The 144179-nt window shown below is 41.6% G+C and overlaps 3 protein-coding genes and 1 long non-coding RNA gene across 7 annotated transcripts in view; 1 reads left to right on the top strand and 3 right to left on the bottom strand.

Moving 5' to 3' along the window:
• Nucleotides 1–39893: 39893 nt before the first annotated feature.
• On the bottom strand, nucleotides 39894–100008 carry MTX2 (metaxin 2). Of its 4 annotated transcripts, none has more exons than XM_048869600.2 (11): nucleotides 99838–100003; nucleotides 69307–69354; nucleotides 68277–68323; nucleotides 56739–56778; nucleotides 49477–49549; nucleotides 46369–46445; nucleotides 45400–45492; nucleotides 44813–44851; nucleotides 44251–44376; nucleotides 43466–43542; nucleotides 39894–40414 (listed from the first exon to the last, which is right to left on the bottom strand). In XM_048869600.2, the coding sequence occupies exons 3-11, from the start codon at nucleotides 68297–68299 to the stop codon at nucleotides 40204–40206; spliced, it is 759 nt and encodes a 252-aa protein (XP_048725557.1). In that variant the 5' UTR covers nucleotides 68300–68323; nucleotides 69307–69354; nucleotides 99838–100003; the 3' UTR covers nucleotides 39894–40203. The 4 variants fall into 4 exon arrangements, with proteins under 4 accessions (XP_048725557.1, XP_048725558.1, XP_048725556.1 ...); XM_048869601.2 differs by lacking the exon at nucleotides 56739–56778 and adding an exon at nucleotides 67905–67932 and having other exon boundaries at nucleotides 99838–100002; XM_048869599.2 differs by lacking the exon at nucleotides 56739–56778 and having other exon boundaries at nucleotides 99838–100008.
• A 34854-nt stretch (nucleotides 100009–134862) lies between these two features.
• Nucleotides 134863–136702, bottom strand: HOXD1 (homeobox D1). The gene is made up of 2 exons (XM_048869564.2): nucleotides 136056–136702; nucleotides 134863–135758 (listed from the first exon to the last, which is right to left on the bottom strand). The coding sequence occupies exons 1-2, from the start codon at nucleotides 136645–136647 to the stop codon at nucleotides 135439–135441; spliced, it is 912 nt and encodes a 303-aa protein (XP_048725521.1). The 5' UTR covers nucleotides 136648–136702; the 3' UTR covers nucleotides 134863–135438.
• A 223-nt stretch (nucleotides 136703–136925) lies between these two features.
• Nucleotides 136926–144179, top strand: part of LOC142068551 (uncharacterized) — an 11297-nt gene continuing 4043 nt past the window's right edge. Inside the window, exon 1 of the long non-coding RNA XR_012664386.1 lies at nucleotides 136926–137059. This is a non-coding gene — a long non-coding RNA (uncharacterized LOC142068551). The remainder of the gene's footprint in view (nucleotides 137060–144179) is intronic.
• Nucleotides 141987–144179, bottom strand: part of HOXD3 (homeobox D3) — a 42422-nt gene continuing 40229 nt past the window's right edge. Inside the window, exon 6 of the transcript XR_007359166.2 lies at nucleotides 141987–143215. The gene's annotated coding sequence lies outside the window, so the exon portion shown is untranslated. The remainder of the gene's footprint in view (nucleotides 143216–144179) is intronic.

Below are 144179 nucleotides of genomic sequence, written 5' to 3'. Positions count from 1 at the left end.
GGACCTTTCTCTCTGAAAGGCTCTGTTTTCCTGGAGTCACAGACCCTTTCCATTTCTGCTCCTCCATGCTGATGCAGCACAGTTTGTACTGAGTTGTGATGAATTTCCGTTCTCCACATATTTCAGTACTCAGTCCTTATCCAGGAAATTAAATCCCTTACAATAAATAAAAGGACACCACAATGATCTACCTATATGCAGAGCTGCCTTTAGTCCTCAGTTTCAACAAGTTTTCATTAAAGGTGGCTAAACAAACATCTCAGCATCTATCTACTCCACTAGCCATCTCCCATTCTTCAGCTAGCTTTCTTCTTTGTTTCTTCTGATAAACCCTCCAATCTTACATCATTCCCTTAGGGCAAACTTTGAAGGTCAACTAATTTAACAGAGTGAAGTTTAATTTGCTGAAGGAGAGGATTATTAATTTGTTCTCCTTTCTTTTGTTGATCTTCCAAATCTCCTACACACTTACACATCTGCAGCTTACATCCAGTGAGCTAGTGCATATGTTTTTCAAATCCCTAAAATATATTGGAAAATAATGTTCATTGCCTCTTCTGGGTATTTCATATTATTTAGAAACAGTGTTTTGAATTCTATCATTTTGTATTTGTAGTCAGATTTCCCCATCGCAACATCTATTGCTGGCAACAAGTCAGCACCAAGGAATTGATTTTTTCATGACAATTCAGAGAGAGAACAGGAGAGAGAGGCAGTTCTACACAATCAAAAAGTGATACTTTTGGAGAGTCAAGTGGGTCAAAATTCAACCTGGTGAGCCTTTATTGACAGAATAAATTTAGAGCATTTTAGCTTGTTAATTATTAGTAATGCAACACCCAGAAATATAGTAGGTAATTTTCAGATCAAATAGTTTCTGCTCCAAAGTCCCTACAATCTTAGGCCCTACACATGCACAATGGTCCACCCTAGCAAATCTGGTGACTAAATCGGACACTTAGAAGCAATGCAGTGAGTATATGTAAGAAACAATAGGTGGCATGGGGTGAGGAGAAAACATTTTCAAACATGTACATGCTTATTTTATTATATCTCTCTCTCCAACCTTTGGAGGTAGTTTTTCTTAAATTGTCAGATCTTTGGGCAGGAATCATGTCTTTGTATGTGTTTAAACAGGCCCCAGTACAATGGGGACCCTATTCTTTATAATAGGAAGAATATTACAGTAACAAGGTCAGTTACAATACAGTGAGTGCACTTCTTAATGGTTCCAGTAAAATTAATTCTTTATACTAAATTAACTTACTTCATGTAGATAATTTAAGAAGGGGCCAAAGAAAAAAAAAGGATCATGACCTCAGATCCCAGGGATCCTAAATAATAGCATTATCCACAACACAGTTAAAGCAAATAATTAATGTTTTGGCTTTGGAAAGTTATCCAGGAAATTGGATGTTCAATGAAGGTTTCCTGGTGTTTGGTCTTTCTGGAAGAACCCATCTATTGGTGACTACATACTACAGCTTTCTAGCACTACATACCTTGTCTAGGCATGGGCAGGGGTATATCTCCTTACATCATTCACGAGCCACCAAAGCCATTTTTCACTGCAGTTTTCCAATCTATGTACCATGTCAGCAGGGCTATCCCCTAGTCCTGAGCGATTGGTATGGTCCAAAACTATATTTCAATCTCAACCAAAGCAAAAATCGCAAAAGACAGATGTGATGCTACAGCCACTGGTCTTATTACTGTTGTCTCTGAAGGTCCTAGAACATTAACCACAGGAGAGCTGGAGTTATAATACTGCTGATACTACTGCTTCTTTTGCAGTACTGCTACTGTGTATTCAGCAAAGCCGGAACTACTGAAGAAGAGTGTGGTATTGATGATGAATGACAACTTAAAACAAATTGATACTATAAAAGGCTCGCCGTCAGGTAATCTAGGCCCACATATTAATGAAAACTAAGGTTTTAAAACATATTGCAAATGCTTTCATGAATAGAAAAAAAGATCAGCGAACACAGTTTGTTTGAATTTAAATATTCCCCAGCACTGTTTGCAACACAAACACTGCAGCACTAATCTAGTGCACCAACATGAGTAAGAAAAACTTTTTTCATAGTGATAAATAAATGTGAACTAGTCTGTTTTCATGTTGAAGTTAGATTTCCAAATATTCAGGTTCGTACAGTAACTAGTATGAATCTGATACTGAAGAGATAGTTCAGTGTCTCCGATCCTTCTTCTTCAAGGCCTTGTCTACACTCGCAATGTAAGTCGATCTAAGTTACTCTAGTTAAGTTACATAAGTTATGTAACTTACTTCGACATAACTTATATCAACTTAACCCGGTGTCTACATTGCACTATGTCAATGGGAGATGCTTTCCCGTTGACTTATCGTGTCTTCACCAGAGCCCGCTAAATCGATGTCCGCTGCATCAATTGCAGTGGCACTGATATAGCCCCGAGTGAAGACAAGCCCCAAGACTGGATGACCACAATGGTGAATCATGCTGGGAAATTCTGTAGAAGGAAGAGGAATATTCTCTTAATGGTTTCTTCAAAACCCAGAACAATATTTTCCATCTGTCACAAAAACCAAATGTCATCGACATTTTCTACTTTGTGTTGACAGGAATGGCCATTGCAGTGAGCTGTGTTTGCAAACCCTAAACTCATCCTGACATACAAATACACAGATGTTGCACAAAAATCTTTTTTCATTTTAATGAACATTTTAAACCATCTTTTTAGAGTAACAGCAGTGAGATAAAATTGGCATGTGTAGTGAAGAGAATATGCATAAGGATTCTTCCATTTGTTATTCCACCCTGTTACTTGAATCATATTTAGTTCTCATGTAGCCATGTAGATCAAAGCTGAGAGTTAGCAAACAAAGTTTGCTAATAATTATTTGTTATTCATGCTGTATGATTGGTACATAGTACTGTCTGAGCACCTTCTAGTAGGGCACTTAGTGGCATGATTAACATCTGTTGAATGTGGCTTGTTCTTTTTCTGATCCTCTTCTGGGGGGGAGAATTGTGTGCAGTGTATTGTTTTGTTTTGTTAGGGTTTTGTTTAACGTACATGCTGCTCTGGATTTGTGTTAGAGAATGCATGGCAAAGAAGTGTACCTTGCACTCAAGAGTGGAAGGTAATGAGATTTGAGGTGGTAGTTACTTCCTGTGAGAGTTTATTCCACAGTGTTGACTAGCCCTCAGGAAAGCCCTGTCTCCAGCATAGATGAGCTTTTTTCTTATGGTACAAAGTTCCTTTGTTCCTGAGAAGCAGAACTGTCAGCCACATTGCTCATCCCTGAGCTGTAGGTCATCTTTCTGATATCCTGGACCAAGGCCACTGAGTGCCTTGAAGATAAGAGCCAAGACCTTGAACTTGCTTCAATATTCTATGGGAAGCCAGTGCAGATAGCAGAGGATAGGTCTGATGTGCTCCTGGTAGCCCATTTTTTCTGAGGAAATGAGTTGCCATTACAACACTCTCCTTTCTGACCTTACAGAAAAATCTCTTTTGGAGCCTGTTTCTTTGGTTCTGATGGTTGCATCTGCTTCATACGTCAGTCTACTGCTCCATATTCCACAACCACATGGTGAGCTTCTTTCAAGAAATATATTGATTTTAAAATTGCTCTCGACTTTTGTTTAATTGACTTTATTTCTACATATGCATCTGGCTGCTTTACGAGGTAGAAAGATACTGGATTTCTTACTATTCTGGTCAAAGATCCCATGGCATTTTCTTGAGACTAGGACTGATAGTTCTAGTGTTTTGACCAAATACAACTTTGGTTAACTACATTTTGTCCACTGTACCTAGTATTCATCACTCTCCACTTTTAAATTGTTGTATAGTGTTGCTGTGTACTGTTTAAGCATTTTGATGCTGTACACTCAGAGCCTGATTCCCAGTGGGCACTATACTTGTGTGTAGCACTTCTCTCTCTCACACACACACACACACGGTAGATAGTAAAAGCACTTTGGTGCTCCATACATTGAAGATATTATTAATTCAGTAAATGTCCATCCAGACAGGAGTGCTTTGATTTTTTTTTTCTTTTAACATCATCTATTATTCCTCTCTGTTTCCAAATAACAATGTTATATATCTGAAGAAAATAGTAATTTTTAGTCACAAAGCTTGAGTCATATGGTGATGCCAGTATTGGCTCTTCTAGTTAGTAGTAATTATAGGTGGAGAATTATCACTTAGACTTTCCCATGAATCTGAAAGCATTCATGTGCTCTCTGTGGTCAAAGTGTAGCAATTCAGCATATTTCAGTCACTTATATTTGTTCTCCTTCAGAAAAGTCGTCTTTCTACCTCTTAGATTTGCTAAAAAGCTTTTAAAGTTCAACACAAGAAAAAGGGATCAGATTTCTGTATGACAGGAACTACAGCAACATGGAAATCATGCAAACCCACAGAACTGTAACTGTTTAGCATGAGAAACACTGTCGTGAGCCTGCCCTTGGGTTTCTAGTGTGTTATAGTAATAGAACATACCATCATTCTAGGTATACTCTTTATAACTACTTCATTTACAAACACAAGCACAAGCAGGTGGCAATTAGAGTATATAGGTATGGAAAGAGATGCCACCAGGTAATGTAATGAAGCAGCATAATTCATCCTTTGCTCTCTGCATTATGTAGGGGGAAGCAAATGTGCATTAATCATGCAGAAAGCGGGAAAAGGAGATGTATGGAATGGGAGAATGATATGATGTGTACCCCTCCCTAGGCCTCACATAGCTGGCAATGGGTTCACCTGTTGAATAATGTATATTTTGACATACACATCATTTGACAGGTAAGGCCACTAAGAGGGGGGATGTTAGGAAGCAGCCACTTTTTACCAACAGAAAGGCGTGAACAAAGGGTTATTATATTTAAGGTAAAGTAATGCTGACTCAGTTGGCATCCACGGAAGCAGATAGGGCACCACAACATGTTTTCAGCTATTGGGAGATATTCTTATTACTCCGGAATTTTGTCTGTGGAGCTAGGACAGAACACTGTCATCTCTAGTAAGTGTAACAATTCCAAGGAGAGAGAGAGAGGAGGAATGGACCTGCTGTATTGCATTATCCATGCATACAGTTCTTCTTTCCACTCTAGCACTCAACAGTCAGGGCCCCCTCTCACAATACAGAATCCACAATTGCTGGACAGAGGCATTACTACCTTTGTTATGTACTAAGTGAGGCTGTTCTTTCACTTGTTTGTTCACTGTACTCTACTTCCATTTCTGAAGTGGCTGCATTTCAGTGGTGAGTGAAATGATCTTTGTACGTACTGTATGGTACAGGGCCTTCTGAATCCTGGAAGGCGCTGCATACATCAAATAAATCACTGTAAAAGGAAATTGCTAATATTTGGTTAAGCTTCACAGACCTCACCCTTACAAAACCCCCACTGAAATCCAGATTAAACACTGAAATCAGTGGGAGTCTTAGCAGGTAAGGTCAACAAGATGTGGTTCAATCTATCTGAGACAGTAGACTGAAGCCATGTGAAACCAGACTTATGTTTTTTGTTCTTTCTGGACAGCATTTAGTTTTTTGCCCAATCTTCTCCATGATATCTGTGTATTTTCAATAACTAGGATAAATCCACCCCCTGGGATGTCCGCAGTGCAGATCCCAACTGAAGTTATGTGGCTCAGTCGGGCCACTAATTAGAGAATCCGAATCAGATCCTGACTATTGCCCAAGCCACCAACTCCCATTCCCTGAAAAGCTTTACCGCCCTAGGCATTACAATGCTTAGGGCCCTGTGTATTTATACTTAAAATACCAGTTATGCCTGCCTCATTCAATACAGCAAGAAAGGATGCGGAATGAATTTCTCCCTAGAAGCCTGTTGTCCAAGAAGGAATACAAGTCCACCTGGCCCAGAAAAACTGAATGGATCTAAATGGTGCAAAAGAGGACTGAAATAATAGCTCCAAACTGGAACCTAGAAGAAAGTCTGTGTACTGTGTGACAGGAGCAGGACTCTTTCCCAGTGCTATGTGAGATGGGCACAGCTGCTGCCCAGAACCCCCTTTGAAAGCCTTTCAACACCCCTCGAAGTCCAGATCTTTATGATACCTAAAGCCTCAATCTGCATATTGAGGGGCTAATGCAGCCCTCTATGGTCCCACCACAAGAAGGGGCACTAGAATTTGTAGCGTCCATCTCAAGAGATCTCCCTGCCTCCTAACACCTGAGTGCAGAAGGGTTGTCACAGAGCTGATTGCTGCCATCCTGCACCCAGATCAGCTGTACTGTGTAAGAGAAGGTTGACTGTAGCCTAAAGCAATTTGTTTGTACAAGGGCTTGATGCTGGAATGAAAGTAAAGTCTAAGACACACGACTGTGCTTATGTTTAGCTGTGAGCTAATCGTTCAGGTATAGAATTCTCAGCCCCCTCGTAGTGCAGCAGACACTTCCATAGCTAGCCTTGCTGTGGGAATGGAAGAGAGTAGCAGGGATGGCCTGCTGCTTGGCTACTGGACTTGAGCATAAGATATGTAGGTTTGCGCTGTTCACCTATGTACAGGCCACGGCCCTGTGCAAAAGCCCACAGAGGAGAACAAATTAATTCAAAATTCAGTGACTCCAGCAGAGCACCTGCAGATTTCCCCTCAAATCCCAGCTGCTAGTTTCCACGACCTGTAGCAGTGAAACAAAACAAAACAAAAAATTAAGCAGTGAATGGGCACCTGGGGAGCTCTGTGCTCCATAGATCCCAATCATGACTCTTCCTCTTCACTCTCCTCCAGCGTCCTTCCCCAATGCCATGGCAGGGTGTCGAGGCCAAGGGCTGCGTTATCAATGGCTGCCACTCCACTGCCGCACTCTGATCGCCGCCCCGATGGAATGGCAGAACAAAGATGGAGTTAATGCTACTCAAAGGAACATGAACTTTCTACTAGACTTACCCTACTTATTTCACGGTCCTGCTGGGGATGCTACTGCTTAACGTCACTCATTTTTTTCCATGCAGACCTTTGGCCATGTGTTCCCTATGTAGAGGGAGTAGGGTGGCTCCATGGAATAGGGCATCCCGTGTAGCCACCTTTTCTCTTCACACCCTTCTAATGGAGCTTTGTTTTGCTCCTTTTTATGCTGCCAAAAGTGAAGGGGGGCAAAGTAATTGCCATAACTGATCACATCATTGATCCACTCAGTCTATTATTCTGCTTATGGCAGTGGCAGTTACTTGATGCTACAGAAGAAGCCCTCGATAGACTCCTATCTGGCTAATTTTCAATTCACAAAAATCTTACAAATGACATTTATCATCCTACATACTTTCAGTTTATATTGAATAAGGCCATAAAAATGATTAAGTGTAAATATAAAAGAAAGTCACAGGAAAATCAGTTCTGACAGATGTTCACTAGCCTGATACACTACATATTACTTGCTTAGCTGTTTTCTCTTCTTACCACTAGCTGGCAGTTAAGGTAAGTTAAAGATTTTTTTCCTTATTATCATTATACTAAATATCACCTTTGTTTATTTCAGTTACTTTTCTTTTTTGTTCTCAGCTCTGTTTTTTTAGCTTAATTTTATTTTGCTTGCTTTTGTTTTTTTTACAACAGCTTCTTTTAAAGTGCTGTATATTTAAAGCAGATCATGGATATGGAAAATATCTAACTAAACAATATCTATCTCCCTGAAAATATCGTACTGTTTAGGAAGGTAACGTGGAATTTAAAAAAATTATTCACACACAGAAAAGTGCTGTGTAAGAAAAATAATCAACAAAATACACATTTGGAACTTTCTAAACCTTTGTGCTGATTGTGTGTTAAATTTTTAACATTTACTTTTAATTATTTATTTTGAATTTTGGGCTACCTATTTTCAAAGCTTGAATTAAGAATTCAGTTGATCAATTTTAATGATATGTTGCACCAGAATCTTTGAGGTTCGACGCTCCTTAGGATCAGACCCATTTTGAAAACTAGGGAGGTCTGACTTGCTGAGGTTTTTGTTTTTCTTTGATTTTACAAAAATCTCTGGGTATATATTTCTAGTTAATAACATAAACTAATATTTCTAGATAGTATTTCTAGTAATACTTTTGCCGCTTCATTTGGTCTCCAGCCAACAGGAGAAATTTGAAATGTATCATACTCACTATTCAAACTGATAACATGTGAAAGGTCCAGAAGAAACTGTTTGTAAAATTTCTTACACAATATGTCTTGTAGTGCTGCTTTGTGTCATGTTATGTGGTTTTATGTCCTAATCTGACATTATGAGATTACATGATATATTTGATCTTTAAACAAGTATTTCTTTAAAATGTTTGGCAGGCTTATAGCACTTCAGGTATTATTTTTTATTATGGACAGATAGGTCAAATCTGCAAACAATTTAATGGTCATATATCTCTACCCTTGTCAAGTCGATCCTCCCAGCAAGTGTACTACAGGCAGGAGGAACAAATTAGTAGGCTAATCTTTCAAGGTGCTAAACACACTCAACTCGCATTGGTTTCAACTGGGAGTTGAAGTCTCTCAGCACTTTGCAGGCCTGAGCCTCCAATTAGCTTAATTTACAGTCTCAGTAACACAGTTAGTTGGTACATCCTGCAGGTATTTCAGGACTACAGCTATCCTTTAACTTTGCCTCCTGAAATCTGAGTAGGAGCTATGCAGTTTTAGAGCAAAATGACTCCACATGGGTCTCAGCTCCAGTTTTGGCTGACATTTTTCTTTCAGCTGAGAATTCGGACCTCAGCTCTGCTGAGCATAAGAAAATATGGTGTTCTCATTAACACCTCGTCCCTGTTTCCAAATAAACTGCCTCACATCACCATTTACCTTACCAGTGTCTGGCAAATCAAAAAGTTTTGAGATGTCAAAAGGGGAACAAACTTGACACAGGAATTCTAAAAAATAAGTAGTTCCTTGCTCGAAGAGATGGAAAGGAATAGTGCCTGGAGTACACACAGCCTAGTGTTACAAAGATCTAACTTAGTAATTCTTCAACTAGATTGTTTCAAGGGGGCTTGCATGAGCTGTGTGCTGTCTTGGTTAGAACACAGATGTTTCATCTCTGCAGCCATAATGGAGGTACCAGAGAATGTTTCCTCATGTGCTGGCTGTAAATAAAGATTTGGAAGCCAGGATGCAGCTGGGTCCTACTTTGAGCTGATTCACAATGTAGCCTAAAGGGGATCACATCACCTCTTTCTCACTCGATCAGCACAGATGAAAAACCTGATAAAAAACAGAGTCACACCAAACACCTGATCCTTGGCCTCTGAAGTTTTCCTACACATAGCAATGTTTGTTTAAAAGGTATAAGAAGGGATAGTTGCCATCTCAGAAAGATGCAGATTCCACGCACTGTAATGATTAAAATATTCCTTTTGCTCCCCAAAGCCTTCACTTTTTATTCACTCCTCCCTGACTTTTCATCACTGCCAAGTACTGTATTTCTGCTTGAGGAACAGGCAAATGACTCCACTCTGAACCAATAGCCAAGATGCGCAATAAATCAGTGGGGCCGGATGTGCTATAAAAATCATATGGTGCTTCCATTCCATCTCTTCACAATGCGCATTAGTAGCAAAGCACATGAAGAGCACAGAAAACAACAGGAACAAAATTCACCAAACCCAGGATGCTCCATATCCTTGCCCCTCCCTCCAGCATAAGCAGCATCTTTTGTGTGGTCTTACCCACTGGACACATGAGGTGTGCTGAGGTGGAGCAGGGGCAGAGGGAGTCAGGGAATGTCCATCCAAGAAAGTGGGAGGGAATGTGCATGACTACAAAGCTATGGGATGCACAATGTTCCCCCAAGGCCTCTGCTGGTGCATAAAGGAAAACAGTCCCAGGCTACTTTCACGTAGGCACCAAAGGTATTGTAGAGAGAGGAACATGCACAAAGGGGCTCTGGGAGCGACTGGAGGGTCAGCACCAGACCCGTAGGTTCATTACTAAAGGAGCTACAAAACAGAGACCAACCATTCAAAGTCAGAGTGTGCATGTGGGGGTCTTCTGTCTCAAGAGGCCTCAGAGCACCCCTTGTCAGCAGGAAAAGTGGGGTGTTCTGTGAACACTGTAGCTGTAAGTGAAGTCTCACTTCTTGGTAGCCATTGATAGCCCCAGAGGGATGACATATAAAGATGTCCTACTTTAGGTGTAAGGAAACCACGGGCCATTTAAACATAGGCCATTTAAACATGTACATTTCTTCAAGAGCACAGAAAGAATATTTTAAATGTTTCTCCACTGAAAAGTAGGTTTTCGCTAGGCAGGGTGTGTTTCATGGAACCACCGCACTCCATGTTTATACTCTAATAGCAGCTTACTAGTGAAGCAGCACTTCGCTGTAATAGCACCTCGGTGGTGAATACTGATGTTAAAAGCTGGTTTTAACATTTAATGAGTATGAAGTAGAGCTGAGTGAGTAATGGGAAAATGCCTTTGTGACCACATTCACGAAATCAGATTTCAGGATTTGATTCAACCCTGCTTCTCGTCCCATTCATCTATTTTTTCTGGAAAGTTCAGGTTTATGTCATATAATGCTTGGGGAGGGAGCGTCTATTAATGTGAATACTTGTTAGCCTAAGGAGTCTGATACTCACACCGGAAGAGCTGGCCCCATACATCACTACACATATCAGCTTTGTCTGTTTGAGAGTGAGGGTGTTAGCAAGCAGGAAGTGAGAAAGCTCATGATTACATCACAAACAGAATGGAGATGGGACAGGCAGCAGTATAGAAATGGTCAGAGGGAAGTCAGATATCCCTATAGCAGACTGGGCTCTTGCTTGGAGACATTTTCAGCATGCCTCAGTTCCAGAACATGTCATAAGGTTCCAGTGGTGGGGCCACAGATACATTTGTTCATCACGTACCTGTGCCATTCATACCATGCTGGCCCAATTTATCACAATGATAACTCCTCATCTATGGTGTGAGTGTATGAACATATGTGCATATTCACCTCTAATTTCCTCAAGACAATTTTAGTAGCTTTGGTTCTTGAGATGTAATATCTCTTTTCAGGGGCCCTGAACTCTCAGTAGCACTAGACTAGAAAAACAAAGGAAGTCTCTCATTAAGTATTTCCTTATTTGTTAAATGACAAATTTGTTAAATGACATCTTACAGGAAGTTGACCAGAAGGGAGACTTTTAAAAAATGGGTGGTGGGAACCCTCTAATTAGTTAATGATGATGCTTCAGTGCTGTTTCTAATACAGAAATAGTTTATTTCTGTATTGATTTTAGAGCTGATAGCAATGCCTTTAGTTAAAATTGCCTGACATTTCCTACTATGAGACCTTGTTTTGATTGCTTATAACTTTGCCGAATTTTAATCATTTGAGGGGAAATTTTCCATGCTGAATGTCTGCCTCAGGCTGATTTTATTAATTATTATAAAGTTTCAGCTAAAATGTTTCCACTATTTCTGAAAGTCAGGTTACTGACAAATGCTTTATTTTGTCCCTGTTAAAAAATTTCTTCCAACCTTTTTGTTGAGAAGCTCTTGGAGCTCCATTCATTGGAGCGGGGCCTTGAAATTTGGCAGAGAGGTCAGACTGGTGTCAGAGATGTGCTTTTTCTGTCCCTGTGAAAATCTACCCAAAGTTGGCTAAGTTATAAGCCTTCAAAAAAATAACTCAGTTTGCACATGCTTAGGAGAGAGTTGTAAGAATTTGGCAGCTAAATTCTCCAAAGATTTCATCTGCAATGAGCATGATGCAGCCCCTTACAACTGCTGCATGCTGACCAGACTGTGCATCCATCATTCCACAAAGCAACTGAGCATACTTCATATTAGGGCTTCAGGGACTGATCAGGACTTTCCCTGCAATTGCTGTTTCCAGGGGCTGTTGTGGTGCTGGACACAAGAAGTGAGAGCAGGGAGACTGTCTCTCCTCCTATATTCTTAATACCTCTCTTGCTGTGGCTCAGGCAGTAAGAAGGGGAAGGAGGAAACACCTGATTCAAACACAGTGGGATGAGAAATGGGGGAAGACTGGGAAAGGAGGTTGCAGGAGTCAGAGGGCAAGGAGGTGCCAGGGGCAAGAGCTGGAGGGCAAGGAGAAGCAGGGAGGAGGGGTAGTTAGAAGCACAGGAGAAGGGCCATAGAAAGAACAAGATGGAGAATTGGATAGGAGCACAGGGAGACATTACCATGATTCAACCCCAGAGCACAGATTATCCTGTGCACTAAAAGAGGCAGGGGTCCTGTGAAAAAAAAATAGGAGGTGACCATGCAATTAAAAGGTGTAACATAATACGTATACACTAGGGGGTGAATTAAGGTTGCTCAGGCATCCTTCAGTGTGGCATTTCCTAACTTTTGAGTGCCCGGCCTTGCAACCTTCATGTTCTTTTAACACACTTTTTTGGCTATAATGTAGCACATGGTAAAGGCACCTACAGCACGGTCTACCGAAATCTAAATAAGTAAATACGTAAATATCTTTGAGGTGATGTCCAAAACATGTAGCCATTTTAAAGCCAGGTTTTCCAGCCTTGTTCCTTTCTACTTTCTGGTAGACAAGACAAAAATAAAATCATCTTATTGTAAGAAAACAAAGGCAAAGAAATCTATGTATAGTGTCTAGTTCCAGAAAACAGGGCACCATAGAGAATACCTGTGGCATTTAGAGATGTGTGCTTAGGTAGGCTCTCATACAGTAGAAGGATAGAATAGAGCTTTGACATCTCAACTGACCCAGTGGCTATTTTAAATGAAACTGAATATGAAACAGGTTGACATAAAAGTTACACTCTGGTCTTAAAAGATCTTGTTAAGTGCAGGTAGTCACTGATTTCAAGGCATAAATTGATACCGATCCGCAAGGATCACAAAGGAATTGTTTCCCTCTTTGTACAGCACTGAACGGTTGACTCAGTTAATTATGGGAGGCTTTTGTCTCTTGTTCTGAAGCAGCAGGAACTGCCAGAGGCAGGATGCAAAACTTCCTATTACACTTGGTGTATGGAGTTTGTTATATCTTAAATGCAAATACCTTTGTAATATCTTAAATACCTTTCTCTGCTCTGATTATTTCAGAGTTTGGCAATGATCATTTGTACTCCTAAATCACCATTGATCTGAAAACATTAGTCCAACATTACTAGATTTAGCCCCTGATATACAGGTATTACCATCTCCATTTTATAGATGGAATAATTGAGACACAGATAAGTTAAATAACTCGGTAAAGAACATTTTTAATAATCATTCAGGCTTTTTTAATCTTTCCTTTCAAAATTTAAAGGCATTAAACCATATTGTGGCCTAATTTCCAGCAAATTTTTATTTGCTTCATATATATAGTGAAAGACCACATCTACTTGTAAATCCCAAACCAGCAAAGCACTGAAGCATATGTTTAACTTTAACTAGGTGCCTAAGTCCTATAGAAGTGGCTGGGAATTAGGCACATGCAAGAGCTTTGTTGAATAAGGCTAGACCATTGAAGAGGCGCTAATCATTAACTTCATTTTGTTTTTGCAATGCAATAACTTAAAAATAATCAAAAGAATTTTCAACAGAAATAATTTCTGAGACAGACATTCCACGTCAAGTATATTGTATAGCTCAAACAAAATGTATGGACTTGAAGCAGTTTGCTGAGTGTGTTATAAAGGAGTTAATAATATCAAACATATCACACAGAAGGTCAAAATAGATCATCATAATGGTCCCTTAAAAGTAAACTCCTAAATATTTGGCTTCTTAATTAACACAAAGGAGGACTCAAGTATACCAGTGTTAGTGAGTGTAGTTTGAATGGTTGAATGATTATCAGTTTTTTTAAATAACATTTTTTTCTGCTTACAAATAACAAGAAAAGCCAAATCTGACATACAGTCAGTGAAACTTACATTTGTGTTTTTAACATTATCTTTTTTCTGTGTAATTCACTGGTTTAAAATGTTTAAATGACTGCTAACAGTGTAATATAGGTTATCTTGTTCATATAGACATTTGATATGATTAAGTACCTCAATGTACTTTTTCTGTACCAGCTTTAATACTGCCACCTGCAAAGGTTATTATTTGAAATCTAAAAGAGTAGGCTTGTTTTCCTGAAAACAGGTTATCAATTATAACTTTCTTTTATTGAATGAGTAGTGATGTCTCCTCTTTGGAGTGTGTTGGATTGCACATATATGTATTCAGGGACTTTCTTCTCATGTGTGACAAGTAAGTTTTGTTTCTAACTTTCCAGATGTTTTAAACAGCAGAGGGACAACATGAAATATTATTAGGAAGCAAGAAGCCTAGGACACATCCACAAAGCAACAGCTCAACGAGATTGTGAACTTTTCTTTTTTGACATTTGTAATGGAGCGGTCTTTGAGAAAGAACATAAGGCCTAGAGCGCTGGATTGTGAAAGTGTGAAATAGGTGTTCATTATCAATATTACATTCTCTATTAAGTCCTAAAGAAAAGAAACAAAGTACAAACCAACTGCAAGGTTGCTTTTTCCCTTTCCCCTTGCCTTTATTTTGAAATGATTGAAACAATTAATAGATATATTTACCTCAGAGAAACACGCTGATGAACTTCTCATAGAGCTGAGAAAAATTGCTACCGCAAAGCTGTGAGACTCCATTTTGAAACAAGTGGAGGGGGTTGGTAGGCCAGGACCTATTATTGGTGGGGCTAAAGAACTATAAAGAATGATTCAGCAGACAGGCTCACTCTATTTTAGCAGCATAGTCTCTCTTATCAGAAGTGTTTTCCTGCCCTAATTCTAATTTGGGAGCCTAGATTAGTTGGAAAAGTTCATTCTGTTTTAGGAATTGAATATAGACTGGGAGCATTGTGAAGCTCAGAAGCTCATTCCTGCTTGACAGTGTAGTTTAGCTTTGAAGCTTGTTCCAGCTTGTGTGTTTCGTTTAGCTGTGGAGCTTCTTCTAGCTTCGGGAGCTTACACCAGTCCTGAGAACTGCTAGATTTCTCACATCCTCCAAGCGCAGTGTGACAACGTTTTTAACAGTTGATGGATAACATGTGATATCACTTTAAAACCACAGTGTAATTTTTGGTGACAAGAAGAAAGTGAATATTGTCAGTCATTGTCAAAGGAGACAGAAAAGTGTAAATTTGTTATTGTTCCCTTGACAACTTCTGATCATGCAGTTTGTACATCGCTTCACTCTTAAGTGAAATGGACCCCATGTATTTCCATGTACTTTTAAGGGCCAGATTGTGCTTTAAGCCACTGGCCTTGTTGTAAAGAGCTGAGGAGCACAGAAGTGTTCAGAACTCACCACAGAGGCACTAGAAAATTGCATGCTGGATCAGGAGCTCTGCCACCCTTCTTCCCTCTATAATAGTCGACTTACAGGGAAAAGAGACAGTGGCCCACCACACTCACACCCTTTGAGAGTCTAGCATTTTGTCTGTGCTTCCTAACCACATTGTGATTGGCCACCAGATTGGCTCAATGTGATCAAACTCAGACAACATTTTGAAGCTATACAAAGAACAGCACTCATGGTTAGTGGCAGATTTATTGCTCTTACTGACCAGGAATATAGAAGACCCAGGTTCAAGTCCCTGCTCTGAATCAGGCGAGAAAGGACTTGAACATGAGATTCCCCCACCCTAGGTGAATACCTGAACCCCCAGGCCATGGGCAGGGCAGGGAGTGTTTGTCTTATGGGCTTTTTTGTGAAAATTTTTACAAGGTCTCATTTTCTTTCTGGGGCAGAATGAAAACAAATTTCAATGCCTCCAAATTCTTCACATAATAGAGCGGTTGTATTCCGGGCAGCCTTTGTCTATACTCAAAAGTGCTTGGAAAGAGGTTACCATAAATTGACTATAAAGCTTTTCCCTACCACAGAAAGGAGGAAACACAAGGAAGACTGAAAAGCCAAATTTTAGCGTGCTCTGTTTCATGTCATTTATTGCTCTGCTTTGTCTCTGCCACCCGCATAGTCAATAAAACAATAAGGCTATTTGAAAAGTTAGAGCAGCTTTTGTTTGACTAACAGCCTGCTCCTTGCAAGGCATTTGTATTTCAATGTATTGAACATTTTCTTATGTATTAGACATTCAACCCTGTAAAAATAGATCCAGGAAAAACATGTCTTATCAACTTGGCTACTGCCCTTGCATAGCTTAGATTGTAGCTCCTCAGGCCAGAGATCATTGGCCAGTTGCTCCACTGTGGTCTGGCTGCTTTGTGCCTCTCCTGCAATGTGAAGCAGAAGGAAAGTTGGCTTAACCAGCTGCTGAAATCTAGAGGCAAAGGAGAGCTCAAATTGATGCTCTGACACTGGGAGCTTGGGTGAGGAAAAGGATCTGAGGCCAGATTACCTTTGCCCCTGAGGCTGCTCTGAGTTGAATTGGGGGCCTCACCTGCCCCCATCTAGTCCTACGATCAAGAGGGTATAAAGTCACCTTTGCCCACCCCACGGCAGCTGTGTTGGGCGTTGCTCCAGTGCAGCTCAGCATCTGGCCCCGGGTAGTCTCAGAGCCCAGGCACTTTAGATATGTGATATGACATTTCTATCTTTAACAATAGTTGTTAATGTTTATTTGTGAAATGATGAAACCTTTCACCAAATTTTGAAACACAGAAACTAAAAAAACAAAAATGGGGATACCAGCAGGTTACATATGTACATAGCTCATTTGGATTATAGGTGATCACAGTTTTATACCCAATAGATGGAAATCTCTCATGCATTAGAGTTTAATTTATATTATATTATTGTATATAACAGTATATCAGTCCCTTGTGTTTCTAAACAAGTTGAAGTGAGAAGCAGACCACACACCAAAAGCATTATGAAGCAGCCTACCAGTAAGGATACAATAATGGCTCATTTCCTGACCATTAATTCAGACATCATGCAATCAGTCAAATGAATCCATTCTCCTTTGCAGCGATTTCAGTGACTGCTGCCCTATTGTCACCAGTGGAAGGGACCCTGACTCAGTAGCCCATGTCTTTCTTTAATTAGAGCCAGTGATAACCCCTGGACAGATCAGTTTGCCAATGGCAATCTATCATACAGCCTTCGCTTCCTGGCATCAATAGATTACTGTCTATGAACAGAATATCTTTGATATAAAGACAGCTGGAATGAGAACACCATATGAGGCAGCAGAAACTTACCTACTCTGGACAAATTAAAGTTCCTACATGCAGCTTCTCCACACAGCCCAGCAGGGGTTTTAGTGCAACCCCATGCTTTCTGTTTTAATATTGACCCTGTATCGAAACATAAAATGATATTGGTGCCCTGAGACCAAGAACCCTTTGAAAATTGCCTGCTTCACCTCTCTTGTTTTGGGGAGAATCATAGCAATGCTTAGGGTTCATTGCTCACAAGAACACTCCACATTAATCAACGTTTTAATGAAAAAAACTTAACAGCTGATCAGCTTTCCAGTATTAGTTGCTGACTCAGTCCCTGGTGTATTATGAAAAAAATAGAGATATTTTCTATGCAAGCTATAGATTTCATTGGTGTTTTATTCCCACATTAATGGCTCACTTTCTTCTTCACTGGATTAACAGCATTCTTATCAAAGGCAAACAAGTCTGAATTTCACCTGATTTAATGTTTAATTACTATTATTATTTATGATTGTTTCTTATGGTGTGCACAAACACTATAAAATGTAATTTTACAAGCCAGAACACAATGCCCTGCAGCTGCTGGGGTACAATGATTATTCTAAAGCCTCATCAACAAACTATTGCACAGCAACAATAATTACTTTTCAGCATGAAGTTTAACTTTCACTGCTGCTCTGCTAATCAATTGGGCAGATACTGCACTGTGAATGAGAGGCACCTCCAAAAATATTTTGCAGAACTAAGTCCCCTTCTGTACCTTCTTCCTACTTCTCACCCCATGAGAGAAGGAATGGGTGCAGGATTAGGAACCCAAAGCAGCACCATTTCTCTAAGAAGGAGAAAGATAAGGTGGGTCAGGGTGCAGAGCAGAACTGGAGCCTTGTTATATCTGCATATCCTCAGGTTCAGGGTTTGAAAGCTGCAGTCCCTGTCTCTTTTACTCAGAAGGGAGCATGCTGATTTTTCTGACTACTTTCATATCTCTTCCCCATTGTTTTTAACACAACAAGGGATGATCTGATCCACAGTGGTAGGACTGCAGCACTATTAACTATTGAGTGTAGACAATTTAATTTGTGCAGAGATGGCAGAGATCTCCTGGAGGGCCATGGGCATATAGTACTACTCGGACTGGAAAGTTATAGAAACAGCTCTGCTCACTTTTAGCCTATTCAAGGTATTACTTGTATTGCAAAATCTTGGATATGTTTGCAATCAGGAAGTCACTGAAGTAGCTGTGCCAACACATGACTGACATTCTGTTATTTAAAAAGCCTTCATGGTGACTGTCTAATAGTAGGAAGATTCACTGTTGTTGTAGCTGTGTTGGTCCCAGGATATTAGAGAGACAAAGTGGGCGAGGTAATATCTTTCATTCAACCAGCTTCTATTGGTGGGTGAGAGAGAGAGAGAGAGAGACTTTTTGAGCTACACAGAGCTCTTCGTCAAGTACGTTGCTGCTTGGGACTGGAAGTGTGAAGACCTGATCCTCCAGCCACTTCAGTCAACTCTCGTTGACTTCCCTGTGGACGGGGTGGGTTCTTAAGGCTTTTTTCCAATGGAATATTGTCCTATTCTTAAGAATTCCCAGATACAATAAAAATATAACAGCAGCAGTAAAGGAGAGACGAATTTGGAGAGACTAGTTAGTAAATTGCTTATACAGAGTGTAACAGCACTACCTCTGCCTGTTAAAATTCTGTTAGCACACCGTGAATTACCTAACCAGTGGGTCTTCTAAGAAGGCTCTGAATGTGGTAGGCAAATTTTCTGGTGCTTCACTTGACAAAAAGATGGATTTAAAAAAAACTCTAGGGTATCATTATTATCACTGATGAGAATGACTGCTTTGCTTATTTGTATTAATTACAGATTAGTGCTTTAAATAGTTTCAGCTCTTGCACATATTTTGAATTGATGTACTGGTGTGTGTAGTTCCTTGCTGAGGGCGGCTCTACTCGACAAACATTGACTCAACCGCGGCGCACAGTGAAGTTGTTTATGTGTTCAGGATCTGCAATACAGGAAAAAAATATACCTTGAAGGCGTTTCCATTAGGGGAAAAAACTAGTTTACAGCTAATGCTGTACAAAGCTCTGTGCTAAGATTTTCAATGGAAACTGTTACTGATGTACTGTCAGGGTCTTGCAGGGCTCACATGAGCCCCTTGTTAACAGAGACAACGCCAGGTCTCAATTATTTTTACTCTATTATTATTTATAGGAATACCTAGTGACTTCAACTGAGACTGGGGCCCTCCTTGTCCTAGACGCTGTCCAAACTGCACTGTCCCCTGCTCTCAGGAGCATGCAATCTGAACAGACAAGACAGAGGGAGAGAGAGGAAGTCTTTTTTTATCATAGAAGAATCATAGAAGACCCTATTTATCCCCATTTTACAGATGGGAAACTGAGGTACAGAGCAATGAGTGCATAGAAGTATGTTTCCAGACTTTTCCCCAAAACTTTAAGTGAAGCTGAGCAAAAATTTTAATATTCAACTCCCAGTTGTCTGTATCTTTTATGTAGAATGTGCTGAGCTTTTAAAGCATTGCATAGATTTCAGATAAGTTGCAAACATATTAAATATTATTTGTTCAAAATCTGACAAGCACCACATCATAAAAATGGTACTGTCCTGTAAAAAGTACTTGAAAACACTGAAATAATGGCATTTCTATCTAATTATAGGCTTTTCTTTATTGATCAAAGGAGTATTATCAAGAAATTGGATAAATTTAGTAAGAACATGAAGGTTCCAGTCTTCATACAGAAATTAAAAAATTTCCTGGGGAAACAATGGATTATTTAAAAAGGAAGAAGAAAATGGAAGGTGTTGTAGGAATGTTGGCACCTCTTAGCCATCCAATGTTTATTCATTGAGTAAATGGGTTAAATATTGTAGAGCAGACCATGGAAGAAAAAGATTTTATTCAAATGAGATCTCTGGGATTTGTGATTGTTCCAGAGAGATCCAGTGCTCTTGAGGGACATTCCTGCACCAGCCAGCTAACAGACCTAGCTGAACTGTTGATTATTAAAGGGTGAAGTTAGGAGTTTGTCTGATAAAGGAGATTGACTCTAATTTTGTATCTGTTCCTGCCCAAATCCATGTTAATATGCCATGCTGCAATTGTCTAAAGAAATTTAACTGTGTTAAGGACTAGAGGAAACTTGGAAAGGGCAATTAATGAAGGGAGAAGGTTTATCTGAATGGTGTTTATCCAAGAAAATAATTATTTTAATGTATATTGTGGTAGTGCTTAAAGGCTGTAACCTCATTATGCTCAGCTCTGCACAAACCCATAACCAAGAGATGGTCCCTTCCCCAAAAACCTTAAAATCTATGTATAACTAAGAAGATCTCCAGTGTCATTTATGCCTGGAAAATACTCCCCCTCCCCTCAGATATTTAACTGATGTGGAAGACCAGGAGAAAAGAACATTTTTTTCTTTAACAGCTTCCAAATGCTTCAGGCTAAGAGCCAAAAGAAGAACCTCTATTTTATTTTCAGTACAGAAAATTCTGCAAAAGTATTATACTGAACCCATGAAAAGGAATATTATTGGGTTACTGGCAAAAAGTAGCATCAGCCACATCTAATCCAATCCAGTGAGTAACATCCCTGGCTTTGGACTAGTAAAACAGATGCTGGAGCAAATTATTTGGGCTGAAGGTGCCACTGGAAGATAAAATAAGGAAAATCCAAGGCAGCCTGCCCTAGTGTCATTTCAGGCTACTGCCCTTCGATTCAAAACCATTGAGAGGGATCTGGGATGATGGGGCCTGATACATGTAACTTGTCTACATAAGACATGTGAGTACAAACGCCTCTGCTCCAGGTCAGTGAGGAACCACCATTCAGCATGAGCAAAGCCCTTTGAACCATCTAGGGATAGGATAACAATCGAAGTGTTACTTATGTTAGCAGAGTGAATTGTATTGAATAACTTCTGCTATTAGATCCCTGGCAAATCTGTATAAATTCTACTGATCATAGCCCACAGGCCAGTAAAGGGAGAAATTCTGCTATCCAGGTTGCTAACATTTGGAATAAGACTTCTACATCCTTGCTGATGAAAGAAATAGCCTTTTCTGAGGCACACTCTGCAGGGTCCTTATCGTTTTTGCATACAATAGTGATCATGCCCCCAAACCTGCTTGGAGGCCAAGAAGAGAGGGAGTTGTCTAAGGTTTCAGTGAACGTGGAGACCAATATTTTTTCCACACTAGTTTATAAAATTCAACCTTATGCCTCTCATGGCCCAGGGAGCCTGCTCTACGTCATCAGTCGAAATGTTGTTTTCCATAATTCATGAGCACTGGAGCAAGGCTAGGCACTGGGATCTTGGTTAAGTACTCATTAATTTCCTCTGTGTTTTTAGAAATGTCAGAGGTGTAAAGCTGAGAATAATAAAAGTCAAATTTCTTAGATATATCTACTGTGTGAATAAGAATATTATACTGAGCATTTCTGATGGTATACAGCCTCTACCATGTGCGTGTGTCTTTAATTGATATGCAAGGAGTTTATCTACTTTAGCGCCTGCACTTATCAGAATAGATATAAAATGGTATAGCGATCATGGCTGCTTTCAAAGAAAAAGATATGTTCTTTTCAAGGGTGTAAGTGTAATAAATCCTTCAGGTTTAAGGACTCTGTGGAAGAGAAGAGATTCTGTTCTGCTGACAACTGAATGTGGTAACTTTCCTCAAGGAAAATAAATCAGGCTTCTATATCAAAATATAGTAAAAAGTCATTGAAATGTGCTATTCCAGAACATGTAATACAGAATTTCTAACTAGCTCATCTCACCAATTAAGACTCATTTACATCTCAATTTGTTTTTCAAATAGTTAATGTAGGTGACCTGTCATTGATTTAGAATATTTTCAGTCTGGAAATCTCTTGCTAAGCTACAGTTCTACTGAAAAACACTGTTTTAAAATAACCAATTAGCTTAAAAAAAAAATCTAAAATGTATTACGGGAATTAATTTACACTGGAAATAGGGACAAAAAGATTTAATCATCTCAGAAACTTTCGGCACTGCTGTAAAAAGATTAGCTAATATCTTACTGTAAAATAACTACAGGAGGCTTGAAGGATACTTTTATAAGGTTATTTTCTCACAGTATATTTGTGAAAGTAATAGATATTTTTGTGCTTGGATATTACAGTGATGAAGGCCACATAAGTACCTAGATAGATGTGTTTAAATTGATCTGTCAGTATGGTACCTCCCAATGTGCACTTTTTCATATAAGCCTAGTAACGAAGGTTAACATGAATTTAAATAATTTATTTTATACTGAAGAATGAACAAAAAAGTTGAATAATGGTATGGTCGCCTCTGACAAATCTCCCAGCGATTAAAGAGCAGACTGCTCCTGAGTACCATTTGCTTGCGTTTTTTTTTGTTTTTGTTTTTTTTTTAAATCATAGCAACGCACACCATACAGCATCTGACTAAACATAATACAATTTGATTTGTGTTGCAGTGGTCCTCCAAAGAACAAATCTGTAAAATTACAACATGTGAAAGTTTAACACAATGATATAAAATGGCAATGGCACGGTTCATATCTTAAACTGACAGACTGATGGTGATTATTGCAAGGACAATGCCCTGCATATGTCAAACGATTTGCAAATAATGTATGTCACCTTATCCTCCATTATTGTTTTTGCAGAGGACATAAAGTGTGTCACTAATATTAAACTGTCTGCAAAAAAAAGCCTAGCTCAGCTTTTTCCTGGCTGAGAACGCAGAGCCATCTGCACAGAGACAAACATGCATATGGCCATCATTTGTCCAACATCTTACACAATGTGAAGGTTTTTACTTGAAATGCCAACCTGTGTGGCAGATGATGTATGTGTTTCTTCAGTCCTGTGATTACCAGCACAGGGCTGCTGTGCAGTGCTCTTCACCTCATCAGTTCCACAAGCTGCACTCCAAGGTGTGTGAAGCATTTGCAGCAAGATGGCTTCTGACATGCAGCAAGGCAAAAGCATTCTGGTGTGAATATTTGACTCCAGATTTTGTTCAAATCAGGGTCATATTCTGACCTGTAGAAATTAGTGTGGGTAGAGATTTAGCACTACAAAACAGCAATTTGAAAACTAGAATGAATATATTTTAAAGATGGAAAGCAAAGGACAGTGCTGCTGTCTCCTGGGTGACTCCAGGCAAGGTGGGGGGTGGGGAGAGACTTTATAAATGACCTGCTTTTTTTGGAAATAAGCAGAGGCCAACACAATATTTGTCATTACTATTTGTAAAAGTTGTACCATCCTCGCAGCCAGGAACAAGATGGGTTCTTTGTCTAGCTCCTGAAATACTGAATTTATTTCTACTATAAAATACATTCAGAGAATAGCTTTAAAGGGTTATTTGCAGTGGGCTTCTGTTGTTAAAATATTATTAAAAGATGCAGTGTAGTGATCCGAGCAAGGAACTGGGAAACAAGACTCCCAAACATCTATTCTAGATTCTGCCACTGGCTCACTCTGACCTGTGACAACTTATTTAATGCCTCAGTTTGCACCTCTGTTAAACATATATAATGTCACCACTTACTGACAGCACATGCCTACGTTTTGTGTGTGTTAAGTACTTCAAGATTGTTAGATGAAAATCACTAATTTCAGTGTAAGTTATTTATATTTTAAAATTACTATAGTGTCATAGCCAAATGATTACAATTAACTTTAGTTCAACACAAAGCTCGACTTCACTAGAGTGATTTGGAGGGTGCACTGAAAATATAGGGCTAATGAAGCTTCAAATCTATCCTTACCACTATGCATTGTCCTTTCTCTAAGTATTTTGAACATTTTACATGTCATCAACTGTATGAAAAAAATCTACTTCTTGCCCTATGCAGCTTTTCTGAGTCTGCCCATAAGTAAACAATTTATGCTCATTGTATTTATTATACTATATAAGGTAACTAAATGAGAAAATGCAAATGAAGAGGAAAAACCTGCATTTTCCAAATGATTTTGCATCATTCATAATTCTGTGCAATTCTGCTTTCCTATGTAATTTTCTCAAACAAACAAAACCCCAGCATAGTGGCCTGCCTAAATGAATTTGGCCCTTTCTGCCTAGTTACTGCAGTAACTGGAGATTAGAGTTAAATCTCTTACTTTAAGAGAGGTAGACATCAGACTGCAAAGTAGTCCTTTGCACACACAGCGTGGTAACCTGCTTCCTTTAGCCATAGAGGTTTGAAACATTGCAGTCATGTGGCACTGTGAAGGTGGCAGGACTGCAGAAGCAGGCCCTGATACATGTATCTTCCATGAAGATGGCACAGGTCTCACCTCCCCTGCTTTTTCCAGTTATAGGATGAATGGCTGGCCCTGGGCAGAACATGCCACCAGGGCAAAAGTGGACTGGAATTACAAAAGGCAGTCTGGAGGGAGGAGGGCCTCAGGTAGGGTCCGGGAGACCCACAGGAAGCCAAACAAAATAGCATCCTTAGGAACCAGTGTTGCAGGAGCTATTCAATCCTGCCACAAAGTCATTTCTGTGCGAACAGCAGCAGCTTCTGCAACAAAAAGCAATTTTGGAGGAAGTTGTTTGACAGAAGCATGTTTGAGCATAACAATGTATGCCTTTGCACGCTGGCTCAGAGACCCTGCTCAGGATGGAGGCCTAATGCTGCAAGGCATTATACAACCAGTCCCCTTCCCTGCAAAATATTACAACCTAAGAAAGCAAGTGACATACGAAAGTGGGGGAAGAGGTAAAGTCAAAACTACATGAAATGTAAATAAACAGATCAAGTACCAACTCTCTCCAGCTGGCCACCAACCTGTGGTCACTGACTGGTTTTTTAAAAGTGCTGTAACAGAGGTGGATCTTCGGAGAGTTGAAAGAGGAAAAAGCCTTACAGATCAGTTCAGCTAAGACACTTCTTGACTAAGGGGTGGCATAGAAGAAAATGAAGACATGTTTGTGTGAGAAGCTGACCAATTGATGGAGTCCAGAGGCATTCTGGATATTAGGAAAGAGGTTACAACAATCAAGGCAGAAGACTAGGAGCTGGGTGAGACTTTAGACTGTATGGACAAAAAAGAAAGGACAGATCTTATAAACATTGTGGAGGAAAGAGTGGCAAGGTTTGGACAGTCTGGAAGTGCAGGGTGAGAGACTGAGGAAACAGAGAAATCATTTTGTTAAGGGCTTGAGTGTCAGGAATAATGGTGTTGCTGTCAACAGTGATGGGGAGCAAGGGGGAATGACCAGAGATGGTTTAAAAGGAAAGATTGGTGCTCTTTCTTGGCAGGAGAGGTTGAAGTTGGCAGCGAGACATCCATGAGGAGATGTCAGACAGCTTGAGAAGCAGGATTAGATAGAGGGGGACTGGTCAGAATGCTGATCATGTGTCATTGGTGTAAGAAGGGGTAGTTGAATTGTACAATTAGATGAAGTCGCATAGAGAGAGGATGTGAAGTCAGCAGAGGAAGGGCCATAGAAACAGGCAGCTCTGGAGACCAGGCCATGTCAGAATTTGGTTGGATTACCTGGATTCGGGACAGTTATTTTCCAGTACCTGTTGGAAGCTGAGTAATGAGGAGATTATACCACTGCCTCCCCCCATATTGTCTGCAGCAAGGCAAGCTCATCCACTTTGCCCACCTTCCTCACAACCAGTTCTGATGACAGCCCATTTAGGTAGATGGATGCTCCTTTCACTTGCAATGGCATTGGCTGTTTCTTCTCCTTGACCAGTTCATTGTAAATCCTCTCGTTTCTGCTTCTCCACTCCCATCTCCCCAAAATAGCATGTAACTGCACTCATGATTTCAAGTCAACCTCCATACATAGTAGATTGGAAGATACACTAATCTTAATGCTGGCTAGAAGTAGTTAGCAGTTATTGTGCATGAACAGTAGGCACTTTTCCAGCATTAATAGCTTGTCTATTACAATGTGCTAAATTTGCAGCAATAGATAAGAGTACTTGACATTCTATATACAAAGAGCCTGCAACATGACATGTTATAAGCCAATGAATTTGAGTTATTGGAAGCCAGGGAGAGCCTCTAAAAACACTAAGTTCTATTTTTCCTCTTCCCAACCTATAACGGACAAAGAATTCAACCTGAATTTAGCCCTCATACACCCCTCTCCTTGGGTCAGACCCTGTTGAATCAAAATTTCAGCTTGGTGTCAGTTTTTACATCTGATTGATAAATCCCTTGACAATAGAGTTTACAGGGAAAGTGCTGACTGACCAACCCCTCAAATTGGCCTCGTTCAGGCAGGTCCAGTTACTGAGACCGGTTGTGTTATGCCACCATGGCATGTGGGTTTAGAATTACTGGAGTAGATACAGACACTATTCTAACATCAGAACCAAATGGCTGGTCTACACTTCAGATTTAGTGGTATAATTGTCTGTCAGTGGTGCCTTTTTTTTTTTTTTTTTTTTTTAAAGATAAACCAACTTAGTTATATTGGTAAAAGCCCTAATGTGGTTGCAGTTATACCATTATAAAGGTGCCTTATACCAGTATAACTTATTCTGTTCCCGAACCTTGTAAGCATTTTTATATTAGTATAACTGTATCCATGACCATGACAGGCAAGCCTGGCATTCTGCTATGAAGGAAGCAGAACATCCTTGTGCCACCTTGGACGACAGAGGAAACGTAGACACCAACTTGCCCTGGCACGTCTCCTGAACCCTACATGTGGAAATTGATTTCCAGACAAAGTCATACTGAAATACGAGTTGACAGTCTGTCAAAAACAAAAACTGTATCCTCATTAGGGGGGGTTGCTGCTTTAACCATACATGTATATTTCAAGTGTCAAACTTTCTGCTACAGGCAAACCCAAATAGTTAAGTAAACATTTCTTTCAAGGTATGCCAATTATTGCATGATCCCCCCAAAACTTTTACTTTTAAAAAACATAAGGTGCTGTTGGGGTGCAAGTCCAATATTATGCACTTATTATGAGACTCAAAGATTACATGTTAACAAAATGGGAAGAGACAGAAGAGTGAGTAGCAAAGCATGATCTACATAGCGAAGTAAGACTAAGCACGCTAGTATTCTTCACTTCCAACTCCTGCATTTATTGTAAGACCAGATAATGAGCAGCACTTTTTTTTTTTTTTTTTTTTTGGTAACAATTCATTAATCAGAGAAATGATCCTTGCTAGTGTTTAGATGTTTTACTTAATTTGGTACTTCTGGCCCACTGCCCCACAAGTGCCAAAATTATTATTTCTCACCCAGCAGGTGATAAATAACAACTTCAGTCATGATTAATACCATGAATTTCTCAACCTGACTAATGCAAAAAACTTGAAACCTGCAGAACAAGTGGGTGATAATTGTTGCGAGAGCCATTGGAGCTCTGCTCTGCTCCTAAAGAAAGCAAGCCACAGGAAATGAAGTGTTTGCTAGCAGCCCAGCTGATCCTAAGAGGCTTCATTAAGCACAGCTCAGCAGCATTCTCCATGTTTAGATTTGTGATACTTTTTTCCCCCACAACACCAAGCTTTAATTATCTTTGAGAAACAGAAGACTGCCACGGTAATTTTTTTCTGAAAAAGCCAGAGAACATAGCAGATAAATATCTCATTAACACAGTTCAATATTGTAGTATGTACCGGTTGCTAGATGTACAATATCTTTGCAACATGATAACTGAGAACTCCACTCTCAGGAGGAGGTTTTTAAATAATGCAGTGTTTCTGACAAAGCTGGCCACAACATCGCTTATAGAACACAGCCCCACAGAAAGCCAAACAAAGTGGAACTATTTTCAGAGGGTGAAAAACAAACCACTGGCCTGGTATTGGTGACCAGCTGAAACAAAGCTGCATTGCTAAAAGAGCTGTGGGTGAAATCCTGCCTCCATTGAACTCAAAGGGAGTTCTGTGATGGACTCCAACGGAGCCAGGACGTCATCCTGTATCCTCTTGGCTATTTAGTTTGGCACAGAATGGAATAATCTTTGCTGCCAGGGACAGTGTTGCATTCAGTCTGCTTAGTCTACCTCCTTAAAATTCACCTCCTTGTTACTTTTTTTTTCTTGCTTGTTAAGACAGTATTGGAATCCAGTTTCATTTAATGGTCCATAAAACAACTCTACAGCTGAAGTAACAATATGCTTGGGGTAACATAAGAAATTGAGGCTTAGTCAAAAAAAGGCTTCTCTTCCCCTTGCACAAACAACTCCCAAACCATTTTGATTTATTACTAAGATTGTAGACTTGGGTTCTTATAGCTTTCAGGGTGATAATCCCATTTTTATTGATTCTATGCAATAATGTAATTATTAGCTGCAGAGTGAAACAGTCCTTCATTGTAGAGAATTCTTTAATAAAACCTTTACCTACAGAATACTCTGGATGTCTGATTACAGTAGTGCCCAGTAGCATTACCATTTTATACATGGAGTCACAACAAAAATTGTATTGTGTGGGTTGCATTTCTTTTCTCTCTGGCTTCCAGATCAAATGTTAGTTTGTAGGAAAAATGAAGCTTTGCCCAAATACCAGTGTTTGTCTTTGACCCACCATAAATTCAGGCACACTAAAGGGCACTCCAAATCAGTGTAACTTTGTTTTATGCTTGTAGGTACTTCCCCTTGTTTTGGGGCCTCAATTCTGGCCTGTTCCCTTTTGTGATTAAAGTGCATGATGTAGTGCTGGCCGCTCTGAAAGAGGCCTTAATAGTGTCTGGAACCAGTCAGGTTGGTAAGCCACCAGGACCAACCAGGGGGTGTTGGTAAGCCACCAGGACCAATGAGGGGGTGCACCAAAGATAGCTCAACTTGCTCTAAGGGTATGTCTACACAGCAAAAAGCTGTGCAAAGACTAGTTTACATGAGCTAGCTTGAATCCAGCTAGCACAGGTAACCACAGCACAGCCTCAGAGCCAAGTATGTACGCTGGGTCCGTGCTGGGATTGTATTACCCAGGCTAAAGTCTGCGCTGCATTGTCTCTCATTACTATTGCTACCCACACTGGCTGGATTCCGGCTAGCTCGGGTAGCCTGTGCACAGCTTTTGCAGTGTAGACATACCCTTCATATCATCATGGCTCCATGACTTGGACAGTTAGTGAGACCAGTCCGACCATAATCCTATCAGCACTTATCGGGAAGCAGGACCTCTATTTTCACTAAAGCTTTTTGATTCATTTGAGTCACATCAAGGTGGGGAAAGAATTCACTATTTTTAAAACGTTTAATACAGACTTACCATCGAAGAATCAAACTGTTAATTCTCAGGAGAAAAAGGCATTAAGAGTAAAACAATGTAAGCAAATATTCTATACACAATTTAAAATCAAGAATGTACACTCAGTTGTATGACACACATCTTTTTACATATTTGAGTCTCATTTTCATCTTACCACTCAGTTTCCAGTGGAATTAATCTTTGGAATGTTCAAAGATACCAAGTCATGGCATGAAAGCTACTGGCATTACTGTGTTAGAAGTCTTATTCAATTTCACATTTCTCTAAATTAAGTATATTTGTGATCGTTCCAAGCCTTTGTGTTTTGTGTACACAAGGTAACCTTTGGGAGTTTATTTCATAAATATTAAGGCCAGAAGGGACCATTGAGATCATCTAATCTGATTTCCTACATAAAACTTCCCTGAATTAATCCCCACTTCAAATCCAATAGCTGAACTATAGCATTTCTTTTCTTTCTTTTCTTTTCTTTTTTTTTAAGAAAGACAGCCAATCTTTATTTAAAAAGAGTCCAGAGATGGAGAATCTGCCATAAGCCCTGGTAAACTGTTCCAATGGTTCAATTACCCTATTAAAAATTTGCACTTTATTTCTAGTCTGAATGTGTTTAATTTCAACTTTCAGGCATTGGATCTTGTTATGCCTTTATCTGATAGAGTGAAGTACCTTCTATTTTCAAATTTCTGAAATTTACAGACTAATCAAATCACTCCTACGTCTCTTTGTTAAACTAAACAGATTGAGCTCTTTTGGGCCTGATCTACACTACAAAGTTAAGTCGACATATATTCATGGAGGATAGGTCCATCAATGGCTATTAGCCAGGATGGGCAGGGATGGTGTCCCTAGCCTCTGTTTGCCAGAAGCTGGGAATGAGCAACAGGGGATGAATCACTTGACGATTACCTGTTCTGTTCATTCCCTCTGGAGTACCTGGCATTGGCCACTGCCGAAAGACAGGATACTGAGCTAGCTGGACCTTTGGTTTGACTTAGTAGGGCCATTCTTATGTTCTTATGACATATGCTGCCTTAGGTCGAGTTAATAATTTGTGTGTCTACACTACCGAGTCCCTTCCGCTGACCTAAAGAGCTTGTAAAGTCAACTTCTGTACTCCGCCTCCGCAAGAGGTGGAGCGCTTCAGTCGACATCCATGCATTGACATGGGGATAGTGTAGACACTGCACTACGTAATTCGAATGAATTGGCCTCCAGGTGGTGTCCCACAGTGCTCTGGAGACCACTTTCAAATCCATTGCACTTCAGCCAGGTACACAGAACACAGCCACCCACCTGTTAAAGTCCTGGGAACTTTGGAATTTTCATTTCCTGTTTGATCGGCATGGAGAGCTCATCAGCACAGCTGACCATGGATGCTCAAGGCCGCAAACGCACTCCAGCATGGAGCGCACAGGAGGTGGTGGATCTTACTGCTGTGTGGGGAGAAGAGTCTGTGCAGGCAGAGCTCCGAACCAGCAGGAAAAACGCTAACATCTATGCCAAAATCGCACAGGGGAGAAGGGCTACATTAGGGCTACCCACAGTGCTGAGTGAAAATAAAGGAGCTTTGGCAAGCATACCACAAGACAAGGGAGGTAAACAGTTGCTCTGGTTCTGAGCCACAGACATGCTGCTTCTATGAGGAGCTGCATGCGATTCTAGGTAGCATGCAGGACATGCAAGATGAGATGGTGCAGATTATGACAGAGCAATCAGACATGTTGAGGCATCTGGTTGAGGCTCAAGAAAGGCAGCTGGATGCTAGAGTTCTGCTTCAGCCTATGCTTAACCTGCTGCCATCGTCCCCAAGTTCCACATCCTCCTCTCCCAGACATCCTAGGATGCGAGGGGGTGCGGGAAGTCCAGTATCTCTTGCACTCAACTCCAGTGGAGGGTACAAAGACCAGAAGGCGCCCATGCCCACACTTTGATTGTTATAGCAGTGCAATCGTAAGCAAGCTGTCCTTGTTTGTCCCCTCCCCCCCGCCAGTGTTATCAGCCCCTTAGCCCTAGGTTATCTCACTTTTCTTTGCTGTCTCTCAGTGTTTGTGAGATTAATACAAATAAATGGATTGAGGAGAAAAGGCTCTTTATTCATTCAGTACACTGTGATTGGGGGGGTGTAGTTTACAGGGGAATACATACAATGAAGGGGACAGCTTGGTAAGGAAAAACACACAAGTGTCACATTACTGTGGCAGGTTTCAGAGTAGCAGCCGTGTTACTCTGTATCCGCAAAAAGAAAAGAAGGATTTGTGGCACCTTAGATACTAACAAATTTATTTGAGCATAAGCTTTCGTGAGCTACAGCTCACTTCATCAGATGCATGTATTTTTCCATTGAATGCATCTGATGAAGTGAGCTGTAGCTCACGAAAGCTTATGCTCAAATAAATTTGTTAATCTCTAAGGTGCCACAAATCCTCCTTTTCTTTTTACATTACTGTGGGTCATTGATAAAACTAGTTTTCAAAGCCTCATGGAGATGCAGTGCACCTCGATGTGCTCTTCTTATTGCCCTGGTGTCTGGCTGCTCAAAATTGGCTGCCAGGTGATCTGCCTCAACCCCCCCACCCCGTCGGAAACTTTTCTCCCTTGTTTCACAGATATTATGGAGCACACAGCCACAACAATGGGGATATTGCTTTCACTGAGGTCTAACCTAGTAAGCAAACTATGTCAGCAGTCTTTTAAACGTACAAAGGCACTGTCAAGGTTCCTCCCTCACTCTGAACTCTAGGGTACAGATGTGGGGACCTGCATGAAAACCTCCTAAGCTTACTTTCACCAGCTTAGGTTAAAACTTCCTAAGGTACAAATTAATTTTATCCTTTGACCCTGGATTTCCACTGCCACCACCAAACTTTAACTGGGTTTACTGGGAAACATAGTTTCGACACGTCTCTCCCCCCAAAATCCTCCCAACCCTTGCACCCCACTTCCTGGGGAAGGTTTGGTAAAAATCCTCACCAATTTGCATAAGTGACCACAGACCCAAAAACCCTTGGATCTGAGAACAAAGAAAAAGCATTCAGTTTTCTTACAAGAAGACTTTTAATAGAAGTAAAGGAATCACCTCTGTAAAATCAGGATGGTAGATACCTTACAGGGTAATTAGATTCAAAACATAGAGAATCCCTCTAGGCAAAACCTTAAGTTACAAAAAAGGTACACAGGCAGGAATAGTCATTCTATTCAGCACAGTTCTTTTCCCAGCCATTTAAAGAAATCATAATCTAACACATACCTAGCTAGATTACTTACTAAAAGTTCTAAGACTCCATTCCTGTTCTATCCACAGCAAAAGCAGCATACAGACACAGACCCTTTGTTTCTCTCCCTCCTCCCAGCTTTTGAAAAGTATCTTGTCTCCTCATTGGTCATTTTGGTCAGGTGCCAGCGAGGTTACCTTTAGCTTCTTAACCCTTTACAGGTGAGAGGATTTTTCCTCTGGCCAGGAGGGATTTTAAAGGGGTTTACCCTTTCCTTTATATTTATGATAGGCACATTCCACCACCATTCTGCACTTGCTTAGCCTATTGTTGAACTGGTCCTTACTGCTGTCCATGCTGCCTGTGTACAGCTTCATGAGCCATGGGAGCAAGGGGTAGGCTGGGTTTCCCAGGATCACAACTGGCATTTCAACATCACCAACAGTTATTTTGAAGCCTGGAAAGAAAGTCCCTGCTTGCAGCTTTCTGAACAGACTGGAGTTCCTAAAGATGGGCGCATCATGCACCTTTCCTGACCATGCCACGTTGATGTCAGTGAAACGATCCCCATGATCCACTAACACTTGCAACACTATTGAGAAGTACGCCTTTCGGTTTATGTACTGGGTGGCAAAGTGGTCTGGTGCCAAGATAGGGATATGCGTTCCATCTATCACCCCATCGCAGTTAGGGAACCCCATTGTGGCAAAGCCATGCACTATGTCCTGCACGTTTCCCAGTCACTACCCTTCTTAGCAGAAGTCTATTGAGTGCCCTGGCTACTTGGATCACGGCAGATCTCACAGTAGATTTACCAACTCCGAACTGATTCCCTACTGATTCCTTCCACAGAGCTATTGCCAATTACTTCTCCACTGTCACAGCAGCTCTCATTTTAGTATTGCTGCACTAAGGGGCTGGGGAAAGCTCTTCACACAGTTCCATAAAAGTGGCCTTGAGTATTCAGAAGTTCTGCAGCCACTGCTCATTATCCCATATCTGCATAACTATGCGATCCCAGTCAGTGCTTGTTTCCTGGGCCCAGAAGTGGCACTCCATCGAGTTAAGGTGATGCGTGACTGTCACTAGCATCCGTGAATTGCTCTGCTCCATGGCTTCCAGCAGGGCTCCTTGTGTGGCATCACATTGTTCTGCGTGGTGACTCCTGCTTCAGCTGAGCAAATACTGCAGGATAAGGCGTGAGGTGTTTGTAATGCTCACAACAGTGTACAGCTGAGCAGGGTCCATGCTTGCTATGCTATGGCGTCTGTGCGGGTAACCCTTAGGAAAAAAGGCATGAAAAAGGCTTGGTTTGTTTGCCATTGATTTCAGGGAGGGAGGGAGGGGTGTAAGTGCATCGTTGGAGGCTAATGCCATGTTCCTATAACCACCTGCACAAATGTTTTGGTCCCATGAGGCATTGCAAGCCCAACCCAACATTCTACTCGACTCCATGCACTGTGGGAGAGCGACCCACAGTGCAGCGCTCGATGAGTCAATGCAAGCCCTGCTAGTGAGGATGCACTCCACCGACACAATGAGCATAGTGGGGACATGCAAAATCGACTTGTTTAAATCAGAGGCTCATGTCGACTTAAATAAAATTGACCTAATTTTGTAGTGTAGACATACTCTGAGTATCTCACTATTAAGGCATATTTTCTATCCTTTAATCATTCTTGTGGCTCTTCTCTGAACCCTCTCCAATTGTTAACACACTTCTTGAAGTGTCGACAGTAGGGATAGGTGTACACTTGGTGCTGGAAATGTGGTTTCCAGCTCGAGGAGATGTCCACGTTAGCTCATTATTTTTAGTGCACTAGCTCCATCAGAGCTAGTGTGAGTACATTTCCTCAAGCTGGGAGTCACCTCCCCAGCTCCAAGTGTAGCTATACCATAGAACTGGATGCAATATTCCAGCAGTAATCACACCAACACCAAATAGAGGCAACAACTTTCCTATCCTTACACGATATTTCCCCCATTTAGAGAGACAAGGTGGGTGAAGTAATATATTTTATTGGACTAACTTCTGTTGGTGAGAGAGACAAGCTTTCCAACTACACAGCTTTCAAGCTTCCTCAGGTCTGGGGACACAGACCCACCTTGTCTCTCTAATATCCTGGGACCAAAATGGCTACAAAAACACTGCATAGAATATATTCCTGTTTACCCATCTAAGGATCACATTAGCCCTTTTGGCCAGAGCATCGCACTAGACACTCATGTATTGCTGATTATTCATCAGGATCCCCAAGATCTTTTTCAGAGTCACTGCTTCCCAGGATAGAGCCTCCATCCTGTAATTATGACCTACATTCCTTTGTTCCTAGGTGTATGGCTTTACATTTGGCCGTACTGAAATGCATAATGCTTGTTTGAACCCAGTTTACCAAACAACTTGGGTTGGGCTCTCTGTCTCAGCAACCTGTCCTCTTCACTATTTATCACTCTCCCAATCACTGTGTCATATCAGTGTATCAGTAATAAAAAAATATGCTTTTCTTCCAAGTCACTCATAATATAATAAGCAAAGGACCAAAAAGACCCCCTGCAGGACTCCACATCAGCTCAGTGACAATTCCTCATTTAGAATTACAGTTTGAGTCCTAGCAGCTAGCCAGTCTTTAATCCATTTAATGTAGGCCATCTTGATTTTGTATTAAATCAAACTGTTGTGCTACACCAAATTAAATGCCTTACATCAACACTATTAAGCTTTACTGGTATCTTTTTTAATAAAATACAAATCTGGTTGATAATCTCATTAAAGAGTGACAAATCTGTTACATTAGTGAGCACACAGAATTTCATAGGGTTAATGTAAAAAATATGACGTATTAAAAACTAATCGTGCAGTCAGATTTTACATTGCAGTTTGGTTAAGTTTAATAATTGTAATATATCAACATAATGGACCCCAAAGCACTTAAAATACTTTATAAATATGTGCCATATAGTAATCACTCCATCTACCACTGAAATGCAGCTACCTCTGAGGTCAACACAGCAACTGTCCCAGTGCTCAAGACCACCACACAACACTTTAGGCTAGGAAGCAGAGAATACTTTTTTTCCAATTGAAACTACATTGGGAATTTTGAAAACTCAATTACTCAAACAATAGAAAGGGTAGAGGAGATGGTGATTAAGGGTACAGAAACTATTTAATTTAGCTGCAAAGTCTTATAGTCTTGCATCTCATCTTACTTTAATACTGAGTTTTCAATCTAATTCACTATTCTCTGCATCCTTAAGTGCACTCTGAGTGGCTCAAATAGATTTACAAAAGCTTTATTTGTTTATAATAGATCCGTATCTTTTGCCAACCATTTTCATAGGGTTTGAATTTATATTCTGGAACAGACATTCAGAGAGAGTTAATGCATATGGCTATCTCAGACTTTAAAGGGGAAAAAAGGTTGATTTGATGTTACCGAACAAGATTTGCAATCATTTCTGTTTCAAATTAGTAATGAGCGGATCGTACAAAACCAAGTTTGTATAGTAACCGTCATACAAAAGGTTATCAGAGTGCTGTACAAAAAAGAAATTCAAGGCTGGCTGGCATCAATCCAGAAAGAGCTATTCTAAAAAGCCATCCATTCACATATTAGAAAAGACTAAATCACATTGCTAGGATTAATTCCCTTCAGAAGAAAGAGTTCCACATCCAAAGTGCTGCATTACTAATGCTCTTCCTCTCTCCTGAAACATGTTATTGCTAAGATATAAGAGGTTACTGAGCTCACCGCTGTGTTTTCAAAGCACTCTAAATTTTTGCTACAAATCTGGTGTTTCACTAGCAACCACTGCAGAGTCTTAAGAGTAAGTGGTCTATGTGCTCAGGGTTTTGTACCTGTGAGTATTCCTGCAGCTGGGTTCCATACAAGCTACTGTTCAGACACAAAGGACAGAAGGGACCATCATGATCATCTAGTCCAGTGGTTCTCAACCTTTCCAGATGACTGTACCCCTTTCAGGAGTCTGATTTGTCTTCCATACCCCAAGTTTCACCTCAATTCAAGGACTACTGGCTTACAAAAATCAGACATAAAAATACAAAAGTGTCACAGCACACTATTACTGAACAATTGCTTACTTTCTCATTTTTACCATGTAATTAAAAAATAAATTGATTGGAGCCTGTTTTTCCACTTGCTGAGCCTTGTCTGAAGCTGGAATCCTGGATAGCAAGGCTGGAGCCCGAGCCCCACTGCCCGAGGCTGAAGCATGTAACTTAGCTTCGCGGAGCCCCTGTGGCATGAGGCCCCAAGCAACTGCCCAGCTTGCCATCCCTTAACACCAGCCCTGCACTTGCAACCCCCTAAACCCATCGCGCAACCCCTCTGGGAGTCGCAACCCCCAGGTTCAGAAACACTGATTTAGATGAGTTGAGTACCCCTCGAAAACTTCTGTGTACGCCTGGTTGAGAACCACTGATCTAGTCTGACCTGCATATTGCAGGCCACAGAACTTGCTCACCCAGCCCTGTAATAGACCCATAACCTCTGGCTGAGTTACTGGAGTCCTCAAATTATGATTTAAAAGTCTTCAAGTTACAGAGAATCCACCATTTACACTAGTTTCAAGCTGAAAGTGACCCATGCTGCAGAGAAAGGCAAAAAATCCCTGGAGTCTCTGCCAATATGACCCAGGGAAAATTCCTTCCTGACCCCAAATATGGTGATCACTGCTTGAATATGATACTCAAGATTTTACACAGGATCTAGTCAAATCTGAAATTTCTTTCATCAGAGACAAATTCGTTTTTATCTCAAGAAAAGGAAAAGAGTATTGCAGTTAGGTGTTAATCAATACTTCATTCTCCTCTGACTTAAAAAACCCTCACATCCATGATTTTTGGTTTTTGCATTCATGTGACCTATGAAAAGCAGGTACTCAAAACGGGTGTCTGAATCTTCAGTGTAAAAGTTATAATTAATATTTTGATAATAGAACATCTCACCACATAGTACTTAAAGAGTTTAGTTTTTTATTTTTTTTTTAAATGGTAATGGGCCAACATGCAGACTTGGGAAATTCCTAAAAGACCAGAAGCAGGAATGGAGCTACATCTTCCAGTTTTAATAAGCCTGAACTGCTATGTTACAAACAAATGCTAGACCTGCATAACACTCACGTTTGTGTACTCCTCTGGAAGAAACCCGGTGTTCTAGTACAGGATTGAAGAATTCAGTAACCACATTTCAACTGTGCAAGTAATAATGGCAACTTGTAACATTAATAATAGTAAGATCTCAGTTAATAATTAGGTTAATAGTTATCCTGCTGATGAAGCTGTGAAATGTGACAGGCTTTCCAGCAATTGGTCTTTGCTACCTTTATGAGACCCCAGGGAACATAAGTCAAAACCTCATGATTAATGTGTAAATAATCAAAACCATAATTATTTTGATATTGACTACGGCAAACCAATGTAGCCAGAGGAGTGTAATTTCATAATGCAGTGGACCTCACCTTCTACATCACTGAAACACAACAGTTCCAACAATCAGGCTATTGAGCTAGTGCCTCACTGTGCCTAGGTTTATTGAACCTAGAGTTTTTTGGCAGAAAGTTGACGTTTCTTGTTTTTGGACAGTATTTCTGAGCAACATCTCAACTTAAGTTTTGGCAAAATACCATGCACAATTTAATTTATAAAAGTAGCACAGAATGCTGCTATTAGATGTGCCTGGAGATACTACTTAAGCACCCGCAAGGCAAGCGGGAGCCCTAAATCGCATGCTAAGTAACTTCATAAGTAGCCTCACTGAAATTAACAGGACTACACGTGAAGTAAGATACTACATGAAATAAAGGTGGCAAAACCTGGATTTGCGCAAATAGTGTGGGAGAAAATTTGTCACCAGATTACTTTTTGGGAATTTTGAAGTCCAAAGACTAATCTGCTTTCTAATATATTAGCCACTAACAAACAAGAAACAAAACTGATTTTTAAGTCTAATTTGATTTTGTATTAAAAACCAAAGAGCAAGGCTTCTGGCATACCATAATGGGTTATTTAACTTCAAGTGCTTTACTATCATACTAATGCACCTAAACATACCATAGGAGAGCATAAAAAAACCTTAAGGAGCCGAGGGAGCCGAGGGGTGTGGGGAGAAAGAAAAAATATGCCCAGAGAAAAGACAGCCACGTCCTTCTACTTGAGAGAGGAAGAAGAAAAAAGCCCACACTGTGGGCTTCAGAGTTTGGGAGCAATATTGTCAGGCTGGAAACAAACAGCTGGACACAGACATTTAAGTGTGCTGGAGGAGGAACAAGACAAGCTGAAAAATAGGAAAGATTGAAGAAACAAATATAAAAAACTCAGAAACAAACGTGAAGAGATCAAGAAAAAGCAAAGCCAATAAGAAGCACTGAAAGACAAAAAATGAGAAGTGACAAAACTTAAGACTGATGCAGTAAAAATGACTGATGCCTGAAAAATTTGATTTGACTACTAGTTTTTAATCAGTTGGTTGCCAGAAAACTAGAAGTCTGTTTTGCCATCTGGTCCCAGATAGAGAAGCTTTTGTTGAGGTGAAATAATTAAGATACTGTAAATAGTCTTTCACTTTTAGCTCGGTAATTCAAAACTAGAACAGATTGGCGTGAGAGAATCAACACCCCAAAATGGCCTGTCAGGTTCCCTATCAAAAATGAGCTAATAATCTCGATGCCTTTTCCATATCCACATCACAAAAAAACAACAACTTTGGACACCTTTCATTGCTATCTGAGCAGAGGTCAAGGACTCATGTCCTTTCTTTCCCAGAAGTTGTCATTCTGAGACACCTTTTTGGGACAGCGCATGGAAACTTGCATGGCTGATGCCCATGCTGCACTGTTCTGTGCATTGATAGGAGGTCTCCACTCTCCGAGGCTGTTTACTTTCCACCTTTCACAAGCATTACAGTCACCTCAATTTCTTTTCTTTCTTTTTTTTAATTTCTCAAAACAATACAAACAAATCTTAAAAGATGCTTTAACTTTATTGCATTGTTACCATTTCGTTTAAAGTTAGTGGTACCCTACATTTGATAAAGCTCTTCATTTATGAAGATATACTCTTCATTTATCCATTTGGTTTAGAATGCTAATCTCTTAAAAGGACCTAATCACCTTGTAAACACACTGACTTTCAAAGTGGAAACTTGTTGAAGCCTGAATAGAGTAAATTTTCCTATTACTTGCCTACCTTCTAGTCAACAAGTTAATCCTACAGGGTGTAATGCAAATTACTTTTCAGATCCTCCTAGCAGAAGGGCAAAAGGAAACACTGTTTCTAACGTACGACTAAAGCTTATTAAAAGGTTTTAGGAAAGATTGAACAGTCAGTCACTTTTAAAAATAGTAGTTTTTCATTTCTTTTTATTTTTAATACAGATACAATATTGTTCCAAGGTCACTTTAGTTTAATATTTAATAGCCTATATGGCATTTAAATGGCAATACCTTAAAAATCATTTCATGTTAAATGTATACAGTGAATTCTATAACACACAAAATGCAGTTTGAACTTTCCGTGCTCCAGAATGTTTTAGCAGCTTCCAAGAGGTTTTATTACACACTTTTGCATTTTCAAAGCCATCATCATCATCTGTTAAACAATTAAATCAAAATTTGTTTCAGAAACTGGGCCTCCCCACCACAAAATGAAGCATTTAACTCGGTAGATAACCCTTTGAGGATTTGGATGCAGCACTTGCAGAGCTGTCTTTATCATGATCCTCAAAATAGTGTTGCTCTATTCTCCTGCAAAAGGCCACGAGGTTGCTGTAGTTTTTCACTTTTTCAGAGAGTTCATCACTGGTCAGCTGAGTAGTAAGAATTGTGAACAGATGTCCAAATACCAATGCATCTAACTCAGTTGGCCTATAAAAGAGACAGGGGAAAAAGTGGGCCTCTGGGAGTCAGAAAACACTGAAAACCTTATAAGGAAAATCCTACTGTACTCTGTTTTTTTTTAAATATTAAAAAAACTCCAAGTATTTTCTCAAAGTAATCAAACTGGTCATATTTAACCAAATAAAGCTCAAGATTTAACAAATGCATAAAACCTTAAATACAGTAGAACCTCAGAATTATGAACACCAGAGTTACAAACTGACCAGTCAGCCATACACCTTGTTTGGAAGCAAATACAGTACAGCACTGTGTTAAATGTAAACTACTAAAAAAATAAAGGGAAATTAAAAAAAAAAAAGATTTGACAAGGTAAGGAAACTGTTTCTGTGCTTGTTTCATTAAATTAAGGTGGTTAAAAGCAGCATTTTTCTTCTGCATAGTAAAGTTTCAAAGCTGTATTAAGTCAATGTTCCATTGTAAACTTTTGAAAGAACAACCATAATGTTTCGTTCAGAGTTACAAACGTTTCAGAGTTATGAACAACCTCCATTTCTGAGGTGTTCATAACTCTGAGGTTCTACCGTATTTTATATGTATACTAACAAATTTTGGCCTGAATTCTCAATTGCTGCTCAGTGCTCCCATTAACAAATGAGCGGTGTGGGGGGGTTGTTTTTTTTCCCAAACAGTGAAGAAGTTACAAAATACCTTTTCATAAAATGCATGCAAAGCCTACCCACTGACTCCTCTGTCCAGCACCAACTGTTTCTCACTTTTGATTTTGTGGGAAGGGAATCTATATTCCCAGTCTCCTCTGCAGATACTGTGCATAACAAAACTACCCCTTCGAACAGAATGGTGCTCTTCAAAACAGCAAAAACGCCACATCTCTCCTGGTCTTTTCAGCCACCAAAAATTCCTTGACTAGTGCGAAAAAGTAACTACATGGTAGTAGCATTTATGGCCATCTCTTTTGTGTTAAAGAGACTAAACAAATGGAAATAAAACACTGTAACCAAAGCCACCATAACCCAAAGGAGAACAGTGGTTTCTTGAATAAGTCTGCAGTCATACTCATGGCTATGTGTACAAGCCTTCCATAGCTTGACCTTAGTGAACTTTTTGCAGCTCTGGTCTATCTGCAAACAAAACAAAAAAAAAACCCCAAAACACATTTTCCTTAAGTATATTTTAACAATTTAGAGCTTTTCTTCACTAATGTCCAAGAACTACATACTAAGTATTAATGAGCTAGAAGAATATTTTATGAGACTAATTATTGAGAAACTCTACTACTATTTACAGACAAAAAACATTAAAAAAATTAAAGGTTGAAAGCGTGTGTTATGGAATCCACCTAACACCCCCAAACAATAGCATATCCTTTACAAAACAAATACCACCTTTATAAAAGACTGTTCAGAATGCCTCAAAATGAATAGTTGGAATAATTGTTCTCTACTACTATGTAATCCTACAGCACTCACTCTCATCCAACTACACTGCCCACCTAACCTTAACTTTGCAAAATCTTTGGGGGAAAAGAGGCAAGAAACAAAATATTACAGCCTGCTAATTGAGGCATTTTTCCATCCCCACCTAATGTACTGGGGATCATAAACTGAGCTTTCTTCGGTCTGGTCCAAACTAACAAGTAACAGTCAGTTGAAGTAAACTTAACCTATGGGAAAAACCAAACAATCCAATATAGTTACTCAGTTTCCCAGTTCCTCCTTGCTTTCTGATTCTGTGACATAGCTGGACAAGAAAATTGCTTCCTCCCACCCTCAGATGCCTCCCCTCTGAATCCCACTGGCTCCTTCATATATCCTTGCTTTAATAAGCCGTCAGTTAACCCCTTCCCTGTCTCTATTAGTGTGTAATGTCACAAGCTAATTTTATTTAAGTGTCTTTGTAATTTCCCCATTCTCACTCCACCAAAAATACCTAAAACTGGCCCCCAGATACTGCCATAATCAGGGGAATGCAAAGGCAGCTTTAAAAAAAAAAATCACATACATCGCACTTGGAATGTATATTCTTTATGTAACTTCATGGTTCACATGCCATGGTGATGGGTGCAGTACATGAATATATTCAACATTATTTTAAATTCACAGTAATTACAAGAATATTTTTGGGAGAGTATACATTTGCAACTGGACCTGACTGACAATAGCAAAGGACATCTGGTATATGTCAGATCTGGGTCCGCGGTGGCTTTTCTGCAAAGGCCCAGAACAGTACTTACTCAAATCATAGCTGCTACTTTGTAATCAATCCTTTGTGGGGAGAAGACCAGTGTTTCCCCACAGTCATATGACTTCACAGGCATCTTCATGTGAACCCAACTCTTTAAAGTATGTCTACGCTGCAATCCAAAGTATGAATCCTTTACCTGCAGTAGCACAGCTAAAAACAGCAGCGTCGATGTGGAGACACAGGCTTCAGCACAAGCTAGCAACATGAGTATTTACCCAGGGTCCCCAGTGTGCTTGTTCAGGCCGTGCTGCTATTTTCATCTGTGCTAGCGCCCTTAAAGCTAGTGTGGTATGTTTACACGGGCTGCAATCACACCTTGGGATGCAGTGTAGACATAGCCTTCCCCGCCACTGTGTCACTTGAATTAACCTATGCAGGAAGCGCGGTTGGATCAAAATACGTCTCATTCATTCTGCTTATCATGCATTAGCGCACTTACACTGATAGGTATCTAAGAAATGCCAACATATGCTAATGTAATTAAGTGGATTATTGCTTAGTTACCTATTAAAACTACAGGTTTCTCTTTTTACATTATATGTTTTTAACTGACAAACTATTGTGTATTCTGTATCATGTCAGTAGAAAATAGGATTAAGTCTAAAAAACACTAGAGAAAATATATGAAATATTTTATGGAAACTTAGTATCTTTTATAATTTCAGAAATTCTTATATATGCAATTTATGGATTCATTCCCACATGTTCCTTACTGCTCATAAGGTATTAAAATAAGGCAAAAATAGTCCCCATCCAGCTATGTTCTGGAGAGTAATATACCTACAGTACATTACATTTCCATATAAAATAACTTACTGCTTATTGAAGAAATATGATTGTGTTCCCAGTCTTTGAGAGAGAGCTTGACAACACTGATCTACATCTTCCAACACCTAAACAAACAAAAGATTAGTACAGTACCTAAATAGTCAGATGAGAACACAATTCTCTACAAAATAGCTCCCTTATTGCATACATAGGAGCAGTAGGCATTTGTAATAAATGACTAAATTAACTATGTAGATCATAGATGTTACACAGATTCCAATTACAAATCTTATTTCCAGACCTTCAATGACAAGTATGTTGTTGACATAAGGAAAGTTGCTAATATTCCTATTGTCAGTAATTGGGTTAAAATTAATATATCAAATGTTTACCTCTAAACTTCCTTGTATTTTTCTTGGAGCTCCAAGAACAAAATTGCCACAATCCTGCAAAGGGACCCCATTATCTTCACATGGGAATCAGAGTCCTTGTCTGCTAATCCCTTTCCAGGATCATGGTCTAAACTCACATAAACAGACATTCAGCACAGAGATACATATTCATGAGAAAACATCTTTCATTTTTCTCAGACTGTGTGTGTGATTTAAAAGTTTATTGCTGTTGAAGCCAGAGACATGGATTCCATAGACAATTGTTTTAAATGTATGGAGTTTCACAATACATATATTTTATGAAACATAGGAAATAAAATATTGCTTCTCTGGAATTTTGACACTTTTGATATTTTATTTATATGTATTTCATTGCTGAGAGGTTATTTAAAAAAGAAAAAACAGAATGAAGAATTCAACTCTGGCTATTATCTGACTGACCTGTTCAAGTGACTTGCCAGCCCATCCAATAGCTTTCATCTTACGTCTGATCTCCCATTGTTTCTGATAGGCCAAAATGCGATTGAGAGGCCAAGGATAAGGGGATCCATACCTTGGATGAGTAATCTTTGTTTAAAAAAAACCCACAAAAACAAAATCACTTTTTAAAAAAAAAAAAAAAAAAGCAGGTAAGACAGTATGCTGTTATTTACAAAACAGCTATGGCTGTCATGGGTCAAAAGGCATTCACATTGGCTTTTGTAAAATATTAAGAAGTTACTCTGCACAGAAATTCATAGTTTGCAGCCTAAAGAAAAAGAAACCATTTACTCTATTACTCTAGCTGAAAAATATATAAAAACATATCTACTTTGCAGCCAGCTACCTTCAGTAATGACACACAGCTTCCCTAAAACGTATATGCAAGCAAAATTAAAGTGAAAAACTATATCATTAATGGTATAAACCTCAATGTTTCATTTATGAGTAGGGACTTGCATTTGCGAGCAAAAGTGTTTTCTCATTAAATTTTAATTAAGATAAATGCTGCAGAACCACTCACCTCCTGTACTGTAGTATCATCACACCACTGAAGATACAACTAGGGGAAAAAAATCACTTCTTTATTCTGAAATTTCAGTTAGACTGCACAGAGAGTTATTTCTAAATATTGATGTTTTCTTTTAAGTTAAATTAACAGCATATCCCACAAATATTTTAAGTCTAACAGTGCCTTCCATGAACACAAAAGAGAAGTTAATGGTGATGCTTACAAGACAAAAGCCTGGTTGCTAGTTCTCTTTCAGAACAGCCACCAGATCAGATTTGAAATTAAGATGGAGTTCAGAATACACTATATAAATTATGTGTCAACTTTCTTTACAGCTACATGTTAGTCTTTATAAACTCACCGCTGTTTTGTACAACAAAATTCAACCTCAATTCATGAAATTTTCATATGACATTTGTAAAGAGACCACAGAGAATGTGGAGTTCTTTTCTTGTAAGGACACTAGCTTATGAGTTGATGAACTATTTCCCAATCTAAGAATTTGAAAATAAAATACATTTTCCACATAGAAAAAAAACCCCTCCATTTTTGCCCACTTATCACCTACAAAATCAACAAATTATTATGGTTTGCTGTACCTCTGCTGTCAATAGCATATTATTGACTAATTCCATGTAGGCTTTCATCTCAGCTTTTTGGACTTCATCCAACCCATCACTGAGTGAATGGCCCTAAGGGGGTAAAAGAATATACAACCCTGTAAGAAAGGATATTACAATATTCAGCTAGGGCTTGAGCCAAAGTCAACAGAAGTCAATGTGCTTTAGATCAGGTCTTGATCTCTCTATATAGGTCTCTAAATCATAAAATAGATGGGTAAATATTATAAAGTACCTTCCATACTAAAATTACCTTCAGTATTAAACAGAAAATGTTCTATTGCAATATAATCAAACTCAAAAGACAAATGTAGATTTATTTTCAGCGACAGAACTACTGTGCATTTCTTTTTTAGCTGAGTACAACTTGATTTCATGGCTTCACTATTACTATGATTTCTTCTGTGTGAAGAAGTAAGTTGATGATATAAACAGTTTATCAAAATAAACTACTTAATAAGCAGACCCTGCTTTACAAGGATAGAACAAAGTAAAAGCAAATACAAACATATATTAGCTGAAATTTCAAGCCTTAAGCAAACACTGTATGTCTTTCTAAGAATACTATACTTGGGAGCCAAAAAAGAAGTGCTATTGCAAGGTCTAGGTTATTTTTCAGCTCCTTGTTAACATGATGAAATCCTGTACTTACAGCTGATTTCTATCATTTGAATAAATGCCAGAGGAAAATACCCCCATCATACCATCACAAACCCCCATTACACCATATTTTCCTTAAGCAAAAGGTTACTGCCTGCATTGGGGTTAATATATTTGCCACATTGTAAAAATGCAGTTACCTTTACATTCATATGAGGTTTTTCTACCTTACTCTCTTAAAAACTAATTATGTCACATTTCATACTAGTAAGCTAAATGAGTGCAAATGCTAAAAAGAGTGACTACCGTATTTAGCAGTTACTGATCAAGTATATTTAATATCCTTACCTTGGCTTTTACAAACTGGACTATGGGGCCAAGTTCAGATACTACTTGATTTCCTACACGAATAAAGGGTACTTTGCCTGCAGTGAGAGACAGTATATTTTTAGTAAATTAAACCTTTCAATACATACTGAGAATAATTTTTGAAATCATGGCTTTGAAGTGTTTCTGCACAAAGTCTATCAGATTGTACATGAGAGTGAACATGCAAAATTTCATTTGAGAGACACTTACAAATAGAGCCTCCCCACGCCTATCGCTTTAGTTCACACTTTTATGCTACGACTTGTCCTATTGATTGGCTTTCATGCTAACGTAGTGGTCCCCAAACTTTTCACCGTTGTGCCCCCCCTTACTCCTGTCCACCCCTCCACCCCCTAGGAACTAGGCCAGGAGCAGGGACATAGCTCAGGGGGTAGGGCGGTGGTCAGGAGTAAGGGGGCCAAGGCTGAGGCTGCAGCTGGGAACGGAGCCAAGGCCAGGAGCGGAGGCTGGGACTGGGAGCTTAGCTGCAGCCAGGGCGGCGGAGGCTTGAAGTGGGGCTAAGGCAGGGTGAGGAACCATGGTGGAGGCTGGTAGCCAGGGCTGCGGCTGGGTTCAGAGCTGTGGCCAGGCTGTGGTGGGGGCCGGCAGCTGTGGCTGGAGGCAGTGCTGAAGCAGAGCTGGGATGGAGCAGGGCTGCATGGTTGCTCCCTCCCTGCCCTCTGTAGGGGCTGGCCCGGGCCACACCATACCCTGCCTCCCCACCCCTAGGTGGACATGCCCCACAGTTTGGGGACTACTGCTCTAACAAATATTTGCAAGTTATTGTACAAATCGATAGGTCTCAATCCAATCATGAATTAATCTTGCTTTGCTGGGAAGATTATTAGTTCAATGTTCCCCAAAGCATAACTGTGGAAATCCCAGGAAAGTAAATAGAGCACTTGGCCGTCTTTATGAAACACCTACTTGACAGATACCATCTTTAAACACCAGTACATACACAGTGCTATGTAATTTTAAGAAATTTAGATTATATATATGTATTTTACATATTGTTATTTAATCACCTCAACATGATGGAGGAGATGTTGGACATTTTTTGTTTTATGTTAGTAAACATAGTTCACTGAATATGACGTAAGACAATAATGGAGTTAGCCAATAAACGAAACAGGTCACAATACACAAAAGGCTCTCAAGGAGAGACAAGGAAAATGAGGACAGAAAAGTGTGTCTTCACAGAATATTTTAAAAGAACAAACCAAAGTCAAATATTATTTACAGGGTTTTTAAAAGTAATATAATTTGAAAGATATTAATGAAAATATTAAGAAGTCCAACCATATGCCAAATGCACAGAACCTACTACTAGACCTAGTTCAAACAGAGATCATAACAACATCTGGTTCAGTCATGGTCTTTATCATGAGATTCACTCCTCTCTGATGCACAGTCAGCCTAAGGGTAACAGATGAGGTGCACTGCACCAACAAAAACCTCATCTGCAGCCATATGATGACATATTACAATAGAAATGCAAAGTTTTCTGAATTGCAAAAACTATGGTTTATGTTGCTAGCATATAAAGATGATCCTTTGGTATTCCTATATCCACAGTCAGCATTTGACTCCCTCAAAAGGATCTTCTAGTTGTGAAAAGTAAGTATCATTGCAAAGTATCCTGCACAAGTGTGGAGATGCACGTCTGAGAACCACTGCAATCAGTTTGAGATTTTTTTCAGGAATGAAAACCTTTTATGAATAGCCTGTTTTGGTTGGAATTAATTTTAAAATGTTATTAAAACGATATTGAAGTAAACAGAAAAACAAGGACAACAGTGCGCAAAAATAGTAGGGGCACTTAGGACGATGAATAAATCACCACATTTCTACTCCTAGCTGTATTTAAAATGGAACCAGTATGACAAATAGAATATCCTAGATGTGATCCGTACAGCACAACTCTCATCAGCCCCTGTCAGTCATGCTCCTTTCTGCATTATTTAGCCAGTGGTATAGAAAAAAAGCTGCAGACACAAGTAATGGTGTATTAGATAATAGCCATGTGGCTGGGAGGAAGGGAGTGCAAGAGGTGGAAAATGCAAGTATCACCACTCCTATTCCCATGCATGTAAGATACTGGCTTGTTTCTACAAAGAGTCAGCCCATTGCGTTTATTTTGAAAGACTGATTTAAAAAAAAAAAATCCTGGTTTTGCTACAAGAACTGTACTGTTTTCAGTGCTACCAATCATTGAGATTTTTTTTAAAGCATTAATTAAAGACAGGATTCCAGCTTATTTTCCACTAATACCAAGAAGGAGGACCAGAGCTAACCATGCAGTATGCAAATACAAAGACCCATGTAGGCAAGCATTTTTACTACTCCATACTCGAATTAAAAATTATAGAAGTAGCTTAATTTAACTCACACAAACGGATCCTAATGCAATGAAGAATTTTAGGATATCAGAACTGTGTTGTGCATTCAGCAATTCTTTTCTAGTAACCTTTTAGATGAGAGTGTATAGAAATTTCCAACATAATTTGGGATAGCATACACATCAAATACTGAATCTGCGTTTTTTGCAATCAGAAGAGGACTGAAGTACAACACTGTTCTTGGTACTGATAGTTTATCCATGATCTGTCCACAATTATTAACATGCTGACAATCACCTTCCACCTAAGATTACAAAATGCATTTCTTCCCACCCTTACAACAGTGGAAAATGGAACACCATTGATTGGCCAACAGGGTATTCCCAGGGGTATCTCCCTGGAGATCAGAAGAGATACTTCTGCGTACAGAAATCTTTGGGGTTGAGAAGGCCAAGAGTCCCTACGCTTTTTCTGAGAGTGTTACCACCAGACTTCTGAGTAACCAAGTACGTGAATCCACTGTATGTCCACTGCATTTAAAATTGCAATGCAGCACATTTAAAAAATTTGTATTTGATTTATCTCATTCTCTATAGAGAAAAATCGCAGTAGACTAAGGAAAAAAATAAAGAGGCAACCCACATACACAAGCACTGACTGGCTGTTATCTGCAAGATGAGGTGCTGTTGCCATGGTATCAAAACATAGGTACTAACACAGTAATTTAAATGAACACCACACTTACCAGATGGGGACATATATTCTGCATTTGCTCTACAAACCACCTGGACTGGCAGATTGCACATTTGCAAAAAGGCCTGGAAACAAAGAGGAGCACAGAAATAGGAAAACACGTATTAGCTGATAGCAAAACATGGATTTGTTTTAAATATATTAAACTAATACTTAGCACAATGTTTATAAAGTACAGATATCTGTATTCTGTTTTAGGGAAAATAGAAAAGGAAAGAAAAAAAAATATAAAACTTCATTGGACAATAGTGTATAAGGATATTGTCCAAAATCATTAGGAAGAATTCTTCTGTTTAACAAAGTTGCATCTGTTTTTCCCATTTTATGGTGGCATTTGACTGCCAAAGTTACTGTTGTTTATAAAAAGAAAAGGAGGACTTGTGGCATCTTAGAGACTAACCAATTTATTTGAGCATAAGCTTTTGTGAGCTACAGCTCACTTCATCCGATGTGCTGGAAATGGCCCAACTTGATTATCATACACGTTGTAAGGAGAGTGGTCACTTTAGATAAGCTGTTACCAGCAGGAGAGTGGGGTGGGAGGAGGTATTGTTTCATATTCTCTGTGTATATATAATGTCTGCTGCAGTTTCCACGGCATGCATCCGATGAAGTGAGCTGAAGCTCACGAAAGCTTATGCTCAAATAAATTGGTTCGTCTCCAAGGTGCCACAAGTACTCCTTTTCTTTTTGCGAATACAGACTAACCCGGCTGCTACTCTGAAACCTGTTGTTTATAAGTCACCAATAATCGTTCTAAGTGACATTTTGTCAACCTGAACACTGGGGCACAAATCTTCTGTGGTTGTTACTGACTAATATGCTCAGAGAACAAGCCCCAGCATGTGCTACAACTCTAACATATTTTAAACAAAAAAAAACACAAAACACACAACACACCACACACACTACAGGTCCTTCTGCTGCCATATTTTCACTAGCCAACATTTTCACGATTTTTGCTTTGCAATTCTGCTAGATTAAAAGGCAGTGTTTATTACCAATAAAGTTTACTTGAATTAAGGATATAGTTGACTAATGTAATGGTTTTTTATATCTATCTATAACCCTGGACAAAGCCATTTCCACAGGATACTAATTTTTATCAGCGGCAGTCATCATCATAAAATACTTACAGTGTTTCTGTGTAAGAATAAAATAACTTTCACAAGGTAACTCTCACTTGTGATAGTGAGAGCATGGCAAGTATAAATAACCTTTCAAGCTCAGTGGTGAGGAACACAATGTTAAATCCTATTGGGTATTTGGCATTCGCCTTTGCCAGCCAAAAGGCCAAAATCTCAAATTCCAAATCTGAAAGCTATTAATCCAGACTTGAGCCCTTCACTACTTTCTGAACAAAGGCAGGTACAACTAAATTATTTGTAAAGAGAATCTACTGCACATAAAAAGAAGTTTCATTATGATTTTAAGGATGGTATATGGACTTAACATGCATGCATGACAGCTTTGTTAACATAGCAGACCAGTAGGGTCTATCTGTTATATTGTGTGACACTGGCAGACCAGGTTTCAGCTCATGCCAGGGTCCCCATGTCTCAACTGAACACTGACGAACAAACAACTGGAATCAGTCTGGCTCACCTGTGTATTATCTTTAGGACTAGGATTATATAAGAATATGTTTAGTGTTTACACTTTATTGAATGCTTGTAAATTGCTGCATGCATTAATCTCACTTATAGCATCTATATCCTATATTGTAAGGTAATATTTAGGAATTTGGATTGTAAACCTCTATGACTGGGTAAATCACCAGACAGGAGAAAGACATTAACTAGTGTAAAGTACTGGTCTCCAACAGAAGGTGCAACATCCTGGCCAACAAGGAAGTCCCATCAACACCAGACAGACTATTGTGGAACATTAAAGAGAACAATAGATTGTGATGCTCTGCACTCCTCCCCTCCCCATGAAGAGGAGTCATGCAAGTAAATTCATCTCATCAGCTGAGTTTGCAGCTCAGCGCGGGCGGGGGGGGGGGGAGCAGGAGGGAGGGGGGGAATAAAAAACCCTAACAAGAAGGAACGATATCTCTATGCTGCTTGGACTCTAGGGGGCAAGGTTTTCTAAGCACAAGCAAGGAATCCCCAGCTGCTTAGCTCGGGTTAGCCCTAAAGAACATATACAGCTTGCTTATTATAGAAGCTTCTATTACCTTTTGAAACTTAAGATTGTAACTCATTTGTGTATAATGTTTACCTGCTTTAATCTTGTAAATAACTCATTTTCTTTTCGTATTAATAAATCTGTCGATAGTTTATTTCAGTCTGCCCGGTACTTGAACCACTGCAGAAGAGCTTGACTTATTGATCAAGGTGAAAAGGGCTATTTCTGGTTCAAAGTACACAACCTCCCAGGAAAGAAAAACAGTCTTTTTCTACCTTTATTTTGGAAACAATCCCAGCCTGAGGAATGTATATTTTTTGCAGTTGTTTCAGTTCTACTGAATACAATTTTACTTGTATTAAAAAGACAAACTAATGTATGAAAATAAACTTTAACTAAAGGTAAGATTGTCACATAAACCAAGAAAAATTCAAATCTTAAATTGACACTTGCCTGTTGCCCACTATGCACAAGTGTGCCATCACTGTGTGATTTAATGTACCAAATATTCTACAATAGTCAGGCACTAGGGGGCAAGTTTAATACATGGCTTTATATTTTTGGCCAAACAACTCTTCTTTCTTTATTATAATTTCAGTTTAGTAAAAATATTGAAATTAGGATTAATTTAAGAACACACTTCAAAGCCCTGGTTTCCTTCTCCTGATTTAAGTCAGAGGCTGAGGAAATCTTGCTCTCATGTTTTGTGGTTAGAATGATGCCAGAGAGCTTAGAAGAGTATGTCTCAAATCAGTCTCAACCAGTAGAGACTATACTAAAATACCATCTAAACTAACAGCATTTCCTTCCCTCCACTTCATTTAACCTCCTCCAAGAGTTTAGTTTGGGAAATAAGAATAAATTTAGATCACTGATCTTTGGTAGGACTTGGGAAGAGTGAAGTTAAGGAAGATAACCAGCAACCCACTGAATAGTTAGGAAAAGCACAGAAACTGAATGAGACACACAGAAAGGAGGTCCCCTCACAGACTGCCGGATGACGGCTTCTCCAGCCACACACTGAGTAGGCAGTAGGAAGAAGAGCCTTTTACCCCCAGCCGGAGGACAGCCAGGAGCTGGGACAGTTGCCAGGAACCAGCTTCTTCTTTGGCCACTGTGCGAAGAGACTCAGTCAGCATTCTTAAACTCACCTGGTTCCCTTCTGCTGTGCAGAGATATGAGGAGATTGCTGCTTCTAGGGAGCCCAGCTCTTATATGGCAACAGTCCTACCTCAGGGATAAAAATATCTTCACACATTTGCTCACATCATTGCAAAAAAAAAAAAAAAACAGCTACTCAGCTGCCTGTCAACAGCAGTCCTCCTTTCCTGTTTTCCTCTGCTCCGTTCAGCTCCATTCCCCACAAAACAGCACCAGGACAGTTGTCTCATCCCCATCTAGGGTGACCAGACAACAAGTGTAAAAAATTGGGACGGGGGCGGGGGGTAATAGGTGCCTATATAAGAAAAAGCCCCCAAAATCGGGACTGTCCCTATAAAATCGGGACATCTGCCTAAACATCCTGGTTCTGCTCTATCCTGCCCTAATTCCTGTGTTCAACCAGGAAGCATAAGCAATGGCTGGGAAATAAGATTTTTTTTTAAAAACCCAAAACTTATTAAAAAACTGATTGAAACCTTCAGCATAAGCCTCCCAATACCAAATAAGCTATTAGAAGTCATAAAAGCCTTTAATGTATAGGGCATTTGTCTTAACTTTGAATTTCCTTTCTTTGTTATTCTGGGACTGTATGTATTTTTTTAAGTACCTTTGCATACAAATAGGCCCATTCTCTCTCCATAAGGTCATCTAAAAAGACTGGTGTACAACATACTTTATAAAACCCAATATGCAAGGTCCACTAGAGAAGGGCCTATATGTAACCCCAAATACAAACACTCCTGAACTTCGGGACAGTGTTGGCTCCATATGTACTAGCTATCTTATGAACTAATTAAAAAACAGGAATTTGATTTTATATTCTATGTACTGGTAGAGTAGGAGTATGTACAGAATTTTAGACACAATATGCAGGTGTAATATACATAGGTTACTAATTTTGCATGGCTTTCAAAGCTGTATCTGGGCATGCAGAAATGTAAATAGCATTCAATCAGCAATACAGCATTATAGTGCTAACAGTGTACATCTCAAATGACAGCTTCGAGAAATACAACCTTTCAGGAGCAAAACATTCTTAAATTAATTTATCACACCTCAAATCCATGCTCTTATTCCCTAGCTGTTTATTTCCTTCTTGAAAAGTAGCTGAAGTTTAATTTTGTCCAGGCTTGCCACAGTAATTCCCTTTGCAATAGGGCACTAAATTAACTTCAGGATTCTACATCTAGCTGGAGGTGAATTTTTATAGCTGCCATGTGCTGTTCTCAATGCTGGTTCTAAAGAAAGTGTGCCTGAATTATCCCGGAGTCAGTGCAGCAAGCAAGTCATCTCAGAGCTTTTAAATGTAGTGGTACATGGAAGGATAGGATTGTATGCCAAAGAACTATCACTGACCTTTTCAGGTCTGAACAATGTAGCTTTACAGACATAAATTCATAGTGTAGATCAAGCCATAGTCTTTTCCTTCCAGAGATAGACCTCACAAATGCAAGCCAATAATTAGGGAAGCTTTTCAATGAAAAAAAAAAAATCTACAAAATTAAAGCTGATCACACAAGCAGCAATGGCCATCAGAATTAGAAAGTTCTTCTAATTCTTATTTTGCCAGATCTTAGCTGGAGAAATTGACGTGGGAATCACTTCAGATAAAGTTAACTGGATTCATTCATCCATCCATCCTCCCTCCTGCAGTGCCCCACCCGACAAGCCTTAGGTTCATTATGGTTTCCTCTTTCCCTAAGCTTCAGTAGGCTCCCCCTGTGATGTTATTGACATGAACTGTGATCAGTGTTGCAACCAGGGTCCTATGGTTGCACCAGGTCTTGTACAGAGGAGGTCAAGTGAGGTGTCTATTGAAAGGTTGTATGTAGTTTGCTAGTCATGATTATGCTGTCTGTATGTGTGTATCATTTTTGTATTTGAAGTTATGGATATTGGCTATGTACTTGTATCTCAATGTGTTTGAGTCTAAGTAGCCTCAGTGAACTACTTGGTCAGCTTCTTGAGAAAGGACTATTGTCAGTAAGTGCCAAACCAAGAAACACTTAACTGACAATAGACTTTGACAGACGCCAATTCACATCTGAGCTTTCCTGGGACCGTTCAAACTAAAATGTAAACAATGGCCTCGGCCTGCAAAAAGCTAAATCATTCATGAACATGTGACTTGCCCAGGTGGCTACAAACTACATCTTGTTGCTTTGACTTTGCACAGAAGAACAAAGGGGTTTCCACCCACAAGAGAGAATATAAAAGGCCCCGGAAGCCTCTCCATTTTGTCTTCAGCTGGCTCAAGAGATGGCCCCTCAACCCCCAAGAGATGAAGGAAACTGGAACAAAGGACGGTAATTATGGGGGTGTGAGTGATTGCTGGACCCAGACTAGGAAGGAGTCCAGTCTGTGAAAGAAACTTACTGGAACATCTCTGGGGATAAGATTTCATCTGTAATCAGTTTCTTAATGTATTAGGCTTAGACTTGTGTGTTTTGCTTTATTTTGTTTGGTAACTTACTTTGTTCTGTCTGTTATTACTTGGAACCACTTAAATCTTACTTTTTATACTTAATAAAATCACCTTTGGTTATTATTGAACCCAGAGTAAGTGATTAATACCTGAAGGAGCAAACAGCTGTGCATCTCCCTCTATCAGTGTTATAAAGGGGGGGACAATTTATGAGTTTACCCTGTATAAGCTTTATACAGACTAAAACAGATTTATTTGGGATTTGGATCCCATTGGGAGCTGGGTGTCTGGGTGCTAGAGACAGGAGCATTTGCTAAGCCATTTTCAGTTAAGTCTGCAGCTTTGGGGCACGTGGTTCAGACCCTGGGTCTGTGCTGGAGCAGACTGGCATGTCTGGCTCAACAAAGCAGGGTTCTGAAGTTCCAAGCTGGCAGGGAAAATGGGCTCAGAGGTAGTCTCAGCACATCAGGTGGCAGTTCCAAGGGGGTCTCTGTGACTGAACCCGTCACACCCTCATCCTCTACAATCGTGAGCAGGATCATCAGATCCCAACAAGCCTTGGGTCTTGCCTTCAATCATAGGCAGTGGGTGGCGAGGGCTACAGGAGGCTCCAAATCTCCCCAAATCTCTGTCCGGCTGTGCCAGGGCCATGAAGAGGATGGCAAAGGAGAGTCCTGAGGGAGGGGAGAGATCCTGAGGCCCCATGTTTAGCGCCACCAGAGCCAGGAAGGAGACAGGGCGTCGTGAGGGAAGGGCCCCACCTGCGTGTGGATGTGCACGTCAAGTGACGCTGTGGCAGGTTCCTCCGAATCTACATTGAGAGCCAACAGGCCAAAGTGGGGAACTGGGCCCAGCCCTGTGGGACTGGAGCCACCGCTTCAGAATGAGTGAGCGATGGGCTCAGAACATCCAAAGAATACTTTCACCAGCTGCCTATGCCTACACTTGGAATTATCTTTGAGTGGAACCATCAGAATTGCTTCACTGGTACAAACTCCAGGTAAGAAAAGTTGTGATTTACACAGGTAGAGTTTTCCTCCGCTTCAAACTGCAGTAAGTTCACTCATTGTGAATTGCTGCTTTCTTTGCCTGTGCTAGAGATTTGCAATGGTTCAACCTCTGGTTGAACTGGGCTAACAGACAAGATAGAACTAAGCGAGAAAGCAAGCAGGCAGGAGATTTGGAGGCAAATAGACCAAGGGAGGTTATTTCTCCACTCCCCACATGCAGAAGTCCTTCTAAGATTTACTACATTAAGATTCTTCTATTATTTATTTGTATTACCATAGTGCCTAGGAGGTCTAGTCACAAACCAGAACTCTACTTTGCTAGGTGCTGTACAAACAGAGAACAAAGGCAATATCTGCCCCCAAGAGCTCGCAATCCACTGTGGGCTTCCTCAAGTCTCAGGGAAACAAACTCTTCCCCAGCAGACCTTTGACCATTTAAAAAAATAAAATAAGAAAATTCCCACATAAACTTTGTTAAAAATAATTAAGGTTCCAGACACTTAACATACACTCAAAACACTAACTTACCAGAACATGAGAGTTGGAAGAACCCCGAAGTGTTAAAGACCTAGGAAATTCAGAGGTAATTACTTATATATTTTCAACTGCTTAGGGTTTTAAGTTCACAATTAAGGTATCCAAATGAACTTAAAGAAATGGAACTCAAAGTGCCTTATTACCCATCCACATCAGTAATTACAAAAACTAGAATGTTTTAATCAATCACATGGCAGCTGTGCCAACTCTGGCTTTCTTTATGGAATCATAGAACTGGAAGGGACCTTGAGAGGCCATCTAGTCCAGTCCTCTGCACTCTTGGCAGACTAAGTATTATCTAGACCATCCCTCACAGGTGTTTGTCTAACCTGAGCTTAAAAACCTCCAATGATGGAGATTCCACAACCTCCCTAGGCAATTTATTCCAGTGCATAACCACCCTGACAGCTAGGAAGTTTTTCCTAATGCCCAACCTAAACTTCCCTTGCTTTGATTTAAGCCTTGTTCTTTCCCTATTTTATCCTCTTCTGTTCCTACCTCATTTTCACGGGTATTCACTATGTTAGACGTCCAATCCCATCAACCTTCTTGGTGAAAACTGAAACAAAGAAGTCATTAAGCACCTCTGCCATCTCCACATTTTCTGTTATTGTTTCCCCCCATTGAGTAATGGTCCTATCCGTCCTCTTGCTTCTAATGTATTTGTAGAATGTTTCTTGTTACCTTTTATGTCTCTAGCTAGTTTCATCTTGTTTTGTGCCTTGGCCTTTCTAATTTTGTCCCTACCTACTTGTGTAGTTTGTTTATATTCATCCATTGTAATTTAACCTACTTTCCACTTTTTGTAGGACTCTTTTTTGATTTTTAGACCATTGAAGATCTCCTGGTTAAGCCAGGTGGTCTCTTGCCATATTTCCTCTCTCTCCTACGCAGTGGGGTTGTTTGCTCTTGTGCCCTTAATATGGTCATTCACCATTCACAGCGGGGAGAGGAGGTGACTGACACTTTTTCACAATCTGTGTAATATCTTCCTAATCAGGAATTTATAAACATTCTTCCTCATAGAGGCATTATCCTGTAAGGTGCTGAGAACTCTTAATGTATGTGCGGGTGGAGAGAGGGCAGAGGTCAGGGGTGCGATTATACAATTTCCCAGATTTCACCACCCATTCATAAATATTGGGGCTGGTCTACGATGAAAACTTACATCAGCATAGCTATGTCTCTCAAGTGTGAAAAAATCTACACCCCTAAAAGACGTAGCTATGCTGACCTCACCCCCTATGTAGACAGTGCTAGGTTGATGGAAGAATTCATCTGTTGACCTGGCTACTGCCTCTCAGGGAGGTTGATTAACTACAGAGACAGGAAAACCCCTCCCGTCACTGTCATGAGTGTATACACTGAAGTGCTGCAGTTGTGCCAGACTATAGCGTTTTAAGTGTAGGCATAGCCTTAGACAATTTATTTCACTATTATAACTTTCACATTCTCCTGTATTAATGTGATTGACAGAGTTGGTAAATTATGAGCATTAAAAACTTAACGGAATACCACAATTAAAAACATGGTAAGCACAGTTAATGCTTTTCATGCAAATGACAATTATGTTATCCCCTAGATCATTTGAGGGTAAGGGAATCACAAGCAACATATGCTTATAGGTATGTATTGCCAGATAATTTTGACTGCTTTTTTGATACAGTAAACATTATTATATGAAGAAAAAGCAGTGGATTAATATATTTGGATTCTAGTAAGCATTTGATAAAGTGTCAAGGAAATTACTCAAAATTAGTTTAAATTGTCTGGATTTGAATAATCATGAGGAGAGAAAACAGACAAAGACCACAAACAAAAAGGCACAAAAAGTGACAATGGACTGAGTTGGGGATATTTGGGAGGAAGGGTCTAGTGGACAATGCATAGATCTTTGTTAGGCTTGATCTTATTTAAGATCTTCTTTAGTGACTAAAAAGGAGTGAGCAGCACAAAGTGTATAAATGATACTAAACTGGAGTGCATTGCAATACCAGCAGGAATAAAAAAATAATAATAGAATATTGATGACTTTGCAGCCCCAAGTATCTCATTTTCTCACCATAGTACCTTCCATATATGAAGAGTGGAGGGGTGACAAGTTGGAGTTCTACTTCACCTTTTATAGAAGAGCCCTTGTGACAGTAGGGGATTACCCAACATTCTCTTGGACTTTTCAAAGAGAAGAGATTGGAATCACTCCAACTCAATTCTGCTAAGGTCCACAAACACATCAGTTCTACTTCACAGTCAATGGTAGCGAAGGCAGACATATCTATTGGTTCAATATTCATCAACAGAGATCAGTCAACCAAACCTATGCAGTCTCTGTCCCATATTCAGGCCTAAAATCAGAATACAAAGGGCCAAGGAAATTTGATTCTAGATGACACAAGAAGTTGCTATGCCAAATCCTTCTTTAAAAAGGAAAAAAACCCGTCCCCAAAAGGTTAGGAACTGGGCAATAACTGGGAAGATGACTAATATCAAAAGATAGTTCATTGAGAGTGGGCACAACAATCACTTGTTGAAAAGATGCCAACACCTCTAATGGGAAGCATTAATCTCTATCAAGAGTGCATCCAACTCCCCCCATAAATTATTTTACAAGCCAGGAGGGGTTCAGTTTGCAGGCCAAAACCTAACGTTCCCCCAAGACCTTCAGAACCTCATATAGGAAAAATGTAGCATTTGCACACATCCACTGACCTCAGCCTGGATCTATTACCCAAGCAGCAGCCAAATCTTAGTAATCTTGCCAATGAGCTCTTTAAGGGAAATATTCTACTCTGAGTGAACACAGTGCAGATTCACCCCTTGCAACACATCTGCCACTCATAACTTCAGATGGAAAAGTTTTCACAGCTATTTTAGTCAGGAAAAATGTTCATAGCTTTCCAGGTCCCCCTCTAGGGAAGTCTTAGCCCTCTCAGCCAAAAATACTCAAATACCAATAGAAAAAGGAGAACAGCTTCAAAATGCAAACTGAACTCCTATTTGGTAGCTTAAAAAGAGAAAATGTCTTTTTCTGACTTATTAGCATCTGGCCATAAGAGCTGGGGTAGATTAACAGAAATATTTAAAATCAAGAAGAATAAAGTGAAAACTGATCAGTCTTCTTCTTATTTCCCTAGCCTGTATTATAACAATAAGGGATGGTAGCAACAATACTAGTAGTGTCCAGCACACTTATAAAAGTAAAGGAAACTTCCTACAAGAGTCAACGTGGAATTCATTGTCACAGGAAGATATCAAGCCAAATATTCAGGCTGGATTTTAAAAAGACTCGATTTTATGGCCTGTATTTGTAGTTCAGCATGCTATGATAACAGTAATCAAATCTCATATTTCTGGGTATAAGATTATTGCCACTGGCATCAAGAATTCCTTCCCTATCCACCCATCCCATGGGATCTCATGGAGGGGTTTGCGTTCTTCTGAAGCAATGATATTGGCCACTGCCAGAAGCAGAACATCAAACAAGCTGGACCTGCAGTGCAATCCAGTATGGCAAGTCCTATATGACCAATATAGCCTTTGAGGGTTATATTCTATTAAAAATTGCTCCTAAAACTGAAGGTATGTTGTCCTCTCAGTGACTGAGGTTATTAAGCTTGTGGCAGACAAACAATCCATCTCCTAAAGCACAATGTATTCCCGTAAAGGACCTTAGTTTGCTGATTTCATGTGCATTTTTGGTTCCACTTAGTAGTAGCAGCAGCATCTATTTTATTTTGAATGTCAGTATGGAACAAAAAAGTGCATTTTAACTGCAGGAGAATGAACTAACAGCAGATATGCAGAAAGGGCTCATGTCAAACTTTAACATGCCACGTGTTATGAAACTAATAAACTTCTTTCACAGGTCTTTCATTTTAATCAAGGGAGATTACACATCCTATCAAAATAGCATTGTTACCCATGTCAGCCAGTTCTAAGATGCTCCTATATATTGCCTTACAAAGTCAAGTTACTGAGCACATGGTGTCTTTTAATATTAATAATCAGAAAAAAAATAAGTTTTCAGCCTCTGTATGAGCTTTTGAAAATGGATTTCACCTGTAAATTTAGTTTGATTTTAGGTGAAAGAACTGTTAACTAAGAAAGCATGTGAGTCTATATTAATTGAGAGAATTTGAATGGGACACAGTGTGATTCAATTAAAAGAACAAGAAACAACAACAACATTGCTTAAAATAAGACCATCAACTTGTTTTATTTCCCCAATGTCAGAAAATCCAATTTTCTGATAGAGCACCCTTTAAATAGCATGTGCTGAATTTTGGTTAGCATTAAAAATAAAGAGAATACTCTTCCTGAACACATTGCTAAGGTTCAGAAGGGATTTGGGGCAGGCCAAGAGGACACAGCAGGGTTTGCTCAGTGTCCCTCTCCTTTCTCTGTATGCTCACACATGCCTGCCATTTTCACCTTTGCTGCTGCTTTTGAAAGTTCCCCTCAGAACTATGCAATAGACTGATGTCATCATACTAGGGCATAAAATGGGAAATAAAAATGACTATACACAGTGCTATTAGAGAGCGAAGGTGAGTGAGGTAATATCTTTTATTGGACCAACTTCTGCTGGTGAGAGAGACAAGCTTTGAAGCTTACACAGAATTCATCTTCACTCCTGTTAAATGTACAAAGTAAAATAAACAAAATAGAAGATTTATTCTCTTTAACCTTTCAGTTAGTCATCCGAGGTGTTACTTGAACACTAGTAGGTACAAAAAAAATTTTTTTTCAAACAGAAATGTTATTTTTCAAGTTGACAATGCGTCTGCTACTCCAAAGTATCTCTTAGTGAATCATCCACTAGGTTTTTCCATCTCAAAGCAGAAAATACACATCCACTAAAAACAATACTCTAAGCATAAATTCCAATTGGATGTAAATAATATCAAGATTTCAGTATTTAAGGTCAGAATCATTACCTCCCGCCCTCTTATTCCAGAGTTCGGACAGTTCGCATTCTATATCCCTGTATGAGAAACCCTACTTTCAGATGACAAGCTCCAGGCTTCTTTCAGAGGAGACACACATTATCAGTTTCATAATTAAGTCCAAACCATTGTAAGTAATATCTCATTGACTAGTATTTTAAAAGCACTCACAGAATGCTACTGTGAAGAAAGAGATTTGTGTTTTCATTCTTATTCTGTTTCATCAAGACACAAAGGAGAATCTGTGATGACAACTGAAGAATTATTCTTCCCCTTATTGAAGGGACGTGTTTTAAAATGAAAAACCACGAACAAATCTACAAAATAATTCAGTTTTTATATCAAACAGCTGCAGACATTGTAATTGAAATAGTGTGTCTAAGACTACAAATGAAAACTGTTCAGTATCATTCTTTGAGTGACAGATTAAATTCCTAATCCAGTTGTGGTAATGGCCATATTTGTAGTTTAACATAAATTAAGAGCTTAACTATATTTGCGACTATTTTAAACAAAATAACAAATTTCTTTGTACCTGTGAATGTAATTTATAGCAAAGCCAGGTTCATTTTCCAAAACAATCTATTTTACACTGCAGCAGAACACTGCTATAATGGTATAATGTAATTCTCGTTGTAGAATGTGGAAAGAGTAGATTCACTGGTAGTACAGAGGAGGTTTTGAAGATAAATGAAGATGCTATTCATTCAGGGGTAATTTCATCTCAGAACTATATGAAAGATGTTTCACTCACATGCTGTAGTTGTATGGCTAGGGATATAAGTGTATTTTCAGCTACGAAGTAATGCTACTAGATCGATTATGTTGATACTGTATTTCTCATCATGAAGAATTTTAGCTTTTATTCTGTTTCAGAATGGATTGTCAGATTTTCATTTCACTACTGAATCTTTGTTTTGTGTAGGGCAACAACTTAAAATTCAGCTTACTGTTTAGCTTCAAAAACAAAATTACACAATTCATATGCTAAAATCACAAGCCTGCAAAAAACTATCAATCATGGGTGATATACCTCAACAAGTTATCAAATAATTGTGTAAATAAGCAGTTAACCTGGGCAATTTAAACTTCTGTTGCATAATCATCCCTCTTTGATGCAATACTACTAGCCAATTCTAGCCCCCTTCTTGCAGCAACACAGACCAAATGCATGGTTTCTGCAACTGATACTGGACTTTAATATCACTCACTATGTGTTCTGATACCACAAGATAGTACCACACACTATATGGTAACCTGCCTGAAGGTTTTAAAGTATCAACATGTTTAGGCTTGTGTAAATACCATTTTGAGAGAGAGAGGTTACGAAAATGGTTTATAATGTAAAGTATTAGGAAACCTAAATATAGGGTCATTGTTATACAATATACATAGTATTTAAAGCAATACATATATACTTAGCCTCACATTTTATATAAGAATGTAACAGAACACTCACTTCTGGAATTTAGAATTGAATACTAAAGAGGTCTTAATTCCCCACTCATCTTGAGCAAAATTCACACTCTCCCTTTCCTTCCAGCATAATGTCTGAGTAATTGACTTTTGTGTGGGAAACACCATGGAGACTGTGGGGACAGAATCTACTTCCAGTCCACAGGCAGACTGCAAAGCAGCCTGTCTGTTATTCCGTCCCACAAGCTAGAATACTATCTGCAGACCCGCCATGCCCTCTTATTTGAGGCCCATAGATTCATAAAACACACAAATCCAATTGCCCCACTTCTGGTTTCTCCTTGACTGTTAAACGTTACAGAGGTCTCAATAAATTTGGCTTCCAGACTTTCTTAAGGTCACTGAAATAACCCTTATTCAGTCAGGTTTTAATTTCTGTAATTTCTCTTCTTTTAGGTGTTTCAGTCATTATATGGATTACATACGTGATTCACAAATAAAATGCCTTATTGACTTGAGAGCATAGAGGTTGTTACAAGGAAATAAAATATGGTGTTTTCCAGTTCCTATCTTTTGCTTTTTGTATTGCAGTAATGTCAATAAGGACTGGGGCCCAAATGTGGTAGGTGCTGTGTGAACTTGGAGGAAGACCATCCTGAAGAGTTTACAGTTAAAAATAAGAGAGTTATTTAAATAGTATTATGTAAGTTATTAAAATTGAGTGTTAGTAATTTCCATTTTGTTTCTCTCTCTCACAAACATAGTAAAATGGTACCATAGAGAATCAACACAAAATCCTTTTGTCAAATTCTCAAGGTTCTTCTTTCAAAATTAGAGTGTGTGTTTAAGGTACAACAGAATACAGCAGGCAGAAACTGTAAAATTTGAGGCATTTAAATAAGAGTTTCATATCTGGGGAAGGATTTGGGAGACAAAAATTATATCTTTATTTTTATTGCTAGGTGTCTGTCGAGTCCTTTCTACTTGTCCATAGGATTAAATAAATGGCTGGGCAAGGGAGACCAGGAGAGTATTTTGCATGTATACACTGGTCTACAAAATAAAATAAAAATATATTAGAAAACCACTGCTTTAAAATCAACAAATTTGCAGTTTGCCAGAGGGAGTTATCTTGGGAGTATAAAATGTTCTTCTTTGCAATAATACAGTAGTGTGTGTGTGTATATATATACATACACACACAAACCATACTATATGTATTTAGGATGTCACTGATTAATATTCTCGTAATGGTTTTCATTGTTAACTACATCCACTCCTTTTTGGATATATGGAGGTTTTGCTACTGAGATACTGTTTTTATAGTAAGCAGAAAGGAAAAACAGGAATACTGAGTAACGGAAAATACCATCATAAATAAGGTGTAGGAAATGATTTTTGGGGAGGAAGATGATAAGAACAAAGTTATATCACTTATCTTGATTTTTGCATGTAATTTTTCATTAACTTTAATGGGAGCAAGGCTGCACATATCATGGGAAGAAAAGACTTATTCTATGTATGGCATTCTCTACCCTGTAGCAGGATAATCATCACTGAAATTACACCATTTTCCTTTTACATGAATTTCTTTGCTGTGAAAGTAAATTGACATTTTGTATCAAGATTTGCAGCATAAAATCGAATCATCTTCATTTCCAGTAGGACTGTATAATATACTGCTTTAGTTTAATGGACAAGCAGTGTACACCAAACACCATGAAAGATTGATGGATTCACAATTAAATCTACTTTCAGGAATTGCAGGTTACCCAAATATATATATATATATATCTCCAAGCAGGATCAGCACAGGAGTTCCACAATGGGAATTATTAATTAAAAGAAGGCATTAATATTCAGTATAATTACTATATCATACCCCTTTCTAAAAAGATTACCCCCAGTCACATATACCCAGTCTTAAGTTTGCACTGCGATGAGCAAAGAATAGGCCATGTAACTCCATTCAATATTTAAAAAATGTACATAATTAATTCCTTATACTGAATCTTTAGCCGTTATAAGAAAATGTCTGCAATAAATCACTCACTTACACACAGAGAGAGAACTTATTTTGCTTTCCACAGTATCTGTTCCATAGCCAAGCAGAAACAGACATGCTAGATCAGGGGTGGGCAAACTACGGCCTGCGGGCAGGATCCGGCCTGCGGGATTGCCACCCCCTTGGCGCCATAGGGCTAAGGCAGGCTGCCTACCTGCCCTAGCCCTGTGCCACTCCCGGAAGTGGCCAGCACCACGTCCCTGCGGCCTCGGGGGGAGGAGCGGGGGCAGAGGGTTCTGCACACTGCCCTCGTCTGCGGGCCCCCCTGCCCCCGCAGCTCCCATTGGCCAGGAATGGGGAACCGCAGCCAATGGAACCTTCAGGGGAGGTACCCGCAGGCAAGGGCAGCGTGCGGAGCCCTCTGCCCCCCCCGTCTCCCAAGGGTCGCAGGGACGTGGTGCCGGCCGCTTCTGGGAGTGGCGTGGGGCCAGGGCAAGCAGGGAGCCTGCCTTAGCCCTGCTGCATGCTACTGCCACCCCGGAACCGCTCACTGAGTGGCACCAGGCCAGAGCCTGCACCCCGAACCCCTCCTGCACCCCACACCCCAACCCTCTGCCCTGAGCCCCCTGCCACACCCTGCATCCTTCCTGCACTCCAACCCCTTGCCCTAAGCCCCCTACTGCACTCCACACCCATCCCTGCACCCCAACCCCCCTGCCCTGAGCCCCCTTGTACACCCTGCATCCCTCCTGCACCCCAACCCCTTGCCCTGAGCCACTTCCTGCACACGACACCCCCTCCCACACCCCACACTCCCTCCCGCATCCCAACCCCCACCCCAGCCCTACATTCATGGCCCTGCATGCAATTTTCCCACCCAGATGTGGTCCTCGGGCCAAAAAGTTTGCCCATCCACGTGCTAGATGCATGGTAGCGTTACCACTTGTAAAGACTGTGGTCAGCTTTTATTTTAACTAATTGCTTAGTAAGTCATTAGTTATGCCCTTTTATAGATATATATATATTTATTCGTCTATTCTTTGGGAGCCAGCCAAGACAGACATCATAAAGAGGTGCTATGATGGAAAGGAGATTTCTAGAAGGATTTGGTGTAAGTGACAGCCAAATTATGGCAAGTTTAGGGTTTTATCTAAACCATCTTTCCTGAAGGATCTCCTAGCAGCCTCCCCACCAAACCCCATTTAATCAGAGGAACACAGAACTCCGAGGCATCTTCACCATGCGGAAGCCCAAAGAAGCAATGAACAACCTGTGTGCTACGTCTAAGGGAAATCCACGTACCATAGGTCAGTGGCTGAGAGATACTGGAGAGAAAAAGAAAGGCAGTTTGTATAAGAATATATTGAGGAAAGAAGTCCCAGGTATTGGCTTCCTCTCTTCCTACCCCAACACATGCCTATCCACCCCTCCTTAAAAAACACAGACACAATTCATCAGAAAAAGATACAACTGTTCCTGTTTTTGATATTGCCTAATGCAATGTATGCCAAGTGAGCTAATTTTAAAACTGCATGATCATTAAGCTATTTTTTTTAAAATTACACATCCTAATATTTATATTTTGTGGACAGCTACTTTTTTTTTTTTTTTTTTTTTGAGATCACAACTGTGTTCCTAATACAGATTCTTCTAAACTGATACCATTCCCCCATACAGAATAAAATTGTTCCATAAAGTTTAAATCAGATATCTGCCAAAGTCATATTTATAGTCATGGCTACTATCAGCTGTCAAGCCAAAGAATATTGAAGAAAAACAGGCATTTTTAATATATTATGGTTAATATATCATCTAAGTGACATGTACAGGATAACAATAGAATTGGAATGGTCAAGCAAAATCCTACATTAGAAAAGGAAACTTCTGTTTTGTTTGGAAAGAAACCAAAACCACACCTGTAACCCTGATGGATGGATAGAAGATTCATGAGAACTACATAAGCAAGGGTTTCTGGAGCTAAAGCTAACATTGAGATCAAATGCTCAACAAAACTCCTTATTTCTTTCCACTGTAAGGAATTATTTAAAACATACTACACCACAGAGAGAGAAAGGTAAAACACTAGCATCTGTTTTTCAAAATACATGGAAAACTTGTCCACCTATCAACAAAACAAGATACTTTGGAGGTGGTGGGGGGGAGGAGCTATCAAAGGAACACTGGTATTTTCCAGACTCTCGGCAAAAAATATATTATATATCTTGGACCGAATAAGGTCCATAGAGGATTGCTAGAGTGACCAAAGAATCCTGAACTTTTGATTGGCATTTTTACAAAATACAGGTTAGTGGACCTTTTACATGATGTCTCTAATGGTCCCACTCTGACCAAAAGAGATGCAGCCTTCTGGGATACATAAGCCCCCAAAGGGTTATATTAACTAGACCACATGGGGGAACAAGTGGAAGTGAGGGAATAAATCAACCCTCTTCCACAGCCAATACTAGAGTTGCTTTGGAGGATGAGGAACTTTTCTTGCCAGCCAGTCCCTCTCTACTACTGGGAGCAAGTATCCCGTCAGAATAAAGAGAAGCCTCTGGGGTCACTGAACTTAAAAGGTTAATGGAGTTTACATGGACTTTCCAGCCACAAAGGCACTTTTAAGCAAATTAGAGCCTTTACCTCTAACACATACTGGAGTGTACAAATATACAGTGGATTCTAATTCTTTACATACAGCGGACCTGGATTCCTTGTGTTTTGGGGATATTGGCTTTGAGGGTAATGTAACCGACAAGCATATGAGTGGTCTTTGGGAGGACACCTTACCCTAAAAAACCCAGAAGGTGGACGACAGCTGGAAAGACAACAACAAAGGTCAAATATGAGCTGCCAGTAGTGTGTCCAATTCAGATTATAAATAGGTAGACAGATGTAAATATTAACAGATGCATAGGCACTAATATTAGGAATCTTAAAAACAAAATCAGTAACACCTCAATGATAAAGACTAAAAAGGAATAATTTCAACTTGAAAAATTATGTTGTGTCCAGGAACATAAAATGTTAAATCTACAAAGTACTTAGAAAATTTCTAAATATGTCATTTGAATACTTTTTATGTAATTTACTTAGGATTTAATCCTTCCAAGAAATATTTTAATTTAACATCTCTCTATTTTAAAAAAGATGATGCTTTACCTGAACAGCAAGAGAAGATGCATTGTCAGAAAGCAAAATTTGCTCCTCTGTAGAAAGAAAATGAAAGAATATAATTACAAGAAATAATTCTTCTTTAGTTATTCATGTGTAATTGCATAACATTCTGTGTTAAATCTCTTGTATATAAATTAAAAGGGCAAATACTTCAACAGAGAATATATGCACCATTAGATTAATTTTATGCTATGCTATTGGACAACCAAACATGAGGTATGAATACAAAAATATACCAGGAATATTTCTTCTAGAAATGCCCTCCCCTTTATCTTATTTTACCAGAGATATACAATTAGAAACCTCAACTAAAAAAAAAAAGAAAAGTGTCTCAATTTTAAGCCAATTATTCCTCTACTAATCAAAGTTAAATAAAATAGCATCTTCATAATTCCTCTAGCTAAGAAGTAAAAGCTTTCAGAATCCTCAAAAAAACAGCTTGCAGTTAATATTGCACACTGTGTCTAGGTCTGTCACACAAAAGAAAGATGACAAGTTCGCTGCAATAAAAATTCCATGCTTAGAAGACTAGGGCTGCTACCTATTAGTCTTCATTACTTTGCAGTCTTCTGACAACTGTAGCAGGCTGCTGAGCCCCAAATGGGGGCCATAATGTGATCTGATGATATATGAAGAGCTGCTAAAGGGAGCCTGAACCATCCTAGCCTATACATTTTAACAGTTCCTTTTTACTGAGAGCCCACTTTACCATAAGACTTCAAAAATCTGCTGCCTCAGCTATTGGTGCAGTAAATCTGCCAACGGTGCCTGCAACCACATCATTTTACACTGCCTACAGCAGCCAATATAATGAGTCAATAATAAACCAAGGACCTTATAGGCCATGAATAGCTGGTTTATATTGGCAGATGCAAGCTTAGCTAAAACCTCTGACCAGACAAACACAAAAGAATCTCTTCTTAACAGTTTCTATTTTCCCTGAAGTTAATTATATTACTGTATATTTAATGTTTTTAAAAATAAAATCATTATTTGTAGAAAATGATGTACCCACCCTTCAGTTGCTGATACAATGCAGCATTTTCAGGCCAAGGTTCTGCAGCTGTGGAAAGAAAAGAAATTCATAATTAAGCCAACCAACCAACAATATGCTAGCGGACGTGAACTGATCATGAACGTTACCTAGAGCAGAAACAGAATTTTAGAGCCACTAATGCAAAATTTGACCTACCTTAAAAATGGCCCACTGTTATTCACACTGCTCTCCTTTTCCCAGGGAATGGAAAGGGATGGGAGAAAAGAGAAATCTGATTCCTCCCAAAAACAAAGGCTGCAATATTCCTTAAATTCAAGCTATGCCAAAGGGTGACCTTACTGCTCTAAAACCATAGTAGCAGATTTCTTCCTAACTGTAAGAGTTCTTGTACACTTTCCCAACAAAACATACCATGCTCCATTCTGCCCACTCACAAGACAAGTAATTTAAAAGCTGTAAGATAAAGAATTCTGATAAGAACAGAACAGACACGCAGAGGAGAGACGGCACAACTGGCAGTTACAAAACTAAGTTTAAGAGTTTGCTTTGGGACAAAAAGTTTTCTGCTGTTTTAATGTTGGTTCTTGATTCAGCACCCCCTATAACAGAACACTCAGCTAAGTGTTTGGGCACTTCAGAAGGCAACACACCAAGTAGATAGTAGTACTAAAGGTTTATTTTGCCACACACAATATGTGACAGCACCGAAGTTGATATTTGTCAGTATTCTTTTGAAAGACTATCATCATTTGTTCAAAAAGGCAAGATAGTCCAACTAAGAATCTGTGTGTTTAATCAATCATGTACCAAGTGAATTTCTGGCATAGCATAAATAATCATCCATACTGATTTACTATTGCTAACAGTGGTTAGATAACAGACAAAATGACATTACAATGAACTATTACATTTCTTTGTTAAATACATCTTAGATGTCCGTTTTAAGGTGTTAATTCAAGTTTTTTTGTTTCAATCAAATTGACTAGTTGTGATTAAAATTCATTCTACTCACAAACATTTTTTAAAAGCATTCAAGTCTACAAATGACTATATGTAGAGCAAAACGGAAGCCTGCCACTGGCTAAGAAAAGGTGTATCAGTTGGCCTTCAGAACTCTAAAGAAAAATACTGCATGATTTCATAATTAAAATATTCTTTTCTACTACTCCTGCACTGTTAAACTTTATTTTTATGACAGTTAGACAAGATTGTAAAACTTGTAATGTATACACAATCTTGCAAAAGGTCACTACCCTAACATCAAGCACAAAAAGCCTACCAGTATGGGCATGAGACGGTAACTAATCACATCCAAGTGTCATGACAAAGTGTTTTATGTTTTCTTATAGCATTTATTGCTTTTAAACCCATCCATTAAAGTTTGTTTCCTGAAATAATAATTCTTGAGATGAAATACACTCTTATTTATTTAAAGAAAAAAAAGACAACACCACAGCGTACCTGGCACCAATTGTTAAAATAACGTTTCTAAATTGCATTTCTTTAATTCAGTAGAAGTCCAGGCCCATAGAAATGTTGAAATTTAGTGACACGACCTCCATATGTGAATGGACCAACTACTATTTGCATGGAAGAGGCGGAAGTACTGCCAATATCAAATGATCTGTGTGGTTTCCACCATTTGGGGATGAAGTCTAGTGAGATTTCAGCACCAAATTGACCTCAAAATGAAGCCTAATCTCAATACAGATCTGGATGTAGACACCATATTTCCATTAGGCGTCGTGCTCAGAAGCCAAAGAAGCTCCTTCACTGAAGATACAGATGCACACAATATAGGGCAAATGTGAAGATACCTATTTTTTGCTGTGACAACCTGGATGTCCTGTTCAAAAATTTCAGTCATATCCCATATGTTAAAAAGGACTGCCATCTTCAACCTGGTATGTATATTCAGCTGTGAACTTCACATTAATTTTGTTAACTATTACATATAGCCCTAGCTCCCAACCTCAGGTGTATGGACGAGCACAGTATAACTTCAGGAAGAAAGGTGCAATAGTTGTTTTAAGCCACAAATGTGCTCACGTAAACCTAAATAGTCTGTGCACCAGTCCAGTCTCTGGAGGCAGAAAACCTCCATCTGTTCTGTGAATAAATACAGCACAGATAGTAATGCAAACTTCCCCATACTGCATTGCCCATGTATCTCAAATCCTGATCTACAGTAACTACTTCAAGGAAGTAAGAGTGTAGTACTGTCTGCGTTCAGTCCAGGGCAACAACAATCACCGTGCTTACCTCTCTGCTAGGTGTGATGGTGCTTGGGTGATGTGGACGTTTATCTGAAAGAACTGGACTGAGTATCAATTTAGTTCTCACAGACTACTCATCAGATGGTAACAGCTTTTGGTCACTGAAATCTGGCCTAGGATAGTAAACAACAAACTTGGAAGAAGAGGCTTCATATTCTGTTACCCATATCCCAAAAGAACCACCTTATAAGATTTTCCTTAGATTCTTGCACACTGGGCCAAGTGTCCTGGAAGAGTAGCCAAACTACAATACAAAGGGTACACTCTCAAAGGTCTGCACAATTCTCATTGACTTGACTGAGAATTATGTTATTAAACACCTACACACTACTCTATTACTCACCCTGTATCTTGTGGGCACCCTATATGCAGTCATTTCATATATTGCTTTGGACAGAGGTTTAATACCACAATATAAATCTGACAAATGACAAGCCATGAAAGATGGAAATTTAATTCAGAATAGTATCATTAGAGTCCCAAAGACTACTTAAAACTCGTCATAACCCCAAAATCTACTGCTCAGGAAGACTAGAGCCCCTATTTTATGACAGCAAGGAAAAATTTTAAAAGAGATGCCATGTGTCTCCGTAACAGGAGAAAAAGAGTATAGTATTTTTAATGTTCAGCACGACTCCTGGCTTCTGTAGGTGAAGACATAATTTGTAGAATAATAGGCACTAATATTACATGCTGCTTCAGTTCTGTCATATTTCCAATCCATCAAGTTGATTAATGCTATAATAACTCTACACAAACTTATCATTATGCACTAATGAAGTCAAATCCAGTTTATCCTTCAGCAACTAGATTATTTTGGTCTCCAGATGTTAGTTCTCCAGCTAACTAAGGCCAGCCTGGCAGTGATGGGGCAGAGGAAAAGCAACAAATGTGACATATACCCAATTTTGAAAGTTTTCTGCAGGGGATCAACTTCATAGTGTCTCAGCAGCATCAGATCCAATAGAACAGACAACCATCTTCATCGCTAGCTTACAGTATGAAATAATTGACTGGTTATATGCCTTATGGACTGCAAGTTATTGTTGAACCTCAGGAATATGGACATGACAGAGGAGCTAAAACTGATGGTTCAGCAGATGGAGCATTGCAGCGATCAAAGAAGCTAAACGGTAGTTAAACCTGGCATGTAAAAGCTTCTATAGTTTTTAAAAAGAATTAAATATAAAATTTAGTTATTGAAAACTTTACCAAACGTCATGTGCGTTTGATTAACCATATCAGTTGTTTACTCATCACTGGTGGGTTTGGAGAACAGCAGCATATAGAACTAACAGACATTGGCAGGGTTCATTGATACCAAATTAAATTCTCTAGAAAAAAATCCTGAAAATTAAGAGTCATCATATGACCCAAGAAGCTTTAACTACCAAGGACAGTGGCTATATAATAAGTTGATTCCCAGCTCCTCTTCTGTCATATACTGTCCTAACCATTCCTTGATATCATTTTTTCCTGATAGAAACAAGGTTCCATATAAATCAATCTGACATGAAAGTCCTGTCAAATTCTTTGTTGCTGGGAAAATATTGCATAAGGTGCACTTTTCAGATTTAGTAATGGAATATTTTACTTCTGAAGCATTAAGGACTGGTTCAACTAACCAATTTGTCTTTAGATTTAAAATGATCATTTCTAGTCACTTCTGATTTTTAGTTCAGTTTATCTGTCTAGGCACTTATATGCCCTGTCCCATCATCGGAGCAGGAGCATCTCACAAGCACTTGTGTAAATATATTCAAGACTCCCCTGTCAGATAGGGAAGTATTATCCCCATTGTATAGATAGGGAATTCAGGCACAAGAAAATGAAATTCACCTCTGTGCAGGGAGCCCACACAAAGCCTATGCACCCGCTCAGTTCCCAATTAAGCTTTCAAAACAGAGCTGAAGTGGGCCGTCAGTGATGTATAGGCCTTGTGGAGGCTCTCTGCACAAAAGTGAACTGCAGCTAAAGAGATCAGGTGAGGTGACTCAACCAAGTTCACCCAAAATGTCTGGAAAAGCAAAAGACTGAATTCAAACCCCCCAAGTTCCAGTCCAGTGCCTCAGCATCAAGAATTCCCCTTTCTAGACTGTTACTTCAAAAATTAAAACAATTGCATTAAAAATTATCTCATGACATTAGAGAAATAGCCACTGAATTTCCAGTCCAGCAATCATAAGCGAGTGTGAAAATTTCCAGCAGAATGGTATTGACACAGAATGGGGAAGGGAACAGAAATAATTCATCCGTGCAGCATTAGCAACAATTCTCTTCCATAAACTATTTACAATTATTCATTTCCGTTTATTACTTTACAAAAAATAAGAAACTGACTCTTTAAGAAACTACAAGATATTAAATAGGCTTTCAAGACTTTAGTGAGGTATAGTATGTGCTAGGCTACCATTTTACAACTTTTCTTGCAAAATTCCACAGGGCATAACTAATGTAAGATAGCATAGTATATGGTGGTATGGCTTACCTGCTGCTCAGCCACCCATTCAGCAAATTTACTTCCAAACTGTAGCATTCTTTTATATTACAGATAGATAAATAAATAAATGTCTTAAACCCACTGGGAGACTTCCAGATCCATCCTTTAAGCCCTTCACCTCAGAAAAGGAGATAGAAGTAGTAAGAAGAGAAGGTATTTTGTTACCGAACACATCCAACTTGAAAATTACTTGTTCCCTGCTTCTAGGAACACCGCAGAACAACAAAATATAATTTAAAAAGTAATGTTTTTATTCAATATTTATGATAATGCCTACTTACACACTCGTTCAGCCCCATCTACAATCAAGGTAAAGAATTAACCACAGCACTGTCCTCTGGCACATTCATTATTTGTTAAGTGATGATGCTATATATACTCTGTGCCAAATAAGATGCAAATAAAGACAATCCCTGCCCCCAACGCCTACAAACTAACTCTCTGATATGTCTAGATACTAATTTACCTTGGTTTTCTTTCTTCCACTTCTAAAAATAACAGTTATTTAATGGGCTACCGAACGAGTTCATGTGATTCACTACATGCAATTATGTAATTGAGGATAGAATCTAGTCCTTGGTCATTTTGGTCCATTCACCCAGTATAGTTTTCTAAAATGCCACGTAATGTTCATAGATCTCAAATGAAGGAAGGATGTGCACAGAAAAGAAATGTTCCTTCTCTGTGAAGAAGTGGCTACATGAATTAGTTTCATTTCTCTATTTTTACCATGTTCTCATGGTATACTACAATATTTAATTTGCATAAAAAGTAGGAAAAAGAAAAGCATCTGTACGTTAACAATTAGACATAAGAATTTAGGTTCACATAATGGTAAAGCCCTGTCTTAAACTAGTTAAGAGATAGAATATTCTGAATTAAGACCAGAAATGTTGTCCTTAATTCACCTTGCTGTTTAGACACTGCACCTGGTGAGATAAGTGAATTTATATACTATTCTCAAAGATTTCTCAAGAGTATTTCATCACAACAATGCAAACACTAAAAGCAATGGAATTGTAAATTTGGGCAATAGCCACACCTACCAATCTTAATATCCAAGTATTCGCTCACAAACCTCTCCACATTCAATCACACTGACACCTAACAGTAAAACAGACCATTTGTGATCCACCCAATTTCAGGCTGAGACTGGAGCCACAGGAAAAATCTGCTTTGCAGTCAGTATCTTCTACCTTTAGACATCCCAAAGAAAACCCCATTGTCAGTCTCTTTCCTAGCTGAAATACAACAAAAGGAGGCAGATTACTAGTGTATTCTCCTTTCATAATGAAAAAGCAAACATTTTAAGTTTTGGGGGTGCCAATGGGTCTATTAAGTATAAATATGGAAATGCTGGTAATTAATATTTTTTTAATTTACCTGAAGATAAAAGTGTAGGAATAAACCTTGATTAATGCAATGATATTGCAGTCAAATTGGAACCAAAGCAGTTCAAAGACATCTTATCCATTAGTAGTGATCAATAAAGGAAGTATAACTAAGTTATGAATTAGCTGCCTGAACACTAGCCAATTCAACCCACCTATGTGAAGACACAGATCAATTTTAAAAAGGTACTCAAATCAATTTCATAAAATTGACCTAATGTTGTAGGCTAACAAGGGTCAAGAAAACCAGTTCATAGAGTCAGTAACTCCAAGGCTCTGCCAAAAATGAACACTAATTACTTGAAGGAAAAAATGTGTTTTCCTAAGATTCATAGTTGTGCAAACACCCACCATTTGTTCTCAAATTGAAGTGCATGCATTAAATCATATACCAGTAATTACATTGTTTGGTTAAATCCATTCCCATAACCCTTCCCCCCAAAGAAGTTACCGCAGAACTTCAGAGTTATGAACACCAGAATTACGAACAGACCAGTCAACCATACATCTCATTTGGAACCAGAAATATGCAATCAAGCAGCAGAAGAGACAAAAAAGGAAAACTACTAAAAAATAAAGGGAAAGTTTAAAAAAAAAAAAGATCTGACAAAGTAAAGGAAACTGTTTCTGCACTTGTTTCATTTAAATTAAGACAATTAAAAGCAGAATTTTCCTCTGCATAGTAAAGTTTCAAAGCTGTATGAAGTCAAAGTTCAGTTGTAAACTTGTGAAAGAACCACCGTAAGGTTTTGTTCAGAGTTACGAACAACCTCCATTCCCGAGGCGTTCATAACACTGAGGTTTTACTGTACAATGCAGATAGATCATGTATGTTCAGTGAATATTGATCAGCAACCTGGTCAAAGGAAAAACCCAATTTCAGCAGCAACTCTGGAATTTAGCGGCCAGCAACTTGTAGAAAAGTGTCATATGCAGAATCTCTAGCAGCCATTTGACATGATGGAATTTGCTATTTTATCCTACAAAAAGACTGACTAAATAAGTATGACCTTTAGTTAGCTTATTTGAACTGGGTGTTCTAGCTGGCATTTACTGCAAGGGTAGGGCGTTGACCCTACAAAATACTGAAAACTTTTGACTAGAGCTGAGTACCCACATCAAAAATTGGGGATTGGTCCTGCTTTGAGCAGGGGGTTGGACTAGATGATCTCCTGAGGTCCCTTCCAACCCTGATATTCTATGATTCTATGATCTATGATCTCTCACTTGAAGTCAATGGGTATTGAGGATGCTCAGCACCACATAGGAGTATCTGACAGGATGAAGATTGAAGACCTAAGACCAGTCAGGATAAAACCAGGTCAAAATTAAAATAAAATAAAAAATAAATAAATAAATGCAGCTCCTAAAACAAAATCTATATGTTTTCCTGGGAGTGAGGACAAAGGGTTAGGCAACTTAAGAGGACTTATAAAGAAAATCCTCAAGAAATGACATACTATTACTTGTTCTATTCATGTGAAATCCTCCCTCTCAAAGAAATTCCATAACTCCTAGTTATACCTGTGACACTGTATGGAATCTGAGGGTCACTTTAGGATATCATGAATACCAATACTGTAAAATTGCAATGTGTGCGCCAGATATGCCACATAAGGTATCTGTGAAAATGTTATAATTTACCAAGGATGATAATCTTGTTTATATGTTTGCATCATCTTTGTATTGTAAGTTATAGATATGTGTGGTATATCTGTATTCCCAAACTTGTGCTGTGCATCTGGGTGACATCCCCAGACAGACTGGCATCAGCACTGTAGGAAATACTAGCTGCATGGCAAAAGACTATAAAGGGCAGCTGCATCTTCTCCATTTTGCCTTCAGTCCTGCTTCTTACCTCTGGAGTAACTTTTCTACAGACTGAAGCTCTGAACAAAGGACTGGATGACCAATGCAAGCTGTGGATGTGTTCCAGAGGGACTTTCAAACCAGCAAACTCACCAGTACTGCTAAGAACCTGATATATGGATTTTGATAGTCTCTGTATATATTTGAGTGCTTTATCATTTAACAACTCTCTTCTTGTTTTTTCTTTTTTCTATATAATAAACCTTTAGTTTTAGGCACTAAAGGATTGGCTGGCAGCATGGTAGTTTGGGTAAGATCCAACCTAATATTGACCTGGCAACATGGCTGACCCTTTGGGATCAGAAGAACATTTTGCACATGTGAGCAGAGTTTCTAAAATAACTTCTCACTATACGTCAGCTAGGTGCTGACTGGGAGCCAGAGAACTGGAATGCAATAAAGAGGGCTGTGTGATTTCTGTTTTAGCTTCTTGATAACCAGCATGGGGGATCAGAAGCACAGTTTGTGACCGGTTGGGGAGTTTAACTTCAGTGTTACCCACCAGTCTTGGGAGTATCGGCTTTCTCTTTTGCAGCCTGCCCTGACCTAGGCATTTCCAGTGAGGGATACACCCCAGGCACCCCCGGGTCACGATACCTTCCTTTGCCACTCTAAATACATCATCTTCCTGCCTTATGTGAACAGCCTTCAACTACTTTTAGGCTACATCTACACCTGCACTGCTACAGTGGCACAGCAGCAGAACTGCAGCTCACAGCGCTTCAGCGTAGACACTCACTACAGCGATGGCTGGGGTTCTGTAGGTAATCCACCTCCCCAAGAGGCTGTAGCTAGGTCAACAAAAGAATTCTTCTGTCAACCTAGCGCTGCGTACAAAGGTGGTTAGATTGGCTTAACTATGTTGCTCGGGGTGTGGATTTTTCATGCCCCTGAGTGACATAACTCGCTTGACTTAACTTTTTAGTGTAGACCTGGCCTTAGATTTAGGTCACCTGACCCATTTTGACTATCATAGAATATCAGGGTTGGAAGGGACCTCAAGAGGTCATCTAGTCCAACCCCCTGCTCAAAGCAGGACCAATCCCCAATTTTTTTTACCCCAGATCCCTAAATGGCCCCCTCAAGGATTGAACTCACAACCCCGGGTTTAGCAGGCCAATGCTAAAACCACCGAGCTATCCCTCCCTCCTTGAGCTACTAGGATTCAGCAAAGTACTTAGGCATGTGTGTAACTTTAACCATGTGAGGTGTCCCAATGAAATCAATGGGGCTACTCAAATGCTTAAATACCAACCTGAATTGGAACTTGGTCATCTATTATCCAAGTTATTTACATTCACCGTACTTTAAACTTTCCTCTTAAATCAGTGTCTTCAGCCTCCTGATCATTTTTTGAGGCGAGCAGGGGGCTCTTTTCTGAACACCTTCCAACTTGTCAATATCTTTCTAGTAATAAGGTGCCCAAAAACAAATACAATATTCTAGGTGCAGTAAAATCAGAGACCTTTGCAACACCCCTACAATGCCCCTCTGCCATGTACATTGGCCAAATCGGACAGTCTCTACACAAAAGAATAAATGGACACAAAACTGACATCAGGAATCATAACATTCAAAAGCCAGCAGGAGAACACTTCAATCTCTCTGGTCACTCAATACAGAGCTCAAAGTGGCAATTCTTCAACAAAAAAACTTCATAAACAGACTCCAATGTGAAGCTGCAGACGGGAATTAATTTGCAAACTAGATACCATCAGATTAGTCCTGAATAAAGACCGGGAGTGGTTGGGTCATTACAAAAACTAAACTTAATTTCCCCAATACTAATTTCTCCCTACTGTTACTCACACCTTCTTGTCAACTGTCTGTAATGAGCCACTCTCTAACCACTTCAAAAGTTATTTCTCCTCCCTTGGTATCCTGCTGTTAATTGATTTATATGGTTAGACTGATCTAACACTTGGTAAAGCAACCCACATCCTTTCATGTATTTATACCTGCTTCTGTATCTTTTACTTCATACATCTGATAAAGTGGGTTCTAGCCCACGAAAGCTTATGCCCAAATAAATGTGTTAGTCTCTAAGGTGCCACAAGGACTCCTTGTTCTTTTTGCTGATACAGACTAACACAGCTACCACTGAAACCTATCCCTACCTATGGACTCCAGAAGGGATGCCAGTTTGCGATACAACAGCTAGAAAGGTATTCCTTGGTTTGACATATTAGCCTACCACCTCTTTCAGCATTTCTATCTATTAGGTTTCACCCTTCAATTCAATACCTGTGTTATGAATAATTTCCCCCCCTCCCAAATAAGGCTTACATTTTCCCCTCTACATTATTTGCAATTTCATTTTGTTATTTTCTAATTTCTCTGATCTATTTTGCACTATTTGTCTTGACTGTTATAAGCACCTTCTTCCAGTTCATAGTAAAATTAAATGTGCAGATTAACAGGCTATTTATACCCCCTTCTAATAATTAAAAATGTTAAATAAGACTGGATTTAAAGATCAAACCCCATAGAATCCCAATGGACACCTTCTCTTCCCTGCTTTCCTCTGCTTCCTACACCTCCAATACACACACTGCAACTTTGCACACTACTGTATCTTTCATTATAATTTTAAAAAGCCGCTCTAAGGAATGTGCCAACAGTGTAGTGGTATGTGGTATCTGTTTAGTGCCCAGAGCACTGGAGCTTGGAATGGCAGCAATAGAGTCCCAGTTCTCCCACAAACACACCTATTTGTTTTAGTTTCAAGAGAGGAAAGGAAAGGAAAAAGAAAATGGGATTTTCATGGGGAAGTGCATGTATTTATCCCAAGGGGCAGAAGGAGGAAATTGGGGGGAGAGATGGGAAAAACCTGATGCTTTCCCAGAGCAATTACTGGACTCACTCTAAAAATACTTTGGACTTGTACTAACCTTTGTTGCAGTCTTTCGGTCAGTTTTCAATTCACCGGCCACTGTTCATATTCAAGCCATTTTAAAACTAAAACCTAACTTTGCAAGTAAGCTTTCATAAGATCATATCAAATAAGAGAGTATAAAATGTTACTAACATCCAGAAATATATCTACTGTCTTCCCTTCATCTGTTAAATGTATAATTATATTTTTAAAAGTAATCAAGTTTGTCTGTCAAGAGACAAGAGAAGCTGTTACTTTAACAGAAAACATGAGACAATAAATACCAATTAGAGAAAGATTGCTTAGTCTTAATGGATCCAGAAACAACTACGGAAGCATTTTACATTTATGAGCTGTAATTGTATTACTTCTTAAATCAGGAAATAAGACTCTCTCAAGTGAAATACACAGTGTATCAAAACAATGAAAGTAAATTATTTCTCCCCTAACCTAGAAGAGATTTGACAGGCAATCAGCTCAAACACAGCTATAAAACATATGGAAACTACACTAGCCTAAGGTGGTGTTAGAATTATAAAAGTTCTGTTTATTAAAAAAAATAACATTTAACTTGACAGTGCCCCTTTAAAACAGCTTGCATTGATGTTGACTACAGCACAGACTGCTTAAAAGCTAGTTTGAAGCAAGTACAACTACTTTTGCAACATACAAGCTTGAACTATTAACATGATATACATCCATATTTCTGTTATACACCAACTAAGAAGGCATTTTGTATTATTATTTAGACTTTGAACTTTTATCTGTAAGAACAATTTATGTGGCAAGTTTTGTTCTCTATATATTTATTATTAGCAAAATCATGGTTCATCTTAATACATAAAAGATGCAGACAGACAATTTATTTTTACACACACCTTTATTGCACGGGGGTAGACTTTTTGGGAGTGTAAAATATATATAGGCAGACGGAGCGTGTTTTTCAAACTGTATTAAATTTCCCCCAGTACTACAATTAGACTAAGGACTTGGCTACACTTGCAAGTTACAGCGCAATAAAGGCACCCCGGGCACACTAGCTCACTACCCGTCCACACTGGCAAGGCACGTAGAGTGCTCTGATTCCGCGGCTACACTGCTGCTGGTACTCCACCTCAGCGAGCGGAATAACGTTTGCTGCACCCCTGCTGGAGCACCACGGCGCCAGTGTGAATGAGGAGTTTCATTACTGCGCTCTGATCAGCCTCTGGAAACGTCCCATAATCCCCTTAAGTCAAATGGCCACTCTTGTCATTGTTTTTGAATCACTGTAGGAATGCAGATATGTCCTTTGAAAGCTCCATTTCTGGCATGCTTATCTGCTCCGAGACAAAGCAACCATTAGTGTGGAATACCGTGTGTGAGAGAGAAAGGCGGGGGGGTAGAGGAGGGTCTGCTGCTGTCTGAACTTACAAGACAGCATGCTGACATGCTCTCAGCCCCCAAAAAACCCACTCTCTCTCCCCCCACATACACACAACACACTCCCTGTCACACTCCACCCCACCCCACCCCATTTGAAAAGCAAGTTGCAGTCACTTGCATGCTGGGATAGCTGCCCATAATGCACCGTGCCCAACGCTGCTGCAAGTGCCGCAATGTGGCCACACCAGTGCTCTTGAAGCTGTGAGTGTGGACAGACTGCAGCACTTTCCCTACTGCGCTCTCCGAAGGCTGGTTTAACTCAAAGCACTCTACATCTGCAAGTGTAGCCATACCCTAAGAAGCTGGGTACAGCACACAAGCAATTAGCAATCCTTGGTCTAGAACCAGTGCTTGGGAAAGGTTCTTTTTCTCCCTACTCTTTGTCCATCTTTGCAATAGTCTTTCTAGATGATTTCAGCATCTGATATCTCACAAAAACAGATTGAGTTAAGAGATTAATATTTTATACCATTTCAGAGCTGGGCTCCTAAAAAACTTACCAATGCTATAAGAACTCATTACTATCCTTGTAGCTATTTTGTGATTTATTCAGGATTAGTCTGCATATGGTCTCTTTCATATCTATGGGAGAATATATTGTTGGATGTATTTCAGAGATAGGTTTGCATTACTATAATCTGTTTACATATGCACTATCTGCCATGCATGAAACTTTTATACTTACAGTTCATAAAGCTACAGAAAAATGTTATTTTTCCTCTAGCTTACAGCAGCAATATCTTGTATATTCAAAAGAGAAAAGTATAAGTGAATGGTTTTAGCATTACCCAGCCAACATTACCATAAAAAGCTTCTTACTCCACATAAATGATTTGTTCATCTTTTTATATTTAATCATTAGTGCATTAGAGCAGCAGACTATACTCAGCATGTTCAAATGAACAAAAGTACTCGTGGCACCTTAGAGACTAACAAATTTATCTGAGCACAAGCTTTCATGGGCTACAGCCCACTTCATCAGATGCATAGAATGGAACATATAGTAAGAAGATATATATACACATACAGAGAACATGAAAAGGTGGAGGTTGCCATACCAACTCTAAGAGGCTAATTAATTAAGATGAGCTATTATCAGCAGGAGAAAAAAACTTTTGTAGTGATAATCAAGATGGCCCATTTCAGACAGTTGACAAGAAGGTGTGAGGATACTTAACATGATTCAATTTGTGTAATGACCCAGCCACTCCCAGTCTCTATTCAATCCCAAGTTAATGGTATCTAGTTTGCAAATAATTTGAGTTCGGCAGTTTCTCATTGGAGTCTGTTCTTGAAGCTTTTCTGTTGCAAAACTGCCACCTTTAAGTCTGTTACTGAGTGACGAGAGATTGAAGTGTTCTCCTACTGGTTTTTTAATGTTATGATTCCTGATGTTAGATTTGTGTCCATTTATTCTTTTGCATAGAGACTGCCCAGTTTGGCCAATGTACATAGCAGAAGGGCACAGCTGGCACATGATGGCATATATCACATTGGTAGATGTGCAGGTGAACGAGCCTCTGATGTGTGGCTGATGTGATTACGTCCTATGATGGTGTCCCCTGAATAGATATGTGGACACAATTGGCATCGGGCTTTGTTGCAAGGATAGGTTCCTGGGTTAGTGTTTTTGTTGTGTGGTGAGTATTTGCTTCAGGTTGGGGGGCTGTCTGTAAGCGAGGACTGGTCTGTCTCCCAAGATTTGTGAGAGTGGGGGATCGTCTTTCAGGATAGGTTGTAGATCTTTGATGATGAGCTGGAGAGGTTTTAGTTGGGGGCTGAAGCTGATGGCTAGTGGCGTTCTGTTATTTTCTTCGTTGGGCCTGTCCTGTAGTAGGTGATTTCTCGGTACTCTTCTGGCTCTGTCAATCTGTTTTTTCACTTCAGCAGGTGGGTACTGTAATTTTAAGAATGCTTGATAGAGATCTTGTAGGTGTTTGTCTCTGTCTGAGGGGTTGGAGCAAATGTGGTTGTATCGTAGAGCTTGGCTGTAGACAATGGATCGTATGGTGTGTCCTGGATGGAAGCTGGAGGCATGTAGGTAAGTATAGTGGTCAGTAGGTTTCCGGTATAGGGTGGTGTTTATGTGACCATCGCTTATTAGCACTGTAGTGTCCAGGAAATGGACCGCTTGTGTGGATTGGTCCAGGCTAAGGTTGATGGTGGGATGGAAATTGTTGAAATCATGGTGGAATTCCTCAAGGGCTTCTTTCCCATGGGTCCAGATGATGAAGATGTCATCAATGTAGTGCAAGCAGAGTAGGGGCGTTAGGGGACAAGAGCTAAGGAAGCATTGTTCTAAGTCAGCCATAAAAATGTTGGCATACTGTGGGGCCATGCGGGAACCCATAGCAGTGCTGCTGACTTGAAGGTATACATTCTCCCCAAATGTGAAATAGTTGTGGGTGAACACAAAGTCACAAAGTTCAGCCACCAGGTTTGCCAGGACATCATCATGGATACTGTTCCTGATAGCTTGTAGTCAATCTTTGTGTGGAATGTCTGCGTAGAGGGCTTCTGCATTCATAGCAGCCAGGATGGTGTTTTCTGGAAGATCATCGATGGATTGTAGTTTCCTCGGGAAGTCAGTGGTGTCTCGCAGATAGCTGGGAGTGCTGGTAGAGTAGGGCCTGAGGAGAGAGTCCACATAGTCACACAATCCTGCTGTTAGGGTGCCAATGCCTGAGATGATGGAGCATCCAGGATTTCCAGGTTTATGGATCTTGGGTAGCAAAAAGAATACTCCTGGTTGGGGTTCTAGGCATGTGTCCTTACAGACCTGTTCCTGTGCTTTTTTGGGGAGTTTCTTGAGCAGATGATATAGTTTCTTTTGGTATTCCTCAGTGGGATCAGAGGATAATGGCCTGTAGAATGTGGAGTTAGAGGGCCGTCTAGCAGCCTCTTGTTCATATTCCAACTTATTCATGATGACAACAGCACCTCCTTTGTCAGCCTTTTTGATTATGAGGTCAGAGTTGTTCCTGAGGCTGTTGATGGCATTGTGTTTAGCACGGCTGAGGTTATGGGGCAAGTGATGCTGCTTTTCCACAATTTCAGCCCGTGCATGTTCAAATGGACACAACTCACACAGAGCCCTTAAGAAATTACCATTAACCAGTCTGCTGAAATATTGCAGGTATTCAAGCATGTGGTCAAGTGATTAAGTATGAGATGCTGTACCCACTGTCTTGATGGGAATGCATGAAGTATGGTAAAGTGGAGGATAGGCAGTACTTTAAAAAGTCGACATCCTCTGAGAAGTTATGACACATTCCTTGACAGAAAAAAATCCTCTGCTTCTAATACATTTCTAGAAAATAAACTATGCTGGGCTGATTCTATTTAAGTGCACATGTAAAAAAGCCATGTTTTATGGCTGCTATATTGCTAGGGCAGTTAGAGTTAATTGGAATTGCCATGACAAAATGATTGGCTAATAATAGAGGGTCCTGTTCATGAAAACAATCAAATTTCATTTTTATTACTAATGTAAAAAATTCTTAGTCATGATTACATTTCCATGAATGCATAATAGGAAACCAGTACTCACAAATGGAGACGTAGAAAATAAGGACATTTTAAAGCAATCATAATTTTAAAATGGTATTCTTTCTAATATAGCACTTTTTTCACCCTCAAAAACATATTCTTATGTGTAAAAAGAAAAGGAGTACTTGTGGCACCTTAGAGACTAACCAATTTATTTGAGCATGAGCTTTCGTGAGCTACAGCTCACTTCATCAGATGCATACCGTGGAAACTGTAGCAGACTTTATATATACACAGAGAATATGAAACAATACCTCCTCCCACCCCACTGTCCTGCTGGTAATAGCTTATCTAAAGTGATCATCAGGTGGGCCATTTCCAGCACAATGGCCCACCTGATGATCACTTTAGATAAGCTATAACCAGCAGGACAGTGGGGTGGGAGGAGGTATTGTTTCATATTCTCTGTGTATATATAAAGTCTGCTACAGTTTCCACGGTATGCATCTGATGAAGTGAGCTGTAGCTCACGAAAGCTCATGCTCAAATAAATTGGTTAGTCTCTAAGGTGCCACAAGTACTCCTTTTCTTTTTACAAATACAGACTAAACACGGCTGTTACTCTGAAACCTATTCTTATGTGTGTGCACAACTGCTTGTCTTTGGCATAAGAATGAGAAACTGTACTTCATCTCTTCAGGTTGCTCAGCACACAGTATGCACTGGAGCATATTTGACTATTTTTATTTTTTTTAAAAAAAATCGCCTCTTCTAAAATACTACATTACTAAAGTAATACCCTGGGGCCCTGTTTACTGAGTAACTTCTTGGGAAAGCTAAGAAATGTAATGTGTTATACCAATAAAATAAAAACCAGCAGGATCTTATTAAAGGGGAAAAGGCAAAATGCCACATTTATTGTGAATACAGAAAGAATCATAGTAAGCAGTTAGTTATAGCTATAACATTCCATTCAATCTCTCATTTATTCACACATTCATTCATATATATATATATATATATATACACACACATTCACATACATATACACACACACACACACAGAGGTTCTGCAAGGTTGTTATCATAGTTACCAGCCTTAGAGTTGCTCATGCCAAGCCACTGGCCAGGTGGCCTGGACATGAGGGAGCAGGGCCTTGTCAGATGCTCATCTGATGCTCCTGGAAGTTGGTTTGCAGAATCAGACCCCAAAGTTCTCACTTTCTAGAGTCCATTTTTATAGGAATTTCTTCCTATGCCAGGCTATGGGAATTGCTTCATCATGCTGTTGCTGAATCAATCAGCAGATGACACATTCCTGACGGCTCCGTGCTGCCAGATGTTATCTTGTTCTTTGGTTCTCCCATCCTTGAGGCTGTTGAGTGGATTCCAGTCTGCTCTCCGGGGGTCCTCTGGTTATTTCCACTTGACGCCTTCTTCAGCAGATGGTCACTGGATTCTTAGGCTGGCACCTCCCTGATCATTCAGTTATTATCCACACCAAATCCTAATCTCCATCCACACACGTCCTCTATCTCTATTTTAATCACAATTGTTAACAAAGCGAGATGAATACAACAAAAGGGCGGGGAGTCTCTGGGTGCTGTTTCTGTTGTTACAGAGTATTGCTCTGAGTCTCTCTCTGTGTGAGTAGTGGTTGTTACAAAGAATTGCTTTGAGAAGAGACTCTGTCTTAGAATGTACTAACACAATTAGCAGCTTGCAAGTTTCACACAAAGAGGGAGAGAAACAGTACCAAAAACCAAGAGACCTCTTAATTAGTAATACCCTGGAATTTAAACTATAGGGAATCTAACTCATTTGTGATTTTAATACAGAACTTCTTTAATATGATCCAACATAATCCCCCTTTTGACACTACGATTTATAATCATCAGTGTCACTTTCTATGTAGCCTATTCAAGAGAAGGTACTGTGAGGCAATTTGAGTTTGTGATTCCAATTCATGCCATATACTTGATCCTAGTGATGTATCTTTACTACAAGGTTCTGGGGCAACAGGCAAGGTGAGGCACACCCACTTTTGAGGAGTCCATTCGGTAGAACCTCTAGTGTCCAATAGCTTCCCTCCCTCCCCAGCCCACTGGCTCAAGGTGAGTAACTTCTTGGGAAAGCTAAGAAATGTAATGGATATTGGCCAAGATACTGCATGAGTTAATCTCCAAAAATACTTATTTTGTTCATACTGGAAGATTTTCTGTTTTCATTTACTTTCAGTCTATAACTGTACGGTCTGCAATGTAGATCAGCTATGAAAACTAGAATCATAGAATATCAGGGTTGGAAGGGACCTCAAGAGGTCATCTAGTCCAACCCCCTGCTCAAAGCAGGACCAATCCCCAATTTTTGCCCCAGATCCCTAAATGGCCCCCTCAAGGATTGAACTCACAACCCTGGGTTTAGCGGACCAATTCTCAAACCACTGAGCTATCCCTCCCGCAACTGAACTATCTCTCCCCCTCCCACCCCCGAGCTATCCCTCCTTCAGTTTTTTATGGCTGAAACGTCTATTATTTTAAGGCCAGATAAGTGCTTTGACACTGAGCATTTTCCGACAAAGCAGAGGTCAGGTCATAAGTTTGTTTTATAGAATAAGGTTCAATAGACTGTAGAGGGCTCTTTAGATTTTGTTACGCCTTTGCGAGCTAGATTAATGAGCTGGACAGAGAAGCTGGACAAATTCAGACTAGAAATAAGGTACACATTTTTAACAATAAGTGTAATTAACCATTAACTTACCTAGGTATGTGGTGGATTCTCCACCGGTTGAAGTTTTTAATCAAAGTTGATGGGTTTCCAACCAATGCACTGTAGATCTGCTAGAAGTTATGGTCTTGAAAAATTTCACTTGGTAAAATTCTATGTCCTGTGTTATGCTGGAGATCAGACTAGATCATCTTAAGTCTTTTCTGGCCTTAAAAATCAATGAAGCTACAGAAGACAGCAGGAAGGTGGACATCTAAGGAATTCATTTGCTGAGTTTTATGCAACACCTTAGCTAAGAGGAGAGTTATTCAGCCATTTGCAGAGTCATATAACCATATTTTCCACAAATCCCTATATAAAACTGAAGAACAACTTGCCTGACTAACTTCTAATTTGACCAAGACATTCTCATCTGGAAAAAGACTAAATATCATAGAATCATAGGACTGGAAGGGACCTTAAAAGGTCATCTAGTCCAGTCCCCTGCACTCATGGCAGGACTAAGTATTATCTAGACCATCCCTCACAGGTGTTTGTCTAACCTGCTCTTAAAAATCTCTAATGATGGAGATTCCACAACTCCCTAGGCAATTTATTCCAGTGCTTAACCACCCTGACAATTAGGAAGTTTTTCCTAATCTCCAACCTAAACCTCCCTTGCTGCAATTTAAGACCATTGCTTCTTGTTCTATCCTCACAGGTTAAGAAGAACAACTCTTCTGCCTCCTCCTTGTAACAACCTTTTAGGTACCTGAAAACTGTTATCATGTCCCCCTCTCAGTCTTCTCTTTACCAGACTAAACAAACCCAAGTTTTTCAATCTTTCCTCACAGGTCATGTTTTAAGACCTGTAATCATTTGTGTTGCTCTTCTCTGGACTTTCTCCAATTTGTCCACATCTTTCCTGAAATGTGGCACCCAGAACTGGACACAATACTCTAGTTGAGGCCTAAACAGCACGGAATAGAGCAGAAGAATTACTTCTCGTGTCTTGCTTACAACACTGCGGCTAATACATCCGAGAATGATGTTCGCTTTTTTTGAAATAGTGTTACACTGTTGACTCATATTAGCTTGTGGTCCACTATGACCTACAGATCCCTTTCTGCAGTACTCCTTCCCAGGCAGTCATTTCCCATTTTGTATGTGTGCAACTGACTGTTCCTTCCTAAGTGGAGTATTTTGCATTTGTCCTAATTGAATTTCATCCTATTTACTTCAGACCATTTCTCCAGTTTGTCCAGATCATTTTGAATTATAATTCTATCCTCCACAGCACTTGCAACTCCTCCCAACTTGGTATTATCCGCAAACTTTATAAGTGTACTCTCTATGCCATTATCTAAATCACTGATGAAGATATTGAACAGAACCAGACCCAGAATGGATCCCTGCAGCACCCCACTCGTTATGCCCTTCCAGCATGACTGTGAACCACTGGGAACAGTTTTCCAACCAGTTATACACCCACCTTATAGGAGCTCCATCTAGGTTGCATTTCCCTAGTTTGTTTATGAGAAGGTCATGTGATACAGTTTCAAAAGCTTTACTAAAGTCAAGATATACCACATCTACCTCTTCCCACCATCCACAAAGCTTGTTACCCCGTCAAAGAAAGCTACCAGGTTGGTTTGACACAATTTGTTCTTGACAAATCCATGCTGACTGTTACTTATCACCTTATTATCTTCTAAATTTTTGCAAACTGATTGCTTAATTGTTTGCTCCATTATCTTTCCAGATACTGAAGTTAAGCTGACTAGTCTGTAATTCCCTGGGTTGTCCTTATTTCCCTTTTTATAGATGGGCACTATATTTGCCCTTTTCCACTCTTCTGGAATCTCTCCTGTCTTCCATGACTTTTCAAAGATAATTGCTAATGGCTCAGATATCTCCTCGGTCAGCTCCTTGAGTATTCTAGGATGCATTTCATCAGACCCTGGTGACTTCAAGACATCTAATTTGTCTCAGTAATATTTAACTTGCTCTTTCCCTATTTTAGCCTCTGATCCTACTTCATTTTCACTGGCATTCACTGTTAGACATCCAACTACCACCAACCTTCTTGGCGAAAACTGAAACAAAGAAGTAATTAAGCACCTCTGCCATTTCCACATTTTCTGTTATTGTTTTCCTCCCCTCATTGAGTAACAGGCCTACCCTGTCCTTGGTCTTCCTCTTGCTTCTAATGTATTCGTAGAATGCTTTCCTGTTACCCTTTATGTCTCTAGCTAGTTTGATCTCATTTTGTGCCTACGTACTTGTGTTATTTTTTTATATTCATCCTTTGTAATTTGACCTACTTTCCACTTTTTGTACGACTCCTTTTTGATTTTTAGATCATTGAAGATCTCCTGGTTAAGCCAGGGTGGTCTCTTGTCATACTTCCTATCTTTCCTACGCAGTGGGATAGTTTGCTCATAGTAATGTCTCTTTGAAAAGCTGCCAACTGTCTTCAATAGTTTTTCCCCTTAGACTTGCTTCCCATGGCATCTGCAAGATTTCAGGTCTCCCACTCCAAAAAAGTTATCTCCCCACCCAAAACGGGGGGAAAGGGGTGGTGGAGGAGAGAACAATATTGTCAGACATCTAGATGAACATAATTTGTTGAGTAAGAGTCAACATGGTTTTAGTAAAGAGAAATCATGCCTCGCCAATCTACTAGAATTCTCTGGGGGCGTCAACAAGCATGTGGACCAAGGGGATCCAGTGGATATAGTGTACTTAGATTTTCAGAATGCCTTTGACAAAGTCCCTCACCAAAGGCTCTTACGTGAAGTAAGCTGCCACGGGATAAGGGGGAAGGTGCTCTCATGGATTGGTAACTGGTTAAAAGATAGGAAACAAAGGGTAGGTATAAATGGTCAGTTTTCAGAATAGAAAGAGGTAAATAGTGGTGTCCCCCAGGGGTCTGTTCTGGGACCAGTCCTATTCAACAATTCATAAACGATCTGGAAAAAGGGGTAAACAGTGAGGTGGCAAAATTTGCAGATGATACAAAATTACTAAAGATAGTTAAGACCCAGGCAGACTGAGAAGAGCTACAGAAGGATCTCTCAAAACTGGGTGACTGGGCAACAAAATGGCAGATTAAATTTAATGTTGATAAATGCAAAGTAATGCATACTGGAAAGCATAATCCCAACTATACATATAAAATGATGGGGTCTAAATTAGCTGTTACGACTCAAGAAAGAGATCTTGGAGTCATTGTGCGTAGTTCTCTGAAAACATCCTCTCAACATGCAGCAGCAGTCAAAAAAGCGAACAGAATGCTGAGAATAACTAAGAAAGGGATAGATAATAGAACAGAAAATATCATGTTGCCTCTACATAAATCCATGGTACGCCCACATCTTGAACACTCTGTGAAGATGGGGTCTCCCCATCTCAAAAAAGATATACTGGAATTGGAAAAGGTTCAGAAAAGGGCAACAAAAATTATTAGGGATATGGAATGGCTTCTGTTTGAGGAGAGATTAATAAACCTGGGACTTTTCAGCTTGGAAAAGAGACGGCAAAGGGGAGATATGATTGAGGTCTATAAAATCATGACTGGTGTAGAGAAAGTAGATAAGGAAGTGTCATAAATATAAAGGGAAGGGTAAACCCCTTTGAAATCCCTCCTGGCCAGGGGAAAGCTCCTCTCACCTGTAAAGGGTTAAGAAGCTAAAGGTAACCTCGCTGGCACCTGACCAAAATGACCAATGAGGAGACAAGATACTTTCAAAAGCTGGGAGGAGGGAGACAAACAAAGGGTTTGTGTCTGTCTGTGTGCTGCTCTTGCCAGAGACAGAACAGGAATGGAGTCTTAGAACTTTTAGTAAGTAATCTAGCTAGGTATGTGTTAGATTATGATTTCTTTAAATGGCTGAGAAAAGAATTGTGCTGAATAGAATAACTATTTCTGTCTGTGTGTCTTTTTTGTAACTTAAGGTTTTGCCTAGAGGGGTTCTCTATGTTTTGAATCTAATTACCCTGTAAGATATCTACCATCCTGATTTTACAGGGGGGATTCCTTTATTTCTATTTACTTCTATTTTTTATTAAAAGTCTTCTTGTAAAAACTGAATGCTTTTTCATTGTTCTCAGATCCAAGGGTTTGGGTCTGTGGTCACCTATGCAAATTGGTGAGGCTTTTTATCCAACATTTCCCAGGAAAGGGGGGGTGCAAGTGTTGGGAGGATTGTTCATTGTTCTTATGATCCAAGGGTCTGGGTCTGTAGTCACCTAGGCAAATTGGTGAGGCTTTTTACCAAACCTTGTCCAGGAAGTGGGGTGCAAGGTTTTGGGAAGTATTTTGGGGGGACAGACGCGTCCAAACAGCTCTTCCCCAGTAACCAGTAATTGTTTGGTGGTGGTAGCGGCCATTCCAAGGATAACGGGTGTAATATTTTGTACCTTGGGGAAGTTTTGACCTAAGCTGGTAAAGATAAGCTTAGGAGGTTTTTCATGCAGGTCCCCACATCTGTACCCTAGAGTTCAGAGTGGGGGAGGAACAATGACATGGTGGCACAGTGGTGGGATTAACCTGAAATCATTTGAGATCCAGTTGAGATTTTTTGAACTAGAAATACAGAGTTTAAAAAGGAAATTTTTTTTTCTTTGGAAAGAAAGTCCAGAAAGCAGCTTTGAAACTTTGGCCAAGCAGAGACAAAAGGGGATTATCTTGTGAATTGCAGGTTTTTTTGCCTGGAGGCAGGGTACTTAACTCCTGCAGGGAAATTCACAGTCTTCCAACCCATTGTTTTTTTTTTTTTTTCTTTTCTTCCTAAAAGTAAATAGGGGGTGTGTGTTCTACCCATTTGCTTTTTCTTTGGGCTGGGTAAGCAGGTTTCCAAACAGTTGGAGGTTTTTTGCTTTAATTTGGGCCCAGAGCAGAGACAAGGGAATTGTCTTTTTCTGTAGGCTGACAATCACTATCAGAGAATAGGTATTCTATTGCAGCACAGCAAAATTTTACAGCCAAGTTTTATTTGTTTATTTCTAAACCTCGGGTGTAAAGTTAGTTAAAAACAGAGAGGTTAGAATGACCAAATCCTCAGCTCGACTACAGCTGGAATTAGCCAAATTTCAGGCTGAGGAAAGACAAAGGGAACATGAAAGACAGATAGAACTCATGCAGCTGAAGAAGGAACAAGAAAGGGAGGCAGCGAGAGAAGCAGAACAACACCAAGCGGCTGCTCACAGGAGAGCTATGGAAGCGAGGGACAAAGAACTGGAGGAGAAGGAAAAAGAGAGGAAGTATGTGGAGGAGATGGAGAAGATAAAGGCCCAGCAGAATATACCAACAAACCCTAGCAATCCTTCTCCAGGTACCACTTCCCATCCCAGAAAGTTCCCCACCTACAAGGCAGGTGATGATACTGAGGCCTTCCTAGAAAACTTCGAAAGGGCCTGCCTTGGGTACAACATCTCTGCTGACCAATACATGGTAGAGCTGAGGCCGCAGCTCAGTGGACCCTTAGCTGAGGTGGCAGCTGAAATGCCTAAAGAACACATGAACAAGTATGAACTGTTTAAATCCAAGGCAAGAGTCAGAATGGGGATAACACCCGAGCAGTCTCGTCGGAGGTTCAGAGCCCTAAGGTGGAAACCAGACGTGTCATTTACCCGACATGCCTACCACATTGTGAAACATTGGGATGCCTGGATATCGGGAGCAAGTGTTGAATCTCCAGTAAATTTGCCCTTCCTAATGCAAATGGAACAATTCTTAGAGGGTGTTCCTGAGGAAATAGAAAGATACATCCTAGATGGGAAACCCAAAACTGTAATTGAGGCAGGAGAGATTGGAGCCAGATGGGTGGAGGTGGCAGAGAAGAAGAAAACTGGTCGCAGTTGGAGCGGAGACCAGAAGGGACCACCCCAGACCACACCCTATTACCGGGGGCCGCCCAAAGCCCCACCTACCTCCCAAAGAACCCTCCAGACCCCTTATCGTCCCACCACCCCATTCTCCAGCAACCCTCCTCGCCCCAGTGACCCGTCAGCTGGACGATGTTTTAAGTGTAACGAGCTGGGGCATGTAAAGGCCAACTGCCCCAAGAACCCCAACAGATTACAGTTCATTGCACCGGAATCACACCAGAGGTCCACAGGCCCAGATACCTCCCAGATACCCTTGGAGCGGAGGGAAACTGTGAGTGTGGGCGGGAAGAAGGTCACCGCGTGGAGGGACACCGGAGCACAAGTGTCAGCTATCCATGCTTCCTTAGTGGACCCCAATTTAATCAACCCAGAGATCCAAGTGACGATTCAACCCTTCAAGTCCAACTCTTTCAATTTGCCTACAGCCAACTTACCTGTCCAGTACAAGGGCTGGTCAGGAATGTGGACTTTTGCAGTCTATGATGATTATCCCATCCCCATGCTGTTGGGGGAGGACTTGGCCAATCATGTGAAGCAGGCCAAGAGGGTGGGAATGGTCACCCGCAGCCAGGCTAAACAAGCCGTGAGGCCTAGCTCTGTTCCGGAAACTTCTATCAGGACCCAGTCAGAGGTGATGGACCCGGACCCCAGGCCAATGTCTGCAACAGCAGTAGTGGATCCAGTCCCAGAGACCCAGACGGAACCAGTCCTAGAACCGGAACCAGCCGAACAACCAACACCAGACCCCGTGTCAGCACTGAATCCAGTACTTGCAACCTCAACAACAGAGGGCCCCACCGAACCTGAACTGGCAGCAGCCGATAACCCGACCCAAGAGGCTCAGCCGGAGCCTGAATCCCAACATAGTGCACCAGCGGAGAGCGGTTCACAATCAACAGAAACCGCTCCATCCCCTATATCGCTTCCAGAGGGACCAAGCCTAGGTCCACAATCCCATGAGGAACTGATGTCTCCAGCATCAAGGGAACAGTTCCAGACCGAACAGGAAGCAGATGAAAGCCTCCAGAGAGCTTGGACGGCGGCACGGAGCAACCCACCGCCTCTCAGCTCTTCTAATCGATCCAGGTTTGTTGTAGAAAGAGGACTTTTATACAAGGAAACTCTTTCTGGTGGACACCAGGAAGACTGGCATCCTCAGAGACAGTTGGTAGTTCCAACTAAATACCGGGCCAAGCTCTTGAGCTTAGCCCATGATCACCCTAGTGGCCATGCTGGGGTGAACAGGACCAAAGACCGTTTGGGGGGGTCATTCCACTGGGAGGGAATGGGCAAGGATGTTTCTACCTATGTCCAGTCTTGTGAGGTGTGCCAAAGAGTGGGAAAACCCCAAGACCAGGTCAAAGCCCCTCTCCAGCCACTCCCCATCATTGAAGTTCCATTTCAGCGAGTAGCTGTGGATATTCTGGGTCCTTTTCCGAAAAAGACACCCAGAGGAAAGCAGTACATACTGACTTTCATGGATTTTGCCACCCGATGGCCGGAAGCAGTAGCTCTAAGCAACACCAGGGCTAAAAGTGTGTGCCAGGCACTAGCAGACATTTTTGCCAGGGTAGGTTGGCCCTCCGACATCCTCACCGATGCAGGGACTAATTTCCTGGCAGGAACTATGAAAAACCTTTGGGAAGCTCATGGGGTAAATCACTTGGTTGCCACTCCTTACCACCATCAAACAAATGGCATGGTGGAGAAGTTTAATGGAACTTTGCGGGCCATTATACGTAAATTCGTAAATGAGCACTCCAATGATTGGGACCTAGTATTGCAGCAGTTGCTCTTTGCCTACAGAGCTGTACCACATCCCAGTTTAGGGTTTTCCCCATTTGAACTTGTATATGGCCGTGAGGTTAAGGGGCCATTGCAGTTGGTGAAGCAGCAATGGGAGGGATTTACACCTTCTCCAGGAACTAACATTCTGGACTTTGTAACCAACCTACAAAACACCCTCCGAACCTCTTTAGCCCTTGCTAGAGAAAACTTACAGGATGCTCAAAAAGAGCAAAAAGCCTGGTATGATAAACATGCCAGAGAGCGGTCCTTCAAAGTAGGAGACCAGGTCATGGTCTTAAGGGCGCTCCAGGCCCATAAAATGGAAGCATCGTGGGAAGGGCCATTCACGGTCCAGGAGCGCCTGGGAGCTGTTAATTATCTCATAGCATTCCCCACCTCCAACCGGAAGCCTAAGGTGTACCATATTAATTCTCTAAAGCCCTTTTATTCCAGAGAATTAAAGGTTTGTCAGTTTACAGCCCAGGGAGGAGACGACGCTGAGTGGCCTGAAGGTGTTTACTACGAAGGGAAATGTGCTGGTGGTGTGGAAGAGGTGAACCTCTCCATGACCCTTGGGCGTATGCAGCGACAGCAGATCCAGGAGCTGTGCACTAGCTACGCGCCAACGTTCTCAGCCACCCCAGGACTGACTGAACGGGCATACCACTCCATTGACACAGGTAATGCTCACCCAATTAGGGTCCAACCTTACCGGGTGTCTCCTCAAGCTAAAACTGCTATAGAACGGGAGATCCAGGATATGTTACAGATGGGGGTAATCCGCCCCTCTGAAAGTGCATGGGCATCTCCAGTGGTTCTAGTTCCCAAACCAGATGGGGAAATACGTTTTTGCGTGGACTACTGTAAGCTAAATGCTGTAACTCGCCCAGACAACTATCCAATGCCACGCACAGATGAACTATTAGAGAAACTGGGACGGGCCCAGTTCATCTCTACCTTGGACTTAACCAAGGGGTACTGGCAGGTACCACTAGATGAATCTGCCAAGGAAAGGTCAGCCTTCATCACACATCTCGGGCTGTATGAATTTAATGTACTCCCTTTCGGGCTGCGAAATGCACCCGCCACTTTCCAAAGACTTGTAGATGGTCTCCTAGCGGGATTAGGAGAATATGCAGTCGCCTACCTTGACGACGTGGCCATATTTTCGGATTCCTGGGCAGACCACCTGGAACATCTACAAAAAGTCCTTGAGCGCATAAGGGAGGCAGGACTAACTGTTAAGGCTAAGAAGTGTCAAATAGGCCTAAACAGAGTGACTTACCTTGGACACCAGGTGGGTCAAGGAACTATCAGCCCCCTACAGGCCAAAGTGGATGCTATCCAAAAGTGGCCTGTCCCAAAGTCAAAGAAACAGGTTCAATCCTTCTTAGGCTTGGCCGGTTATTACAGACGATTTGTACCGCACTACAGCCAAATCGCTGCCCCACTGACAGACCTAACCAAAAAGAAACAGCCAAATGCTGTTCAGTGGACCGGAAAGTGTCAGAAGGCCTTTAACAAGCTTAAAGCGACACTCATGTCTGACCCTGTACTAAGGGCCCCAGACTTTGACAAACCGTTCCTAGTAACCACAGATGCATCCGAGCGTGGTGTGGGAGCAGTTTTAATGCAGAAAGGACCTGATCAAGAATTCCACCCTGTAGTGTTTCTCAGCAAAAAACTGTCTGAGAGGGAAAGCAACTGGTCAGTCACTGAAAAAGAATGTTACGCCATTGTCTACGCTCTGGAAAAGCTACGCCCATATGTTTGGGGACGGCGTTTCCACCTGCAAACCGACCATGTTGCACTGAAGTGGCTTCACACCGTCAAGGAAACTAACAAAAAACTTCTTCGGTGGAGTTTAGCTCTCCAAGATTTTGATTTCGACGTCCAACACATCTCAGGAGCTTCTAACAAAGTGGCTGATGCACTCTCCCGTGAAAGTTTCCCAGAATCAACTGGTTAAAATCGTCCTTGAGATGTGGAAAATATTGTTAGTCTTTATGTACTTGGTAGTATATTTAAAGATGCATGTGTCTTATTAACTCTGTTTTTCCTAGAGCTCCAGGAAGAAATCCCAGCCAGTGTTTCACCCTAGCTGAGATTTGGGGGGCGTGTCATAAATATAAAGGGAAGGGTAAACCCCTTTGAAATCCCTCCTGGCCAGGGGAAAGCTCCTCTCACCTGTAAAGGGTTAAGAAGCTAAAGGTAACCTCGCTGGCACCTGACCAAAATGACCAATGAGGAGACAAGATACTTTCAAAAGCTGGGAGGAGGGAGACAAACAAAGGGTTTGTGTCTGTCTGTGTGCTGCTCTTGCCAGAGACAGAACAGGAATGGAGTCTTAGAACTTTTAGTAAGTAATCTAGCTAGGTATGTGTTAGATTATGATTTCTTTAAATGGCTGAGAAAAGAATTGTGCTGAATAGAATAACTATTTCTGTCTGTGTGTCTTTTTTGTAACTTAAGGTTTTGCCTAGAGGGGTTCTCTATGTTTTGAATCTAATTACCCTGTAAGATATCTACCATCCTGATTTTACAGGGGGGATTCCTTTATTTCTATTTACTTCTATTTTTTATTAAAAGTCTTCTTGTAAAAACTGAATGCTTTTTCATTGTTCTCAGATCCAAGGGTTTGGGTCTGTGGTCACCTATGCAAATTGGTGAGGCTTTTTATCCAACATTTCCCAGGAAAGGGGGGGTGCAAGTGTTGGGAGGATTGTTCATTGTTCTTATGATCCAAGGGTCTGGGTCTGTAGTCACCTAGGCAAATTGGTGAGGCTTTTTACCAAACCTTGTCCAGGAAGTGGGGTGCAAGGTTTTGGGAAGTATTTTGGGGGGACAGACGCGTCCAAACAGCTCTTCCCCAGTAACCAGTAATTGTTTGGTGGTGGTAGCGGCCATTCCAAGGATAACGGGTGTAATATTTTGTACCTTGGGGAAGTTTTGACCTAAGCTGGTAAAGATAAGCTTAGGAGGTTTTTCATGCAGGTCCCCACATCTGTACCCTAGAGTTCAGAGTGGGGGAGGAACCTTGACAGGAAGTGTTGTTTATTCCTTCTCATAACACAAGAACTAGGGGTCACCAAATGAAATTAGTAGGCGGCAGGTTTAAAACAAATAAATAGAAGTATTTCTTCACACAGCGGACAGTCAACCTGTGGAACTCCTTGCCAGAAGATGTTGTGAAGGCCAAGACCATAATAGGGTTCAAAAAAGAACTAGATAAATTCATGGATGATAGGTCCACCAATGGCTATTAGCCAGGATGGGCAGGAATGGGGTTCCTAGCCTCTCCTTGCCAGAAGCTGGGGATGAGCAGCAGGGGATGGATCACTTGATCATTACCTGTTCTGTTCATTCCCTTTGGGCACCTGGCACTGGCCACTGTTGGAAGACAGAATACTGGGCTAGCTGGACCTTTGGTCTGACCCAGTAGGGCCATTCCTATGTTATGTATGAGGAATCATTGAGGGGGGAAGGGGAATTTGTGGTAGGTATCTATAATTGCTGCAGTTAAATGTCAAGGGCAACTACAACGTATAGATGGGCACCATTTTAGCATTTCTAGAAATCAAAATAAAATGATTTTGGAACTTGAACTTAATATTTTGGTAACAAGTGTCAAATTGTATGTATCTTTAGAAAATGAAGAGGAAAAATAAGAAAGAGCAGAAAGTTGGCCTCTATAAGATACAAATAAACTTCAACTTCTGATGGAGGAAAATGGCCTAGCAAGTTAAAAAAAATATAACATAACACTTTTTGGGGTGGCAGGGCAACCAAGTCACACTAAGATATTCAAATAATATGTGATATGTGTTTACCATTGTAATCTGACACTGTAGGATACACATGTTGTTGACATCAGGCTATTAAACACTCTGAGGTTTGCATGACAACATTTCCAAGGCATAACATATACAGTGGGATACCACACAATGCCACGTAGTATAGTTACTGCAATAAATAATCCAGCTCTTTAAACACCACAGCAAAACTACCTCAGACAGCATCATCAATAACATGGTCACCACGCAGGTAACATTTACTGACACTGCTTACAAGGCGTGCCAATACTCGACAAGAGCCTGACGCCAGGATGGCTGGGCTCTCTGGGTATGGGGAGCTGGGCCGGGCCCACTGGCTTTTGCACCCCGCTCCCTCCCCCCTTGCTAGTCCCAGGCCCCGCTCTGAGCCCTGCCTGCCCCCGGCCCGCTCCAGCCCCCACCCCACGCACCCATCCCCCCTCTGCCACCCCGTATCCCTCTCCTCCGACTCTCTCCTACTCCCCCGCCCCGTCCACCACGCCGCCCTCTCCTGCCCGCCCCTTACCTGCTATTTGAGTCACAAACGCTTCCGCCACCAGAGACATGATCCCCTCCGGGCCACGCGCGCTCCGCAGGTCCCGGCCGCGCCAGGAGGCACCAGTGGCAGCCCCGCAAGGTTAAGGGCACGCACAGGAACTGGGAGCCGGCCTCGCAGCGCCGGGGCAAGTGCATCCGGGGCCCGCTCCGCCTCCCGGCCCGCCCCTCCCGCAGCTCTCTCCCCGGGGCGGCGGAGGCCGCGCTGGGCCGGCCCCCATCCCCCGCCGCTCCGAGCAGGGCAGGCCGCTGCCGCCGGGAGCCCCGCAGCGAAGAACTCGGAGTCCCCGGGGGGCAGAGCCCCCTTCCCGCAATGGCACCGACGCGGCGCTATGAGCATGACCCAGGCGGCAGCCAGCACCTGTCCTACACTGGGGATCAACCCTACACACACACACACACTGTACAGCCCCGTGCTGGGCGGAGGATCCCATGGACTGGGGATCAACCCTACACACACACACACACACACACACTGTACAGCCCCGTGCTGGGCGGAGGATCCCATGGACTGGGGATCAACCCTACACACACACACACACTGTACAGCCCCGTGCTGGGCGGAGGATCCCATGGACTGGAGATCGACCCTACACACACACACTGTACAGCCCCGTGCTGGGCGGAGGATCCCATGGACTGGGGATCGACCCTACACACACACACTGTACAGCCCCATGCTGGGCGGAGGATCCCATGGACTGGGGATCAACCCTACACACACACACACACACACACACTGTACAGCCCCGTGCTGGGCGGAGGATCCCATGGACTGGGGATCAACCCTACACACACACACACACACACACACACACTGTACAGCCCCGTGCTGGGCGGAGGATCCCATGGACTGGGGATCAACCCTACACACACACACTGTATAGCCCCGTGCTGGGCGGAGGATTCCATGGACTGGGGATCAACCCTACACACACACACACTGTACAGCTCCTTGTTGGGCGGAGGATCCCATGGGCCAGAGATCAACACCCCCCATCCCCCCACACACACCATACAGCCCCGTGCTGGGAAGACGCTCCCATGGACTTGGGATCAAACCCCCACACATTACAGAGGCCTGTGCTCGGCAGAGGCTCCCATAGACTGGGGATCAAACCCCCCACACGGTACAGCCCTGTGCTGGGCAGAGGCTCCCATGGACTGGGAATCAAACCTCAAACACACTGTGCACCCTCAGTCTTGTAGTTCTTGGATGTATCTGGATCAAATACCACATTAGGCCCCATCCTACGCAGTGGCTCCATATACCTGGGGATCAGTCACTAACTGCATTGTGAGCCTTATTTTGTATGCAATGTTGTTGTACCCATGTTGGTCCCAGGATATTAGAGAGACAAGATGGGTGAGGTAATATCTTTCATTGGATCAAAGTGACAAGCTTTTGACCTTATACAGAGCTCTTCTTCAGGTCTGGGGAAATGTAACCCTTGTTTCAGATGGCATTGGCAGCAACAAAGGCCAGGTTCAATATCTAGGGGATCGTCTTAATAGAAAACTGAACTGGCTTCAGCCTCCACCCAGTAATCTGGGAAAACTAAACACTACCCTGGGCAATACCTCTAAGAAGCAGTACTTCCCCACTTACAAACCCAGCATTAATTTGGGAAAACACCACCACCATGATTCAAAAGCATGTAGCCATGGCAAACACCTGCCCACAGTACACTGGGCACTGTACTTTGCCTTAGTTTCCCACCTTGAGGTGTGAAACTATATGTCCTTTGAATATGTCACAACCCACTCACAGTCAGTTGTCCTTAGTCAGCAAAGACCCAGACCTGAAGAAGAGCTCTGTGTAAGGGTATGTCTACACAGCCGATGTTAAAGCGCTGCCATGGCAGCGCTTCAACATGGCTGTGTAGTTCCAGCAGAGTGCTGAGAGCTTTCTCCACACTAATAAAACCACCTTTGTGAGGGGACTAGCTCCCAGCACTGGTGCACTGTCTACACGGCCACTTTAAAGTGCTGAAACTTGCATCACCCGGGGCGGGGAGGTTATTCACACCCCTGAGCGAAGAAAGTTTCAGCGCTGTAAGGGGCAGTGTAGACAAGGCTTAAGTTTCAAAAATTGTCTCTGACCAACAGAAGTTGATGTAGTAAAAGCTGGTTTCAGAGTAACAGCCGTGTTAGTCTGTATTCGCAAAAAGAAAAGGAGTACTTGTGGCACCTTAGAGACTAACCAATTTATTTGAGCATGAGCTTTCGTGAGCTACAGCTCCATCAAAAGCTGTTACCTCACTCACCCACCTTGTCTCTCTAATCAGCCTTATTTTGGGTAGAAGCCTCATTGTTTGTTCAGCCATCTGCTTATAGAGGGCTTATAGAGGGAGGGGGAACAGTGACTCACCCAGCAACCTGGAGTTTGTGAAGCTCCATATAACATTTATTTTACTGATGACAGCAATCACTGATTTCCCTGAGCATCAGGAGCAGGTGTGAAAGGAAGTTTTGAGGAACCACAGGCAGCTTGAGGGAAGCTGGGGGCAACCAAAGGATCATTGACAGGTTACTGGGTGAGAGGGAGTTTGGGGGTTATTGGAGAGATACTGGACTGGTTGCTGTATTGGAGATTAAAATGGAGTCATCTGGGGGAGAGGGTGGCCAAGGATCCCAGGAGGGAATGGAGCCAACTCCATTTTACCTCTGCTCCCTAGTAGCCCCCCTCCATGTAGCCAATCCCCTTCTGTCAGCCCGTTCAAACCATGGCCCATCTCCTCCTATTAGTCAACCCCTGTCCCTTCCATTAGCCCCGTCCACCTCATTAGTCCCTTCCTTATCCTGCCCACTAGTTCCTTATCCTGCACACCCCCTCCATTAGACCCTCACCTCTCCAGACAGTGGGGTACTGAGGCAGCAGACCACCTCTGATTCCCTTCTCCCCCATGGTGGCACCAAAGCAAACGTGGAGCAGAAAGCAGGCAAAGGGGATATAAAATACCCACCCGGCTGCCTTCAATTCTGGCACCACAGTGGTCCCCACTGGCTTGGAGGAATCATTGTAAGGGAAGCCCCGCATTGTCCCTAGTGCAGGATGGGTGAGTTGCCAGCACAGGACTGCTTGGTTGTGGAAGTGGAGGGCTGCAAATTTGAGCACTGAGAATAGTGCATGATCCTTAGTTGTTTGTTGCTATCTGTTGTAATTGTGGCAGTCTGGAGACAATGGGGGCTGAAGAGGGGAGAAGGTTGGACGTAGGCACTGTAGAGGCAACCCTGGGAGAAGGAGGAGAATGAAGGGAAAGAGGGGCAGGTGGCAGGAAGGGGAAGGTGAGGTCTGGAGAGCAAAACACAGCCTTCATAGGGCTGACAAGCCTCATTAAGTTCATCAGGTACTGAATTTGAAGAGCCTTACAAGACTCCTCAGTATAGTAAGGAGGAGAAAGGAGTCCCAGGAAGAACTCTCTTCCCTTCTCCACTTGCTGCATCATGATGCTCCTCTGGTCCAGTGGAGGGGATCCAAAAGGAGTGAAGAATCTGTCTTCTGCTCTCACCTGCATGTGGCAAAGTAAAGCATTCCAATTTAAAACAAAACCAAACGACAAAAACAAACCGTAAAGGAATTCACAGACAATAGACTTTATTAGGTTGGTGTTAATGCTGAGAATACCTATTGGTTTTGGGAAAAGAGAAACCTTACCATAATATTGTAGTCAAAAAAGCAAACATTGGAAACCAAGGAACTTCATATTTAAAACTAAATTTCAACAAACATTTGAAAATATGGAAATGCTATGTTAAGGGCACCAAATAACCTTAACTTTGCCCCTGAATTGATAGCCTAAGGGGGGAAAAAAACAGGCTCTGAGACTTTATCCATTCATAACGGTTCCATATCAAAGATCACAAATGAAAATGCTTTACTACAGTTGTACAATGGTTGTGCACATTTTAGCCTGTGTACAGCTGTGCACTGTCCACAGAAAAACTCATACTTTAAAAAATCCTAATGATATATATAGCATATTGACGGTTATCATTCTGCAGTAAAATTCCATATTTCACCAATGATACAAGTATCAGTAAATACAGAGCTAGTGAATCTACAAAAACAAGCCTACCTCTCTTGCCTCATGAAAGTGTAGCTCTTACAGAATGTATTTGGTTTGTTCTTGTATGTTTGTTTAATTTGAAATAGAACATTTACTCACCCCATCATTACAGTTTTGAAAAAAATTAAAATAGAAATATTGATTAGAAGAAAAAAGTATCTCTTAAAGATATCTTAATTAACAGAAAAATAGCTGCCATTCTTTGGGCCACATCATGCTCTCCTTAGCAAACCTCTACTCAGGAATAACTCTCATGGATTTTCACTAAATGGAAATATTACCTGAGAAAGGACTGCAGTCTTATCCTTGGAATAATAACTCTCTCATTGTAGACATATAATCACAAAGGGAGCCAAGTCAAAACTAGAACCAGTCAAGTAGTATCAAAAAACACTGGCCAATAATGTAATGGATGAGAATATTTATCATAATTCTGTTTATTATGATGGATGGTTGGTTGGAATATTAACCACATCACTAGCCAGTAAGTGGAAGTAAAAGTGTATCTTTAGGGGGTGATGACTCTCACTGCATAACTCATGACAGATGCAAAATCCTTCAATAGTGTGAATATGGTTGACTTGTGAAATACTGCAGACACTTCAACTCTGCTTCTGGTATGAAAATGAAATAAGTATGTGGGCTCCCTGGATCTGGGATATGCAGTGTAAGTCTTCCTTCCTGGTATAACATCTGTATGAAACTTAGATGATAGTCCTGATTTAAGATTATGGTAAGAAAAGGCATTTCAGGAGCTGGAATGCACTGCACCACTTGAGGAAAAACAAAGGGACTTTAATAAAGCCCAAAGAATTCCCTGTCATGCGAGTATCTTCCGCTGAGGGAAAGCCAGTGTAGCTTGCTCTGAACTACCCTCTCTGGCATAGAAGGTGGAAGGAGGCATTTCAGGGGCTAGAGGGGGCAGGGTTAGAGTGTTATGGGTGTCTTGTGGCCACGTAGCTTTGGTCCAGAGCTCTGACTCCAACAATCTGCCAGCCACTAGACACACAAGGTTACAAAGCAGATTGTGACAGAACCCCTTATTGGCCTGGGTGAACCCCAAAATGTCACACTGTCATCTGAGGCGCTCAAGAACTATACTAACTTTAACAAGTGCTTATCCTTCCAGATCCTGCCCAAAGATGAAAGGACATTTCTCCAACTTGTGTCTAGTACAGAATATATTATAACTTACTTATGTAATCTGATGAAGGGCCTAACCTTCTTCTCCCCATCCCAAGATCGCTATAAGAAAGGACTCTTGTGTCAAGATATACGTCTTCCTGTTCAGCTAACATTCATTTATTTTATTCTTACATCTATAATAGGGAGCATATGTAAATTTTGAAAAAGTGCCATAATAGTCAGTTGTGTATCTGATATTTAGATGACATATTAGAGTAACTGAAGATATGAAAGTCTGTTACATTGTTTTGCTATGCCATCTAATCTCCATTCTTTTTCACCCATACTTTAGTAAGAAATAACCCATTTTTTGTCATCTACGGGCAGGGCCAGGAAAAGGAATGATATCACTTAAGTCTTATAGAGCAAGATCTTAAATCCTTTATGCTGGTAGTCACCACAAGGTAGCTGTGAACAAATACATAGTTTTAGTCATATTTGCAAAGTGCTTGAAGGTCTTCAGATGATGACTACTACTGAAGCACTAAGCATTGTTATTAAAGGAAGTTTCTTCCTCCTAGCACTGTCATACAGTATGGTATCTGTGGTACTTATATGGTTCCTCATCACCATAGTATCTGAGCACCTCACAATCTTTAGTGTATTTATCTTCATAACACCTTGTGAGGTAAGGAAGCACTATAAACTCCATTTTACAGATGGGCAACTAAAGACTAAGGCCCAATTCCTTACAGTTATTTAGAGGATCTGAGTTTAAATAAGCCTAAATGACTTGCCCAAGGTCACACAGAAAGTCTATGAACAAGAAGGGAATTGAAAGTTAAAAACAACTTGGAACTGCCATAAGTTGCTGAATGTATTAGAAGACAGTGATAATCTAAATTAAATTGCTGTATGTTAATTATTCTGGTCTACCCACCACCATAAATAGTCCAGAAGGCTAAAAATGAAAAATATGTGCAAAGGGTGCCCAGGCAAAGAAAAGTTGGAGCTTGACCTAGATAGCCCGTATCAAAAGTCTAACACCTAATTACAAAGAACATTGTCTATATAGAATTCACCAAGTGATACAAAGCACCCAGTTCTACCACCAGATACATAGGATAATGCAGTGCAATCTCAGGTCTGGAATTTAGGAGCTGTAATAATCCAAAGGCTATCAGATGGAATCCTAGTTTCTCAGCCACAAGAGGAGGAAAGAGAGATAAATCAAGCACATGTTCTCTTACTACAGTACCTACAAGTCTTTCCTTCACCAGAGCCTGCTGCAAAAAAATTTCTCTCTGGTAATTCTTATGTTATACCCTGGAGAGGTTTGCTAGCCTTCCCTGGTTTTAAAGGGATAACACCCTATGCTAGGGTGCAAAACCCACTGACTTAAATACTGACTTGAATATTAAGCATTGATTTTAATGTAAATCCAAAGGGCAGAACTGGGCTCTAGCACTATCTAAAGCACATTACATTTGTCTGGAAGAAGAAGAAGGAAAGTAACCCATACCTATGGTACACACCAATCTTATAAAAATATTTCAGCTAACATCATTCACACTGTAACCTAGTCATAACAAGAAAGGAAAGAGAGAGGGAGAACTCAGTGGCAAGCTCTCTGAGCTGTCCAGAGATATCTGAAGAAAGGAATAATAATGCTGGAAGTAGAACATGAAATGAGATAAATTGAGAGACAAAATATCTCTGGGGTGTATTAACTTCTGCTGAAACACTTTAATATAACACGATAAGAAGTAGTGAAAGGCTTTAATTGACACAAAGTATGGAAACCTGAGAAAGTGCCTCTGGATTGGAAACTGGCAACAACAAATCTATCGCATAGTAAATGCCAAGAATTTAAGAGGGATTAGTCATTTATGGAGCCAGTTTGCACAAGTGCTGAGACCCACAGCTCGCATTGATTTCATCTAAACATTGGGTTGTCATCTTCTCTATGAATCATAGAATCATAGACTATCAGGAAGGGATCTCAGGAGGTTATCTAGTCCAACCCCCTGCTCAAAGCAGGACTGATCCCCAACTAAATCATCCCAGGCAGGGTTTTGTCAAGCCTGACCTTAAAAACCTCAAAGGAAGGAGATTCCACCACCTCCCTAGGTAATCCATTCCAGTGCTTCACCACCCTCCTAGTGAAAAAGTTTTTCCTGGATCAAGCCACTTGTGTGTCTGAGAAGGAATTACAGCGTCTGGAGTACGCTTCTGCAGTATACCAAGACTGCTGTCTACAGCATGCCGAAAGAGAATGCACTAGAAAGAAAAAGAAATTTGAGTTCACTCTCAAAATGAAGATTGAAAACTGCAAAGTTACACAAAGTATATCTGTGGGCTTATGCTGGGGACTTTTTCCCTGTTTGAATCCTTAAGAATTTCCCTACCGCCCAAACCTTGTTTTGCTTTCCCCTCTCAAAATTCTACATTGTCATGACCATTCTTCTGGTTGAAGAGAGCCAGATTATTCATTATTATTTGCATTGCAGCAATGCCTAAAGATCAGGGCCCCATTGTGCTAGGTATAGTACAAACATATAACTTTGTGCTTTTCTACACAGGGAAATTGACTGGCATAGCTATAGCCAAATAATTATGTAGACAAGCTCTAAGAGATGGGATGTAACTCTCCAGAGCCGTGCTCTCCTCAGGGGTTATCTTTACCAATGAAGGTGTAAATGACTGGTCTGAACCAGTATAGTAGCAGGTCTAAGCCCTATATTTGCATATATTTGAAATGTCAAAATGGAGCTAAATTAAGAACTGTTCCACTGGCCAAGGAGTCCCAAGGCTGCTCTCAGAATTAGGTGTTTAGGTCATGAAAAATGCTTTTTTATCACCTAGATTATTAAATATTATTTTAATCATTATTCTCTTTGTTATGTGTTAATATCTACTGAAAAAGTTTATAGAACAAATAAGAGAACCGTTATCAGCAGTACACGCTATTTACGTGAAATGGAAATCTTTCCACAGGTAGCATTTGGGGCTTAAGTATGTGTGAGTGGGAGATGATGGGGGGGTGCTGTTTGTTTTAGTTTTCTCCATTTTTTGAGATATTATATCCCACGGATATCATTGAGCTTTGGAACGGAGTTCTTAAGTTTGTCTTGCAAATGGGCAGCATGACCATAAGACCAAAGCAAACAACAAAGGATGCAACAGTTTAATGATAGTTGCTCAGCATTTGTTTAAGTTCTATTGTGCTATGCTTCAAAATGCTTTAAAGTGTGCAAAACACGTATTAATATAAATCCATTTTTATGTGTATACAGACTCCCACACCCTAATAAGACCTGCCATTGAGATAGCACTTCACATCTTCAAAGCACTGTTAAAATTAATGTATTCAAAAGAGTTTATTTGTTGCGTGTCAGAAGCTACCAGTTTTTGCAGTTTTGTGATGAGGTTGTAAAGCCTTTCTCTGCCCACCCTTGTAGTTAGCTCTGGCTGCACACAGCTTTTTAGGCCACTGGGGGGTTTTCTTCAGGATCTGCAGCAGCAGTTTTCTAGCAAGTCAGTGGTATATCGTAACTATGCTGCACCATTCTGTCTCCAGACAGCATGCTGATGGCAACTGAACTTGTCTTTATGAAGGGCTGTAGAAGCATTGATAGTTATGGACCAATCCAGAAATGACTAACTGGTTACTTTCCACTGAAAGAGTATTTTAATGAGGAAAGGCTTGAAAACACAGGGGAAATCACACTACTTTTGTAACATGACTGAGTGGGAGACGAGGCCTGATAGCAACCAAGGAGAACTCTGACACAGAGAGAATGCAAACCAGCCAACATTACACTCCGCCACTCCCGTTCTGGTCCCCCAGAGTAACTTAGGCCCAGATCTCCAGAGGTATTTAGCCTCCCATGGAAGTTATAACCCTAAATACCTTTGAGGGTCTGTGCCTTGGAAGTTAGGAGCCTAAATATCTTAAAGGATCTGAGCCATAGAGTATCCCAAAGCCTGTTCTAAATTATGGTGGCAGCCAATGGCCCCAGGGTATGTCTACAAAGCATAGAAAAACCCACAGCTGGACCATGCCAGCCGACTCAGGCTTGCAGGACTGTTTCATTGCTGTGTAGACTTCTGGACTTGGGCTTGAGCCTGGGCTCTGGGACACTCCCAAGCCTCAGGGTCTTGAAGCCCCAGCTCCAGCAGGAGCCCAGAAGTCTCCACAGCAAGGAAACAGCCCTGCAGCCCAAGCCCTACAAGTCCAAGTCAGGTGGCAGAATCCAGTCATGGGGTTTTCTTTGCCGTGTAGACAAAACCCTAAGGGGTCATTGATGCAAGAACTGAAAATCACTGAGGTGCAGAGAAATCCTGGCTATGCTGTTTTCCCCCAGCAATACCCCTTATGCCAGGCACAGGAAAGAGGGTTGGCCTTCCAGTGACTCTGCCATCAGAAATATCCCCTGCAGTGGGGTCTTCTGGCCAGCTACATAGGGATGCTTTGTGTCAGCAGGGTATGTAAAGCAGCACAGCACAAAGGAAAATCTGGGCCAAAATGTTCTAACAGATTTAAATGGGCACTGGATACATGTTTATATTAATAAATATACAATTGTCAACCTGTTCTAAACCCCATCTTGGGCATTTTAAAATGAGAAGCAGTGTCAAAATCACTGGGAGTTTTGCCTAAGAAGGGGTTGAGAGCCAAACCCCTTAATCACACATACAGTCCCATTGATTTCAACAGGGAAGAAGTGCAACCTCATTAGAAAAAGTTGGAAAGACCAAGAGTGAAAATTAAGGGTCAGCTTCCACCTCTCATGTGTGTGCAGCTCCTGTAAACTTGCATGGGAACCATGCAAACACCCCCAGGACAAGATCTGATACTGGGTAAGGGCTGTAGAACATGGGCCCAAGCTTGTATTTATTTTTTCAATAGATTTTTACATTAAAATAAGAGATGCACATTTCCTGCGTTTTTTTGTTAGTAATCACTATCTTACTACCATTTCCTTAATCAACCGCCTACAGATACTTGTCCATTGATTTGGACACAGGAAAAAGTATAATTTCTAAGAACACACTTCTATACAAATATAATAGCCATAGGGGTATTAGCACTCCAACCACTTTGCATTTGTGGGGATTAGTGCATATTTAATTGACTAAATCAATTATAGTTTGAGATATGCGGAAGCATTTCAAACAGCTTATGCTAGGCTTTCAACAGGGCTTTCATAATATTTTCAAAAGCACCAACCATAGCATTTTCTGAAAGCAAATAGTCTCTAAATGCATCATATTTTCTTCTTTTCCCCTTGCTCATTTATTTCTTCGCTCGCCATTTTGTTCAGAGGGAGTTTTAGGTCTTTCACCTGTTTCCCCACTCCCCCCTGACTCCCATTGACTTCAGTTGGTTTTGTGGTTGCTCAGTATTTCTGAAAATCAGCCCCTTACTGTACAACGTTTTACTGACCGAAGGCAGAAATATCAGTACACTGGGGAATAATCAACTCAGGTGTAACTCCTTTTGAGTCAATGGAGCTACATCAGAGATGAATTTTCCCCATTCTTCTTAAAAGGGCTAAATCCCAAAGTCTGATCTCTAGTTCAACAGTTTTGTCTGAAAAAGGACTGAGTAAAATTGATTTCACACATTAAGCTTTGGCCTATATTTACTCAGTTGCCTGTAGAATACTTTCTCTTATGAAAGTGGAGAACCCCGTGCTACAGGTTTCATATGTCTTAGATTACACAGGGCTAGATTATAGCTGTGATGCTGGCAGGCTAGATGTCAGCTCATGCTAAAGTCCCCATGTTTCAACTGGACACTAACAGATACATAAGTGAAATCTGTCTGGCTCACTTGTGGGTTAATATTGATAATATAGGTATTAAAACAGGGGTGGGCAAACTTTTTGGCCCGAGGGCCACATCGGGGTGCAAAACTGTATGGAGGGCCTGATAGGGAAGGCTGTGCCCCCCAAACAGCCTGGCCCCCTCCCCCTATCTGCCCCCTATCTGCCTCCTCCCACCTCCCGCCCCCTGACTGCCCCCCTCAAAACCCCCGACCCATCCAACCCCTGCTGCTCCTTGTCCCCTGACCACCCCCTCCCAAGATCCCCTGCCCCAAACCTCCACCCCCGGGATCCCACCCCTTATCCAACCCACCCTGCTCCCTGTCCCCTGACTGCCCCCCAGCCCCTAGCCAAACCCCAGCCCCCGACAGGCCCCTCAGGACCTCACCCCCATCCAAACCTCCCACTCCCTGTCCCCTGACAGCTCCCCCCAGAACCCCTGACCTATCCAACGCCCCTGCTCCTTGTCCCCTGAGCACCCCCTCCCCCTCCACCCACTCCCAGGACCTCCACCCCAAACCGCTCCCCCCCCCCAGGATCCAAACCCCTATCCAAACCCCACTGCTCCTTGTCCCCTGACTGCCCCCCTGGTCCCTATCCAAACCCCTGCCCCCGACAGGTCCCCTGGGACCCCACCCCCTATTCAACCTCCCCCGCTCCCTGTCCCTGGACTGCCCTGATCCCTATCCATTCCCCTGCCCCCCGACAGGCTCCCCTGACTTCCACGCCCTATCCAACCCCCCCTGTTCCCCATCCCCTGACCACTCCTCCCCAGAACCTCTGCCCCATCCAACGACTCCCTGTCCCCTGACTCTCCCCCGGGACCCCGTACCCAACTCCTCCGCTGCCCTCTTACCAAGTCATTCAAAGCGGCAGGAGCTCGCAGCCCCTCTGCCGCGCGGCAGTGTGGCTGTGGAGAAGGGGGGACAGCAGGGGAGGGGCCGGGAGCTAGCCTCCCCGGCCAGGAGCTCAAGGGCTGGGCAGGATAATCCCGCAGGCTGGGTGTGGCCCACAAGCCATAGTTTGCCCACCTCTGTATTAGAATTATAAGGAAGTGTTTAGTGTTTAGACTCTATTGAATGTATGTTAGTTGTTGCATGCATTAATCTCACACGTATTATCTGTATTCCATATTGTAATGTAATATTTGAGCAGTTGTATTGCAAACCTCTGTGACTGTCTGAATTGCCACACAGGAGAGGGACATTATTTAGTGCGAAGAGCCGCAGGCCAGATCTGTCCTACAGACTCATATTGGTATAACTATGTTGCTCAGGGGTGTGAAAAATAGTTTTATCAACCTAACCTGCAGTGTAGGCAGCGCTACGTCAGCGGGAGAGCTTCTCTTGTCGACATAGCTACCACCTCTCACAGAGGTGGATTAACTAGACAACCAGGAGAAACTCTCCCATTGGCATAGGATCTTCTTCACTTAAGTGCTCCAGCTGCGCTGATGCAGTGCAGTGTAGACCTGCCCTTATTGTTCACCTCTCCTCTCCTTGAAGATGAGTCATGCAAGTGGACTTCTCCCATCAGTGGAGTTTGCTATGCAGAAGAACACATGGTGGGAGGGAAATAAAAACACCAAACCAAAGGATCTGATCATCTCTGTGCTGCTTTGTTTCGCGGGGGAAGTGGGGAGGGACAGCAAGGTGTTTCTAGGCATAAGCAAGAGGTTCCCAGGTGCTTACTAGCCTGGATTAGACCTAAAGGTCAAATAGAGCTTGCTGATCATAGAAGCCAATGTTACCTATTGAAACCTAAGACTGTAACTCGTCCATGTATCTACGGGTATGTCTACACTGGAATAAAAGACCCATGGCACTGCCGCAGCTGGCCCATCAACTGACTTAGTCTTGCAGGGCTAAAAATTGCAGTGGAGATGTTCGGGCTTGGTTTAGAACCTCACATCTCATGGGTCAGCTGACTCGGGCCAGCCTCGGGTGTTTAATTGCTGTGTAGATATACCCAAGTTTGTTTGCTTTAACCTTGTAAATAACTCTCTAATTTCCTTTTCCTATTTAATAAATCCTAATATAGTTTACTATAAGATTGGCTATAAGCATAGTCTTTGGTGTGAGACCTAAAGTACAATTGACATCAGATAAATTACTTGCCCTTTGGGATAAGGAGTAACCTGAATATTGCTGTGATTCTTGGTGTAATGTCTAGCATAGAGATACGCATACCTGGGTAGCAAGATAGACCAGAGTATCTAAGGGGACTATCTATAACTCTGTGTGTAGGCTGTTAAAGTGCCTGATGAGTTTGCACTTGGCATGGTTGGTGAAATCTAGGTTTCGAGCTCTCAGCCAGTGTGGGGTTTGTGCCCTGGTTTTTAATGAAGTTGGTACTCCCACTTGTGAATCTCTGTTGGGAGCATTACAATAGCTCTTCGATCGTGGCTGATGTTGGAGGGAGCTGCAGTGGGTCAACCTGCAGCAGGAGCTCCCAGGAGAGAGAGGAAATTCAGACTCAGCCAGAATTTTTCCTGGGTTTCTGGGGCATGAATGTTGCAACAGTTGTTACATCAACAGAGACCACAGCATCTTTTGCACCACTCCACTTCCTTATTCAAGTAGCTAATGCCAACAGGGTTAGTAGCAGAGAATTCTCCATGAGGGTTGGGCCCAGCCCCAGCCTTGAAAACTGCTGAAAGGCTCTTTGCACCATCTCCCCACATACAGAGATCCTTGGTGTACCCAGGGCTGGACACAATGAAGTTCAATGATCTTTTCAAGTGTGAATCATAATCCTATTGCTGAAATTCCAGCAATGCCAAAGCAGCATCTCAATAGAAACAATCCTCGTTTTCACAATCTTTATAGTCATAACTCAGATTGTTGAAGTGGTGACACAAAGTTCCATTCTGGTATTTGTACATCATGTCTCACCGCGCTGCAAAATCTTGAAGCAGCCTGTCAATTTGGGTGTGGAATAGTTGTTCACCATTTTACTGTTAGAAGCAGTTAAGCAAGTCTCCTTATTCCCAAAAGATGTTATCTGAAAAGTTCAGGAGCTGCTACTGTGTGTGGTTGCTGGACAAGCCTGGTTAACATTAAAGAGGATTTATTAATGCATGAAAGTGTAACACCAACAGACCCCAGTCATCAGCAGGCGGGATCGAACACCTGGGACCTCTGGAGCTTAGTGCATGAGCCTCTACAGCATGAGCTAAAAGCCAGTAACAGGCTGTTAGCTAAGGTTGTAGAGCAGACTCATTTTATATCTCCCTCTAGGTGATCTTGGTGCCACTAGATGAGACAGAACACCACACTCAGAAGGCGTGCAGGTTACAAAAGCACCTTGTGATGGGGTCTAAAAAATCATTCCAAGAGGCTGGCATAGGATTAACCCTCTCGTTCTTGCTGTCGGAATACTCACAGTTGCCTACCCTGTGTGCAAGGAATTGTAGGGTATCAGGGATGGCCCTGTTTGATGGACTAATTATCTGCAGTACACTAGAAGAGATGTGCTGTGGTTAATTTAGGGCTGGCTGACAGTGAGGGCCAGTAGCTGTAGGAAGTGTTTGTTTGGGTTGATTTGATCTCTTTGTCCTTTCTGATCCTTGACTGAAGCAATCCTTGTTTCATAGACCCCTTAAGTTTAGTTTGAGGGTAGCCTTTTATTTATGCTTGTAAGGAATGGCCTACTCCTTTAAGGAACACTTACTTTTCTGTTTTACAGCTAAACACAGCACAAAGCTATATAAGCTCCACCTAGACTTGTCAAATCACTTCCCCCCTTTAGTTTGTCACATTCCTTTGAAAACCTATGTGGATCTTGTGTTTTAGGAAATGTAATATTTTATTTTGTGAATCATTTGTGAGCCTTCCTCTATAATAATCTAGTTACCACCATCAATGGTGGCCAAAGTTTAAACATAAAATAAAGAATACCAACTATAACCTATACTGGAGAAGCTAACCAGAGAAGATTGCCCCTCCATATATTCTGGAAAGACTGAGTACTGACTTACCTTTGGACACAGATATATGAAATATGGGAATGTATTTTAATTCTAAATGTTCTGCTATCTAAAACCACTGACTGAATGTAAAAAGACCAGGAACAGCTCTGCCTTATCTTCATTAGAGCTATAAAGGCTTATACTCAACACTGCATCTCCCCAGGGTCCAACTCTGGTTAGAAAAAAGCAAAGGAAATACCAAGTTATGAAACAAATCACTTTCAAAGTGTGTCATAGGAGAGATTTATGCATTAGTAAAGCTAGGCCAATGACCTGGAAAAGAGAGAGAAATGAAAAGATATTACAACAGAAAAAAAAAAATCACCATTCAATTACATGTACGCTGACTATGGGAAAGAGTAAAGCAGGAGACAGTCTTGTCATATGCTGTGGAGAATGAGGGCATGTGAAGGGACCACTTACTACCAGTGCTGCCAAGTGGTCAGACTTGGGTGTGGCAGGTTGCCTTCCCCTCCAGGTGTTCCCCTCTCTCACTGTAGCTCCACCCTATGGTGGTCAGTCATTTTAGTGATGCAGCACCCCCAGCTGAGTCACAGAGTCAAGTCCACTCCTTTCAGGGTACACATAAAGAGTTCAATAATGTGGAAGTCTAAAGACATCAGCAAGGGCTTCAGGGCTTCCCCCTTGGCTCAGGGTCTTGGATTCTGCACCTTTGTGCCTTCAGGGTCTTCCCCAACTAGGTTCCCTGCCAAGAGATAGACTTCTGTCACTGTCCCCTCTTTAGGAGTTCTTAAAGGAATGTGGGCCCACCCTCTATACCAGGCTCTGATCCAGGGCCCAATGGTATGCAACTAAGCCCTGCACTTTGGGGTGCTAGGCGATTGCCACCCTGGATCAGGCCCCACGAGCGCTCCCTCTTCCACAGGGTAAAGGAAAGAACTGAAACACAAAAACAAAGTTTCTGGCCTTCAAAAATCACCAGTCCCTCCTTTTCAGGCTTGTTCAGGTCAGTATGCTAAGGCTGCAAGTGCTCCTTTGGTGCTCCTTCCCAGGAGTTCAAAGCACAGGTCAGCTACCTTCCCTGTAGCAGGTACTCAGCTTCCCTTCTTAGGCTCTCTCTCTCTAGCTTGTGCAGGCTTTGCAGGTGCAGTGGGTCAGGGCTGCCTGTGCCCAAAGCAGCTCCTTACCTCTTTCTTATCCAGTGTAGGGTTTGTATTACCCCATCACAGGTATTATTTTGAGTCTTTTATATATCTCAGTAACAACCGCTGAGACAACCAGACCTCTTGAAAATGTATCTCATGTTCTAGTTAAGTTTTCTTCCCACAAATTCTAAGTAATAAACCTTTTGACTTTTCCTTTGAACTGTATATTTTGGGGGCAGATTATTTAGTTATTAATGCCTTAATACTTTAATACTAGTTGTTTTCTTATTATTAGGAGTAAATATTTATACTATGGTAGCTTCCGAAGGCTGCTTAAATTAAGCCTTATTGTGCTAAGTACTTACAAACACAGGAAATCCCTGTACTAAAGAACTTACATACTCAGACAAAGGGCAAGGGATGAGGATACAACATACAAGCAAACAATATGGTGAAGAATTGGCACTGCTTTGTTGGTTACATGTCTAATACTACTTCTTAATAGGGATGGATGTTTGTTTTTCCAGTGTTCATTAAAAGGAGGTTGAGAACTGCTCCAGTCACATCTTCATCTCATAGAGGTCCTTGATCCCTATTAGTCTCATTTTTAGCTGTGAGGAGATAGTATTATAATCTGTGGATGATGCTCTCCCTGCAACAATGGACACCAGCTACTCTGAGGATTGTTAGATCTATCAGAAAAGGCTTGAATACAACCACCCGCTTATTAACGTGCAGTCCCATCTCAGTTTGGATGCCTGCCTGATTCTCCCTTCGGGAACCCGTGATCAGTAGTATTGACCAACAGCCTTATTTAACAAAATATTTTTTATTTAACTGTTTAACAAAACATTAGCAATAAACTGATTTTAAAACAAGCAGCCTACCCACACATCTCAGGTGAAGCCTAAGACTAACTAACCAAAAGCTAAGTTAGATAGGCTTTCCTCTTCAGTTACAGCAACAGAACTAAATCAACTCACATTCTTTTACAAAGCAAAGATCCTCTTGTGACCTAACCTGATCACCACTGACAGCATGCCCTACTGTTCTTTTAGCCCTCTTGCATTCCTTCTGTGAGAGTGTCTCAGGCTTCTTTACATGGGAAAATTGACCAGCATAGCCATAGCAAAATAAACTATTCTCCAGGTGGCCACTGTATTCCAGATAAAAGTGACTCTTTTTTTGGGTATGTCTACACTGCGAAATTAGGTCAAATTTATAGAAGTCGGTTTTTTAGAAAGCGTTTTTATACAGTCAATTGTTTGTGCCCCCACTCAGATGCTCAAAGTGCATTAACTCGGCGGAGTGCATCCACAGTACTGAGGCAACCATCGACTTCCGGAGCGTTGCACTGTGGGTAGCTATCCCACAGTTCCCACAGTCTCCGCTGCCCATTGGAATTCTGGGTTGAAATCCCAATGCCTGATGGGGCACAAACATTGTTGCAGGTGGTTCTGGGTACATATCGTCAGGCCCCCCCTTTCCTTCCTCCCTCCACGAAAGCAACGATAGACAATCGTTTCGCACCTTTTTTCCTGGGTTACCCATGCAGACGCCATACCACAGTAAGAATGGAGCCCGCTTAGCTCACCGTCACCGTATGTCTCCTGGGTGCTGGCAGACGCGGTACTGCATTGCTACACAGCAGCAGCTCATTGCCTTTTGGCAGCAGACGGTGCATTATGACTGGTAGCCATCGTCGTCGTACTCCCGGGTGCTCTTTTAGCTGACCTCGGTGAGGTCAGTCAGGGGCACGTGGGCAGACATGGGAATGACTCAGCCAGTCATTTCCCTTTTTATGTTTCGTCTCATGGAGATTCAGTCCTGTCGGCAGTTGTACTGCACCGTCTTCTGGTGAGCAGCCAGATGACGACACTGGTCAGCAGTCATACTACACCGTCTTCTGGCGAGCACCCAGGAGATGACAATGGCTAGCAGTCATACTGCACCGTCTGCTGCCAGCCTAAGATGTATAAAGATAGATGAAGTGGATCAAAACAAGAAATAGCCTCACTTCAGTCCCTGGAAAAATAGCCTCACTTCAGTCAGCCTCACTTCAGTCCCTGGAAAAATCATGGAGCAAGTCCTCAAAGAATCAATCCTGAAGCACTTCCATGAGAGGAAAGTGATCAGGAACAGCCAGCATGGATTCACCAAGGGAAGGTCATGCCTGACTAATCTAATCGCCTTTTATGATGAGATTACTGGTTCTGTGGATGAAGGGAAAGCAGTGGATGTATTGTTTCTTGACTTTAGCAAAGCTTTTGACACGGTCTCCCACAGTATTCTTGTCAGCAAGTTAAGGAAGTATGGGCTGGATGAATGCACTACAAGGTGGGTAGAAAGCTGGCTAGATTGTCGGGCTCAACGGGTAGTGATCAATGGCTCCATATCTAGTTGGCAGCCGGTATCAAGTGGAGTACCCCAAGGGTCTGTCCTGGGGCCGGTTTTGTTCAATATCTTCATAAATGATCTGGAGGATGGTGTGGATTGCACTCTCAGCAAATTTGCGGATGATACTAAACTGGGAGGAGTGGTAGATACGCTGGAGGGGAGGGATAGGATACAGAAAGACCTTGACAAATTGGAGGATTGGGCCAAAAGAAATCTGATGAGGTTCAATAAGGATAAGTGCAGGGTCCTGCACTTAGGACGGAAGAACCCAATGCACAGCTACAGACTAGGGACCGAATGGCTAGGCAGCAGTTCTGCGGAAAAGGACCTAGGGGTGACAGTGGACGAGAAGCTGGATATGAGTCAGCAGTGTGCCCTTGTTGCCAAGAAGGCCAATGGCATTTTGGGATGTATAAGTAGGGGCATAGCGAGCAGATCAAGGGACGTGATCGTTCCCCTCTATTCGACATTGGTGAGGCCTCATCTGGAGTACTGTGTCCAGTTTTGGGCCCCACACTTCAAGAAGGATGTGGATAAATTGGAGAGAGTCCAGCGAAGGGCAACAAAAATGATTAGGGGACTGGAACACATGAGTTATGAGGAGAGGCTGAGGGAGCTGGGATTGTTTAGCCTGCAGAAGAGAAGAATGAGGGGGGATTTGATAGCTACTTTCAACTACCTGAAAGGGGGTTCCAAAGAGGATGGCTCTAGACTGTTCTCAATGGTAGCAGATGACAGAACGAGGAGTAATGGTCTCAAGTTGCAGTGGGGGAGGTTTAGATTGGATATTAGGAAAAACTTTTTCACTAAGAGGGTGGTGAAACACTGGAATGCGTTACCTAGGGAGGTGGTAGAATCTCCTTCCTTAGAGGTTTTTAAGGTCAGGCTTGACAAAGCCCTGGCTGGGATGATTTAACTGGGAATTGGTCCTGCTTTGAGCAGGGGGTTGGACTAGATGACCTTCTGGGGTCCCTTCCAACCCTGATATTCTATGATTCTATGATTCTATAGACCAGATTTGTTTTGTATTCATTTGTATTCATTTTCTCCTCCCTCCCTCCGTGAAATCAATGGCCTGCTAAACGCAGGGTTTTGAGTTCTATCCTTGAGGGTTCCATTCTGTTTCTCCTTGATGCAAAGCCACCTCCTTTGTTGATTTTAATTCCCTGTAAGCCAACCCTGTAAGCCATGTCATCAGTCGTCCCTCCCTCCATCAGAGCAATGGCAGACAATCGTTTCGCGCCTTTTTTTAGCACAGACGCCATAGCACTGGGAACATGGAGCCCACTCAGATCACCGCGGCAAATAAGAGCACTATAAACACCGCACACATTATCCAGCAGGATATAAAAACCATAACCTGCAACAAAAACGAAACCAGGAGAGGAGGAGGCGACTGCAGCGCGGTGACGAGAGTGATGAGGACATGGACATAGACTTCTCACAAAGTACGGGCCCCTGCAATGTGCACATCATGGTATCAATTGGGCAGGTTCATGGCGTAGAAAGCCGATTCTGGGCCCAGGAAACAAGCACAGACTGGTGGGACCGCATAGTGTTGCAGATCTGCGATGATTCCCAGTGGCTGCGAAACTTTAGCATGCATAAGGGCACTTTCATGGAACTTTGTGACTTGCTTTCCCCTGCCCTGAAGTGCAAGAATACCAAGATGAGAGCAGCCCTCACAGTTGAGAAGCGAGTGGCGATAGCCGTGTGGAAGCTGGTAATTCCAGACAGCTACTGGTCAGTTGGGAATCAATTTGGAGTGGGCAAATTGACCGCAGGGGCTGCTGTGATGCAAGTAGCCAACGCAATCACTGAGCTGCTGCTATCAAGGGTAGTGACTTTGGGAAATGTGCAGGTCACAGTGGATGGCTTTGCTGCAATGGGATTCCCTAACTGTGGTGAGGCCATAGACGGAACCCATATCCCTATTTTGGCACCGGAGCACCAAGGCACTGAGTACATAAACCGCAAGGGGTACTTTTCAATGGTGCTGCAAGCACTGGTGGATCCCAAGGGACATTTCACCAACATCAGTGTGGGATGGCCGGGAAAGGTACATGACGCTCGCATCTTCAGGAACTCTGGTCTGTTTCAACAGTTGCAGCAAGGGACTTTCTTCCCAGACCAGAAAATAACCATTGGGGATGTTGAAATGCCTATAGTTATCCTTGGGGACCCAGCCTACCCCTTAATGCCATGATTCATGAAGCCGTACACAGGCAGCCTGGACAGTAGTCAGGAGCTGTTCAACTACAGGCTGAGCAAGTGTAGAATGGTGGTAGAATGTGCATTTGGACGTTTAAAGGCGCGCTGGCGCAGTTTACTGAGTCATTTAGACTTCAGCGAAACCAATATTCCCATTGTTATTACTGCTTGCTGTGCGCTCCACAATATCTGTGAGAGTAAGGGGGAGATGTTTATGGTGGGGTGGGAGGTTGAGGCAAATCGTCTGGCCGCTGATTACGCGCAGCCAGACACCAGGGCGGTTAGACGAGCACAGGAGGGCGCGGTGCGCATCAGAGAAGCTCTGAAAACCAGTTTCATGACTGGCCAGGCTATGGTGTGAAAGTTTTGTTTGTTTCTCCTTGATGGAAACCACCCCCATGTCCGGATTGGCTCTACTTTCCTGTAAGCTAAGCACCCTCCCCTCCTCCCTTTGATCACCGCTTGCAGAGGCAATAAAGTCATTGTTGCTTCACATTCATGCATTCTTTATTTATTCATCACACAAATAGGGGGATAACTGCCAAGGTAGCCTGGAAGGGGTGGTGGAGGAGGGAAGCATTGGGTGAGGTGGTGGAGGAGGGAAGGACAAGGACACACAGCACTTTAAAACTTTAAAACTTATTGAATGCCAGCCTTGCTTGGGCAATCCTTTGGGGTGGAGTGGCTGGAGGCCCCCCAACCACGTTCTTAGGCGTCTGACTGAGGAGGCTATGGAACTTGGGGAGGAGGGCGGTTGGTTACACAGGGGCTATAGCGGCAGTCTGTGGTCCTGCTGCATTTTCTGCAGCTCAACCATACGCTGGAGCATATGAGTTTGATCCTCCAGTAGCCTGAGCATTGACTCCTGCCTGCTGTCAGCAAACTGACACCACCTATCATCTTCAGCCCACCACCTCTCCTTGCGTTCATATTGTGCTTTTCTACACTCTGAGATTGTCTGCCTCCACGTATTTTGCTGTGCTCTGTCAGTGTGGGAGGACAGCATGAGGTCAGATAACATTTCATCGTGAGTGCGTTTTTTTCGCCTTCTAATCTTCGCTAGCCTCTGGGAAGGAGAAACATATGCAGCTGGTGGAGGGGAAAAAAAGGGAGAGTGGTAGTTAAAAAGACACATTTTATAGAACAATGGGTACACTCTTTCACGGTAAATGTTGCTGTTAACATTACATAGCACATGTGCTTTCATTACAAGGTCGCATTTTTCCTCTTATTGAGGGTATGCCGGTTTGGTGTTAGAGATCACTCACGCAGGGCCAGGCAACAGAATTCGGCTTGCAGGCAGCTATGGTAAGCCACAGTCTTTTGGCTTCTTTAACCTTCATAACATGTGGGAATGGTTTCAAACAGCAGTGCCCTCATTTCCCATATGAAGTAGCCGTTGGGTTGGCCATTTAAAATGGGTTGGCAATTTAAAAGGAGGGGCTGCGGTTTCCGGGTTAACGTGCAGCAGAAACCCAACTAAACCCCCGCCACACACACACACACACACACACACACACACACACACACTTCTCTGGGATGATGGCTTCACCCCTCCCCGCACTGCATGGCTAACAGAGGGGAAGATTTCTGTTCAGCCACAGGCAAACAGCCCTGCAGGAACGGGCACCTCTGAATGTCCCCTTAAGAAAAGCACCCTATTTCAGCCAGGTGACCATGAATGATATCACTCTCCTGAGGGTAACACAGAGAGATAAAGAACGGATGTTGGTTGAATGACAGCAAACACAGGGACCATACGCTGCAATGCTTTGTTCTGCAATGATTCCCAACTACGTGCTACTGGCCTGGCGTGGTAAAGTGTCCTACCATGGAGGACGGAATAAGGCTGCCCTCCCCAGAAACCTTTTGCAAAGGCTTTGGGAGTACATCCAGGACAGCTTTATGGAGATGTCCCTGGAGAATTTCCGCTTCATCCCCAGACACGTTAACAGACTTTTCCAGTAGTTGTACTGGCCGTGAATGCCAGGGCAAATTAATCATTAAACACGCTTGCTTTTAAATTATGTATAATATTTACAAAGGTACACTCATCAGAGGTCCCTTCTCCACTTTCAGGGTCCAGGAGCCCACCTTGGGTGGGTTCGGGGGGTACTTGTTCCAGATCCAGGGTGGTAAACAGATCTTGGCTGTTGGAGAAACTGATTTCTCTGCTTCCTTGCTGTGAGCTATCTACAACCTCCTCCTCATCATCTTCCTCGCTCCCAAAACCCGCTTCCGTGTTGCCTCCCACTCCTTGGACGGAGTCAAAGCACAGAGTTGGCGTAGTGGTGGCTGCACCCCCTAGAATGGCATGCAGCTCGTCATAGAAGTGGCATGTCTGGGGCTCTAAACTGGAGCAGCTGTTTGTCTCTCTGGTTTTTTAACAGGCTTGCCTGAGCTCCTTAATTTTCACACGGCACTGCTGCGGGTCCCTGTTATAGCCTTTATCCTTCATGCCATTGGAGATTTTTTCAAATGTTTTGGCATTTCGTTTTTTCGAACGGAGTTCTGCCAGCATGGATTCGTCTCCCCATACAGCAATCAGATCCTGTACCTTACGTTCGGTCCATGCTGGAGCTCTTCAGCAATTCTGGGACTGCATGGTTTCCTGTGCTGATGGGCTCTGCATGGTGAGCTGTGCAGAAAAGCTTGCCATGCTGGCCAAACAGGAAATGAGATTCAAAAGTTCGCGGGCCTTTTCCTGTCTACCTGGCCAGTGCATCTGAGCTGAGAGAGCTGTCCAGAGTGGTCACAGTGGAGCACTCTGAGATAGCTCCCAGAGGCCAATACTATCGAATTGTGTCCACACTACCCCAAATTTGACCCAGCAAGGCCAATTTCAGCGCTAATCCCCTCGTCGGGGATGGAGTAAAGAAGTCGATTTTGAAAGCCCTTTAAGTAGAAAAAAGGGCTTCGTCTTGTGGATGGGTGCAGGGTTAAATCGAGATAACATTGCTAAATTAGATCTCAACTTATAGTGTAGACCAGGCCTTTGAAAGCAGATTGATTGTTCTGGAATAGTCACTATTATTCCAGAACAGTGTGTCTACATGAGGAGGTATTCCAGCATAGCTATAGTAGAATAATTTATTTCTACTATGCCAATCAATTTCCCCATTGAGACAAGCCCTTACTCTCTCCCCAACCCCCATTATGCCAGTTAAATCCATTACCACATTGCTCAACAGTATTCTTTGTTTCAGGGCCAAGCTGTGAATCCTCCTGGTCCTTCAGAGGGGTTTGTCCCTGTTGGTCAGAGCATCCAGTTAGGCGGATGCAGAAAGATGCCCCTGTGATTGCTGCTCCATTGCTTTAGTGGTTGGACACATTCAGTCAGAGTTTGTCTTCACAGGAAAAAAGAAAGGGTGATTTGGTTTAGTTTTAACAGTAAAATAACTAACTCACTCAAGCTATCCTGCTGTCAAATCCCAATGAAGACAAGTAGTTTTTATTGTGAATATATAGGCAAGGTCAAGACTATATTCCCTGTTGGTGATTGACCTTACCTAGTTGACTTCATGGTCAAACTACAGACCCTGGCCTGAGTTAGGATTTTACAGTGGGATAGCAAATGTGTGTTAGTTATCTTATGGTTAAAACAAAACAACAACAAAACCAATCAAACAAACCCACCGCACTTTTTCTGGCAGTGAATACAAAGCCTTAATGGATTGTAACCCTGGCCTGAGGGCTGGGTCTCCTCCATGAGTGATGGTGATGAAACTGTGGACAGAGGACCTTCTCACTCCCTTTTGTTAGCTTAGCATCATCTTACACATCAAGTATTATGGCGGGTGTCATCCCTGAGCACAGCCCTTTTTGTGGTACAGCATGGTCATGCAGACCCAAGCCCTCTCCTCTCCCTCTTGGGTCTTGCAATGATTTACTCCCAGGCCAGTGTATTTAGGCCTCGGTTCCTCTTTTGTGATGCTTATTCATTAACTGTTGTACTGAGACCAAAACTCTTTGGGCCCTCAGTACTAAACCCTTCTCCTAGGATCAAGAATCCCACTTCTGGTCCTGGGTCCTTAAAGAAACAGTACTGTGGATTTTTCCTAAATACTAATCTCCTGGAACCACCTCTTCATGTACACCTAAACTCCTGGAAACTTACAGGGCCATGCCATGGCCATGGAACAAGGATTGGCTGACCTTCTGCCCTTGAAGGGGATAGATCACCTGTTACATGCACAAAAATCACATTTTTACATAGCTCAACATATACAATTAATACAGAGATACTTAAGGTCATAGATTGTCAGAAACATTCACTTTGTCCTTTAACAGCTGTCACATAGGAGAGTTCCATTTTACCCCACTTCTAGCAATGACATGGGGAGTTGTTGAGATCTGCAGTTTCATATAAATGCGGTGATGTCCAGATATACATGTCTTTTTCAACAAACCTAGACACTGTGACCCAGACCCTTACAGGTATCTAGGTGCCAAAATGCATTTGAGGATCTGTGTCTGTTGTTTTTTCCTTTCCCAGGTGGGGATGAAAGCAAACTCACTCTCAAACCCATGTAAAAGAGGCGGTAAGGCTGATAGGCATGGGAAAACATAGTGTATGTCTGACCTTTAGAAATATAGTTCTCAGTCTCTGGGGTAGGTTGGAACCACCACTGCTCTTGGATCACAAATGACTCTAATAATACATAATACATTTGTTTCAGTTATGGCTAGGCCTACAGCATGATGGTTCTTTTTCACGTGGACCTCACATCACCAAGTCACACCTATGCAATCTCATGGCTCGATAACTGAAACATATTCACTTGAAAACCAGCAGGAAGCACCATCTGGCCCATCTCTTAAATTGCATATGACAACTGTGCTTCCATTTTCTGCACTGGCTACCTATTCACATCCAAGTGAAATTAGAGGTCTTGATTACAATTATAATATCTTATGTGGTCTTGCACCCAGTTATATCCAGGGGTGCTGGAACAATTTGTACAGTGGCTGTGCTGAGAGCCATTGAACCAAACTGTAAACCCCATATGATGGAAACCACTTCAACCAGGGGGTGCAGCAGCAACCCCAACACACCTAATTCCAGCACCTATGGTTATATCAGAGATCTCTTCTGTCCTGTGAAGACAGTCACAATCTATTGGTTCAATCTTCCTGTCAGTTCTTGCAACTGAACAATCTAGCACCCGCATTGGGGAGTTCTTTGTGGGTGGCCCATGTTTTGGGATCTACTCCCTCTGGCATGTAAGGCCAGGTTTGATAAGCTTCAGGGTGCAATATAATGGAAGTTTGTTCTGCCAAGTTTTTTACTTGACCTCTGAACAGTTTTTAAGAGCAAGATAGATAGGTTTTATTAAGAGCCTTTTTAACTTACATTTTGTGAATTTTATAATGATCTTTTAATTTTAGGCACTCATGTGATGAAGAGAGAGTCACCATTTATAAATCAGAGAATATATGAATGCATGGATTTTAAAATAATAATCCTATACCTATGTTAACCACCGGATTTAATACTAAAGATTACCAGAAACTGAAATTGCATCCATTATCTGAACAGTGGTTGGGCAAAATCCAATCTTTGGTAGTCATTAAAAAATGTATTGTTAGTGGGCTTTGTATCATCTATTTTCAAATACCACTCTAAACTTGATTGTGTTTAATCTAGCTTACTTGTTATGGGAACATAAAAAAGAACATTAAGAATGTAGATTTAGTGAAGCAAGACAGTTAAGATGAAGAATAATGGCTATAAAGCCTTCATTCTCAGGCTTCACTGATGCAGTAACATAACAAAAATCAGATTAGTAGGGTGCAGACATTTCTACAAAGGGTATATAAACAAAGTGCACCTTTTTTCCTCATAAAGAATGGTCCTGATCCAGCAAACACTTACCCATGTGAGTAACTTTATATACACTGAGCCATGAGTGAAAACAGTAACTGCTGAAATCATAGCTGACACTGCTGCAGTGAACTATCTAGAAGTGGAACCCCTCTGCTCATGTAGTGCCTATTAAAGTCAACAGAGTTTGGTGTGGGTGAAGAGGTCTCATTGCAGGGGCATAGGCTGTAACAGAAAAGTTATTCTTTTGATAACACTTTGGTAAGAAATGCACTGTTTATGCCACTGTTGTTAGGGTGCATCAGTGGTTTCCATTATAAACCTATATTTTCTGGACTTTATAACTTATTGTAACAATTTGCTCTGTGCTTAAGTGTAGTAGCAAATATATCTTTTTGGAGCATGGTAGCTGTAACTCAAATGATGCCGCTTCAGGTTGGTATTTTTTGTTTGTTGCTACTTTGCAATCCATTAATCTCCAGTGGCTGTCACCTTTGTGTGTTTTAGGAAACAAAAACACAAATAAAAAATAAGCAAGTGAATTTCATTATGAAGCTATGTTGTGGAGATATCTACTAATTTCGTTCAACATATAAAGCCCTGTCTACACTAGTAAGCTTACAGCAGCACAGCTGCACTGCTGTAAGATTGCTCAGGTAGCCGCCCTATGCCAACAGGAGAGAGCTCTCCCGTCGACATAATAAACTACTTCAGTGAGCAGCAGTAGCTGTGTTGGCAGGAGAAGCTCTCCCGCTGACACAGTGTGGTGCACACTACCACTTATGCCAGTGTAATTTATGTCATTGAGGGGTGGGTTTTTTTCACACCCCTGAGCGACATAAATTTTGCCGACGTAAGTGGTAGTGTAGACGTGGCCTAAGAAGCCTAATCCTACATCCCATGTTCACACAAAACTCCCAAGACTACACCATTATCTGAGGTTTTAAGTTTATGTATTGGCAAAACACATAAATCAAAGATGATCAAAACTTTGTGCAACTGAGGATTGCATTGACAACTTGCCAAGAGCACAAGGAAAGCAACTAATGTGTTTAAAATAAGGTAGATATTAATAAATTATAATAGTATTTTGCACATGTCTAGCATTCTCATCCATACAGTGCACAGTGGTTATTATTATCCCCATCTTACAGATGTGACGAGTGCACAGAAAAATTAGATAACATTCCCAAGGTTACAAAACAAGTCAGTGGCACAGTCCAGTATAGGACCTAGGTTTCCTGATTCCCAGCTTCTTGCTCAACCAATTTAATAAGTAAACATCACCTGTTCAGATAGCACCCTGGGACTTATAGTCTCAGTGGGTCAGCTTTCCGTATTAAAGAAGAGTGGAGTCATGGGTCAACAGCAGAACCTTGTGGGCTGCATTTTGTCCCCCCTCCTGCTATAAAGGCTTAGTGCAAACTGTAATTGATTTAAAGAAAAGGAGTACTTGTGGCACCTTAGAGACTAACCAATTTATTTGAGCATGAGCTTTCGTGAGCTACAGCTCACTTCATCAGATGCATACTGTGGAAACTGTAGCAGACTTTATATATACACAGAGAATATGAAACAATACCTCCTCCCACCCCACTGTCCTGCGGGTGGGAGGAGGTATTGTTTCATATTCTCTGTGTATATATAAAGTCTGCTACAGTTTCCACAGTATGCATCTGATGAAGTGAGCTGTAGCTCACGAAAGCTCATGCTCAAATAAATTGGTTAGTCTCTAAGGTGCCACAAGTACTCCTTTTCTTTTTGCGAATACAGACTAACACGGCTGTTACTCTGAAACCTGTAATTGATTTATGCATCACACTATAAATCTTTTCTTGGAAGCTACAAAGACCCACAGATGCAAAAATCATCTTAATCAAAAGTATTCTAATTGTATTAGCACAGAGTGACCATCTATTGGGTAAATAACAACTCATTTTATATTTGGTTTGCATACCCCATTACATACTTAATTGCCCTACAGCTTAGAACCACTAAAATGTCAATGGAATAAATAGTAAATTACCAGCAACAAGTATTTATTTAACTTCCTAACCTGAACTGAGTTGTCTGTTATGATGAAACAGACATGGGGCAGTTTGTCCTCTGTTACTGTGTGACGTAGACTGGTTGTTATCATTATAATTTATTTGTGTTATCATAGTGCCTAAGAGCCCCACTGTCCTAGGCACTGTACAGAGAACAAATAGATAGTCAATTTAATCTCTCTCTGATTCAACAAGGTGCCTTATCCCAGTTAAAAACCACAGTAATTATAAGTATGTGCAATGGAAAAATCAGTCAAAACGGAAGGCCTACGTTTAAAATGCAAATGAAGAAACAGTTGACTCTAAACTTAAGGCATCTATTAATGACATTGTGACAATGTATATGGCTTATGAGTAGTTTTTCCCATATCTATCTCCCACTGCACAGCAAACAAATGGACTTGTAACAACTATAAGTATTTACTTAGCATTTAGGTTAAGAGGGGAATATAGTTTAAAAAGTATAAAAATCATCCAAGGTTTTTAAGCTTTTATGAGAAAATATTTGATACCACAAAGCAGGTCTTTCCATTTGTAATTTTGTCTGATAAGAATTTTTGTGAGAGGACAGTTAATAATCTGTTTTATTTTACTCTTTCATGTGTAAATTATTGCTCCAATTTTTACTAAAAAATAGAGTGAGGGCTCACATTTTTAAAAGGAGATAATAATATAGTCCGTATGTTTGTTGTCTGGTTTACCATTTTGTTCCTTGATCCTGAAAACAGAGCTATTTATGCAATCAACAGTATATTTCAAAGTAGTCTGGGATGACCCTAAAGGAAAGGTCTGTGGTATTGTAGTGCAAGTGGCCCACACACATTCAATTCTGTGTGACCATTTCAAACTTGATGTGTTCTTATTGCCTGCATCTGATTTCCAAGGAAACAAGACTTTCCATGATTATTTAAATAGCCAAAGTGCACATTATCCAAATGTTTATTTATCCCACTCAGACATAGCAACTGCATGCCATTTTTCCTCCATAGAAAATGACAAATGCACCTCCAGCCTTCCAAGCCAATGGTTTTGTTACATCTTCTCTGACAAAAATATATAATTTTTTTTTTGGAGATCCTTTTGTGGACTGTGGGCTTAAGCCAATAGCATCTAGGTAGAATGTAATCTATGACTGATATAGTCATTTCTTTTTGGGTTTCTTTTTTAATGATGTCTGGGGGAAAAATAAAGCAAAAAAAACCCCATAATATTAATTATTCTTAATAATGCAAAGCATGGTAAGTATTTACTAAGGTCAGGCTGGAATACTGTACTAATTCCAATGAGAATTACGAACTGTGCCTTTATTCCTGTTAGCATAACCAACAACCTGTTTCCAACTGCTAGGCATCAAAGTGAACATATGCAACACCCAACTGCTGGGTTTAATGTTGAATGAATAAATGTTAGACCTTATCTATCATTTATTTGTCTCATGTGTACGCCCATGTATATTACAGACATTTTTATTCAATTATTCAGGAATTGGCACATGAGTTGCATTATCTCATTCCTCTGGGTATCTTGCTGACAGAATAATGCAAAAGAACAGGAACTAACATGTGTACAGTTAAGATTGTTCATGGGGATCCAAGGTGTCATTAAGCTGCCCATATCATTTGAGAAAAAACTATATTTAAAATAAGCACTAGGTTTTAGCATAGAATGTGATTATGTTCCTTCCCATGAATTTTTTCTGACTCTTGTAGAAGAGTTGTAGGGTTTAGTCTTAATTTGCAAGCACATCCCGATATTCAGACTATGTCATTCTGATAGATACAAGCCATGCACTGCTACAATGCAAATGTGTATTTATTTATTTAGGAAAATATATGGCATAAGACAATTAATTGTAAGTGGCTTGGTGTGGTCAATGGCCTCACTGGAATCTTTCCTTTGACTTCAACGGAACAGGAGCAGCCCCAAAATGAGGAATTTACCTGGCCTTTTTATAAAATTGATACATTCCTCAAAATCGAAGTGACTGGCATGAACATGGAAACCATTACAAAAATGAAAACCATGACAAACCACTAACCCCTAAGCCATGTGACAATGTTAGAGGCAGAAGCAAAAACAGCTGTTTTTGAAGTTTGCGTGAGAACCACATGCTGCTAGGAAAATATATTACTGTGGCTGCATGTGTATGTGTATTTGTAGTTAAAATAGAAGGAATACTAACAGTAGGCTTGGTGGGGGAAATGTGTTTTAAAACAATAGAAATTATTTGTAAAGGAATCCAGTCATTTTAAATATTTGGATAAAAAAAGTTTTGATTTGGATTTATTTCTCCAATGCTTGTTGTATGTCACTTGTTTGGGATCTTCCCTTTTTATTTATTTTCTCTTTTAAAGGAGCAGTCAGAAGTCAGTAGCTATTTTCCTAGTGTTTTAGTGAGTGATCAGCACAGGCTATGAACATTCATTTTTGGTGCCATTAATTTTATAAGAAGCTGTAAACATTTATTTTGGTTGCAATTAGTTTCATGCAGGTAATCCAATTACTATGTTTTTTTAATGGCAACCTAAGAAGTGAATCAGCTATTTACGGATAAATGGTAACATCGTGCATCATAGAGGAAGTGTCTGTGCATGTGTGTGTTTGTGTTTGTAAGTATGTGTAATTTGGGGCTTACAATCTCATTTTACTTTGCAAATGCACGAAAAATACAATGCGTAACCTAACACTTCAATCTTGGGAGGTCACATCCCTCAAGTACTAAAGATACTTACACCATACTCATTGTCAAGAATCCCTGATGTGCCCCCAGTGCAGCCATCTGTCTTTCACCTCAACATTCAGCCTGAGATATCTCGTCTCTTTTTTACACTGTTTGGGAAAATTCTGTTTCCTGTGATCTCCCATCTGTGATCTCTCTCTCTCTGTTAGCAACAATCAACAGAGCAGCCTCTGGTGATGATTATGCTTGATGCTTCAGAGGAAGAGAAGTTCCAGTGAAAAGAGAAAGGCCTCTATTTCAACCTTGTTCTGAAGGGCACCTCGGGATGGAAGATACAACATGGAGGTTGCAACTTCACAGCCTATCTGATCAGTCTAGTTCCCAGTCCTGGTTTGATTTCTACCTCTTGGACCTAAACAACAACAACAGCCATTTTTCTTCAAGGATGGGGCAGATTCAAGGTATGATTTTTGGCTTGCTTTTGGGCATCCAAGACATAATTGTGAACATTAACAACTTTCAGGGAATGTGTTCTGGGGCACAACAGTGTTAGCCGTGCCACAGAGTATACTAGAAGGTAAAAATTAAAATGGAATTTTAAAATCAGCTGTTGGAATATTTATAGCCCTTTGCCAGCCACAAAAAGACATTTCAAGTGAGGTGTAGTGCTAATCACAGACCAGCAGACTGAACTTCTCTCTCCACAGAACTGGCATAACAGGAGAAGCGCTAGCTTCCCCACGCTACCTAGACAATGTACTGCAGCCCTCATCTGCAGAGAAATTCAATCTCCAGGCTCATCAGCCCCTCAAAGCTCTCTGTCAAGATTATCAACAGAATGAAAAGTAGTGCCAGTTGTGATAGTGGTCATGTAATGTGGACAACTGCCAACTAGGAACCACAGTGAGACCACTACACCTATTTCACATAGGCCAGCGAGCTGCCAACAACAGACAATGACTGTTGGATCTAAGCTGGCTTCTACCCAGAAACCCTAAAGTCACAAATCCCCTAACATTCATCCCCCTTTAAACTGGGATTTTATGTTTAACATCTATTTAGTTTCATTTTCTATTTTAAAATTCTGTTATAAGCTTATTCTGACTTCTCAACTAAACCCAGAAAGGAAGAAAATCAGTGTAAAATCCGCCCTTTGAGATTTCCTTTGGCTCTGTTTTACCTTGCTCTTTATTTTACAAGCGCTGACTTACAGAAATCAGATGAGAGAGATCAGCCTTGTTCACACTTGGATGAACTTCACTTGGCTGTTCCTCATTTTGAACTTGGAACTGCACAACAAAGAACCATCAGTCCCATTGGTCTTTTGCACAAAGAGATGTCTGCAGGCAAACCAAATCTTTCTGAACTTTAACAGTCGGAGGTTTTCAAATTTGATAAGATTTTATTGTAAACTAATTTAGCATGGAGCATTAATTTATCCATACGGTATAATCAAGAATCTGAGAACTAGAAGATAATATAAGAAACCAGATCAGGCTGCAGGTGCTGTGTGAGGCCTATGTATTTACCATTCTTGCCCAAGGGCCCCTCGGAGAGGGCAGGAGGTAAGAATCAATGGGGCAAAACAGAGCAGAATGGGAGCTTGTGATGCAACCCTACGGTTGGGACAACGTAAACTCCAGGCCCCTTCCTAATGTCATTGCATTTGTTTAGTTTTGCCTGATGGCCTTTCTCTTCGGCACTGTGTTTATGTCTTTTCAAACGTGTATTCGAATTACTGTACGGATTCTGGAGTAAGGCAGTCCCCTTTGGGAAAGCAAAGTGGGGATCCAGTAAATGCTACAGCTGTCCACTACACACTGGCATACATTCTTGCAATGGACCTGCGGAGAGCAGATAAGCTGCTACGGGCACCTTTGTTTAAATGGGGACCTTTTAGACATATTGGTCTTTTTGGAGGTGGCAACGGATACCTTGCAAAGGATCAAGTATTTTCTATTCTTCCTGGTCTCTGTCTCTTCTCTGTCTGAACTCTCTCTGACCCTGCTCTCCTTGGAGGTCTTTGGGTGGGATAAGAGCGGTCTACGCCCCTTTTAAAAGTTCAGTTAAAAATGAAATTAGGGGACCAAAACTTGCTGCACTCCCGCTAACTGCCAGTCCGGTCAGTGGTGATGTTGTGTGATCAACGCGAGCAGAATCTGGCCCTTGGATTCCTACACTGAGGCGAAAGGCTTTGAATGAGCCGGACTGCTAGGCAAGACACCATAACTTGGAGGAGATCAGATTTACTCCTCCCTCAAGATGTAAATGTGAAGCCACCGGGTGTTTTCATACGTGTGTTTGAATGGGCAGGCGAGAGACTTTCAAATAGCTCCCTTTGGAAAAGGAAATATAGATCAGGGGTTCCGTGAAGTTGTTTCTCTTTGCATATGTGTAGATTTCAGATTTTTTTCAAGGCAGGGTGCATTGCCATATCAAAGACTTCTGGAGGAGAGACCGGAGGTCATTGAAAATGCGTCCAGCCTGGAGACCCTTTGAAATACCGACACATCACTGTGTTTTAAAACACTCTGTTGTTTTAACCGAGAGCTAATTAGCATTATGCGGTTGAAAGACAGATGGCCCCAATATATAAGAATAATATTGACAACATTACATTGAAAAGTGTGACGTCGTTTTCCAATCGGGTTATTTTTTAATTTTTTATTTCTCCATATTCTTAAAATCTGTGAGTTTTGGTTAAAAGGGATCTCCACAAAACTTATCCTGAATGTGTTCTGAGTTCACTATTGCTAGGGTTCTGCTTTTATACAAGTGATTGCTTTTGAGTGACTGACTTTTCAGTAGTCTTTTTTTATCAGGAGAGTATTATGAATATATTTCCAAGTGGTTTAGGCTTTTTTAAATAGGATTGTGATGTCCTGGGTAATTAAAATATTTCATCCATGTGGTTTGATACTAGGATGTTTTTCAAAGGTTTGTAGTTCAGGGATTTACTAGAAAAACAAGTGGAGATTCCCTAGCGTGAGTCTTACTCTTGGTTCCATTCGAGACTGAAGGTCATCCATTGAACTTCGGAAACAAGAACATGCACGTGTTCCTTTTTGCTTCAACTCTCTTTTGTGATTCTTGACTTTGGAAGTGTGAATTCGGCCCTTCGCGCCCCTTTGATGTGCTGGTACCCTACTGCGAACCACCCTAAAAGTTTTTTTTTTTTAAATTAAAACTACCCTATTTGCAAATCACGCTTCTTTAGGCTTTTGCACTGTAAAGGTGGGAAACAGGAAATATGTACCTCTTGTTTTCGTAATCACATTGCGTCAAAATCTTTTTTGTAAGCCCCGACATCGGAAAAGGGACAAAAAGCATTGTATTTACTGTTATAACTTGTCAAACATACTAAAGCAAAGTCTGACCCTGGCAGAAGGCATAAAGACAAGATAGCAATGACGCTATTAGCGTTCACCAAAACTTTCCCACATCCATTTCATTTGAATCTGTTCTGTAGCTATGTATTAATTTTGACTAATTTTCAACTCTGGGTGATTGTGTATTTTATTTTTCAATAAAAACCAATAACCATGCTCTAGCACTTAATTAAATTCAGAATTATTCAAGACAAAGCCTGTTATTCACAAAATATAAATACAATGCAAATCCGGACACCGCGTTGATCACTCGGAGTATTGACATTTAACAGGTCAGTTAGTCCTTGATAGTACTGGAACTATATGAATGGTGATTGTCTCCCGCCCCCCCCCCCCCCCCCCCATTCAGGCACATTGAAAAGTAGGAGCAATTTAAAACACCTTGTAGTGCAAATGTTAAACTTCTCTGCCAGTGCAGAAACTCAACTGAACCAGCCAGTTTGCATCTTCTTTGGCTTTCTTACTAATAGCAATAATCCTCTAACTTATTTTCGTTGTATATATATTACTAAGCTGGAGGACTCTGCGTGGTCTTGTTTGACTTTTTAAACAGACACAGGCTCAGCGTGTGCCGGCTACTTGACCAAACAAGTCATAAGACCTATGAGGAAATTAGCAGAGTGTTTTGACCGTCAGCTTTCCCTGATAGACCCATAAATAAAATGTAAACAAGTTGCAATAACGAGCAATTGTATATTGTTACAGTCCGGCATTAAAAAAAAATAGCTACATCTAATTCCTTAGGTAGACACAGCCCAAATATTTCATTGGCAGTGATAGTCTTCGTGAAATGATTATTTTTTTTGGCTCGGGTTGTGCAGGATTAACACTGTTGCGATGCTTTATGCATTCTATAAATTGTCTGAAACGCGGCCTTCCTTTCCTGGCAAGTAGCTGTCACAACAGCTGGCGTTGCCGCGATCAGCAGGAGTCTTTGGCAGGGGAGGAGGGTGCAGAATTCCTGCCTGGCTTGGCGGGGCTTTGCACGGAGGGGGATGCGGCAGGTGAGGGGATCAGCAGCCCTTCTCTTTCCCGTTTCTTTTGTTTCATTCTTCTGTTTTGGAACCATATTTTCACTTGAGTGTCATTGAGGCGGAGCGAGTGCGCGATCTCGAGGCGACGGGCCCGGGTGAGGTACTTATTGAAATGAAACTCCTTTTCCAGTTCTGTGAGCTGCTTGGTGCTGAAATGGGTCCGCACGGTGCTGGGGGGGCCATGGACCCCGTGGGCGGAGAGTTTGCCTGCAACACAAAACGTTTGTTCAGTAGCAGTGAGAGCTCTGGGCACAGCGCACGGGAGCCGGTTCTCTGGGCATTACGCCGGCTCCAAGGGCGAAGAGGTAACGCTTTGCATGAACGTCTCACGCGGGCGCCCGTTGCTCACAGGTATTTGAGGCGAGAGAAGGAAACAATAAGTGACCCTGCAAGCGATCACATCCTCCTTTCGCTCTTAGCGCTTAGGGCGCGCCGCTCTCCTCTTCCATAAGCGCTAAGAGCGAGCTGTGCCCATGCAGCCCCCTCGCCGAGGTTCACACTTACTTTTCTTGGGCGCATTTCTTTTCACTTTCATCCACGCGAAGGTGCCGAGCGCGCCCCCTGAGGCCGGAGAGGTGGGCTTGGGGTAGGTCCCCGGGGAGGGGGAGACGCTCTGGAAGCCCCCCGGCTGGACGCCAGGCGGTTCTTTGAGGCAGGGGTGGAAGTGGCTTTGCCCGGCCAAGGCGCTGTAACTCACCGGGAGCGGCGATCCGCTGCCGGAGAAGATGGAAGTTGCATAGCGCAGGTGGCCCCCGCCAGCGTCCTCCAGCTGGGCGCTGGCTCCGTAGGGCAGGGCGCAGCCTGAGCCCGGAGACAGGACGTTGAAGTCCGCAGCAGCTGGACCGGAGTCGTAAGCCCCCGCCAGAGCGCAGGCAGCAAAGCGAGAGGCCGCGGCTGGCAGCGGCTGCTGCGCAGGGCGCTGGGCCGGGCCGGGCGGAGTCCCTGCGCCTGGCACTAGCCGGCTGCCCAGGTACGCGCTCTCTCCGCCCAGGGGGCACGAGGGCTGCAGGCCGACGGCGCTGGGGGCTGCAGGGCAGAAGCTAGGCGGGGCGGGCAGGGCATCGCCGCGAGCCAGGTACTCCAGGTAGGAGTTCATGTCCTGGCGCGGCTCTGGGCCAGCGGCCGGGGGCGCGGGGCAGGAGCCGGCAGGAGCCCGCTGCTGCCCGCGGATGCTGCCCGGGCCGCTCTCTGGACCTGCCCTCCACCTCCAAGAGCCATCGCGGCGGCGGAGGTAAATATTGTCCTAATATAGAGCCAGAGGGCTGGCACGTGCCGCCCGGTGGCCAATCGTAGCCCTCCGTGGAGAGCCCACCTCAGGGATGCTGGGTGCTGCTCGCTGCCTTCTGCCCCGGCGCAAACTTCGCCAAGGGAGAAGCGCCCTGCGGCGCGCAGGACCCGGGGAACCTCGCAGCGCCGGTAAGGCAGAGGAGGCAGCGCCGGGCAGCGCCCTGAGCCGACCCGGGCTGCCCCCGCAGAGGTACGGGGCCAGGGCCAGGAGGGAGCTGAAGGTGAGACTGGGAGGGAGGCGCTGGCCACTGGGCTTAGCTCGGAAGAGTGGGGTAAAGGCGGCTGGTGCTGTGGGTGCAGAACACACGCGGGCCTCTCCAGCGCGCCCCAGGGACGTCTCCTATTTTCATGTGGCCTGAGTCTTACCCATTGCCTGGCAGAACCACTATAATCCTGATTGTGGTTATAGGGAGCCTGGCTCGGTACCGTCTGCAGTTTTAGTTCGGGAGGCAAAGGGGGCTGGCAGTTCCCTAAACTGAAATCCTAGTCACTTTGAGCACTGCCAGGAGGCTTTCAAGTGCAAAGAAAATGCTCAGAAAGCTTTACTCCTACGTTAATGCACCTGGCCAAGCCTAGGTCGACTGTTCCAACTGTTTAGGGGGGATAGAACAGTAATGTTTTATGTATTTCAGTGAAAGGCGGAAGTTTCTTGTACGTTGCAGTGTATCATGTATTTTAGAGGTGTTCCTAGATTTCCCTTTGCAGTTTAATCTAGCCTTGCTTGCAATAAATGGCGAAAACTGTCTTTTGCCAGCTTTGTGGTATCTCATCCTCAGCTGTACCTGTGTTTCCTTTCCGAGAGGATCTTCATATATGCAGATGAGTTTTTAAGAAATCCGAGGTTAAAATGCATCCGGAAGACAGTTCAGATCTGGGTGGGGTTCGATGTTACTGCAAGTCACAGCAATTAATGGACCTGCTCCATCAGATAAGTGCTTTGTAGTCTCTTGAAAGTGAATCCGAGGGCTCACAACGTTAATGGGCTCTCATGGTCCCCAGGGTGATACAATAGTGTTTACTGAGTGTTAATGACTGGCCCAGAAATAAATAAAAGGAAACAGGAAAGAGATTAGAGTAAGTTCTCTGCTCTACCAAACTTTCTAACTTTGTAAACTTCATTTCCCTTTGGCAGAAGGGAATTAACCTCCTGGAGGGAAAGATTGGACTCCACAAGGCAAGTGATGGTGTTTTCCTAAAGTCTTACAATGCAAGTACCTCAAAATTTGACTCATTAACTATTGGGCTCTATTCCAATCCAAGTCTAGTAAACATGAAGTCACTACACGCTAAAAAGGCAAGTATTTTAAATATTTTGAGTACTCCTTAGAGTTCAAGACGCATGACAGAAAAGGTGGCACCTGTCATGTAGCCCATGGGAGGAAAGGGAACGGAGCTACGGTTTAAAGTTTTGAAATATGCTTCCTTCTCTATAAGAGAAATCTACAAAGTTCAGAGGCAGACCCTTAAAAGAGAGTGGGGAAGCACATTCATAATTCAGTCCTACTCTCACCCCAAATACAGTAATACACTCTCCATTGGATACATACACCTCCCACCGAATACTCAGTTCTACCAAAAGTCCAGTCCTGTATTCAGTTAAAAGGGTGCAGCTCCCACTGAAATCATGTAGTCGAGGCAGAATCGGGCCCTATCCCAGCGATTTTTGATGGGTCTTAGAGTTAAGGGGTCATGCCTAAAACTGACCCCTTGCTTCTGACACAAATGATGATCTACTCCCCAAAGCAGCAGAGCACCTGCAATTCCCATGAAGCAAAGTTGCAACTTTTATCCCAGTGCTCTCAGTGGAAGTTGTAGACCCCAGGCCCAATCCTGCATTCCATACCTTGATGAAAGAACAGATTGCGTTAAAGAAGGCAGGGTGTGGGACCTGGTCTTAGAGAAGGAAGTGAGTAGGGCAGCAGAAGTGAAGCATTTAATTTAATAATAAACAAGTTTTTAAGCTTAGGAACTTCCGTTAGACATTTTAGCCATTGCTTATGTCCACTGAAAAGCTTAGCCAACTTCAACCCTTCAAAATAAGGACTTTATTATTTCCTCTTCAATAAAAAGGAAAATTGCTGTGATTTGCAGCAACAACCTAAAGAGTTTGTCTCTTTCCCCCCCCCCCCCCCAAAAAAAGGCCCAGTATCCATTCACCTGAATAATTGGGTTTGTTGAGTAGCTGGCCATTCTAACAGTAGAACAATTAGAGCTCTGCCCCATTCTCTCTCACAAACCTCCGCTTTTAAGCTTTCAACTCAATCACAGTTGGGGCTGAAATTTATTTAACATCAGTTTTGTCCTTTTCTAATGCACAGATGGCAGAAAAACAGAAGTGTTTTGGATGATATTTTTCCTAAGTCAACATTTTCTAAAATAAAGTATTGCAGGGACACTGGACCACAATGTTGATCAATGTTTTTGTGGTGCAGTTAAATCAAGAGTTACTGCAGTTAGAAAAAACACAACTACATTAAAACCAACCAACCAAGTTTTTGGTTACTGTGAACACATTCCTGGATTAGATTTTCCCTGAATACCCACTGACAGTCCTCTTTTAACAGTTACAAACTATGTTGTCAGTGATTTACCATAATGAGAGTCTCATATTTCAGTTTGAAGCGGATCCAGCTATGAACTCGATCATTATGAGCTGAGAAAAAAAATGTATTTAACCAACTGAGGCCCCCAGCTGATGTGTGGTCAGGAAATTTAGTTTTTGGCTTTATGCCCATTCAAATCCAGACTGTGGTGACAATGAGGGTCAACACACCTGTCTGGTATAAACTTCCCAGACACAGTTCACTGAGATCAAAAGAGTTTTTGGAAAAAGGCATTTTCATTGGAGTCGGAGGTGCTCCGCAGCTCCAAGCAAGCACGGGGGTTTCCTAAAAGGGGGTTGTCTGGAAAAGAATCCTGGGAAGTTCAGGGATGGAGAAGGGAATCTTACAGCTAGGGGGAAAGGAAGTGTCCGTAGGGAGTGCTAGGGCGGCTAAGAGTGTGGATTGGGCGCACAGTTTCTGGCAGGCTTATTGAGTAGCTGGCACAGCCCAGAGAAGACCGTTTGGGTGAAGTCCTGGCATTTGTCCAGAATAGGTGGAATCTGGCCTTCCAGTGCGCCGCTGCGCCACCCACGCAGAGAACTAGCCTGGACCAAACTATGTTAGGTAAGGGTGCGAACAATGGCGCCAGTAATCTTCTCAAACGCAAGTCACGTAAAGGAATTCGCTCCAAAGCCACGATGGATTCATGAATAGTAACATAAAATGAGAAAGTCTGACAAACCATTGGAGTGAAGGCACATATGTAAAAAGCATTGGCACTGAGAGCACACCTCCACTAAAGTCAAAGGTAGCTTTCCCAAGGAGAGTCAGAGGACTTCAGAATTTGACCCATTTGTCCTTTTGTTCATTCTCCTTTTTTTCCCCTCCAGGATGACTGTTTGAATCCTTTTCTCCAGAGGAAAACTTACATTTTCCAGGTGCCAGCTGAAAGAAAAGTGCTTTCCTTGCCCTGTCATCCTAGATGGTTCCAATATCATAACCTATATTGACACTATGATTATTTAAGTGTGACCTTGAAAAGCTCTGAGGAAATTTTACACCACACTAGCGTAGATACAATAGATTTGCCATGAAATCTAGGAAGTGAAAGCCCTAGTCCAGATATGCACTTGGATTCTCCCAGCTTACTGTCTGATATTTTATTTTTACAGAAGTTGTTTATTAGAGACGGTTACTGATGGATCTAGATCTATACTGTGTCACACATTCTCATTTGAAAATACTCTTAGGAATATGTTTTCAAGTGGCTCTCCAGGAAAACTGACCATGTACATTTCATGAGGGGTAGATATGAAAAGCTAATGATAAACATTTCAGCAGCATTTGCCGATATTCTGAATTGTTGTGGCCCTGGTGTACAAGCAAATTATAGGTTCCAGGCTGTGAAGGTTAATAGTGGTATTTGGAAAGAGAAATTGAAACGCAGTGGAGGCGGTAGATTGTTTCTGAAAGTTTTGGATAAAGTAAGGACTACATTTGGACAACTGGCATTAGCAAAAATGAAGTCATCCTAGTGGAATCCAAATTCAGCTCCAGGAAAAGCATGGATGCCCTGTGAAGGCAGTTCACTTCTTCCGATTGAGGAAGTTGTATCAGTCTCCCTCGGCTGACCTTCAGAGTAGTTTTGAGAGGCTTCGGAGAGGATTTCCACCCCCCCCCCCCGAATGTGACAGGTGAAGGTGAAATGGGGAGATTAACGGAGAACCTCCCACGCATAGAGGGAAAATCTGTCTTCAGAAACTATCCTGTTATGCATAAATAGGGAAAGTCCCAGTAATTCTCATCAGTGTCACTGAAATAAGACCTGGGCTGGTGACTCGGAGTCTTTGCTTTCCTTCATCATGTTACATGGACTTTATAAACATCTGTAGGAAAGATTAAGTGGGGCAAGTCCTGGGAACCAATGGCTTAACAACATGGAAAAGTCCTGTTAGTGGAGTGCTAAGAAGCACACCTTCCCTGTAGCACCCCTGCTAGCCAAGCATGACGAAGTAGGTGCTACAGAGGTTTACCCTTTCTAGGGCTCCTTAAATAAACTCCACTACTCCAGAGGCCTTAAGACACTTCCCTACTGAATCTGTTTATATTACTGTTCACACCAACACTAAATCCTGGGGCTTCTCCCCTACACCCAGATGGGAATCCTCCATTCTCCAGCCTTCCCACCCAGCCTCTTTCCCCCCTGTTGTCTCAACGCAGACTAGGGTTTCTCCTCTTTCCCCCAGAGGGGATCCAAACCTTCGAGCTACACCCATGTTCTTCCCTGCTTTGGGAAGCCACTCCCAGCCTACCTGGTTGGTATATTTCGGTCCCTGAAAGGCCAGACTCTCCTACCACCTTCTATTTGCTATAGCCCTAGAGAAGACTTCGAACGCTCTACAACTTCACTGTACCACGCAGTTCTCCTCTCCTGTTTCTTTCTACTGTCTTCATCTTCTTCACCCCCACGCCCCTTCCCCCTTTATAAGGCCCAGGTGCTTTCCCTTAAGCCCAACTGGACAGCAGGTAACCAGTCACAGGTGCACTAACCCCCCTCCCTTTTAAAGGCAACAGGTCACCCTGTGACGGTGAGATAATGCAAAAATCTCACTTTACAATGGTCAGCTAACACACACACACACACACACACACACATTTGTTGGATTGTTCCTACATTGACAAATTCCTTTATTTTATTTTATTTTATATTAAAGAAACACCACAAAGTACTTTAGGCTGATCAGAGCCAAACCCCGGTGTAGATTCGTGGGACTCCCTGCCCTGAAGCAATAGCACAGAGCCTGTACCTCTAGGGAAGATTTTTTTTAAATTGCTCTTAACAGCTACGGTTATTTTCAAGTCCAGTTACAATTTTTCCACCAGGGAGCTTGCCAGGCAAAACTAGAATAAATTAATTAATTGACTAATTAAGCGTTTTCACTTCTGTACATGAATGTGAGCCCCTTAATTAAGTACCCAAAAGTTTGGGGTTTTATTAAGGAAACCGTTTTAATGAAATCGTGTGTGCTAAATCCTTCTGGCTGAATTCCAGATTTGTTTTTATAGGTGAGTTGGGGGCAGGAAAATATGAGCCAATGAAGATGTTCTCAGAGCTGTCGCTTAGAGCGGTGGCTCTCAATCTTTCCAGTCTACTGTACCGCCAAGTTTCGCCTCATTTCAAAACTACTTGCTTATAAAATCAGACATAAAATACAAAAGTGTCACAGCACACTATCACTGAAAAATGTCTTACTTTTACATTTTACCTTTTTATTATTATTAAATAAATCAATTGGAATATAAATATTGTACTTACATTTCAGTGTATAGTATATGGTATAAACAAGTCACTGTCTGCATTAAATTTTAGTTTGTAGGGACTTCACTCATGCTTTTCATGTGGCCTGTTGAAAAACGAGGCAAATATCTAGATGAGTGGATGTACCCCCTGGAAGACCTCTCTGTACCCCTGCTTGATCACTGACTTACAGGTTCATAGAACCTATAATGGCTTTGTATAGAAATAAAGTAGACAAAGCCCATCTTGCTTATCCTGGGCATACTTGTGTATTGACTTCAGGGGCAAGATTACCGGGGGGAGGAGGGGTCACAAAGTCTGAGGAGGCTGTTATCCCGACCACAGGGTCACTTTTTGCATTTCGTTTTTTGTCACTAAAGGATTCAGTTGCATCCTCCCTGCTGGAAGCTGAATGCCGAGCGTCAGTCCGTGAATATTAGATTGCGGTGTTCTGAGCTTCGGTTTCTGTCTCCTCCGGCTGCGGTTTCTGGTTGAATCCCAGCTGGCCCAGACTCGAGCTGAAGTAGGAGGAACCGCTGTCGAGTGAAAAGTGCACATTGTGTGATTGATGAACTCTTAATCGAACCAATCCCCCCTTCCTCCCCCGCCAGCCCCGCTCCCAGCAAGGACCACAGCCTGCCCACTGCAACTGCTCGCTTGGTAATGGAGAGTTGTTGTCTGTTCAGTGATTAACTTGATATCTAGTCTCCAGAAGTGTCAGGGGCCAACGTAACTCTGGGCTAGCCCATCTACCGACTTTTAAAAATATAGGTTGTGGGTTCATAAATATATAATAGCACGTGGTCCTAGAGCCAACCACCACGGCCCGCTAATTGTACACGTAGAAGAAACCGGCTTTTCGTGCCGCCTGTCTGCCACAGAGCTATTGTTTCTAGCGAGGGATTTCCAACCTTCCCTTGGATAGACGCTGGCCAGCGTTAATGCAGTTCTTCTGAGACTATAGAGTATTTGCTGTGGCTTTCATTGTGTCTTATTATTGGCAGTCTTTGGTAATATAAAGAGACAGGAACTAAAATTGAGTGTCCTTGTCTCTTTTCTTCTTCTTCTTCTTCTTCCAGCTTTTATTTAACTGCTCAGACATCTTTCTTTACCAGCAAGAGCCAAATTAGTCTGTTGTAGAATTTGAACCAGAAGGCAGAATTTCAACAATTTGCATATTGCAGAATGTGGATCAGCCAGGGCCAAATCATGCTTGAGCTCAGCGGATTGAGTGGAGCTATTAGCATAAATCCGGAGAGCAAAACTGGGCCCTAACAGTGACCCTTTTTTGCTATATGTTCCTTTGTTCTTGTTTAATTCTCGCTGAATTAACTTTTGCTCATGAATCTACCTTCCAATCAATGTCAGATGGTTTCCTTGGTTTTCCACCGGGCTGACTGAGTGCAAGGAAGTCTGCTTTGTGCGCTGGTTTATTACTTACAAACAATTCACTACCGGGGTTTTAAAATTAGCCCCCGCTCTTTAGCCCCTTCTACATCA

Source organism: Caretta caretta, chromosome 11 (genome assembly GCF_965140235.1).
Source record: "Caretta caretta isolate rCarCar2 chromosome 11, rCarCar1.hap1, whole genome shotgun sequence".
NCBI classification, from domain to species: domain Eukaryota; kingdom Metazoa; phylum Chordata; order Testudines; family Cheloniidae; genus Caretta; species Caretta caretta.
This window is presented reverse-complemented; position numbering and strand designations above follow the sequence as displayed.

Excerpts from the sequence above, each read along its gene's own strand:
- MTX2 (XM_048869599.2), bottom strand. The coding sequence starts at position 99,877 with ATGTCTCTGGTGGCGGAAGCGTTTGTGACTCAAATAGCAG. Across the intron at positions 68,324-69,306 it reads ATTGTATCAGCAACTGAAGG|AGGAGCAAATTTTGCTTTCT; the intron begins GTGGGTACATCA and ends TTCTTTCTACAG. Across the intron at positions 40,415-43,465 it reads TCATATTTCTTCAATAAGCA|GCCAACTGAGTTAGATGCAT; the intron begins GTAAGTTATTTT and ends TCTCTTTTATAG.
- HOXD1 (XM_048869564.2), bottom strand. The coding sequence starts at position 136,647 with ATGAACTCCTACCTGGAGTACCTGGCTCGCGGCGATGCCCTGCCCGCC. Across the intron at positions 135,759-136,055 it reads AAGAAATGCGCCCAAGAAAA|GCAAACTCTCCGCCCACGGG; the intron begins GTAAGTGTGAAC and ends TTTGTGTTGCAG.